At 38.6% G+C, this 144,179-nt stretch overlaps 3 protein-coding genes across 3 annotated transcripts in view; 2 read left to right on the top strand and 1 right to left on the bottom strand.

Moving 5' to 3' along the window:
- Positions 1-19,206, top strand: part of LOC136854830 (neuronal acetylcholine receptor subunit alpha-10-like) — a 20,357-nt gene extending 1,151 nt beyond the window's left edge. The window contains exons 2-11 of the mRNA XM_067131367.1: positions 1,263-1,417; positions 4,762-4,945; positions 6,571-6,694; positions 7,739-7,825; positions 8,249-8,383; positions 8,506-8,620; positions 14,784-14,859; positions 15,017-15,266; positions 17,310-17,453; positions 18,349-19,206. Coding sequence (XP_066987468.1) covers positions 1,263-1,417; positions 4,762-4,945; positions 6,571-6,694; positions 7,739-7,825; positions 8,249-8,383; positions 8,506-8,620; positions 14,784-14,859; positions 15,017-15,266; positions 17,310-17,453; positions 18,349-18,719 — 1,641 coding nt within the window. The 3' untranslated portion in view covers positions 18,720-19,206. The remainder of the gene's footprint in view (positions 1-1,262; positions 1,418-4,761; positions 4,946-6,570; positions 6,695-7,738; positions 7,826-8,248; positions 8,384-8,505; positions 8,621-14,783; positions 14,860-15,016; positions 15,267-17,309; positions 17,454-18,348) is intronic.
- A 5,395-nt stretch (positions 19,207-24,601) lies between these two features.
- On the bottom strand, positions 24,602-39,579 carry LOC136855122 (cytochrome P450 2L1-like). Its single transcript, XM_067131970.1, has 11 exons — positions 39,436-39,579; positions 37,512-37,627; positions 35,471-35,570; positions 33,984-34,120; positions 32,927-33,145; positions 31,553-31,755; positions 30,890-31,010; positions 29,663-29,843; positions 28,607-28,724; positions 26,163-26,307; positions 24,602-25,158 (listed from the first exon to the last, which is right to left on the bottom strand). The coding sequence occupies exons 2-11, from the start codon at positions 37,588-37,590 to the stop codon at positions 24,974-24,976; spliced, it is 1,488 nt and encodes a 495-aa protein (XP_066988071.1). The 5' UTR covers positions 37,591-37,627; positions 39,436-39,579; the 3' UTR covers positions 24,602-24,973.
- A 5,149-nt stretch (positions 39,580-44,728) lies between these two features.
- Positions 44,729-141,313, top strand: Nup214 (nuclear pore complex protein Nup214). Its single transcript, XM_067131969.1, has 21 exons — positions 44,729-44,884; positions 52,805-52,940; positions 54,188-54,366; positions 55,295-55,470; positions 55,682-55,887; positions 63,351-63,471; positions 74,130-74,332; positions 81,416-81,650; positions 90,449-91,031; positions 91,467-91,654; positions 101,827-101,988; positions 121,809-121,973; positions 122,781-122,927; positions 123,440-126,394; positions 129,073-129,122; positions 129,618-129,740; positions 136,554-136,742; positions 137,514-137,636; positions 139,070-139,163; positions 140,308-140,445; positions 140,821-141,313. Exons 1-21 carry the CDS (start codon positions 44,852-44,854, stop codon positions 140,846-140,848), a joined length of 6,234 nt encoding a protein of 2,077 aa, XP_066988070.1. The 5' UTR covers positions 44,729-44,851; the 3' UTR covers positions 140,849-141,313.
- Positions 141,314-144,179: the final 2,866 nt, after the last annotated feature.

Below are 144,179 nucleotides of genomic sequence, written 5' to 3'. Positions count from 1 at the left end.
CTTATAAGCTGCTTGGAGAGCTGCAGATACTTTGATCATTATTTAGTCCATAATTTCAAAAGTATTTTTAATATCGACGTGTTAAAAAAAATTCCGTCGCTTACTTTCCTAATTCTATATAACAACGTCAACTTTTCATTCCTTTCATTGTCAGTTATTGCAGTCCTTCAAAGTTTCTCCCACACAAGATATGCAAAACTGTTTGTCCTCATTTTAAGACTGCATTAATATCAGTAAAGTGTTAGTTTTGTTTTATAATCGTTACCATCGTAGTGGTGTTTTATTTCAAATCATCTGATAATCTTGAAAAAAATACTCATATTTATTCTCATCATTATTATCAATTTTTTGAGAATATTGATGTCTCGAAAAAATATTCCAGTATTTTCATCAATGCTCTGAAATAGTGTTTAAACTTTCAGAAGTGTTCATTACTTTTATTTCTGACATTTTAATGAAAACAAAAGTACTCAACAGAGGAAAAAAATCTTTACCAAGTCCACTTTAACTGTGAATAAATTAAATCGATACCATTTTTCTGCTCATGAGTTTATGTTTTGAAACTGTAGCGTCTTCTGCGGAGCTCTGACCATTGAACCTCCACTTCAAAATGCCAACGTGGTGGGCATAATTATTATGGAAGCACCGCAGTAACGTAGAAATAGGGAAAGGACACTATAGTCATGTAACCTGATGGACCATTCAAACCACCAAAAATCTGTGACCCCTGACCTTTGACCTTTAAAGTTCAACCTTCATAAAGTTGATATGGAATTGCCATGAATATTTATCTTTCATGAAAAGGATTCTACCAGTATATAGTGGTATATGTATCATTTGTATCTTTGACCTTTGAATTTTGGCCTTTGACCTATAGAAGGTCAGCTCATGAAGATGTCAGCCAAGTTTCATGAGATTCTGCGCCCAAACCCTTGAAATATTTTCCTATCAGACGCGCTCACAACCGCATGCAGACAACGCTGAAAGCATAACTGCCTCGTAACTTTGCTGGCAGACGTAATAACATTCTTTACAACAAGCTCTAGCTATCTAAAAATAAAGTCAGATTTTATTCTTAACATACCATTGAAATCGTGGAACAACTTCAATTTTCACGCTGCCCTTGTCATGATTATAACTTTCTTAACAGTAAAGTATTGAAACATTTCAATTTTCATTTTTCATATCCTGTTGAGCGCTTGGAGATTTTTCGTCTTATTTTTGTAACTAAGGGTATTCCCCCCTTTCCTCCTCCTACACAGGACACCAGGAACCAAATCCTCATCTCGAATACGGAGATGATCATGAAGTGGACGGACAATTACATGCAGTGGAACCCGGCCGAATACAACGGCACAACTGTCGTCCGAGTTCCGCACAAAGACTTATGGATTCCTGACATAATCCTCCAGAATACGTGAGTTATGTGGTCATTATGAGTTTCCAAAGTACGTGAGCTGTGGTCATTATGATCCTCCATAGTACGCGACTTATGTGGTTATCATAATCATCCAGAATACTTGAGGTATATGATCATTGTAATAGTCACTGTAGCCCTCCAGAATATGTGAGTTATATGGTCATTATAATCCTCTAGAATACTTGAGTTATGCTATTATAATTCATCCAGAATACGGGAGTTATGTTGTTATTATAATCATCCAGAATACGGGAGTTATGTTGTTATTATAATCATCCAGAATACGGGAGTTATGTTGTTATAATAATCATCCAGAATATGTGAGTTATATGGTCATTATAATCCTCTAGAATACTTGAGTTATGCTATTATAATTCATCCAGAATACGGGAGTTATGTTGTTATTATAATCATCCAGAATACGGGAGTTATGTTGTTATTATAATCATCCAGAATACGGGAGTTATGTGTGCTTTTTAGTAGTCATTATGCTCCTGAATATGCAAGTCATGTGGTCGTGGTCAGTATAATCATCCAGAATACGTGAGTTATGTTGGTCATTTCATTAGTCATTATGGTCCTCCAAAATGTGCGAGTATGTCGTCATTATAGTCCTACTGAATACTTGAATTATGTAGTCATAATCATCCATTATAAGTTAGTTGTGTGGGCATTTTAGTAGGCATTATAGTCTTCTAGAATACGTGAGTTATGTTTTTATTATAACCATCCGGGGCATTTTAGTGGTCATTATGATCCTTCAGAATACATGAGTTATGTGGTCATTACAGTTCTCCAAAATACGTGAGTTATGTGGTCATTATAATCCTCCAGAATACTTGAGTTGTCCTCCAGAGCACATGAGTTATGTGATCATTATAATCCTCGAAAATACTTAAGTAAATGGTAATAATGGTCTTCCAGAGGACGTGAGTTCTGTTCGCATTATAATCCTCGAGAATACTTGAGTTATATGGTCATTATAAACCTCCAGAATACTTGAGTTATATGGTCATTATAATCCTCCAGAGTACTTGAGTTATATGGTCATTATAATCCTCCAGAATACTTGAGTTATATGGTCATTATAATCCTCCAAAATACTTGTTACATGTTCATTATATTCCTCCAGAATACTTGGGTTATATGGCCATTATAATCCTCCAGAATACTTGAGTTATATGGTCATTATAATCCTCCAGAATACTTGTTACATGTTCATTATATTCCTCCAGAATACTTGAGTTCTATGGTCATTATAATCCTCCAGAATACTTGAGTTATATGGTCATTATAATCCTCCAGAATACTTGAGTTATATAGTCAATGTAATCCACCAGAATACAGGAATCATACACAAATTACAATTTCTGAGAGTATGTTAGCCAGAGTAAATGTAATTTATACATTTAATCCTCTAGAATACATGAACCACGTGAGGAGCACCGTAGTACTCCAAAATGCAGGAATCAAACATAATTCATAAGGGAGTCATACTTATTAAATACTCCATCATGTATGAATCATGCAGGTATATGATTCCTGTAAGCCTTCTGATTATAACAGTTTCCTAAAATGTATGAATCATGCAAGTATTATATGTCAGAACACAAGAGCCACGCAGGCGATATCATATACCAGATTAAGTGAGTCATTCTGTATCTGCTGAATAATCCACTGGAGCATATGAGTCGTACGGGTGTTATAATCTTCCACTATACTTGAGTCATACAATCATAAAATCCTTCTTGGTGCAAAGGTTCACGCATGTTATAATCCTCCTAAGTAGTTCAAGCATGTGAGTCACGTGGGTGCTAAAAACTTCGGAACACTTTTTTTTTTGTCCTGTGGATGTCATCATCAGCAAGATAATACGAGTCGTGGAGATCTTATAATCGTCCAGAATGTGTGAGTTTTATGGGTGTTAGAATCCTCATAAATATCTGAGTCCTTTGGGTGTTATATCCCTAAAAATATATGTATGGATCATATCGGTGTATACTGATCCAAAGTACGTGAATCATGCAGGTGTGTTAAATGATTCATGAGACGCGAGTTACACCTGGTATAATCCTGCAGAAGACATGAATTATACAGGCGTTAATTCCTTTCGTATGTGATTCGTACGTGTTGCAATACTTTAGCATCCTTGAATTACAAATGTGCTAGAGGCCTCCAAAATTTGTGAATCGGATGACTGTTGTAATCTTCAAAAATATGTGTCCTACAAGTGGTATAATTAACCAGAATACATACGTCATACCGATTTTGTACTGCTCCAAATTACGTGAATCATACAAGCATTGTACTTCGCCAGAAGTACAATGGGTGTTATAATCCACAAGAATATGTTAGCCACTATAAGTCTATCAAAAATATCTGGGTGATTGAGCTGCTATAATCCAACAAAATGAGTCACACCAGTGTTATAATCAGCTATAATAGGTGAAATACACTGATTGCATAATGCTATGAATTATGATGGTGTTGTTTGTGTCCTGAAGGTAAGTACACAGATACTGTGTGGAAGTTGCAAAATCAGTAATCAGACGGTTTGGTCGATCCTTCGTACCGTTCACTTCCCGAATGTGGAATGCACCCTGTATAACTTAACCAGAAAATAAAATCTAGATTTCGTCTCATTTGGGATATTGACTTTTTTTTATTGTTGTTGTTTATGAACTGAGTGTAAGTGTTCGGCAATTTCCTTTCCTTGTGGGCGTTACACCGAATTTTGTCTTCTATATCCCTAGATTATTAGTTTCCTTATTGAATGTGGCTCGAGAATATTCAATCATGGTGTTTTAACTTATTTTTTCTTTATTGTCACACTGTTTTTACTACTGTGGAGGTAAGAGGGGCCCGAGGAATTTACAGAGCTCATTGGTTTCTTATCGTTCAAGATAGCCGTCCGGGAGATACTTAGTGCATTAGGCAACAACACTGCTAAAAAAAACTATGATATGTCCCTTCAGTGCCTTCACAAACAGCATTCACTATTACTGTTGTAGTAACACTGAAACAAGTACCCCCAATACAAAATTCATCTCTAGGAAGGTCATATATTTTACCATCAACTAAAGTGAGAGTAATTGTTGTCTTATACCACCACATACTTATTTCCTCAAGCATGCCTGGACATTTAGTTATTTCTTTCAACATCTTTTTCCACTAGCTACTATTTTGTCTTCCCACCCGAAAAACTGGGAGCTCCTTCGAACACCATTGTATCTTCCCATCAATCAGCAGGCAAACGTAGTCTCCATGCCTGTTCTCCACTTAGCAATCAACTTGAAAAGCTCACCGTTGCGTCTAATAACAATCCTCTCTTATCTTTCCAGTGCCCAAGCTGATTATTACAGCACCATCCTGAGCACAAATGCGATTGTGTTCTCCTCAGGCGAGGTGGAGCTCGTGTCTCATGGGATCTTTCAGTCCATCTGCTCCGTGGACACCCAGTACTATCCATTCGATCAACAAGTTTGTAAGCTAGACTTCTCCTCTTGGACCTACGACATGAAACAGGTGCATTGATTGGTTGTCGTTTGTTACCCATATTTTTATTCCTGTAGGTTGTAATTATGATCTATTAGTAGGTTACCTTCACGACCCTTGAAAGCACTACCAAAAGATATCTAAGAAGAGTCTGGAGAAATGCTTCTTCCAACTCTGTTTCTGGTACTTATAAAAAATTTCCTGGACATACAGAGAATTTCTTTTACCTACATTCTCTGCTATGTTATTTTTTCCCAATCTTAATATTTTAACTAAACCTTTCCTTTGATTTTCTGGGAAACTTTTCTTGGTAATAAATCATGGACCTAGGAAATTCATATATGGCCCTCGGTCCGTGATGTAGCAAAGTGCAAAAAATTGCTGGGTTTAATATTAAGTGCCTCTGCTGATCCAGTAGTCTTGGTACCACATGTGAAATATCATCTGATGATTGACTTAGGTCGCTCACTTGGTGTTATATGTTGTAGGAAACAGTAACAACCAAAGACTATAGGTTCAGTATGTGAGACGGTCCAGATGGAAGTGGATGCATGATGTTTCTAGGAGAGAAAGAAAATTGGTACAGGAAGTACCATCTTGGAATGGGTTTTGCACACACACACACCTCTATATACATACATACATATATATATATATATATATATATATATATATATATATATATATATATATATATATATATATATATATATATATATATATATACAGTATATATATAATTTTTTTTTCTCAGCTTAATCCCTAGTCAAGGTCTCTGTGTTTCATGAGCCTGGAACGGATCATCTTATGATTAGTTTTGGCAGATTTTTACAGACGGATGGCCTTCCTGATTCTAACCCTCCCTGTTTATCTGAGCTTGTCAATGCACACCGACACACACACACACACACACACACACACACACACACACACACGCAGATTGAGTGGAGATAGAGAAGAGAGAGAAAAACAACAGACATGAGTGTTATTACACCGTCAAAATATATATACACATATATATATCATTATATATCTGAAAACGACTTTCTCGACGAGGTAATCTTCACCCCACTGAGGAGAAACCATTCTCTCTCTCTCTCTCTCTCTCTCTCTCTCTCTCTCTCTCTCTCTCTCTCTCTCTCTCTCTCTCATATGTCATTGCTATAGAGCCTGTCACTGCAAGAGGCTTCCTTTATAATGCTAGAACTGTGATCACCGTTTTGTTAGTAAGTAGACAAAAAAAAGAAAAAGCCTTGATTCACAAACTTTTTCATAGAGTAGTAAAGTCAATCATGGCGGTTGTCTCTAAATAACTCTAGTTGAACAATAAATCGTAATTCGACAGTTTTTTTTTTTTTTTTTTTTTCTTTTTTTTGCAGAATATGTGATGAAGCTAATCATTATTTTTTGCTCTATAAGATCGTTTGAGCAATATAAGTAATAGTAATGATGATGAAGAATAAGTCAACAGTTACTTTGTATTGGAATATATATCATAATCACTAAAATAATAATAATAATAATATTTGTAGGAAAATGAACTTCTATGAGACTCATGAAAGCTCGCAGAGTAAGAACTTTGTGACATGCACTGAATATTTCCCGTTTGAAAGAGAATCATTTAATTACAAATATGATGGTTTCCTTTTTTCCAGATCCAGTTAGTCCCAGGTCCAGCCGATTTGTCAAAGTACAATTCTAACCCAGCGTTTTTCCTTGAAAATTTTTTTGTGACGTCACATGATGTTCACAACCCCTGCTGCGAGCATTTGATTTCAAGTAGGTAACGTCGTTCATTTCGGACCTGTCTGTCTACGATGAACTCACTACCTGGGGCACAAATAGTGGGTGGCCTAGTGTGGTCCCCTCTCTAGTATAGCTAAGTTGGGCAAGTTAAGTTCGTCAAGTTAGGTTAGGTTGAGTCATTGAAATCTAGGTTAGATTAGGTTAAGTTATGTAGTTTAGGGCAAGGTAAGGTTATGTTTGGTTGGGTCTGCTAAAGCTACATAAGGTTCTCTAAGGTTGTATAAGTAATATTAAGGTAGGTATGGTGGGGTTAGTTAGGCAGTGTTAGATTAGGCGATATCTGGTGAGATGGGGTTAGTTTTTAGGCCAGGATGTGTTGGTCACAATTTTAGGTTAGGCAAGAGTGAGGTTAGTTTTATGCAAACCTTCAGGAATTTCCTAAGCAAGCCGAAAATGTGAATGATTTCACCGTTCTTACCAGCCATCTGTCTACAGCCAATTCCAGCTAATCGTTATTCAAAAATTAATAGTTTGTTTCTACATTTCGTAGTTTAATAGGCTGTTTCCATATCTCATAGTTTACTTGTTTGTTTTCACATTTCATAGATTAGGAGGTTATTTCCACATTTCATAGTTTAATAGGTTGTTTCCATATTTCACAGTTTACTAGGTTTCTTCCACATTTCATAGTTTGGTATGTTTTCCAATTTCATAGTTGTTTCCACCTCTCAGTTTACTGGGTTGTCACTACCTCTCACAGCAACTAGGTTGTTTCCACATTTCATAATTCAACATTGTTTTCGCTTTCCGTAGTTTACTGTTACCCCTGTTACCTTTCATTCCTTTTTCATCACACAAAATAATGACCTCCTCTTTACGTCAAAAACTCTGTAACAAGTCACATGCTGCAGTAATTATATTTAATTGCTATTGTGTAATGTAATGTTGGTGTCGAATGACAATATCTGTTCAGGGCAGCATTTTTTTTTTTTTCATTTTTACCGTAAAAGACGTATTCGCGCAGATACAAAAACGTATACAATTACAACATTAATTTACAACTTTCCTGTATTTCAGCTTTAACCTTCACGATTCAGTTACAGAGGCGCACGGTCTTCTCCCTCTTCTTCTTCATCATGCCAGGAATTCTGATCAATGTGTGCGGTGAGTTTTCTGGGTGCTTTGAACCTTTGGCAAGAAATGCATCTGATATCGCAACATGTCCTAAAATTGTATGCTTTTTATTAGTGCGTATTGACAGAAGTGTTCGTTGGTGCTTTATAGCCCTATGTGAAATAAGAGAATTAAGTGAAATGATAAATATGTCAAGCTTAATTTTAATTGTATTATGAAAATGGAAGATCCCACCTTGATGGAACAGCGCGAGAAATACGTTAGGTACCTCAATAACAATAATGGGTCACCAGTGGCGATCTTTGTTCGGGGCGGTGGACGTAGGACAAGACTTGGTTTTTTTTATTTTCTGCTTCCAGAAGTGAGAAACCTCTCGTTTTGTTTTCATCTGCCGTCCGTCTTTTCTGCACTCGACGTACGAGATCTGTTAACCATTCTCATTTTCATCCTCAGCCTTGATGGTGTTCTGGCTTCCTGCTGATTGCGGAGAGAAGGTCGGCCTTGGCATCAACGCCCTTTTGGCCATGATTGTGTTCTTGATGGCTATGACAGAGAATCTCCCGCCAACAGAAAAACTCCCCCTGGCAGGTAATGGCTTCTGAATGTTATTTTCCTCTTTTTCGTGACTCTTTTAACTCTGACAAGAATTAAAGAACTTGAGAGAATGTGTGATGTGTAGATCCCTAAGTGCCATTGTCTCATTTCGACAGGTGTTTATTACGGGAGTTGTATTTCCATGATTGCCGCCAACATCACTGCCACTGTGTTCGTCCTCAGTGTGGACGGGATGGGCTTGAAAGGATACCACGTTCCAGAATGGCTCCAGTATGTAACAGAAACATTCTCTCTCTCTCTCTCTCTCTCTCTCTCTCTCTCTCTCTCTCTCTCTCTCTCTCTCTCTCTCTCTGTACACTTGAATAAGTTTTACTTAGTGGCCATCTGTTCAAGTTCGTCAAATTTCACGAAAGGATAAGAAAACGCATATATCTGTATATTATATATATATAAAAATATATGTATAAAATATATATATAACATACGCTACCGGGGTCTAAGCGATGTCAGGCAGGGCAGCCGATCGAGACTACAGGTCTACCCCAAAGCCAAATCAAAAGTCCTTCAAAAAGAAGGCATCGTGCTTACCCCATACAAAAATGGGAAAAAAGCACGTTAAAAGAAGAAGAAGAAGATATATATATATATATATATATATATATATATATATATATATATATATATATATATATATATATATATATATATATATATATATATATATATAATTGCACAATTGCCCACACTCATAGTAGGTTCATCCACATTTCCACGTTTCAACAGTTAAAATAAAATTTGGGCAGTTAGACCACCTTGATGTTATTTGTTTTGAAGTAATGCACTGTTAAGGGAAACAGCTTAACATTGTGATACACACACACACATATATATATTGTTACGAAGTGATCAAGCACCTGGTTATTACACAAATAATAATACCAAAATGTTACCTCACATTGACCAGATACTTGAAACCTCATAACAAAGATGTTTGACTGAATCTCTAAAGGTACAGTGATCCAATAAACTTACTTATCACTTGAGAAAATCAATGTAACTTTATCAAGTTATGGGTGAGGCAACAATTCATGTTATATCCAGACTAGTGTAAAATGGGTATCACTTCAACAAACACTGTAGCTGTCTCTCTGGTTCTATTTTACCTAGATAAGTCTCAGGTGAACAAACAGATACATCACTTACCTTGTACACATTCATTAATGTCTGTAATTACTGGTGGTCAAAATGAAACGCTGTGTTTTTAAAAAAAATTTAAACAAACAGGTTTATTTCTAAGTTCAAAAGTCATATGCCGAGTTCACAGTCTTAAAAGGTTTACTATTAATTAACATCAGTGTAAGATTTAAGTATTTCTTAATCAAGTTTAATTCACAAAACTTTAATTTATTAAGAAAGCAATTTGGTTAGGTAAGATTCAAACCATTAACTATCACTCAAGTTTTTTAAACATATACATGATTAATTAACACAAACATTCACCAAAATATTACTGACTGGAGTCCACATAAACATTCTCTAAAATCTCAATAACAAGTAGGCACTAACAAAATGTTAAGAAATTACCAGCACAAAACTTTGAAACACAGTAATTATAAAATTACAGTAATATGATAACATAGACACATAGGAATGAAATATGTAAAAATGGAAATATACCAACCACCAAAAAATATGCTTAAAGATTATATCAATCTTTCAAAAGATTACTTCACTTTAAAAAAAAGAAAAAGTTAAACTCACGTCCTTCTAAGACTTTCTCATAGACAACGCTGCCAAGTCACAAAGACCTATACAAATATATATAATTAGCAGCAAGACACATTAGAACTCACAATAAGAGATATGTTCATCTTTTATCAAAATAGTAATTCTCTTTCACCTAGAACATCACTTTAACTCTTAACATAACAAAACCCAGTAATCACCACATTACCTTTTGTAAAAATGTACCATCACAAGCTTTACACAACACTTGTACAGCACAAATACCTTGGATCACCTCTTATAAGACGAATACACTCCTTGGGTGAATTTAACAAAATTTTTACCAATATTATAGTAACCAGCAATCAGTAACTGAGAGAGAGAGAGTGAGACAGGACCTGTTGCCAGGAGCCCCTGATCCTAACTGCCTGACTCTGGATCAGCACTGCACTTTTAACTCCAACAAGCCCTCTCAGAATGCATGATACATAAAGTATATATACATTCATACAAGTATACATGTATGTATGGAATACATACATGGCTGGAGCTTCGAGCGCCTTATCTCTTATCTGTGATAGACATTTGCTGGGACACTTACACACTTGAACAAACAAAAGGAAGTGCTTTTAGACCCAAAACTGGCTGGCTGTCAACATGTCATCTCCAACTCTCTTACTGTTCCTCATTCCATTACTCAGTTTACAAAAAGAATAAGCACAGACACAGCTAATAAACATGGGTTAGACACACATGATAAAGGCATAATAGGTAACTCGCCGATTGGCTGACAGCTCATCACGATAGGATAAGAGGGCTTAGCTTCCTGGACCCCAAACAACTGAGTAAATACAGGATGTACCTAAGTGATCTGATAAGAATCTTAAAATATCTCTCCCTCTCCACAACTTGCTAAGAATTCGTCGTTCATAACACTTTGTATACAATCCCATATGTTAAACAAATGGAAAAAACATATCAAGACATTGTAAGATTACATGATACACAATTTATATGTACGAAAAAGACATTTTAAAATTACATCTTCACAACAAATGACGAATCTGCAAGCAAATCATCAAAATTTTTGCAGAGACATATAAACACTTGTAAAATGGTTATATATATTGTAACACCTTATAATAATATATATACATATATATATGTGTGTGTGTGTGTAATATATATATAATATATTCATATGTGAAATTTTGTCTCTTAATATTCACAAATATTAAGCTACAAACATCGTTCTATGCCAAATTACACCTTGGGAATAGCTAGCACCCAAGGGGGATTATAATTGATAAGTGTTAAGATACTTATCAGTTAGAATAGTGAATTTGGTATTAAACACTACATATATATATATATATATATATATATATATATATATATATATATATATATATATATATATATATATATATATATATGTATATTATATGAGTATGTATGTATATCTATGTCTTTTATATATATATATATATATATATATATATATATATATATATATAAAACATAATATATATATACACATATGTGTATGTGTGTGTGCGAGTATTATATAATATATACATATATTCATAAAGCTACAAATGTCGCTTAATATCCAATTCACGCTACTTTGGGAATATCGCCGATGGGGAATTATCACCGAAGGGGAATTTTTAAAGTGATAAATGGTTCCTTTTATCACTTTAAAAATTCCCCTTCGGTGATAATTCCCCATTGGGGATATTCCCGAAGTAGCGTGAATTGGATATTAAGTGACATTTGTAGCTTCGTGAATGTATATAAATTACGGTGTGATAAAATATATATATATATATATATATATATATATATATATATATATATATATATATATATATATATATATATATATATATATAAAATACCAGGTGTTTTGAAATTAGAGCCCCCCCTCCACAGAACAAATGGAAAGTTATGAAGTTTTTTGCTATAGCCTATCTCCAAGTACATTATTTTAAGTTTCTATTAAGCTATTTTTCATTTTACATTTCTTGTATTTTCAGACTGAGTGAATCAGAGAGGCCAGGGATGCTGGCGCATCCTTCATTTCACGTTCTTGGATAGCTAAATACATAAAAGAGATGAATCCTTTGTTAAAAGACACTGGAACAAAAATCCATATGACTGTCATCGTGAAAAGAGTGAGAATCTTGGAAGGCCTGAAGTCCTTTCTCAGGAGTCAAAAGACATCATAGCTGAGGCAGTAGATAGACCAAGAAAGTCTTTACGTAAATTGGCGCTTGAACTAGAAACAAAAAGGGGAAAGAAGAGAAGTTATAGCGCTGTATATCGTGAGTTGAAAAAATCTGATATCAAGCCATTTCATGTTATCAGCAAGCCCAACATCACTCAGCAACAGAGAGAAGACCATGCATGGTTTTGTGGTTCATTTCTTAAAAACTTGGATGAAGCTGACTTTCTCCATGTTGCCGCATCGGATGAATTCTTCATTTACACAGTCAGGAAGCCAAATCATAAAATTGACATCATTTGGGCTGCAAAGTTGAATGATATCAGCGATGACGTGCGCTATCGCCAAGTTGTGAAATTTCCTGAATGTTTGGGAATTTTTCTGTTTCACAGCCAAACGGTTAATGTGGATCATCAAAGAAAAAGGACAGTCATGGAATGGCGAATACTTCAGAGAAACTGTGCTTACTGGTGGAGCATTTCCTTTCCTCAAAGATCCTGAAAATGTGTTATCTGTTGAAGAAGTCACATTTTTGCATGATAAGGCACCATGTTTCAAGGCTCTTCAGACACAGGAGCTGCTTTGAAACAGTGGTATCTATTTCTTCTAGTCAAGTGAATTTCCAGGTAGCTCCCCTGACCTGAATGTGTGTGAAAACATTGGTAGTATCTTAAAGGATCATGTTGAAGCACGCACAGTGAACTATGATGGTTTACCAAGCCTCGACGACCTGCGAAGAGAAGTGACTGAAGTGCTCATCCACATGTGACCCACCACAGTCGACTAGCTACCATGTACATAATTCTGCTTAGGTCTGCAAAAACACAATGGCTTCGAACAGAACGTGCCTAAATCGCTCTCCCTTGCTCGGGAATTCTGTTTAGACCCTGTCCGTTGTAGTAAGTCAGATGTCTAAACTTGTGTGTGTGTGTGTATATATATATATATATATATATATATATATATATATATATATATATATATATATATATATATATATATATATATATATATATATATATATATACACACACATTGTTACTTGGGTCATTTGGGTGATGAGTTTGATTATTAATTACTGTGATTGATGCAACCTTGCCATACCAAAGACCCACTTAATCCTATCAATTAAGGCTGGAAATTACCCCAAAAGACTGACAGTTAACTGAATTAGATTAGGTTGCCAGTTGGAACTGGGTTACTGAATATTTTGATTTACTATTGACTAATAAATTAAGTATTCCCAGTGACCACCCAGCCAGTCCAACACAATGGATTTTACCAAGGGAATTTACATGTGCCAATAACAGCTCTCCAATTCAACCCCTTTCGGATACGGTAGAATCTCCCTTACGTTAACTTCTGTGACACAACAGCTGATAGCTCTAGTACTGCTCTCGTAAGTATTTTTTCTAGATTATTAAAGGGTATTCCTCTTCCAAACAATGGTATGATCAGGTCTCAAGGCTTGCCTGAGGACTACTTATAATTGACCTCTCCCTAATTCTTAATTACTGCAAGTGGAATATCTTATACAATCTCACTAGGCAACACTAATTATACTTCGTATACTCAACTTCATATTACAGGAAATATGGTTCCACCAGGGTCTTTAGTCAATGACTAAGAAGGGGGAAATTAAAAGGAAAGAAATACAGTGGGAGAAATAGCAAAGGAGCGGCGAGTAAAGGTCATTCTCAGGCTTACCTTCACGTAGGCTGCTTGTGCACACTTGTAACGGACGCCCGGGGTCTGTGAAAAACACGTAACGTCGGTTCCACTAAGAAAAAAAAAAGGACAAAGGACAGAGTTAGCAGGAGCACTAACAATGGTGCACCCTGTAGGACTGCTTGTTTCTCTCTGACCTGGGACGACCTGTGTTCTTTGAGGGCTTGCGTGTTATTTTCCATCCACCCCTCCATAGCCTCCGGCAGTCTGAAAATGACAATAACATCGCTGATACACAGTACAGAGAAAAGTAATGCTTAAGGACACCCTCAATAAAGGTGGCCTGGTGAAAACCTCCCTGTTGGGTAGGTCTCTAATACTAACATATAAGCTGTTAGGAACAGTTGAATTTTGAAAACAACAACCAGCCCACTTCCCTCTCTACTTTCTGCAGAGAAAGCTTTTTCCTGGCTTTGTCTTTCTTTTGCTTTTGATTATATTTCTACTAAAATACTTCAGAGAGGTCGAACAGCAGAAAATTTATAAATTATATATATATATATATATATATATATATATATATATATATATATATATATATATATATATACACATATATATATATATACATACATATATATATATATGTGTGTGTGTGTGTGTGGGTGTGCGTGCATGCCCACGCTTGTTTACTTGTATATGATTATGTGAATAAATATGTTTTAGCAAAGTGTTGGTTACATGTGTATAATCACAAATGTCTTCCTCCAGTTCATAAGCCACTGAATTTAACCTTTGTTTTTATCCATGCAGGGTTGTTACTCTCTTTGTGGCGAAGATCACTTTTATCCAAATCCCTTTCATGATTCGAGAAAGTTGGGAATTAGACGTGAGTTACATATTTCCTTCCTGTAAGTTCGAAAAACTGATAACTACAGTGAAATCGTTAAATGAATAAATAAAGAACTAAAAGGTTAGTAAAGAAAGAAAATTCGTGCTTACTCGCACCTTCAGAATAAATACTTGTCAAGTGATTTTCTTTTCAGGACGACGACCCCATACCTGCTGACACTGACGCCACTCAGCAATCCCCTGTGGAGGTGTTCACTATAGAACAAGATGGCTTGAGCCCACCAGGTTTCAACCCTCCTCCTCCTCCTCCGACCAATTACGGCCCTCCTCCTATTAAAGAGAAGAAGAATTCGAAAAAGGGAGTCAAAGGATCTAAGATAAAGGTGCTGCCTTTTCAGAGACATGAGGAGGAAGAAGAAGAATTCGACTACAGTACCCTCAAAGGTAATGTGGATTTTATGTTGATGACATATACTTACACCAACACCTTTCCTCTGTGTTTATTCACACTATCAAACCAGGTTTTACAGTGAGAAACCTAGCCCAACCCCTTTTTGTTAGTCAAATTCTATGCCTTGCCAGACAATGATGAGAAGTCGGGTATCAGATTCTTGGTACACTTGGTAGCACTGAAGTGGAATGAAGCAAAAAGATCCTTACATTTAAGGAACATATCCTCCTCCTATGTGCCTGCCACCTTTCACAGTTTTAAGAAAGCATGCCTATCCTTTAGGGGGGGTCCTCAACCTTTCACCAACATTTAAGGAGAGTATCCTACTCCTTCCCCCTCAAAATAAAGAAAAGTCAGATTTGGCAGCTTTATGCAGGCAGAAGAGGATTCAGTCTTGCTCATGGTAACTACCAGTCTCCATTGATCTTGCCTAGGTATGCATGCCAAAGATCTCATTGTACTAGCCAATGGGTTGGTCCTGCTGATGTACCCAGCCGCCCTCTTCCGGATAGCCTGCTTGCCACACAAGTAGAGGGCATTTTAAAAGGTGGTGTAAAAGTCGTGCTACACTCAAAGTTATCCCTAATATTATTAGAACTGCATGCTTGAATTAATAGGCCTTGGCTTCCCAACTCAAGGAAAACAGCTCAATTTGATAATGAATTTTGCTCTCTGAGATCTGCTAAGATGAAGGTAGACTATACAGAGAGAAGGGATTGTCTTTGTAGTCAAGAATCCCCACATTTCCATCTGTGCCTGGGCAGTCAGGTACTCACTAAGGATTCTCTCATTAATAATCATAACTTGCACCAGCTTTTGATTACAACAGGTGAATTCGCTGCCCTTGTTTATTAATAAACTTAAGCTTGCCAGGAGCGAAAATCCAGTAAGTTATGTTCATCATAAATGTGATGGCTCCACTTTGCGACTTTACTGGTGTCTTGAATCCTAAAGTAAATAATAGAAGAAGAACCAGCTTGATTACGAACTTCTTTTTAAAAAGATGATGATTTCCGGTCTTCTCACTGCCCTGTTTATTGTTGAACTTAAAGCTCACCTGGAGTAAAAAATCTTGCGAATTGATTCTACATTGTATAAGCAGATGGCAAATCAAGAGACTGAATGCTCTGTGTTTCCCATAATAATTTTCTGAAGGCTGTCAGAGACTGTGCAAATCAGTAAAGGAGAATATCTCCACATAAATTCAAATCGATGTTCACAATGGTAACAGAGTGAGTGCACAATGGGACAAAAAAAAATGCTACAGGTCCTGTGATGCAAGACTTACCTTTCATCCAAGTGATCTTAGAATGGAAAACAAAGAAATGCCAGATAATAAATTCCATGGAATTTCTGCTAAAATATTAAGGTTTTAGATTCTAGTACTCACTCTTCAAGTGTTATGAGGTGATTAAGCTTTGCTGGTCAAAGGAAGCTGTCTCAAGATTTTAAAGATTCTAAATTTGTGCAACTCTACCAGAGTAGGGAATTCAGAAATGCATAGCATTGCAGGTCGTATCTAGACTACAGTGACTTTGAGAACACATAATCTCCTGAGCCAGTGTGGCTTTTGACCTTCCCATTCTACTGTAGACATATAAATGTAAATTAAAGGCGAATACAAGAAAAATATTGTGACGTGTGTATGCATATCTCACAATATTTATAGGCCTTGTGAAGCTTTTATACAACGATAAGTATAAGAGAAATCTTTCTAATATTTGACAATGCAGATTGTCCACCTAAACTTTTAAACATTTACAAAATCATTCCAGAGGGATATGAAAGCCAAGGCATCATATGATGAAAAAAAAGTCAGATCAGTATGATGTAATCTGGTGTGAAGCAAGGATGTGTGCTAGCACCAGGCCTCTTTGCCATATATGTTTTTCATATTTGTTACATTATGAATTTGAGGATAATGAGGAGAGAGCATTTTTTATATTTTTAGAATGGATAACGGAGTGTTAAATATTAGAATGATGTAGTCCAAGACAAAAATCATTGATTTAAGGTGACAGATTTCGTCTTTCCAGATGCCACTGCAGCATGCAATGCTTTATCCTTGGAAAACCTACTTAACTGTAATTTATCAGAGGCATGCAGGATCTTTGATATGAACATTATTTTTTTAAAAATTGCAACAAGATTAGATCAGAAGAAAGATTTCTATGTGGATGGTGAGTTGACTGAAAATGCTGATAATGTATGCTACCTTGGCTAGTATGTCTTCATCAAACATAACATAGTACTAATAATTTAGCACAAGGCCCCCTATTAAGCATTACTATTCATGGTGTGTAAACAATTTTCACTAAATGGAGTCTTCTCACACCTCTGTCTCTCTTTAGCAAACAGCCCCCTTTGACTCTGTCTGTATAAACTTTGGCTCCTTGTTAGAGAGTCTAGATCAGCAAGATTACTCGCAAAGGTAAGTGTTTAAAATGTTGGGGTGTTATCCTATTTGTTGTACAGTTCAGAGGGATGGCCACCTGTACACATCAGCGCAAGAGATTTAATATCTTTCATCATCACTGCTTGGCAAAGATGCTTGGGATAAACTGGCATCACATAGTGAAAAATTTGGAGGGTCTGAATAGGTCCAATTCTAATTCTCTTTATAACCATATAAGTCAGAAAAGATTCCACTGAATAGGCCATCTTAAAAGGATGGATGACGGTTAAAGTCCAAATGTAAATCTGTACATAGAGATTCAGAGAGATACAGAAAAGTTAGGAGACCTCTTTTGCGGTACTCCAACTCTGTAAAGCACATGTGATCCACTGTATATAAAATTGTGAATGTTGGAAGAAAGTGCCTAGGACCAAAAAGCTCTGGAGAGAGAGTTAGAGAGCGTTGTGTTGTCTTAAGGAGATTTATTAGACAGTATAAGGTGGTATGCAACCTTTCATCAGTATTTAGGGTGCCTTATGCTAAATGTTTAGTATTTCGATCTATTTTGTTTTACTGTTATCAATTCACAAATTAATCAAACCATATTGCAGGAATCCATAGTTTTAAAGAGTTTCAATCTCCTAAAGAGCGATCAGAAATTTACCAATTTTTCGTTCCAGATCCATTTGAAAAACGAGCACTTAAAGCCTTGGAGTCTCTATGTAAGATGATGAAGAACGAGGACAGGGCAGAAGCAAAGAAAGAATTAAGATCCAGGTTGGTTGATGAGTGGCAGTTTGTCGCTCGCGTCCTGGACAAGACATTCTTCATCTTATTCACCACTGTTTGCTTCCTCTTCAACGTCTTCATTCTGACCTCCTCTCCCTTCAGGGAAAGGTTCGATTACTGCCCTCTCGAAACAGAAGGTGCCTGTGATGGCATGACGTTCGATCAGATCAAGAGGATGACTATTGACATGGCCTCCAGTTTCCATATTACAGGAAGTGGTGGCATTAGTGGAGGAGGAGTTGGAGTTGGTGGCGGGCACTAGCAAGTCAAATCGTCTTTGGGAAGTCGTCCCTGGGATGTTCTCTGTAGCAGGAAACTGCAGTAATGAAAAATATGAGACTATGATTGGAGGTCACACGCTAACGGTTTTTCTCTTACTTCTTTTACGTGAGGTATACTTCCTATTGTTTGCCTTACACAGTACACTTTGGGGCATAGTTGCTCAACATTTGCTCTGTAATTGCCCCCCAAGTGCTCAGATAATTGATTTGACACTGAGGATATAAGTTGTACAAATGGAAACTCATCCCCTTTAATATGGTACTGTAATCGGTATAGTAAGTTAGCTAATAGTGATAGATTTATAATGCATATGATGATTAACTTCATAAACACTGTGCAGCACAGTGCCACACAAGTGTTTGCAATTCCCAGTTTGTAAATCACTGCCTCATAGAGCAATGAAGGTTCTCTGCAGTGCTTCTACAATTTTTTTCCCTGCATGAATTTCTCAAACCAGACCCATTAGCTTAGGAAATTAAGTGGTCTGGTTAAATTTAGCAACTTGAGAAATGTAATTAGGGTTAAAGTCACCGTTTAGGTCTTTAATTAACCAGTTCACTTTCCTCCATCTTTCAAGGCAGTGACTTGTCCATGCTTTAGTGTTTAGTTCCGTGATGTACTCTTCATCCTGTGATACTGACTCAGTTTCGATAGCTTTTTACTTTATTGCCTTTTTCTGAACGTCCTGAAACTGTCTCATAGTTTTCACATGGGGAGACACCTCTCTGTCCATCTCCTTGGTAAGTAAGTCATCTTCAACTCATGTTTTGAAGATTGGTTCGGTGTTCAGGTTTTTTGTCAGTGTGAATTTTTTGGCTTTGAGGGTATCTGTTGCTTGAATGATTTTGCCTTGTTTGCCTTATTATCAACCCTGAGGTTCAGTCCCTCCTCTCTAATCCCATGTTTAATTTTGTATTGACAGACTCTACCACAGTATAGCTTTTTAGACACACGCCTTACGTTATGAATCCCCATGCTGGCCAAAATTCACTTAACTCGTATAGTACTTTGCTATCTTTCAAAGTCTTATCATCTACTAGACACTTCGCGTCTTTTTCATGTTTTTTCCAACTTTATCTTTGTGTGTTGCCGGTTTGTTGTGATGGGTTTTCTATAACATCATTGATAAGCAAAGTAATTACATGGTACACTTTCCACAAATGCCTTTAAAGCTGTAATCTCTCTTCACTTGTGATGTAGGCAAATACTCGTATATGTAAAAGTGTAGACATACTTAAAAGTTACTCAAATAGCAAACGTTATTGTAATATCATTATCTCTGGACCACATACGGTACTTTGTTGTCCAGTTATTAGATCTGCACTTCAGCTGAAAGGCTCAGCGTCACGATCTTAGAAGTTGGCTCTCGTGTTCATGAAGCTAGTCAAATACAGGCACCGAACGTGTACTATATTTTCATGCCTTACTCTCAGAGACTGATGTTTTAGCCCTTTTGATGCAACTGGAAATGGAACACAGAACTTGAAGCTGTGACTTCAACGATTTGTTGCATATTTTCTTGTTTTTGTTAATTCCTGAACAGACTTTGGTCGAATTAATTCCTCAGACTGGCTTCGATTTAGTATTGTCTAAAACTGTATGGTGTAAGTTCTATTTACCGTTTTTTGGTGTTTGCCATCAAGGAATGACATACTTCACCTAAAGACACTGAAATATCATTTGTTCTGTAGTCTTGAAGCCGTATGGGGCAGTTTATGAAGGAATTAGACAAAATTTTGTGTATTCTAAAGTTTTTCAGATTACCTCGTTACTCAAAAGTGGCGCATTAAGACATAATCATCCAACCTTCATGTTAATACAATAATATGTAGACGTCCTACAAAAACTTTTAATGAAATCTCGCAGACTTTTCTTAGAATATTATCCACGGTGGATGTTCAGCTGCTGTAATTTAAGTTAGATGCTTAATTTGATTAATTACGGATCTCCAGGTTATTGATTTTTACTTATAGAACTCAACGTTTTCTTTTCTAGTGTTACTTTTTTCGCTTTTAGTGATCCGTCTTTTCTTTATTTATTCATTTTTTGGTGCTCCAGCTTTGGGTTTTGGTTACATTTTAGTGTTCACTATCTTTAGTTAGCTTTTAACACGCATTTTTTTTTTTTTTGGTTAGGTTATAACGCTTCATATATTTTTGTTGGTTTTTGGGGCTCCACCTTTCTTGGGTACCCTCTAGTGTCCAACGTTTTTGGTTATCTCCCAGTGTTCCACAATTTTGGGTAGCTTTCGGTGCTCAACCCTTTTTGGGTACCTTCAAGTGTCCCAATTTTTTTTTTTTTTTTATCTTCCAGTGCTCCACAACTTTAGGTCGTTTTTGGTGGTCCACCTTTTTTTGGGTACCTTCTAGTGTCCCAACTTTTTTGGTTATCTTCCAATGCTCCACAATGTAAGGTTGCTTTTGGTACTCCACCATTTTTTGGGTACCTTTTAGTGTCCCAGTTTTTTTTTTCTTTTTATCTTCCAATGCTCCACAATTTAAGGTAGCTTTTGGTGCTCCACCTTTTTTGGGTACCTTCTAGTGTCCCAGCTTCTTTGGTTATCTTCCAATGCTCCACAATGTAAGGTTGCTTTTGTTGGAGCTCCACCTTTTTTGGGTACCTTTCAGTGTCCCGTTTTTTTTTATCTTCCAATGCTCCACAATTTAAGGTAGCTTTTGGTGCTCCACCTTTTTTGGGTACCTTCTAGTGTCCCAACTTTTTTTGGTTATCTTCCAATGCTCCACAATGTAAGGTTGCTTTTGTTGGAGCTCCACCTTTTTTGGGTACCTTTCAGTGTCCCGTTTTTTTTTTTTTTTTTTTATCTTCCAATGCTCCACAATTTAAGGTAGCTTTTGGTGCTCCACCTTTTTTGGGTACCTTCTAGTGTCCCAACTTTTCTGGTTATCTTCCAGTGCTCCACAGTGTAAGTTTGCTTTTGGTGCTCCACCTTTTTTGGGTACATTTTAGTGTTCCAGTTTTTTTTTTTTTTAATGCTTCACAATTTAAGGTAGCTTTTGGTTCTCCACCTTTTTTGGGTACCTTCTAGTGTCCCAGCTTTTTTGGTTATCTTCCAGTGCTCCACAATGTAAGGTTGCTTTCGTTGGAGCTCCACCTGCTTTGGGTACCTTTTAGTGGCCCAATTTTTTTTTATCTTCCAATGCTCCACAATTTAAGGTAGCTTTTGGTGCTCCACCTTTTTTGGGTACCTTCTAGTGTCCCAAACTTTTTTGGTTATCTTCCAATGGTCCACAATGTAAGGTTGCTTTTGTTGGAGCTCCACTTTTTTGGGGTACCTTTTAGTGTACTAGTTTTTTTTTTCTTTTGTCTTCCAATGTTCCACAATTTAAGGTAGCTTTTGGTGCTCCACCTTTTTTTGGGTACCTTTTAGTGTCCCAACAGTTTTGGTTATCTTCCAGTACTCCACAATTTTAGGTCGCTTTTTCTTCTACACGTCTTTTGGATACCTTCTATGGTCCCAATTTTTTTATTATCTGCCAGTGCTTCACAATTTTAGCTAGTTTCTGGTGCTCCACCATTTTTTGGGTACCTTCTAGTGCCCCAAATTTTTTTTGGTTATCTTCCAATGCTCCGCAGTTTTAGGTAGATGTTCGTGCTCCACCTTTTTTGTGTAACATCTAGTGTCCCAACATTTTTTATTATCTTCCAATGCTCCACAATTTTAGATAAGTGTTGGTGCTCTACCTTCTTTGAGTACCGTTTAGTGTTCTGTATTCTTTTGTTAGCTTCTAGTGCGCCACCTTTTCTGAGTAGCTCCTATTGTTTCCAGCTTTTTTGTTTAGTTTCTTGGGTATCTTCTCTCGTCCTACCTGCATTGTTTTGTTTTTGAGTTCCACCTTTTATTTGGTTAGCTTCTAGTGTTCTACCCATTTTTTTATGTGTTCCACCCTCTTTATCTTTCCTTATGTTCCACCTTTGTCTGTACTTTTAATTCTCTTGATTTTTCAAAACATTCCATCCAACTGCAAAAAAGTTCTTAAGTGTCAATCTTGAGTGAGTTTAGTTATCTCCTGATTCTTTGTTGCATGTAGAATCTGATTATGCCTTTGTCACTGGAAAGTCTTCTCGCAAAATTTACAATCCCAGAACTAGACAGTGGTCCTAAACTTTAGTACACTCACTCATTCAGGTGTGTCCAAGGCCTCGTTGTGACCCAACACGCCTAATAAACCTTCTCTTGGGACTGACTTGAATGTATGGATCCCTTGCCACACTTGTCCCACGTGTGGGTAACGTTATTACTACATATATTTTAAGAGGATTTCTAGTAGGTGTCAGCACCGTCAGCTGTCAAGAAAACCAAATGGTATCCAGAAAAGAAAGCAAAAAGAAAAAAAATCATAACGCGGTCGTATCACTTCAGAGAATTCGGATTGTTCGATCATTGAGGTTAAAAAAACAAAAGATAGGTTTTCTTTTACTTCGTCCTTTTCTATACGTTTGATTTTTTTTTTTTTGGGGGGCGGCTTTTCATGGTTGGAAATGTCATCTTTCAGAAAATATTTTTTTCAAGTGCAGGGTGGGACGGGCAGCCTAAAACAAAAATACTAGATGTATTTGGTGATTAGGAGAGTGGCTCTTCTTTAAACTGGGAAAAAGATAAGGAAAACGAATATTGTTCTTCGGTTATATGTGTAGCACGGCACAAACAGAGCAACCGCACCGCAAGATGTCTTTGTAATGATTATTCTTGTTGTGGACAGCCAGTCACAATAAATTATAATTCTGTGGTTTTTCTTCAATATCCTTCAAATGGAATTTAACCTTTCTCATTACTGTGGAAAAATGTGGCCTTCATTTTCTTGAACAAGAGGACTGAATCTATGACGCTTTGTTTACAAGGTTTTTAAGATGAGATTTAGACCGATGGGACTTCAAACGGCCTCATGAGACCCATCAACCAGTCACATGCGAAACTTGGCTACTGCTATGTGACCGGGACCGTAAGACGCCTTAAGGCTGTTTCACACCGGATGCGATGCTCAGCTCCAAGCTATGGTATCCATGCTGCGGCACGTGGCTTTCAATTGCTGGCACTGTTTTATGCGAGGCCGTTCACACCGGGTGCGAAGCTATGCTACCGATGTCTGCGACATGGCGTTCATAGCTTCCAAGATTGCCGGGCGCGCCGTTTTTGTGGACGTAGCTCGCCTCGCACATGCGCAGTTGGGTCTCACAGCATATGTTCCCGCCTCATGGCTTAAATTTAAATATACTGTAAGTGTTATATTAACGTGTAGGTATGAAGTATACCTAAGCAAACTTACTCCAAGTAAAATTTTATTTCCAGTAGCGCGTGGTCACTTATTATTATTATTATTATTATATTATTATTATTAGGCTATTATTAATTTTTTTTTAAACAGGAGCACTTTCAAATGGGAGAAGCAAATGTCCAAAGAATATACATGATTTCATAGGTTAATACATAAATTAACTGTAAATATTCCAGTAAAGATGAACAGATTAACAATAGGTACTTACATACTTGCTTGAATTGTTCGCAGATATTCATATCTTTCGGTGTGAACACACGCATAGCGAATATAGTTAGCATGGCTCCTTAGCATAGCGTAGCGCGCTGAGCATCGCAGCCGGTGTGAAACGGCGTTTATGGCGGGGCTTTTAAGTGAGCGCTTCTGTAATTACAGCTTTTTGTAGAAGTTTCTGTAGTAGTTTTTAATCATCCATTTACCCATGTTGCGTTCATTTTATCAGACCTTCGTGTTTATGCTTCAAGTTTTACGTGAGTCAAGGGGACTTCGAGATGTTTTCGCTTGTGTTAATGTTTTACCTAATTCGTCTTTTATTGCGGTGTTCTAGGGTTAGAAATACACTCTGAAATCGTATCAAGATATTATGGTAAACTTCCTCTTTTATTTCGTTCTCGGTATTTGCTTTTCTTATTGGTGCCTAATCAGTTCATCTGTTAATTTTTTCAACCGTTTCTTTGCATTTCATTTGTTGTTCCTGTTAAGCTTCAAATGTCTTTTATTTTACAAGTGATTGTGTCTTCCTTTCAAGTTATAAAGGTTCCGTATTTTTAAACATGTAAGTCGAAAAGGACATTAAAGACACGCTCACTGAGCTTTGGAGAGAGAGAGAGAGAGAGAGAGAGAGAGAGAGAGAGAGAGAGATGTGTCTTCGGAAAACAGAGGATATCACAAAGTTCCATTTCTTTCCCTCCTCGTGCCTTTCTCTTGTCATCGGCCCCTGTCACTCCCTCCTCTCCATGACGACCTTGTAAGGCCTGATGAACCTGAGTATCGGCTTCGTGGGGTCGGACTCCGTCAGGATGGGCGAGCCCTCGGGGGCCGAAAAGAAAAATCTCTTGAAGAGACAGGTGGCGAACAGGAAGAGTTCCATCTTGGCCAGGCTCTCGCCGAGGCACTGGCGCCGGCCTGTTGGGAAAAACCGGTTCAGACTGTTGTAAAAGGAATAAACATTAGACAGTTCTACTACTGTACTACTGATACTATTTTGGCTCCTTCGAGTGTTATTACCCATGGTCTGTGGGCAAGTTGTGCCATCTACGTGTTTTCTAATCCTTGCGCCATCTAGGCTGTTAATCAGCTCAGTGGTGTTTTAACTCTTTCTTTTTGCAGCTCCTCCACCTCTGATCACCCTCACTGCTATATTTAAACAAGAGTTGAAAATAAAGAATTTTTTGTAGTTGCCTAACACTTGCTTATGGCCAGTGATAGTAATAAATGTAATGATAAAATCTTGTAGGCATTTAAAGAGACTGAAATCGCAGCGACTCAAAATTAGCGGTGACATTGAAACCGAAAGCATCCAAGGAAAATATAGACTCTAAATACAAGCATAAAATGGCCCGTATCCAGTACTGAAAGCTGGAGATAGATAATTAGAATTTGAGAGAACGTTTTATCCTTAACGGCGTGGTCAAAGAACCTAAGATTAATAATTTTAAAATTGTACGTAATTGATTAGCATTTTGAAAGTTGACCCTTTGAAATAAAGTTTTGCCTCTTGGGCAGTTTATTGTTGTGTCGCCAAGTGATAGAATAACTAAAGACATAAGAAAAATTACATTTTTTGGAGATGTTGTTTGAGTTTGCTCCGTGATTTTAAGTGTGAGAAAATTAGGTGCAATACCATGTGCTTCTTGATCGTAATGGGAAGTAACTATTGCTTAGAGTAAAGCCCAAGAATGGATAGCACTGTATTTTGGCCAGAACTTACAAAAAAAATATTAATTATCCCAAAAACATTTGTCTTGATTAAACATCCAGACCTCATCCAAGAGAATTCCTGGTGCAAAAACAGCCACCTCTTTTAGTGTTAAATACACATGGAACTACAGTTGAAAACGAAATGTATTAGTTATATTTTTATCTGGTTTCCAAAGTAAGTGTTCTAATTGCTAGGCAGCCGAACTTACCCAGCGAGAAGGGCAAAAATCCTTCCCTTATCGTCAGCAGTTTGCCGTCCTCGTCGAGGAAGTGCTCTGGGAAAAAGTCGTTGGGTTTCTTCCAGTACTTGGGGTCTCGGTGACAGCTCTCGGAGTGGGCAAACATCACGGTGTTCTGGAGAGGAGGAAGAAATTGAACTAACCTCTCTCTCTCTCTCTCTCTCTCTCTCTCTCTCTCTCTCTCTCTCTCTCTCTCTCTCTCTCTCTCTCTCTGTGAACAGTGAAACTTTTTCTGTTAGGTTCTGTTTATCGTTAAATACTGTATCTCCTTTTTATATCTGTCTTAGTATATATTTTTTACGTATTTCTATTTCAATATACTCCTTAGCCTTATTCTCTCTTATTATACCCTTTTTTAATTCTCTTGTATTATGTCTTTCCTTTAGCATCAGGTCATATTTATGTTTTCTTTTCTCTCATGTTTTCCCTTTACTCTTCCTATGTTTCATGTGGCTGTCTTTGCCTTTATTTGATGTTTTCCTTCTCTATTTTCCTTCTGTACCTTTAAGGATATATCCTTGACCTGCTTCTCTCTCTCTCTCTCTCTCTCTCTCTCTCTCTCTCTCTCTCTCTCTCTCTCTCTCTCTCTCGCTTTTCATGTCAGTCCTTCCCACTTTTCCTTTTTTCCCTTGTTATATCTCCCTCCACTTTTCCTCATTTTGCTCTCTTGTATTTCCTCCCTCACTGTATCCTCCTTCCCACCCCCTCATATTATATCCTCCATCTCACGTTCTCTTTTATCGTCCTTACGTTATATCTTCCTTTCCCTCTTTCATGCCTTTGTTCTTTTATAACCTTCATTATATTCACCCCTTTGCCAGCATTTTAAATCCTCCCTTTTCTTTCCTTTCCACTTGTTGTACTAATTTCCTCCCCGTTCCTTTTTCTGTTACTTCGTCGTCTTTATATTATATCCTCCATTTCCTTCTTTTTCTCATTACCCTTTCCATTTATATCACCCCTTTCTTTGTATCCTTTATCCATCCTTTGTTTTAGACCCTATATCCTCCTTGCCTCTACCTCCCCCCTTTTATTTTGCGTAGTGTCAGCCTTTCATTTTTTTCTCTTTACTATAAAAGTCTGTCTCTCATTTGTTTCACCCCTTGAATTGTTCTTCTTATGCTAATACTTATCTCTTCTTCTTCATTAAGTCATCCTTCAGAAGTTAATCATCCCACTCTCTCTGTCGGCTCTGGCCTACTAATCCTTAGCCCTTCATCTCTCAGTTAACCTAGTAGTCCTTCTTTCTTCTTTCAGTTATCCTTCTAAAGTTAATCATCCTACTTCCTCTGTGTCCCCTTTCACCGTTAATCCTTCTCTCTTCTTCTCTCAGTTATTTTTTTAAAGTTAATCATCCCACTTCCTTTGAGTTTTTAATTCTTCTCTCTTCTTTCAATTATCCTTCAAAAATTATTCATCCCATTCCCTCTGTGTTGCCTTTGGCCTGTTAATCCTTCTCTCTTCTTCTTCATTCAGTTACCCTTCTGAAGTTAATCATCCCACTCCCTATGTGCCCCTTTTAGCCTGTTATTCCTTCTCTCATCTTCTTTCAGTTATCCTTCAAATGTCAATCATCCCACTACCTCTATGTCCCTTTTTCCCTGTAAATGTCTCTTCTTTGTCAATCATCCCTGAAGTTAATCAACTCCCTCTGTTTCCCCTTTGGCTTTTCAACCATTCTCTCTTCTTTCAGTTATCCTTCAAATGTCAATCATCCCACTACCTCTATGTCCCTTTTCCCCTGTAAACCCTTCTCTCTTCTTCTGTCAATCATCCTTCTGAAGTTAATCATCCCACTCCCTCTGTTTCCCCTTTGGCTTTTCAACCATTCTCTCTTCTTTCAGTTATCCTTCTGAAGCTAATCATCCCACTCCTTCCGTGTCCCCTTTGCGCTGTTAATCCTTCTCTCTTCTTTCAAAATCCATTACCCAGTTATCCTGAAGTTAATCACCTGTTAATCCTTCTCTCTTCTTCTTTCAGTTATACTTCTAAAGTTAATTATTCCACTCCCTCTGTGTCCCCTTTGCGCTGTTAATCCTTCTCTCTTCTTTCAATTCTTTCAAAATCTGTTAATCCTTCTCTCTTCTTCTTTCAAAATCATTCTCTCTTCTGCTTTTAGTTATCCTTCAGAAGTTAATCATTCTACTCCGTCTGTGTCCCCTTTGTCCTGTTAATCCTTCTCTTTTCCTCTTCTTTCTTAATCCTCCTCTCTTCTCCTTTCAATTGTCCTTCTGAAGTTAATCATCCTACTCCCTCTGTGCCCTCTTTGGCCTGTTAATATTTCGCTCTTCTTCTTTCAAAATCCTTCTCCTCTCTTCTTTCAATTATCCCTCTGAAGTTAATTATCCCACTCCCTCTGTGTCCATTGGCCTGACGTTATATGCCCACCTTTTCTAAGGAAAGTACACACTAACCTTGGGAATGCGATAGCCAGCAACTGTGATGTCCTCTGTAGCTGTATGTAACAGACCTATGGGCAAGAGCGTTACGAATCTGTGCACCTCCAGCAGTACCGCTTCCGTGTAGGGCATTCTGAAATTTGGGAGTAGGCTTATGGTGAGGGGTGCATGAAAGGTGGTCTGTTTTCGCTATAAGATTTGGCGTCAAGAATCATGTTAGAATACTGATTCAATAAGAAAGCTAAAGTGATCATGTGATTGCGTTCGTTAATTTTTCAATACGGCTCAGATTTTATTAGAATTAAGTATATATATATATATATATATATATATATATATATATATATATATATATATATATATATATATATATATATGTATGTATATATATATATATATTTATTTATTTATTTATATTTATATTGTCTTGTACATTTTGTACATGTGCAAATATACAGCTAGCCTTATGTTGCATATTTGATAATGATTCCCAGTGAAGTTAAACCTAATATCGTTTTAAAAAATAAGTGTCTTTCAACAAAGTGAAGCTGATATAGTTATTAAAAATATTAAAGAATAATACAAATGTCAAGTGTTGGCACGTTTAATAGTGTTTGGGTCAGTGTATGGAACACTGGTTAAAATGTTATTTTCAAAGGTATTTTAGTTGCGTTAAAGATGCGTTGGCAAATAGTTTTTTGAGTAGTAGTACCTATTAAATAATTCTACTGCTGGTATTTAATAAGGAAAACTACTCTAAGATTAGCATTCTTATAAATAATTGTTCCATTTTTTTTACAAGCTTATTCATTACCAGAAAACTGAGCTAGCATGAATGCTCTCTCTCTCTCTCTCTCTCTCTCTCTCTCTCTCTCTCTCTCTCTCTCTCTCTCTCTCTCTCTCTCTCTATCCATCTATAAACCACATTTTTATATATGCGTATATAGGAATATATATATATATATATATCTCTCTCTCTCTCATGTTTTTCGTTCGTTCTCTCTCCATTTTCCTATAGTCTTCGTTTTGTTAGCCCCTCCCTACTTTTCTGTTAACCCCATGCACACTTACTTGTCCCTGCGTTCAAGAGAAGGCACTTCGTCCCCAGGGAACACTTCATCTATTTCCTTCTGCATCTTTCTCTGGATCTCCGGATTGACAGCCATCAGGGCCACCATCCACCTCATAGTGGAGGAGGTGGTCTCGCTCCCAGCTCTGAACAGGCTGGTCACGGACGATATGAGGTTCATACCTGTGGAAAAATGCCTGTGTAAGTGATGCGACTTTGCACCAGATGGTACAAGGTTGATACCTGTGAAGGAACGTGGTGCCTGACGGTGCAAGACTGGGACCCATGAGAGTTGAGCATGACCCCAGATGACAGAAGATTTCTCCTGTGAAAGAAGGAGTTACCAGATAAGCAAGACTGAGGCCCATGAGATGATGATGAAGATTTATCTGAGGTCAATGAGAGTTGAACATGACGCAAGAAAGAAAAGGGCATGATACCATATACCACAAGACTGAAACCCATTAGAGGTGAGCATGACGCCAGATGATAGATTTCCCCGCTGAAAGAAGAAGTGTGGTACCAGATGCCACAAGACTGAGACCCATGAGAGTTGATCATGACACCAGATGAAAGGATATTTCTCCCTGTGGAAAGAAGGAGCGTAGTACCAGATGCCACGAGACTGAGACCTGTGAGATCTGAGCATGACGCCAGATGATAGAAGATTTTTCCCTGTGAAAGAAGGAGCATAATACCAGATACCACAAGATTGAGACCCATAAGAGTTGATCATGATGCCAGATGACAGAAGATTTCTCTCTGTGAAAGAAGGAGCGTGATACCAGATGCCACAAGACTGAGACCCTGGAAGGAAAGTCCCTGTTGACACCCTAACATAAACCATAGCTCAAAGTATCTGCCATATATACCAAGAAATATATAGATCATAGAGCCCATTTTCATTGTTGTCATGTACAAGGTTAATCTAGAAGGCACTGGAATATCTACCATCCTTTTCAGTCAAAATATCCTAAAATAAAGTTGCTGACCATGTTCGTATTCCCTTTCCCCGATGCAAGGGTCGTCATATGTGTCTCAGGCCTCATGAAACACCCTCTCCCAATCCTGCATAGTACGTTATTTATGGCGAATTTATTCCCAGTCCTACAAAGTACCTCACCATTTCTGTTATTGACCTCCCAGGCTAAACTCATTCTCAAGTCATGAGATGAAGTTTGCCCAGTCACACTACAGCCATCAAACTGGCAAATTTTATTTTTACTTACGATTTTCTTGAAAAATTGTACTTTTGTTCCCTGTCTCCATCTGCATCTCTTTGAGGTATGCATCTATGTAATCCCTTGGATTATCTGGGTCAAAGGTCTTCTCGTGCTCATGAATAGTATCCTGGAAAAAATCAAGGTGATAATATCCTGTTGGCTGTGTATTATTGTCACCCTATTACAGATTGATTTGGTGTGGAAATTTGGCTTAAGAAAAATGGAAGCTAGTACAAATATTTAATGCCATTTTCTGGATCACTGTTTATTCAGGTGAATGTTCTTATGATTTATTCTTGTTCAGGCAGAGTTTGCTGACATTCACATAGAAAAGGCCATTAACTAGCAGACACTTACCACTAAGTACCATTATTACCTTAAGAGAACTGAAGGAATCGTTTCCTAGTTTTTTTTTCATTTTTAAAGAGACAAGTCGAGTTGCGAAATGGCCAAGCCAGAAATGACTTATGAAGAAGAAGCAGAAAGATATGGAACTCACGGAAACGAGGGCTAAGGAGCTGTTACAAAGGACACTTGTTTGCGCCTGACGGTATCAACAAATCTCCGTATTTTTTGGATAATAATACGCCTGCTTCTCGTAGTTTGCTAAGAGTAAAAATAACCAAAATTCAGTAGTCTCCTTTGTGAACTGAAATTATTGATATTTACCTCAAAGAAAGACTTAAACTCAGCCACGTGCTCGCGTATCTGACTCAGCTTCATCCATTTATTTAGTAAAGACTCTGGCAGGATATGCAACAATGCTGGAAACATGTCGAGGATGAGGATGGGACCTTGTATTGCATCTAAGTCTGCTGATAACATCTCGCTGAACTTCATGATTTTCTCGTCTTTTGGATCGTATCTCTTATCTGCCAAATTAATTAACTTTTACTACCCTGTGGACTATGAACTGTTTATGATGGCTTTTTATTGCCATTTCCTTCTAATGCCTACGTTTTGTTTATGGAAAATTAACATTTTTCAAGGTAATGCTAAATTGGCATAGAAAACACTCCCCTTCCATAGTTACGTTCGTGTCGCTATCCATTTGTTTGCATTATGTTCATAGTATGTAATCAGACCTTTTCTTCTGTGTATAGTGTAAAAAAACTGATAGTGGAAATTTAAATAATTTAAAGACTAGCACTTTAGAGGGGGTGTTGAAATTGTTAAAATTGTCATAAATTGTCGAAGCCTTAAAATCATTCAAATTTTTGTTCCCAGCTTTAGCATTATACAGAACAAGTCAGATTAAAACTCTGAACACACTTCTTGTGAGTAAATGAAGAGTGACACGAACATTATACATGAACCAATCAGCTACCATAGCTGTGGAAGCGGGGTGTGGCTTCTTGGTAAGGCACAAAAACTAGTGGATATTGAAAATATCGTGAGAGTCCATACGTTTGATGGTAACTGTCTATTTCTCTGAACAGTACACCTAAGTACAATTATCTTTTCCCAAGACCTAAGCTAGGAAATGTAGTCATCTGATTCATGCCACTAGTACTTAAAGTTTCCTGTCTGTACCCTGCTACATGCCCGTGAAGGTAACTTGTTTCACTGACCCACCATCAGAATTATCACCCGGATTGCGCATGTGAAGGAAGTTATTTATACACTATTCTGTGAGTTACACACGTGAAGGAAACTATTTTTCCACTAACTCCACACAACCAAAGGCAGCTGTATGTTCCTTCGGCCATATACTTAAAAACAACTGACTATTTTCTGACTACTTTGCAAAAGACAGTTATCTGTTCTCCAGACAGTTGCTACTTACTTTGCTGCCCAAATTCTTTAAAAGGGTTACTGCCTACAGTGTACGTTGTATGAGCACTGTAACAATGCTAAAGGTCTTTGAATTGATCATTCAGTCTTAGCTGCGCGACTGTCTGTCTTGTAGTTGCCGTCTGTTCCCTTTCACTGCTTCCCACGTTATTGTCCAGCTTCTCTTACTTTGTCTTGCTGCAATTTTTATTCATTTGTAAACAAATCTTTTCGCCATAAAGCTACTCTATACTGATGATAATAACGCACCTGCCACCAGCTTCCAGATGACGTTCAGCACAGCAACATTGAGGTTCCAGGAGAACTCCACGGGTTTCCCAACGGTGTCATCGTAGCTCTTGGCTAATGACATCGCCTCGTGTAGTATTATTCCTTCCATTGATGATTTCCCCATTCCAAAGTCCCTCAGGTGACGAAGGGCAAACCTTCTGCCATCCTTCCACACATCACCGACTGACATGATGAGACCTTCAGGAAAGAGAATGTTCAGTGTAGACAGCATAAACTGCAAAAACTTCCAATGCTTCTACTACTGGAAGTATTGTTATCAATAAGAACGAGAAAATCAAATTTACTTTTAACATATATTTCTTGTCGTGGATTCACAATTATTTCTTTCTCTTTGGGAGTTCTGGGGTGAAGCTTATGCTTTAGAATGTTTACCTCTTTTAAGAAGATTCCCATTAGGGAAGGAGGAAGACACATCACCAGAAATAAAAGAAAAATCTCCTTTTAGAAAGAGGAATTAGCTATACCAGCCTGTACTTTACTGATGGAAACTAACTGTATTTCATGTAAAGGGCAATTGCTTTTGTTACCGACACCGCCCCTTCCTCTTCTCTCAACATTCTTTTTTAACCAAAAGTAGCTTCTTCGTCACTTTCCTGTAAATTTTATTTCGGCCACTGCTTAGATTGAATGTAAGGAGAGATTCTTTCCACCCCCACCCCCCACCCTCTCAGTTGGCCTCGTTACACCTGTCAAGCTAATTCTTCCCACATTTACTCCTGTGACATCAGTAATGCTGTCAGTTCTTTAACTATTTCTTTTCCTCCATTGCCAAACTTTGAGACTCCGTCAAAAGTTATTAGGCCAATTGCATGGTTGAAACCTTATGCTCAACTGTATTCCAACACCTCACACCGACGCCAGATGAAGCATCGGATGCAACCACACACTCTCCTCTCCTCTTCAATAAAAGAATAAAGCAGGAAGAGGAAGGCGCCGCAGAAAGAAACACAAACACTGCTCAGAGAGTGAACACAGCAGAAGGGAGGTTGGGAGGAGGAATCACCCACTCAGGTACCTGTATTTTTCTCCTGGAAATTGTGCTCGTATACACTGATGAAATCTGGTCTGCCCTGACACTCTGGTCTGGAGAAAGTGGCCTTGATCAGGTGGTAGTCACACAGACCAACAGTGATGCGGCTGCCAAGTTTCCATCTGTAAGAAAAAATAAGTAATATATATATATATATATATATATATATATATATATATATATATATATATATATATATATATATACACATAAATATAATGTGTATGTATGTGTGTATATAGCGCCTATACCCTGTTTCAGGAATATAAGACATGCCCGTTAACCAAAATACTGCTGCATTATTTTAACAGTCACAATGAATATAATAAACTTGCCTAAATATGAAATTAGTATTTTTATTTTCCTCAAGACAAGAACGAACACGCGATAAACACGAAAACAAAATGATGTATTGCTGCGAACACAATTCACTTGTTAGTCAACAACTGATAAAAAGCTCTCCTCCTGCGACAAAATTTAATTTATCTCTCTTATGATGTTCTTCCTTTCGTTTTATATTATCTTTGGAATAGGGAACAGAATGTTTCAAGTTTTCTATTAAGATACTTTGTTACATGGTTCTTGCATCCGCGGTCTTGATATAGTGCATGATGGACCACTAGACTGTGTTTACATTTGAGGGTGGGAATTGTTATTTATGAATATGAAAGCTCAGCGAGCAAATAAACCATAGAATAAAGGATTCAAATGAAAATACACTTGCTTGAGGTGAATGCTGTCTTTTTGTAATGGGTGATTCAAGATTTGGCAATTTTTAGAAATCCGAGAGCGGTTTTGGGAAAGACGCTAAAAGATATAAGAAAAACTTGAAAAATTGGAAACAGAAAGCACCGGATGTTGCTGGGAATTCCTGTGAAATTTTCTTGTATATTATCAGTTAGGATATTCAGGGTATGTTTTGAAGAGGAAATGTTGCTGAAAAAGAGATATAAGGATTGCTTATTCTTTAGGACAGACGAGTGTTTACGATTTTAGGTTTTATTGGGTAACATACCTATAGAAATAAATATGAAGGTTTTGAAAGAGCTAGTGATAAAAGGCAGAAGCTTTGAAGAAGGAAGTGGAAGAAGAAGTTCTAGAAACGGCTGAATTGGTGGGTGAGAAAAGCATTAGATAAAAGGGGCCTAATATCCAAGAAGCCAAAGAATGTATTCAAGGTGGAGGTGATTGGTGTTGCTTATCAGGATATGAGACATGAACGAGAGTTCATGAATGATTCAACAGTACATAGGGTATCTTGGTCCCCTAAAGCTGCTTCTCATTGCAAGACATGACTAAGGGGAAGATTAACATTAAACATGGTCATACATCATGAAGTAACCTTGAGGGGATATCCACCAGCCTTCCCAGATTGTAAGACATTGAAGAATTTATGTTGAATATTTATAATGAGAGAGAAAAGAAGCGCCATGATTATTCTATACTTCTCAATACCGTATTTAGTTACTTACAAAAATATATTGCCGAACTGATTTCTGAAATCTCTGATCATTTTAGATTTATCACTGGTATACAGAGGTATGTATCCAATCACTGGCAAGCCCCATCGTCCTGAAATAATAATAATAATAATAATAATAATAATAATAACATTAGATTTTGGAAAAATCACTTATGATAATTAGTGTGGCCATGGAGGTTTACCGTCCATTATCCTGTGAGATCAGTCTCCCTGAGGATGTTGTGCAGTTCGAACTTCAAAAGTTCAAGCGAAGATGCAATGCATTTCTTTTCTACTTTGAAACAATGCTCCTTGTATTTTAATGATTTACTTACATTTTTATCTATGCATTGATTAATTTGTTAATTTATTCTTTCTTTTTTAATTACTGACCTCTTCTTTTTGTAATTCCTATTACCTTTTGTTACTTCTTTCAAATGAACATCATATTCGTTGGAAGCTTGAATTTCAAATCAGTGGCCCCTGTGGGTTTATTCCATATGAATTGGTTTTGTTCTAAATAATAATAATAATAATGAAATATAATAATAATAATGTGTTTAATAAAAATCCACAGTTATATAGTAAATATATTGCTATGTAAAATAAACCAAGACTTTCGAACACTTGAAAGGTGTTCCTCATCAGTGCTAAGTTAATATATTTACCAGACCACTGAGCTGATTGCTCTAAATGATTAGACTTTTTTATTAAGAAATTGGTTACCTTACAGCTTTTGTGGAATCCGAACCACATTATAGCGAGAAATGAATTTCTTTGAATTCCTCTAATTCTTCATTAGCCGGCCGGAGAATAGCCGACAACTCTACCGACTCGTCCAACGAGGAGCACTGATGAGGAACACCGTTCAAGTGTTCGAAACTCTTTGTTTATTTTACATAGTAATATATTCACTATATAAATATTTTTAGTAACGAAATTGTGAATCTCTTAGCAATAATAATAATAATAATAATAATAATAATAATAATAATAATAATAATAATAATGTTTCAAAGAATGGAAGAAACAATGATGTTTGTTGGGTTTTCAATCTGTGTGGACATGGTACAGATAGAAAATGCATAACGTTAGATGTCTTTTAAAAGAAGAAGCTTAATGTTATAAAACTTGCTGAAACTAAAGTGAAGCGAGGATTTCTGGACTGAAAATAGCAAGAATGATCGCGTCTGTGGCTGCTAGACTTTTCATTTTCATAGTAGATATATGTTTACAAATTGCGTGTCGATTAGAATCAGACAAATGTATTCAAGATAATGTACGCTGGTTGTTGTTGCTAATGTTTATATGTAATTCCTAGATTAGAAAACGGAAGTAGAAAATGTATTGCCATTTGTAAGTACCAAATTTAAAATTTAGCCTTTATGGTTAGGTAGCTTTGATTTAGGATGAAGGAGCGGGTATATCTTGTAGTGTCAAGAAGACTGATGAGTGAAAATATCCTAGTCCTAGGATTATTTTGCTGAAACTGGTGGTAGGAGGAGAGATTGTATTTTAAGTGTCAGTTCCAAGTATAGAAAAGAGAAAATTAAAATGAATGTTTTTATGAGTTTGAATCCTTGCCAAGCTAGTTTCGGTGTAGATTGAAAAGTTTGATATTGGGGCAAAAGTTGGGACGTATGAAGGGACTTTCTAGTCTATTCTTCCGCGTGGAAGTGAAGTACAGTGTTGTAAACAAATGAGTTGAACTATCTGCACACGGTACTATATGTACATTCTGAAAACAGGTGAGCTGAAATGGTGAGACATAAAAATTTGATAGAGATGTGGTAAAACAGTTATCACAGGAGAAAAGATGGATCATGTTTTGTCGATGAACTTTGGTTTTGATGAAAGACTCAGAGAATTTGGAGATCTTGGATGGGATGAGAAGATGAAAACCTAGATAGCATTTTGTTTGGTTCTTGTTGTGGCAGAGATGCCAGGATGAAAAGACCTTAAAATCCAGGTTATGTGAGAAGTGATCAGTGTAGGTTGATAGTTTACGGGGATAAAACCTATGACTCTGAGCTACTGCCCACAAAACTCACCTGGCGGGAGATTTCGTGGTTTCCTAAAGGCCAAGTAGGATATCACCAGGACCAGTGCCGTCAGTACCCAGACGATCATGATTCGTATGTCACAATCCTCTCACGTTCTTTGTGGTCTGCAAAGATGAAAGGAGGATATAGAAATTTATATATTGGTAGATAGCGTTTTTCAGCACAGGTCTAATCCTGGAGTCAAGTCCGTTATAATCATTAGTAAATATATGAAGGGACGGAGTCTGGGAGAAGTTCCTGTTTCTGTTATCAGACGAAGTTGATTATCAAGTAAATTATCTTTTTTATCGTATCAGAATCCACGAAAACGCTGTTTTTCAGATTAAGAGTGCCTCTCTCTCTCTCTCTCTCTCTCTCTCTCTCTCTCTCTCTCTCTCTCTCTCTCTCTCTCTCTCTCTCTCTCTCTCTCTCTGCGATCCACTATAAATAGGTCGAATAAATACCATGCGTGACATTACCCAGGCTGAGAAGTAACTATAAATGAATTAGAATTGGTCTTAAGCAGCGTTCGACTCAATGATTATTTACAAGATAAATAAAGTTCGTTGAGAAAAGTTATCTTCCATGTCGTAATGTGAATGTGTATGACTATGACATATGAGTAACTCGCGAATAATTGATAACAACAAACAAATAAGTGAGTGAAAACAGCTTTAATTCTTTAGATTTCATTTTAAAACATTATTTTTCAATTTTTTTATTTTTACATTTTGATATCACACTTCTTTCAAGTCCTCTAACATATCATATATTTGGCCCACTACTCTCTCTCTCTCTCTCTCTCTCTCTCTCTCTCTCTCTCTCTCTCTCTCTTCCTACATCGTAATACGAAAATCATCCCTTCCAGATATTTACTGGATGCATCGCTATCCATATAAAATGTTTTATAACATAGGATGGTGTTTTTCCTCTATGAATAGATATCCCTTTACAGTGTGTTTGTTATTATTATTATTTTTTTTTCAGGGGATATTTGTACCCGAAAACGGTTTTACAAAAGAAGGGGCCGATTTTTTATTGGTCCGTCATATTCCGGGAGCTCTCCTACTGGCTTTAAGTCTGGTTGACTGACTCGGGCGCTGATTAGTTGGCGCCGGGGAACTCTGCCAAGACCATCTCGGTGGTCTCTTGACTCAGCTCGCGGCCCGAGGAGGAGGGCGGGTGTATCCTTATAGCGGAGGCGGCGGTGGTCCATGTCGCCGTCGAGGATTCTGGTATTCCTTACGATATGCTGGCGTTGCCGTGTTCCCTCACGCGGTGTTGGTACACCGCCCCTTCATGCAGATGGACGGCGGTCCTCTTAAAAAGGCGAGTCGTTGTCATACCAAAATAAGAATGGCGGCATCCATTCTCAGGGCATGGGATCGCTGCTGACGGAGGGGATGTTCATAAGGTACTGGGCAATCCTCCGATCCTTATAGCAGATTGTAAGGTCGACCGTCATGAACTTCGGCGAATGATGTTCTTCAGGGCTGCCTCGTCCTTCTTGTATTCCGTATTCATGCATGTATCCCATGTAGAATAATTCTATGGTCCTTATACTCTCCCGAGGGGCAAGGCTCTCCTGCTGATACCACCTGTCGACGCCGTTTATCGATACCCTACAACTTGACATGTTAACAACGAGAGGGCACAAGGAATGTGACGGACCAATAAAAAATCGCCCCTTCTATTGTTATTACAAATTTCGTCCAGTAGAAAGAGCACGTGACGTTTTTCCGTAAAGATTTTACTAAGCTATAAGCGGATGACGTGTAGCGTGGGCCTACGAAGCTCACAAAGTCTTTTTTTTAACTAGGCTCGGACTTAAAATTTTGTTAGGCTTGTGAGCATAAACCCAGGAAGTTTTCTTAATGTAGTTTACAATAGCTACGAAATCTATATCCCTCCTACGAAGCTAATCTTCACCCACCTCAATCCAGTCCGCTTGGAGGACGTTCCGTCGTGCTGATAGGTAATACGAAACGACTAAAGGGTAGAAAAATGGCACCAACTTCCTTCCAAGCGACGGACGATCAGCCAAGTGACAGAACGTGTGTCTGTCAGCCAAATGGGGAGCTACTGGAGCGGGCGCACCGTTTTATTTCATGAGAACTTTTTCTTGCTTAGGGAGGTGTGATAAGGGTTGCCATGTTGTGAACAATCTTTCGGTTTTATCAATGAATCTCTCTCTCTCTCTCTCTCTCTCTCTCTCTCTCTCTCTCTCTCTCTCTCTCTCTCTCTCTCTCTCTCTCCTTTCCACTCTAGCTGCAAGCCACAGCAGTTGACTAACAGCTGAGTACTAATTTATTGCGTAAGTTAACAAAGACATATTGGATTTAAGAGAATACACCCATTCATTCTCCCTTGACTAATTTGAAGTTCAAACGCGGGTCCCTCAGAGCACTCTTACCACTTTATAGATCTTGACTAGACTTGCATACGAAAGGTCTCTGTGCAATATTTTGGTTAATAACAGTCATTCGACACTATTAAGGTTAACGAGTTGTGTGCACTCCACGAGCTGTAGCATTCGAACCCTTTAGCATGCATGCATATATGGAAGAAATAGGCCCAAACTAAAATATGAAATATTACAAAGGAATTGCACAGACTTTATAAGCATTGACGTGGACCCATGGTTAGTAATTATTCATCTACAGCAGTTTGGTAATCTCATGGTAATCTCTACTCTTTCGATCCTAATCGCGAGAAACCTCTCGACCTCAAGTGTTCTCCAGAGTGGTTGTGTGATACCGGTTACGTCGAATCTTTCTTTTTCCTCTATGCCAAGGCCGGAGGAAGGGCAGTTTCATGCCCTTATCTAGCCCAAGTAAACAGGTAAACGCGTGTCAAAATAATAAATCATCTGAGCGAAATCAGTAACCATTAAAGAGAACAACTGATGTTCGTCTTCCTGACGTGTTAGTTCTTATTTTAGAGTACAATAACGCATCTATTTGAGTGCGTTCTATTCGCTGCGCAGTGTTGCATTTTTGGATTGCCTTGATGTCCCTCTTACTTTATTGCCTTACTTTCTTCATTGTAACAATGTGAAACACTTTATTAACTAAAAAGGTTATTTTTTTCTTATTGTGTTTCAGTTTATCAGCCTTTTTTATTATTCCATAGCTTCTCTTTATATACTTATATTTTTGTGATTGCCGTCTTGGTTTATGGAATTTTTGTATTACCTCTCTTTTTTTTCTTTATCATCTTTGTTTTCATAATTCATTTCGTAAGAAAGTATGAATAATAATAATACATTCTTCCTTAATTGCAGTGGTCTGACATATGAAAAACATTGTACAGATAAGAAAAATAAAAGGTGTTTTGAAGTTAATGGGAAGATAATTACTCGCTGGAGGGGGGATTGTCTCATCAGCGCTTAGAAGTTGATATTATGGCGCATGATAAATGATCTTCGTTGGCTGTTAAGAGTCCGGGAGTCCACATCAGATCTTCTACCCCCATTCTTTTCTTCTGAATCGCTTATTTATTTATCCTTCTACTCTTGTTAAACATCAGCCAGACATCTCTGAAATTTTTTTTTAGCTTGTGATCCACTTCGTCCTTTCTGTTCATGATAACAGTTGGAGCACAGTTAGTTTTCAGCTTTCTGTTCCTGCTCTCCAACTTTGTCGTATCATCAGCTTTTTATTTACCTCTCTGTTTTACATCGTTCGCATCGCTTTCTTCCTTTCACCTCCGTCTGTTACTGGGTATGAACTGGGAAAGAAAAGAGAGAGACGGGTACAGTCTTGCAGTCCGGGAATATAGGCAAACAGAAGGAGCTGAATAATTGAGAAAGCGAGGAAGGCCTGAGGAATGAAGAGGGAGACAGAGAGAGAGACATTTATGCATTATTATTATTATTATTATTATTATTATTATTATTATTATTATTATTATTATACATAAGTGTATCTGACGGAAAATCATTGAACTCTCTGAGGGAACCCAACGGAGCGGGCAGACAGAACATTAATTAGACTTTCTGAAAGTATCAAACATTGTGAACAGTCGCCTCAAGACGTTCAGCTTATAATGACAGTTCGTCCAAAGTCATTTCAGCTATATAAACACAAAGTGTGTTTGCCAGCTTCTTTGGCCATGAAAACCCAAACGACTCTCTCACAAGATTCGTGTCCAAGAAGGTCTGTGTCAGTACATAGCACTAAATAGCATCTTCGTAGTTAGATTTCAAAGATTTAAGAGTTCATAGATTTTTTTTATAGACTCTAGTGACCCCTGTCGGGGCATAAGGTTACATTCGAGAAATAATAAATAACAAAGTATATATAAATACAACATGATGACAAACAAAGACAACATACAAAGATTCAAATGTCTTACAAATTAAAAAAAAAAAAAGTCAGGGACTAATATTGCATTTGTGCCTACATGAAATTTTACAAATTAGTTAACAGAAGATTATAATTCTTATTTAATGGACCAAATGGGCTAGATATATCACCAACACAGGGATTTCAAAATTGATCCAATTTGATTTTTACAAATTTGATAAGAATGCATATTTCTTTCGGCTCTTGACATTAAACAGCTGGTTAAAATTCATACTATTTGGCCTTGTAAAATAATATCTTTATGAATAGAATTTACGTAATAGCAAGTACCATGGTATGTGAAACCTACTAAACCCCTAACCAAAAATTAATCATTCTCTTTTCAAACCTGCTGGCGGAGCTAAACCGGCCCAGTTCACCATGAGCCAGTTTTTCCTTATTTGAAGGTCTTTCAGAAATTTCCGGTGGAAAACTTCAACATGACCTAACTTTTGAAAGCCCAAAATTTCACTTCCATACAGAAGAATTGGCACAACCAGCTGGTCAAAAAATTCACATTGGATATCAACTGGCACTGACAACTTCCTTACTATAGCCAGTAGACCGCACACGGCTCTATATGGGCCTGTGACACTTTTTTCTGATGGCCTTGTTAAAAGAACCATTAAAGTGGAAGGTAGTACCTAAGTATACATAATCATCAGCCAGTTTTAGCTCAGCATTGCCGAACATTGAAATGGGGATGAGATCTGACTTACATCGAGAATATATCCCATTTTTGTCTTAGAAGTATTAACTGTAAGATGCCATAGTTCACAGCATTTAAAGCAACCTGTAAGTCCTCGACAGATTCAGTCATTACAATAGTATCATCAGAACGTAACAAAGTAAACATTCTTTAAAAATCTTCGACATCATCATCATCATCATCACTGAGGTTATCACGTCATTCAGAAGCAGGCAAGTCAAAGCCTTTTGGATTTCCAGAGGACCAAATGCACAAAATCATTTCAATATACTGCGGTAAAGAGAGGTGACAAATTTTCACCTTGTCTGCACCAGTGTTACATGAGAAATAATCAGAAATGGAATTACCTACCTTAACACAGGACTTTGCATTTTCAAACGTGTTGTATATGGCAGTGATGACTTTTCCGTTAGTACCATGACAGGGTAAGATTAATTTACACCAAAGGGAGGACCTATCCACAAAGTCAAGTACTTTTTTTTATAGTCTACCTTTATGTTTAAAAAGGTGTAAGTCAGTGAGTGTAACGCAAAGTCAAGATACAGTGTACTGTAACCCTCTCTGAAACCAAGCTGTTCCCCTCCTAAGATGCCAGCACTTTCTAAATAGCTCGTAAGCCGATCATTTAAACATGCAGTAAACAGTACACCAACACAGCTCAATAGGGCGATACCTCTGTAATTGTCTGGGTCAACAATGAAACCCCTCTTATTTGTATATTGGCAAAATCACTCCTATGCACCAATCAGAAGGCACAATTCGTGTTTGCAAAGCAATATTGAACATTTTAACTATAATAGCTATGACATTGTCAGGACAGTTTTAAGATATTTAAACTGTTGTCAGTACCACGAGCATTGTTATTTTTAAGTTTACGGGCAATATTTTGGGCTTCCACAACAGTAAACAGCTTGTTAATATATTCATTGATAAAGTGATTGATAGCTTTAGGAACAAAAGTGTCATTTTCTAATAAGCCTTCGTTTGGTTTTTGACTAAGCTTCTTAAAATGCTGCATAAATGTATGAATTGCCATTTTACCTATTTTCTCTTGCTGCTTACTAGCTTTAGATAAGATATCCCAATAAACTTTTAGCTTAGTGTATTTTAGGTTCTGCAGGTTCTTATGGAATTTCTTATGTACCTTTTAAGGGTCTTTATAATGGACTTTCTCTGTTCCCTTGCTTTGTTTCTTAGTTCCATTTTGGCGTCAGTAGTTTTCACCTTTTTTTTAGCTTATTTTCAGCTCACAGATATTCTCTTTTCTTGGATTTGCAGCCATAGTTAACCCATGGTTTATGTGTTGCTGGGGTTAACATCAGAATTGCCTTTTGGACATAATGTTAAGAAACACACTCTTGCTTAACCAACACAATGTTTCGTTAAAACCGTAGAGCATGTAAGGGCGTTGGTAACTTGGTAGTGGCTCGGCAGAGCAGTTAGGAAGGTACATTACCCTGTGGTAGACAGAAATTTATTTTTTACTTCAATGTACCATGAGCACCTGATTCAGAATGCCAATATCTGGTCACGATTAGTGTCAGATATTATATACTGATAGCATTGTGGTCAGTTATGGCGATAACCCCGATAGATTATCGAGATAAAGTTAGGTGGCTGGGAACTGTGGACATTTATATAGACCATGTCCATAATGAGGACACTGTCTATTCTGAAACAATGGACAGGATCATCTGAATAGCTACAGCTTGTTAGATTAATAAAAAAAACGATTAACACAAACTGTAATCCTCTAGCATTCAAGAAATTGCTGCACCCCAATTTAATTTAGCTTGATTTGGTGTCGTTCGAGAACAACAAAACAAGGCAAATTTCTTTAAATTTACTGAAATGAAATCCTATTTTCTTTAAGTTTCCTGAAATGAAAGTAAATTTTCTTTAAATTTACTGAAATGAAAGCCACTTTTCTTTAAATTTACTGAAATGAAAGCCACGTTTCTTTAATTTTACAAAAATGAAAGCCAATTGTCTGTAAATTTACTTAATGAAAGCCACGCTCCTTTAAATTCACTGAATGAAAGCCAATTTTCTTTAAATCTGCGGAAATGTGAGCCGATTCTCTTTAAATTTACTGACCCAATTTTCTTTAAATTTACTGAAACGAAAAAATTAAAACAAGGGTCTGTTCACTGTTGTTATTAGGATCTCCTCAGTTACAATAACATTTTCGTGACAGCCTCAACGTCGCGAACCCTGAATGTTGCCAGACATTCTACTTTGTGTGATCCTAAGACGCTCGTCTTTGAAATTTCGTGAAAACAACAAACGTCACCATGGAGTACGCACCTGATGGGATAAGTTATAATGTAAGTAACTTTCTCATGAGAGAAATGTAGGTCGAATTGATGTGTTTATATGGAATTGCCAGTTTTTATGGCTTAATAATAATGTGTAAGGGGAGTGCCAATCTTCCCATCCACAGTTGTCGAAGAGAGACCGATGAGATTTCTGTTGACAATAACATTAGAGATTTGTAGCTTTCATTTTCAGGAAGTATTTTTTTTTTTTTCCAAAATGGGTTAGATTTAGTGTGGCCTAGTTACTTAGCCCTCTGCTAGGCTTGGGGCCTAATGTAGTCAGAATTCTCCTTGCCAGAGTAAGCAGCAGGTGATCCTATGAATGGAAGGACCGCTTTAGGAACTGATTAGCCTACTTAGGCTACATCCTACCTAACCTCACTCCCGTAGGGGCGCGGTGTTATGCCATCAGTGCACCTCACGTGGTGCACTGTAGGCCTTCCGTTCATATGATCACCTGCTGTTTACTCTGGCAAGGAGAAATCTGACTAGCTTCACTAAATCTAACCTATTTTGGGAAAATAACAGACGTCCTGAAAATGAAGGCTATAAATCTATGCTTGCTAATGTAAACAGAAATCTCACTCTGTCTCTCTATGACAACTGTGGACGGGGAGATGTTAAAACTCTACGACAGTTGCGCAGCTCATAGCCTGTCTTGCCAGGAAATACGAGAAAAATGCGTATTTTCACGTAATTTTCGTAAACATGCAGTAAATGAGGTAAAAATTTACTCTAGGCTAGTTGCGCGACCTGATCCCTGCCAGTCGTCAACCAGGACAGTTCCTGATAATTCTAAGCCGGCTGTCCGCGGTGAGCTAGACTATGGCAATTGACGTTTTTCTATGTTATTTTACATGCTTTACAAGAATTTAAAGTAATATTTGTGCCGGTTGTAACTAAAATGTGATTGATCTTTGAAGTTATTTTAGGTCTAAGCCGGCATTCGTAGCTCGCCCCACCTCCATGCTAAGCAAAATTGTAACCAGTAAACACCTCTAGGGTAGTTATGTTGGTATTTTTAGGTGTTTACTGGTTACAATTTTGCCGTATTAGCTATGGAGGGGTGGGGGTTTAGGCTAGTTGTTGCGACCTGATCCCTGCCAGGTCAATGAACCAGGTTACACGACCCGACAAAATATTACTTTAAATTCCTGGTGATTCATGGCTGTGGACAGCCGGCTTAGAATTACCCAGTTCCTGATAATTCTAAGCATTGTCCACGGTGAGCTAGACTATGGCAATTGACGTTTTCCTATGTTATTTTACTTGCTTTACAAGAATTTAAAGTAATATTTTGTTGGCCAGCTGTAACTAAACTGTAATTTACCTTTGAAGAGTACACTACCGACAGGGTAGATCTAAGCCGTCATTCCGTGGCGAGCCCCCCACCCCACTCCATAGCTAATACGGCAAAATTGTAACCAGTAAACACGTTTAAAAATACCAACCTAACGTACCACAGGGGTGTTTACTGGTTACAATTTTGCCGTATTAGTCATGGAGGGGGATGGTGGGCTCGCCACGGAATGCCGGCTTAGACCTACCCCGCGTTACGTAATTCAAGTCGTGTAGTCATCAAAGGTTAATTACAGTTTAGTTACAGCCTGCCGACGAAATATTACTTTCAATTCTTGTAAAGCAAGTAAAATAACATAGGAAAACATCAAATGCCATTGTCTAGCTCACCACGCACAGCCAGCTTAGAATTACCCAGTTCCTCATACATAAATAGACATAACCTTTCCTATAACGCCAGGTCCTGACCTAACCAGATCTTACCCACCTAACCTAACTTGGGATGACGTGCCCTGACCTGGGCCAGGCGGGCTTGGCCCACCTGGACCTCCCCCAAAAAGGCTGTAACCAGTCCCGGTGGGTGACTGGTAGGAATTAGGCAGCGCAACTAAAGTAAAGTTTTACTGTAAATGAATATGCAAAAGGCTACATCAAGTTGTAAGGAATTAGACCACTTAGTGAAACACCTATTCAAGGTTCTCAAGGTGTTCAGTTTTCTGGACTGGACGATAGGAGCGCTAGGTAGGAAGATTGAAGAACATGATGGGCTAGCGACAGACTTGTCTTCTGACTGGCTAGGTGTCATATCCTGCACGGATAAGGCAGTAAGGGATGGCTCCTCTGAACTGGCAGCTCTTTTTGCTATTGGAGTCCTCAAAAAGAGGGAGCTGTGGTGCTCCTTCACCACAAAAGGAGTTACAACTGTATAGAAGTCTGCTCTTATGTACTCCCCTTTGGACAGACATTTCTTGTTCCCGCAGTTGGCGGTTAAGGGGATTGTCACCAACTTACAGAAGAAATCCACGAAAGACCTTCTAGCCCAGTCAGCAAAGTAACCCAAGGATCCTTTTGCTTTGGTTCCATCCAAGTTGGTATCTTCTCTACAGCAGCAGCCCTTTCGAGGAGGCAGACAGGGCTTCTCTAGACCCAGTTCCAGGGTGCGATTTCCAGAAAGTGACTTCCCCATCCTTTGTGCACCTGTAGGGGTTAGACTCACTCTTTTGGAAGAGGTGGAGTGCCAAAGGCACGGAACCTTGGACGATCAAGGTTTTAAAAGAGGGTTAGGCTACTCGATTCACTTCAAAGAGTACCCTCCTCTCATAACTTCGTCAATCACATTGACAGCATACTCCGAGGGCTCCGAGAGGTTTGTAGCTCTCGGGGAAGAAGTGTCAGCTCTTCTAAGGAAGAAAGCCGTTGAAGTAGGGGAGGATCGTTCTTCAAGAGGTTTTTACAACTGACTGCCTGTTGTCCCCAAGTCATGGGGTTGATGGAGACTTGTCCTCGACGTCAGCACATGTAACTTCTACATTCAAAAAACAAAGTTCAAGGTGGAGACAGATCAGTCAGTGTTATCCTCCATTCAGTAGGGGGACTGGATGATAACACTGGATGTGCAAGACGCATACAGTATTTCCATGTTCTAGTCCATCCACAGTCCAGGAAATACCAGAGACTTGTCTCTGGGGGCAGAGTCTTCCAGTTTCGAGCACTTTGCTTCGGTCTTTCCACTGCACCTCAGGTATTCATGCGAGTCCTATCCCCTCTGGTGAAATGGCTTCACCTGATAGGCATAAACATTTGTCTATACAGTAAATCCCTTGCATTTTTTTTTGGGGTTTTTACCACACAACCCCGCAAATAGCTAAATTCCATGAATACTTAAAACCCCTCTAAAACACTTAGAGCTGACTATTTTGATGGTTTAAACACAAAAAAAAACTCTACAAATGCTTATACCTGAGTATTTAATAGTTTTATCACAAAAAGTGCATTTAGTCATGAAAATTATATGAAAATTGAGTAATTAGTGAACATTCTGAGTGAAAAATACCGCAAATGGCCAAATTTTCTGCGATAATGTGTATATACATTCCACAGAGAAATCCACGAATAGGTTAGTCTGCTAATAGTGGGACCGCGAATACGGGGGGTTTACTGTACCTGAATGACTGGCTCCTCCGCTCCGTCACAAGAACAATGGATGAAGGATCTACAAGTGACTCTTCTTTTTGCCAAAGAACTTGGACTTTTGATAAATCAGGAGAAATCTCAGTTAGCCCCTATTCGGGAGATTCTCTATTTATGGATGAAGATCAACTCTTTGAGTTTTCGGGTTTTTCCCTCCCCCAAGAGGAGAGAGTTCTGCCTGAGATCTGTTCAAGATCTCCTTTCTCTTCCAGTTTGCTCTGTGAATTGCTGGATGAGTCTGCTGGGAACCCTCTCATCCATTGAACAGTTGTGACTAGGGAGATTTCACTTGAGGCCCCTCCAGTTTTTCCTAAGGGCAATCTGGAACAGAAGGGAGCAACCAGACACAGTGATATTTCCGATTACGGAGGACTTCCGGTGGGGGACGTCCAGAGACAGACTGTTAGAGGGGAAAGTTTCTTCATTATCTGAGCCCCGACCTATCCTTTTATGCAGAAGCCTCGGACCTAGGTTAGGAGCACTGTTGGGCACCCTAGAAGCTTGCGGCACATGGTCCCCGAAGCAAAGGAAGTTGCATATCAACGTCAAGGATTGTCGGCCATCCATTTAGGCTTGAAGCACTTTTGGAAGTAGTCACAGACAGAACCGTGGTGATTCATTCGGATAGCACCACGGCTCTCTCATACATCAAGAAGCAGCTGGAACTCACTCGTTCTCCCTTTGCGAGGCTGCAAGAGAACTGCTCATTTGGGCAGACCAGAAACAGGCCAGGATTATCACGAGATTCATCCAAGGGGGGATGAATGTTCAGGCAGATAAACTAAGTTGACAAGGACAAGTCCTGTCAACAGAGTGGACTCTGAATTCAACAGTCTGAGACATTTTCTAGAAGTTGTGGGGCAGACCGACAGTGGACATGTTCGCCACTTCGAGGAATTACCGCCTTCCTCTGTTTTGCTTGCCAGTTCTAGACCCAAAGGCGTAGGTGACAGATGCCATACTAGTGAACTGGTTGAATCTGGACCTTTACGCTTTTCCCCCTTTCAACAATGGTGAGAGCAGTGATCAACAAGTTCCAGTCTCACAAGAACGTTTCAGTGACACTGTTAGCTCCCTTCTGGCCACTCAAGGAATGGTTCCCAGACCTTCTAAAACTTCTTATGGACTTTCCGAGTTTACTACCGTACCTCAATGTCCACAGCTTCTCAAACAGCCCTACCTCTGGAAATTTCATCAAGGCCTATCCACTCTAGCTCTGACAGGATTCAGGCTATCTAGAGACTTGTCAGGTGAAGGGGTTTTCAAAACAAGCTGCAGAAGCTATTACCAGATGTAGATGGCAGTCTACCAGGCCAAGTGGTCCATCTTCCGCAAGTGGTACAGTGACAATAATGTCTCATCTGCTAAGACCACTATAGCTCAAATAGCAGATTTCCTTCTTTTCTTAAGGAATAATAAGAAGCTCTCCTTATCAACTATTATAGGCTGCATATCGATGTTGGGGTCAGTTTTTATGCATAGGGGAGTAGACTTGGGTTCTAATCAAGACCTTAGTGATTTGATCAAGTTTTTCGAGACTACTAAGCAGCCGCAAGATGTCTCTTTCATGGAACTTAGATATGGTCCTGAAATGGTTAACAGGCCCTGCTTATGAACCTCTCTGTTCCATTTCTCTTAAGAATTTACCAAAGAAAAGCTTTCCTAGAAGCGTTAGCCACGGCTAAACGAGTGAGCAAGCTGCAGTCAATTGACAAACGTATTGGTTTTTCGCAAGGGGATGCTGTCTGCTCCTTTTTGCTTGGCTTTCTAGCTAAGAACAAGTTTCCATCTAATCCCTGGCCATGCTTGTTCTCCATTAAGAATCATATGGACATTCTAGGACCAGAAGAGGAGGAGAGAGTTCTGTGTCCAGTAAGAGCTTTGAGGTATTATTTGGACAGGACAAAGATCAGAGGACCTGCCAGTAACCTCTGGTGTTCCATGAGAAACCCAGCTAAACCCAGGTCAAAGAATGCATTGTCATTTTTACTTAAAAACCTTATTTTTAAGGCACACTCTCAAATACAGGAAGATGATCTGCCTTCTGTTAAGGTGAGGGCACACGAGATTAGGGCAGTGGCCAAGTCCTACGCATTTAGACATATGTCACTCTCACCTATCCTCCATTTGACATATTGGAAATGCAACTCCATTTTTGCTTGGCACTATTTGAAAGAAATAGAGATGACGTTTGAGAATTGTAGTACCTTAGGTTCATTATCGGTGGCTGTAACTTCTTTGCCTTGAATTTTGGGTGTTGAGTTTTTTCGGGAAGCCTGGGGGTACATGTACCAGGAGTGCCCACCAGTCTAGGGAAGTGGTATGGTGGTTTTAATTTTTATGGTTGTCGGTGTAGGTAATGATTTTATTTGGTCTTTTCTGATTTGGTACTGCGCCCAGGGCAAGGGTAAATTTTTTCTTTGTCGCTTCTGAGTATTCGGGAAACTCCTTTACTCAAAAGCTCCCTCTTTAAAGTAGGGACTTAACTCGGCTATTCCGCTAAGTCACTACAGGTCAAGATGAGCACCAACCAAAAGGCAATAATCTCCTGCTATAGCTCTCTTACCAGGTAAGGACACAACAAGCATTTTTACTTATGTTAACAGATTTCATTTTTCAGACTCATCTTCATATATGAATTTTTTTCGAAACAGGATATGTCCATTTATCCCACTACCTATCAATATGGGATTCAGCTGTGTAATTACTTGGTAAGTTACATATATGAAAATGGTATTTTCATGATGAAATTAAATTTCATATATACTTAGCAAGTAATTACAGTTCAGAACCCTCCCTCCTCCTCTCTGATGGACATTAAGCACAGAAGAAGTGATTTTCTGTGTTTTGTTGCACCTATTCCCTGACAGAGGGCGGGGTCATTACCTACACTCATAATACCTGAATCGCTACTGTGAACTTCAAATTTTAAACTGCTGATCCCATAGAAAGTATAGCTATGTAATTACTTGGTAAGTATATGTGAAACTTAATTTTATCATGAAAATACCATATTTTTCATAGGTATGCCAACCAGGGCCTTGTATCATAATCCTACTTGAACAACCCCACGTAGTCCTTGATAATTGAGAAATGCTGGCTTATGGCAAGTTAGTGGGAGAGTCCCACCCCCCCCTTATCCACTTACATCGAATTGACCACATTTTTTCTGGTTTCAATGACCATTTCCAGCTCTGAATGATGAATACTCTTACAGACATGGCTGTTGTTTGTACGGTATGCGTAGGAAAAATACAGATTACTTAAATAATTCAATATATCAGTGGCAGCCTGTTAAATCATGTGAGTCTGTTTATGATTCTTGGTATGTGTACTATACTCATGATTCTTTACTCATACAGCTATTGTCAGCATACACTGACACATTTGACAACAAACATTGCCCTTACTTCAGCTACCCTGAATTTTAGATTTTCTGTTTATTCTATTTCTAATATCCCTGTGGGGGGTGGTTTTGCCATTGGTGCACCTCACATGGTGCACACTGCTGGCATTACTAAAGGTTCTTTGCGGCATCTCTTCGGCCCGTAGTTGCAACTCCTTTCATTCCTTTTTACTGCACCTCCATTCATATTCTCTTTCTCCCATCTTGCTATTCACCCTTTCCTAACACTTGTTTCATAATGCAACTGCAAGGTTTTTCTCCTGTTACACCTTTAAGATTTTCCTAGTCTCAATTTCCCTTTCAGCACTGAATGACCTCATAGGTCCCAGCTTTTGGACTTTGGCCTAAATTCTTTATCCTATTCTACAGTATTTATAATGCATTTGAGTAGCTATATTATTTGTTGTAGAGCATTTAATTTTTTTTCTCTATTAAATTTATGTATCTTTTATCAGTACTGTTTTTTAAACCTGATGTAAAATACAGTACCTTTCTCATTTGCACTTTGATATTAATTTATAGAGCATTCAATATTGGCACTTCATCAGATATCAGGCCTTAGTTGCAAACTTTAAAGGTTGGACAGTGTTTTTCATTTCATATCTCAGTTTAGATTACATTTTTATTTATTTATTAATGTATTAATTTGTTTCTTTTTAATAAGTGAGGTCCCTTTCTATAATTCCCCTTGCCGTCTCTTCTTCCTAATGAACACCATATTCTTTGGAAGCTTGAATTTCAGATCAGTGGCCCCTGTGGACTTGTTCCATATGAATAGGGTTCATCTTCTGAATAATAACAATAATAATACTTTACTATACTTACTATTGTAATTGTAGTTATGTGGATTCTCTTATCATCTGACTAAGTAATTTTTCCTAAGTAGTGACTTTAGGGAAAAAGAAGGCCCCACTAAATTAACTATAAGGTGTCAGGTCCACTTCATAAAACTAATTAGCAGTTGCTTGTCATAAATTATGCTGTTAGTGTACCATAGCTACTTAAATAAGCCTTGATTTTTCTTTCCTTTTCAGGAATTAGGATTTATTTCACAGCACAAGAAAATATTCTCCCCAGAGGAAGTAGTATTTCCAGACGATAGGTGCAACACAGTGACAGTAGCCACCCGATATGGTTTGGTATTTTGCAGTAATGACAATATTATTAAAGGTAAGTTAAATCCTTAAAATTCTTGGTTCTGCTGAGAAATGAGAGCAGTCTACCTACATTTGTCTGTTGTAACATTGAATACCCTGTGTCAAGTGGGTTAAAGATTAAGGTTAATTTTCTGAATTTTTGGAACTTTATCATGCTGTACATGCAGTCCCTAGTTTACGACGTTCCGAGGTTACGACGCTTTTCAATTGTATTCATCAGAAATTATTTTACGGTTGACGACGCATGTTCCGGGGTTACGGCGTGTCGTACACCGATCCAACGGAAGAAATATGGCTCCAAAACGGCAGAATAATCAAAATTTGGAGGTTTTTTTTTTTATGAAAAATTCAATAAAAATGTAGTTTACATCGTTTTCAATACACCCAAAGCATTAAAAGTAAGATTTTCTTAGGGTTTTTGACAATTTTCGATGATTTTTCGGTTTACGACACGGCGTAAAAATGGAACCCCCATCGTAAACTGGGGACTGCCTGTACTTATATATCATTTAAAGTGTCAGTAAACTTATTTCATGGTATTGTTATCAACTGAAATACTTTGTGCTGTTCATATTTACATGGATATATGATAATTATATATCCATGCTTCCTTGCAAATGTTAATTTTGATTTAGCATTTAGTCAGTACAGGCAGTCCCCAGTTATCAGCAGGAGTTCTGTTCTGATGGGGTGACAATAAGCGAAAATTGCCAATAATCGAAAATTGGCGATTTTCGGCGCTTGTTGGCGCCGATAACCGGAGATCGGTGCCTCTGTTAGGTATGTATCAGTGCCAATACCTGATTATCAGGGCCAATAAGTGGAAATCGGCATGTGCGCCGAAAATTGCTAGACAAGCCCCGAAAAATTGGATCGCTGATAACTGGGGCTGCCTGTACTGGTAAGTAATGCCAAAACATATATCACTACAGTTAAGTAGCATAACTGTTTTCTAAGTCACGCACTCCGTTATTAAACTTTTGTGTTGAATGTAAAATCAGATAGATGTTTTGCCCTCCATGTAGTTTGCACCTTGAAGATTTTGTAGTTTTGTTGATTCAAGAACTTGCTCTGACTTCAGTCCTGACTAGTATTGTATGTAAAGCATTGAAGTTATTTATTCACTACTTTATATAATGTTGTCATGCATCTTTGTATTCCTAAGGAAACCATCATACTTATGACTTAACATAAATTATCCTATGTAATTGTGATCTGATTCCAGTGCAGTATTAATTTACTTGAATATTTCTTCCACAGTTTTTGAGAGCCAGTCATTATTCAGTGATGGTGAACCACCTCCGATAGTTACAATTGACACAGGCAATCCAGTAACTTACGTATCAACAAGTTGTGATGGTTTGACACTCCTAGTTGTCGTTCTTGAAGATGACAAGCCTAAAGTACTTTTCTATGAGATTAGGTTCATGGTCCCTGGAGTAAGTTTTGTCAGCAAGGAAAATGGAGAAATTGTTAACCTCTTAACAGATTAGTTTGTTGAAAAGTTTTCCAAATTTAGATTAATTTATTCTGTTTGCAATAGTCTCAAGCATAAAGTATTTTTTTTATTTGAAAATATGCCAAAAATATGTATGAGATATGTGCCAAGCTAGCTCTTCAAATATATTTTTTATAGCTTATTCTGTTATATAATGAGAAAGGCTAGACAAATGAAAAGACCAGGCTGGCTTTATTAACTTGATGCTGAGAAAAGAAACTTATTTAAAAAAAAATTTGGGCCTGATTTATTTTGTTGGAAACTTTTTTGAATTTTCACAGAGACCCTGCATCTTCATTGTAAATTAGGCAGAATTCACTAACAAGAACATTGAGTTTAAATGAAAAATAATTTGCCCCTTGACCTTCCATGCATATAGGGTGCTGAAATGCAAAGTGTATTATGTGAACAAATGCAAGCATCTTTAAGTTTTAAATGCCTAGTACAGAAGAAAGAAACTGTACAGTGTTGAGGATCCACTTTTAAGCATTTATTCATTGCTGAGTTTATTTAAGTTTTATCCAAAAAATTAAAAATGAAATCACGAAAACCTCAGATAACCTGTTAAGTGGTTCAAGATCTTGTAATTTCACTGTATTTGTAATTCACCTTTTGATAGTAGTTAGTTGCTTTTGCCTGACATTTAAGGGAGATAGATTAACATGGAAAGTTTTGTTGTTTGTGCTCCCATGTGAATGGATGGGATTTTTTAGCATCATGAAGTTTGCCTTTCTTATGAATTTTTATATTTTCTTGTTATAATAGAGCAATATAGTATTGTCATTCAACTCTTCAGAGTACTATATAGTATTATGTTCTTATGATTGCATGAATATTGTTGTGGTAGCTAACTTGTGGTTTGTTTTCAGTGTCAGGGCCTATCACCATTTGTAGCCACAGCACTAAATGGTGGGTGGGTGCAAACCGTGGCTTGGAATCCCATGGATCCAAGTAGTGTGGCTATTGCTACATCACCAGAAGATCTCTCCATTCTTACCTTGAATGAAGACAAAATTGAAACCAAATCCAGAAGTATCAAAGCAAGGTATGTAATCTTCAATTTTGTGTGATTTTTATGCTGAAGTATTAGGAAATTCCAGTCTATGTCCTTGATTTTTTCAGATCAAATTTTGTACATTTCTCTCACTGTGATTCTAGTTAGAGTACTGTATTTTTTGTATAATATTCTCTTAGTTACCATCCCAGCAAGTATACTGTAACATTTTTCAAGCAAGATTATTATTTTGAACCTGCAGGGCTCTTAGTTGGTCTCCAAAAGGAAAACAGTTAACTGTTGGGCTGGCTGATGGAACTCTAGCTCTATTCAAGCCAGATTTGACGCTTGTTCGTACCGTGAAGAAACCTCCTATGGATGAGTTAGGCTCTGTGCAGAGCATAACTTGGTTCTCTAATACAGAATTTTTCATTGGGTACAGATTAGAGACTGAAGAAGGAGAACAAGGTTAGTATTTCATTTTTCTCGGTTCATGTAGAAGCAAATTGTGGTATGTTTATGAATGCTTCACCGAATTTCCAAAGATAAGGTTAACTGAAGATTGTCATTCAAAATAGTTGATTGTTGTTTGCAAACAAGTCTAACATCTACAGATGACACTTTGGTTTCCATATATCATACCATTTTAGATTCAAAGTGTAAGGCACAGGTTAGTCTAGGTTAGGAACTATGTGTTGGCTGTAAGATATCTAAAATAAATATTTAGTGCAGGCTAAAAAAATGGGTCCTTGTTACTTACCAGAAAGCCAGCCCTCAGAGTGTCTGAAGAGGTGCTGCTGTATTAAAAAATCAGGATGAGACGTGATTCTTGTTCATACACAGTATGTAACTTACCAAGTAATTACATAGCTGTACTTTCTGCTCGCGCGGCAGTTAAAAATTTTAAGTTCGTGGTAGTGATTCGTTTGTTTATAGTGTAGTAACTGCCCTGCCCTCTATCAGGGAACAATAGGTACAACATAACAGTGATAGTCAGTTCTTTTCTGCTAGCCTCGATGTCAGACATCGAATTCTCTGGTGGTTGAATTTGAGGTTTTTTCTTTGCTTCTCCCAAGGATTTGGTGAAGTACTGATTGTTTTGGTAGCTTTTCAGCTTAGACTAGTGATTTTTCTGCAATTTCTTTTTCGTGATGTACAATTCCAGTTCATCAAGTATTAAATTTAGATACTGTAGGGAGGGTTGCAAGACCTGAATGACCAAAGTAATCTACGATAGTCATATGATCTGTGCAAAATGTAGAGGACAAGAATGTTCAATAGATCTCACTTGTGCTGAATGTGTTGGAGGGGATGAGAAGAAATGGAAGGTTCTTAGATCTCATTTGGATAAATTAGACAGAGATAGGAAGAGGAAGGCGGCTGTTAGAGCCAAAAGTAGAACTCAGATTGTAGAACCTGTCATTAACATTCATCTCACTGACCGTAACATTCCTTCTTCTCCTGCTCTTGTTTTATCCCCCATCCTTAGTCCTCCTAATAATTCTCCATCAGCTCCTATTCCTGGCTCCCATGCTTTCGAACCCGATGCCGTAGATAGCCTCCAGAGTAAGTTTGATCGTAAGTTCGATCTTGTAGTTAATACTGTGTCGAAGTTGGGTGAATTGCTTAAGGTCCTTATGGACAAAGTGCAAAGTATTAAACAAGTGCCAATGCAAATGCCAGTGGAGGATGTGTCTGTCCGTCCCGCTAACTCTCCCAGATGAAGGTCACTTTCACACTCCCCTGGTCCTGGGAGTAGACATACTGGAGGTCCAAAGGAGGTTAGCGGGATTTGCCTGCAGACAGCCGCCCCCTCATCCGATTCAGTGCTTTGTGGTTCTGACAGCCGTTGAAAAGGCGTCGCAGTGAGCGCCCACCAGTTATCGTCAGACTCCAATAGTGAGGCGATTTTGGCGCTTCCCGGGAGAATCTCGCCCCTTGAAAAGACGTCATGATAGAGACTGTGCTGCTAGCCTACAACCAGGTTGCAGTACGTGGCGCAGCCCTGTTCGCCATTCGCCCGAGCTTCTCATGCAGAACTAAATTACTCAGCTCCTAAGCTCCCTTCTAAGAAATGGTGTTCTTCTTCTGGGCGACCACATGAGCAGCCAGATTGTTCGCCAGAGTGCCTCCTGGTCTTCGAGCGCCCATCTCGTACTCCTAAGCACCCGTCTTGGACTCGAGCGCCCGCCTCAAGCCAGCTCGGTGCCAACTGACCGCTTGACATCTATGGAACGCCAGCCTACATCTTCATCTGCTCTCGTGCCTGAAGATCCTGCTTTCGCTCGTGTTAAGAAACAGTTAGAGGATGTACTGGGCCTACTTCATAAGGCTCTCCCCTTTGCATAAGCCTTCTCAAGACCTTACGTTCTCTCCTGTTTCTCTAGCAGAAATATTAGTTCAAGACCCTCCTCCTACAGTGTATGCTTCCCTGATGAGGTATGTTTTAGCAATCTTCCCCTCTCACTTCCAACCAGCTGCTCCAGTGTCGCCTGCTTCCATGTTTCGGATGAGAAACCAAGGGAATTCTAGTTCGTGCCTACCTCAGATGGCTCTCTCTTTGTCTGCAAGAAAAGTGCTCTAGAAGATAGAGGATTGGTTGTCCGTTAAGAGGGAGCAAGGGAAGGCCGCTTTTGCCTTTCCTCCTGCCAGACTGAAGGCTAGGAGATATCTATCCTACTCAACTGGAGAAGGTCCATCCTTGGGAGGTGCTGCCTCTTCCCAAGGTGACCTCTCAAGTTTGATACTCGGCTCGACGTTCAGTATTCTCTTCAGCTAAGGTTTCCTTCGCTTCATTGGAGTTCAGCCACCTTTTGAAGCACTTGTTTAAAGTACTGGAAGTGTTTAGCTTTCTGGACTGGTCGATAGGAGTGCTCACTAGGAAAATAGAGGGGTCACAACGTTTTAGCAAACAACTTATCAGCGGAGCGGATTGGTTGGGCGTGTTATCCGGTGTGGATAAGGCAGTGAGGGGATGGCTCCTCTGAAGTAGCAGGTCTTTTTGCCACCAGAGTTTTGAAGAAAGGGAGTTGTGGTGCTTCTTCACCACAAAAGGAGTGACGTCTGTCCAGGAGTCTGCGCTTTTGCACTCTCCCTTGGACAAACAGTATTTGTTCCCTCAATTGGCACTTAAGGAGATTGCCATCATTTACAGAAAAAATCAACACAAGACCTGCTTACACAATCATCAAAGTGCCCCAAGGATCCTTCTGCCTTTTTTGTCAAATCTGTCTCTCTGCAACAGCATCCCTTTCGGGGAGGAAGACAGAGTTTCTCGAGACTCTGCTCCAAGGTGCGTTTCCCCGCTAAGTCCATCAGGAGGACTTCAGCCAAGACCTCTTCCAAAAGGTGATTCTTCTATCCTTTGTGCGCCCGTGGGAGCAAGGCTCTCCCTCTTCTGGAAGAGGTGGAGTGCCAGAGGCTTGAAGCCTTGAACAGTCAAGGTTCTCAAAGAGGGCTACTCGATCCCATTCTCAGAGTACCCTCTTCTTGTGCATTTGCCGATGGCACGGACAGCTTACTCTTAGGGCTCCGAGAAGCTTGTAGCTCTCATGGAGGAAGTGTCATCCCTCCTAAGGAAAAGGGCCATAGAGGTAGCAGAGGACCAGACTTCAAGAGGATTCTACAACAGCTTGTTCTTGGTCCTCAAGTCATCGAGGGGATGGAGATCTGTCCTCGATGTAAGCGCTTTGAACTTCTGCATAGAGAAGATGAAGTTCAAAATGGAGAAAAATTAGTCAATGTTATCCTCCATCCAGCAGGGAGACTGGATAATAATGCTCGACATGCAGGACGCGTATTTCCACACTCCAGTACATCTGGAGTCCAGGAAATACCTGAGATTTGTCTTCGGGAGCAGAGTCATCCAGTTTCGGTCTCTCCACTGCCCCACAGGTATTCACATGAGTCCTATCTCCCCTTACAAGATGGCTTCATCTCCTAGGCATCAACATAAGCCTGTACCTAGACGACTGGCTCCTCCACCCCCAGTAGCAGGAGCAGTGCATGAAGGATCTGTAGACTACCCTTCTTCTTGCCGAGTAACTCTGGCTTTTAACAAATCAAGAGAAGTCTCAACTAGCCCCAACTCAGATTCTCTATTTAGGGATGAGGATCAACTTTCTGAAGTTTTGGGCTTTTCCCTCCCCAAAGAGGATAGTCCTGCCTTCAGTAGGTACAGGACCTTCTTTCACTTCCAGTTTGCTCAGCGAATTGATGGATGAGTCTGCTGGGAACCCTCTCATCCATAGAACAGTTTGTGAAGCTAGGAAGACTTCATATGAGGCCCCTTCAATTCTTTCTTTGAGAAAACTGGAACAGAAGAAAGCAGCCATACACAGTGACGTTCCCAATTATGAACGAGATAAAGGACATCCAAGGGAAGACTTTTAGAGGGAAAGTCTCCGCAACTGCTGAACCCCGACCTCTCCTTTTATGCACACGCCTCAAACCAGGGTTTGAGAGTTCTACTGGACTCTCCGGAAGCTTCCGGCGCTTGGTCTCCAGTGCAAAGGAAGCTGCATAGCAACACCAAGGGGTTGTCTGCCATTCATCTCGGCCTGAAGCATTTTGTGACAGCAGTAACGAACAGAAGTGTGGTGGTACATTCCGACAACACCACAGCTCTCTTCTGTATTAGGAATCAGGGCGAAACCCACTCATTCACTCTTTGTCAGGCAGCAAAGGAGCTGCTCATTTGGGCAGACCAGAATCACGTCAGACTTACCACCAGATTCATCCAGGGGAAGGTTAAGTCGACGAGGTCAGGTCCTCCCGACAGAGTGGACCCTGAACTCGAGTGTCTGCGACAGCCTCTGGAAGTTATGGAGCAGGCCAACAGTGGACCTGTTCACCACATCGAAGAATTATCATCTTCCTCTGTTTTGTTCGCCAGTCACAGACCCTCAGGCCTCTACGCCTTTCCCCCATTCGGCATGGTGAGGGGGTTTCTTAACAAGTTCAAGAATCACAGCAATGTATCGATGACCCTGATGGCGCCCTTTTGGCCTCTCAAAGAATGGTTCCCGGACCTTCTAAAGCTTCTTGTGGACTTTCCAAGGTTACTGCCTCAAAGTCCATGTCATCTCATATAGCTTCATCTTTGGAACTTCTGTCAAGGACTATCCGCTCTAGCTCTGACAGGCTTCAGACTATCTGGAGACTCATCAGAGCGAAGGGTTTTTCAAAGCAAGCTGCGGAAGTTATTTCTAGATATAGACATAGGTCTACCAGCTGAGTCTACCAGGCCAAGTGGTCTATCTTCCGCAGGTGGTGCAGCAGCAGTAAATCTCTGCTAAAACCACTGTAGCCCAAATAACAGACTTTCTTCTCTTTCTCCAGACCTCCAAGGGACTCTCCATCGACTATTAGGAGCTACAGGTGTATGCTGGGATGAGTCTTCATGTATAGAGGAATGGACTTGGCCTCTAATAAAGAACTAACAGATCTGATTAAGTCTTACTAAACAGGTGAAGGACGACTCCATGTCATGGAACCTGGATGTAGTGCTTAAATGGTTAACGGGTCCTGCTTTGAGCCTCTCCATACCATTTCACTCAAGAATTTGACAGAGGAAAGACTTTTTCTAGTAGCCTTGGCCACCGCTAAGAGAGTAAGTGAATTGCAGGCTATAAACAAGCACATCGGTTTCTCTAAGGGAGATGCTGTCTGCACCTTTGTGCTCGGCTTCCTAGCTAAGAAAGAATCCCCGTCTAATCCCTGGCCACACTCATTCTCTATTAAAAACGTTATGGACATTCTAGGACCAGAGGAGGAGGAAAGGGTCCTTTGTCCAGTGAGGGCGCTGAGGTATTACTTAGACAGACGCTGAGGTATTACTTAGACAGGACGAAGAAAATCGGTAACCTCTGGTGTTCTGTCAAGAACCCATCGAAACCCATGTCTAAGAATGCTCTGTCATTTTTTTTAGAAGTCTTGTCATTGAAGTGCACTCTCAAATAGAAGATGATTTCCTGCCTTCCTTTAAGGTGAGAACACCGATATTAGGGCTGTCGCCACTTCATGTGCCTTTGGCCAAAGTATGTCGTTCTTGGCAATCCTCCAGTCGGCATACTGGAAGTGCAATTCCGTTTTTGCCTCACGCTATCTTAAAGAAATTGAAGCAACATACAAAAATTGCAGTACCTTAGGTCCATTGTCAGTGGCTGGCTCGGTGTTGGGAGAGGAAACATAGGAAGCAACCCTTCCTATCCATAACTTCTTCACCTTGAATTTTTTGGATGTCGAGTTCTTTTGGGGAGCCTGGGGGTACTTGTACCTGGAATGCCCAACAGTCTGTGGTAGTGTTATGATGGCTTTTAATTTTTATTGTTGTAGGTGTGGGTAACTATTTTACTTGGTCTAATTGCATTTTGGTACTGTGCCCAGGGCAAGGGCAGTTTTTTCTCTGTTGCTTTATGGGTGTTCAGAAGGCTCTTCATTCTAAAGCCCCCCTCAAAAGTAGGGACTTATCACGGTTATTCTAGTAAGTCGCTACAGGTCAAGATAAGCACAGACCAAGGCAGTAATCATCTACTTACCAGGTAAGGTTACAACAAGCATTTTATCAATGTTAACAGATTTTTATGTTGCAAATTCATCCTCATATCTGATTGTTTTTGGAACAGAATATGTCTATTCATACCCACCACCTATCAATGTGGGATTCAGCTATGTAAGTACTTGTAAGTTAATAAATGAAAATGGTATTTTTATAATAAAATCAAGTTTCATATATACTTAACAAGTAATTACAAGATCAGAGCCCTCCCTCCCCTCTGATAGACATTTAGCACTAAAGAAGTGACTATCAGTATTACGTTGTACCTATTGTTCCTTGATAGAGGGCAGGTAGTTACCTACAATATAAACAAACTAATTGCTACTACGAACTTCAAATTTTTAACTGCCGTGCGAGTAGAAAGTATAGCTATGTAATTACTTGGTAAGTATATATGAAACTTAATTTTATTATGAAAATACTATTTTAATGGTGGAATAAAGTAAAAAAAGAAAAGCATGTGATGGTGGAAGTGTTTTAGAAGATTAAATTGAAAGCAAATGTAAGTAGAGAAGAAATTGTGAGGTTTTAGGGAAGTCATGAGGATACAGATATCGGTGTTACTACAATGTTCTTTTATTTACTGTAATGTTCTGTTATTTACTAAGTAAAACTTGAAATACAGTAGCTTCATGATCTCAGAACTCTGTTGCAAAAAGATTTTGGTCCCAGACAGTCTGTGATATACTTAGGTATTTACCAAATTAGCTTAGTTAACAGAGCTCGGAGTAGGTGCTATTTAGGACATCATGCTGGAGGCAAGCAGGTGTGGATGCTACTTAGTGTTATGCTTGAGTGATGAACAGTGAGTGTCTGCTTAGCACAGCGTGATATTCGTGTGTTATTCTTGTGTTTCCTTCAGTCTGTTATTTGTAAACATCCTCTTTAATTCCTGTTCATTTTGTACATCCATTGTGGTTTAGCTCTTGTGATAGATCAGTATTAATTGTAAACTTGTATACAGTTAGTTAATAACTTTTGCTTGTACATTCATTGTACACTTCCAACATCATGATACACTTCCAACATCATGATTACACTGTATTCAATTGTTACCCTGTATTGTATTTACATTTCCCTCATTATAAGGACTTCAGCTTATCAAGTTTGTGGATAGTTCTTTGTATAGCATTACACCATAGCATCAAAGCTTCCTTCACTTTGAACATGAAATTAACCACACATCTTCCATTGAGTTATGGAGTTTGGCTTTATATCTAATTAATAACTTATACAGCAGGCAGTTAGAGTTTGGCTTTTTTACCTAATCAAAACTTGTACAGTTGGCAGTAAGTCTGGATTTTTTTTTAATTTGTAACATCTTAGTCATTAAGAGGAATTTGCAGTTAAAATTTTTTTTCTCCATTTTCAGTATTGATGTATGTGAATGCTCCCAAAACACAAGAACCTAAATTTATTGTGTATGAATACATTTGCAACCAAAATGAGGGGCTAAGACCATCTACATTCTACCAGATTCTTTTGCAGGAGTGGTATGTGTTTTGTTCATGAAAGTTGTCCGTAACAAACCTCATTTTATGTCAAATGCAAATTGTAAGTAAAAGGTTGTTCTAGGATTCTCTCAGTATCTTCTGTTTTTTGTTAATGTATATTTTTTCTATTCCCATTTCACAGTCCCTTCAGTCTGTTCCCACATGGTGATTGAGCGTATATATTTTTATTAAATCCTTTCTTGTGGCCCAATTTGAGGTAAATCTTTCATATTATGCCCATGAGAGTTTAGAAATTTACCTTAGTGGTTTGGTTAAGCTTTATAACCAGATCCTCTCCAAAAGAGATGGATATTGTTGAAGTTTGGCAGTAGTTATATGAGCCATCTGGATTGTGTGGTGTTCAGTGAGAAAAAATTGTATATAATTTTGTTACTGTATTCTTCTTTTCATATAAGTAGCTTACCAAGTAATTAAATAGTTACAGGTTTTCAACCACGGCAGCCTAAAAATTCAAAATTTGCAGCAGTGCTTCAATTGTTTTGTGTAGGTGATGAGACCCCACCCACTTTCGGGGAAGAGGAGAAACAACGTGGCAGAGAGCTCAATTTGTTTTCTGCCAGTTCTCGATGTACATCGGGTGTTCTCTGCAGCCTTTCTTCATCATTTTTTGGAAGTATTTTCAAGGAATTGGTGAAGTATTCAAAATTTGTTGAGGCCTTCAATGATCAGTTGCTTCGTAAGCTATTTAGTTAACAATATTCTAATTTCATTATAATGACTTGCCAAAACACTGTAAAAGCTTTTATCTCTTAAAATTCGACACGTCCGAGATATAAATTTTCAAACTTTGTTTGGAACGCTGATATAATTGGCGGGATACCCAACCCCACCGGATGCCGATGGGGGTGGCGTGGAAGGCGACATACCCAGTAACCCATGTCAGTTTTCAATCTCGGGCGTATTGTGAATGCATCTCGCGCGTCCGTCCGTCTCAAACTGTTTGGTTTCCTTCATCTCGTTGCGCTTCTTTCTGGCGTCTCTCCTTGGTGAAGTACTCAATATCCTGTTTATTAATCTAGCTAGCGTAGCTCTGTGAATTTGGTAGCTATGTCGGATTCCAATTTCTCTGGATCCAGAGTTTGCGCAGGGAATTTGTGCTCTTCCAAACTGGTCAAACTTAAATACGATCGCCATTCTTTGTGTACGGCATGTAGGGGTCAGGAGTGTTCCCAGGAGAACACATGCAGTGAGTGTATGGAATGGAGTCAGGAGTTTTGGCAAACGTACAGTTCCCATCAGGTAAAGCTGGTTAAGGATAGGGATAGGAAAGCTTTTAAGCGTAAGGAAGCTAGGCTATCTTCTTCGCTGGTGGCATTGGCGTCATCTACTTTACCGGCTGTTCCTTCCTCCTCTCCTACCCCCTCCTCTACCGCTGCTCTTTCCCCTCCTCATATTCCCCCCTCTTCTTCACCAGCTTCCCAGTATGTTTTCCCTAAAGCCAAGCCAAGCCCAGCCTCGAGGCTGATAAATCAGAATTCGTTCTTTTTAGAAATCAAATGGAAGCGCAAATGAACGGTTTCATGGAGTCGGTCTTAAGTTTAGTGCGCTCGCGCCATAGTCCGGGCGTTAGCGTTGGTGATGACGTCAGTGTTAGTGATAACAATGTGGTTGTTCGTGATCGTGTTTCAGGCGAGTCTGCTCGTTTTTCTGACTCTTTTGAGCAAAGGCAGCTGTCCCGCTTGCCTTCTGAGGCTAGAAGGTCAGAAATTCTTGCCCACGAGCAGGCTCGTCCTCTAAGGCACAGGAAAGCCTTAGCCCTGGTAGTGAAAGTGGTAAGCTTGACTAGTCGTCGAATCGTCGAAAAGCTTCGGGGAGCCGCAAAAGTGAATCTTGCAAGGCCCCGGAGGGTCTTGGGCGCGCAAGTTCGCGTAGTGTTTCTCCATCGAGGGGTCGATCTTCTCGCCATCGCCGACATCACAGGATCGTGTCCCCAGAATCTTCGTCAAGACGGTCGTCGTTGAAGCAGCACTACCTAAGGTTAAGTTCTTCAGGTGAGAGTAGCAGCAGTTCATCTTCAGTCTCTTCATCTTCCAGCTCCTCAGATCCCCCCCTCCTCGTCATCGCAAGTGGGATCATGCCTCTCGACCCTTAAAGAGGCAATCTTTCTGATAATTTCTGCCCTAGGGTTACTAAACTCTTTAAGAAAAGGACAGCTAGCCCTATACCTGGTTACTCAGTGTGGGGTTCCGATCAAGAAGATACATTTCAGACGCTCCCTCCCAGGTCACCTAGGGCAGTCAAGATGCCTAGCCCTCTCCAGAAACGTCGGCCTCAAGTGCAGACGTTATCTCAGGCTTTCACTAATTGTGTATGCCGAGATTGAAACTGACCTGGGTTACTGGGTATGTCACCTTCCACGCCACCCCCACCGGCATCCGGTGGGGTTGGGTCTCCTGCCAATTATATCAGTGTTCCAAACAAAGTTTGAAAATTTATATCTCGGACGTGTCGAATTTTAAGAGATAAAAGCTTTTACAGTGGTTTGGTAAGTATAATGAAACATCATTTTATCATAAAAATGTCATATTTTTCTCATAGCGTCTGACTAGCACTTCTAGCATTCGCTTTTGCAGTGAGGGGTGCAAGACTAGAGTAACGAAATTGTCATGCGACTCTCATTCCAAATGTGTTAAATGTAGATGGCAAGACTGTAGTAGGGAGAATACTTGCAGTGAATGTCAGGACTGGGATGATAAGAAATGGAAAGCGTTAGAATCTCATTTAGTCAAGCTTGAGAGGGAGAAGAAGAGAAAGGGAGCCTCTAGAGCCGAAAATAGGGCTAATCTAGAATCTGCTCCTTTGACCAGGCCAGTAGAGGATGATTACTGTCCCTTCATCACCAGTTCTTGCTATTTCTCGTATCCCTAGCCCTCTTACTACTTTACCACATACAGGCAATCCCCAGTTATCAGTGATCCAGTTTTACATCGCTTGTCTAGCGACAATGATAACTGGATTTTCAGCGCTGATATGTGCCGATCTCCGTTTATCGACGCCGATCCTCACTTAACAGTAGCGCTGATCCCCAGTTATTGGCACCAATAAGCGGGGTTTGATGCTATTATCACTGATTTTCAGTTATTGGCAGTTTTCTGTTATGGTCACGCCATCGGGAACTGAACCTCCTCTGATAACCAGGAACTGCCTGTACTTCTGTGCCTGGTTCTGATGCTTCCAATCACAATCCCATTGCCAACCTCACGTCAAGGTTTAATGTGAAAATGAATTTAGTAGTCATTGCAGTGGCTGAATTAGTGATGACCTTAACCCTTTAACGCCGAAGCCCTATTTACAAAAACGTCTCCCGTATGCCGGCGGCATTCGCTGAGTTAGCGCCGAAGCGGAAAAAAAGTTTTTTTCAAAAAATCACAGCACGCTTAGTTTTTAAGATTAATAGTTCATTTTTGGCTCATTTTTTTTTTGTCATTGCCTGAAGTTTAGTATGCAACCATCAGAAATGAAAAAATATCATTATCATATATAAATATTGGAATATATGACAGCGAAAAAAAACTCGTATATAATTGTATACAAATCACGCTGTAAGCAAAACGGTTAAAGCTAATGACTTAATTTTTTTTGTTGTTGTATTGAACACTAAATTGCGATGATTTTTGTATATAACAAATTTTAAAATGATCAAAGCAACACAGAGAAAATATTATCACAAAATGATGCATGAATTTGTAACGCATGGACGTAAAAAAATTTTTTTTTTTTTTTTTTTTTTTTTTCCAAAAATTCACCATAAATGGAAATATTGTGCTAGAGACTTTCTGTTTGTTGAAAAATGAAGCTAATTGATTGAATATTACTAGACTGTAAGTGTTTTAGCTTATTAATTGTAGTTTTTAAACCATTTCGGTCGAGTTAAAGTTGACCGAAAGTCGAATTTTTTCTATTTATCATGATTTATATGAAAATATTTCAAAACTGATAAAAGCTACAACCATGAGTTATTTTTTGTTGTATTGTAAATGAAATTGCACACATTTTCATATATAAAACTTTATGTAACGACTAATATAAAGCGTGTAAATATTACGACAACGAGATTTAAAGAATTTCTGAGACGTTCGCCGAGTTACCAGCAAGCAGACGAAGGAAAATGTTTTTCAAAAATTCACCATAAATCGAAATATTGTGCTAGAGACTTCCAATTTATTGCCAAATGAAGGTAAACGATTGAATATTACTAGAATGTGAGAGTTTTAGCTTACAATTGCGTTTTTTTACCATTTTGGTCGAGTTAAAGTTGACTGAAGGTTGAAATTTTGGCAGTTATCGTGATTTATGTGAAAATATTTCAAAACTGATAAAAGCTACAACCATGAGCTAATTTCTGTTGTATTCTACATGAAATTGCACACATTTTCATATATAAAAGTTTATGAAACGACTAATGTAAAACAATGCAAACATTACGACAACATGACGAAAGAATTTCTGAGATGTTCGGCCGAGTTACCGCGCGCAGACGTAAGGAAAAAGTTTTTTTTTTTTTTAGAAATTCACCATAAATTGAAATATTGTGCTAGAGACTTCCAGTTTATTGCAAAATGAAGGTACATGATTGAATATTACTAGAATGTAAGAGTTTTAGCTTATAATTGCGTTTTTTTACCATTTCGGTCGAGTTAAAGTTGACCGAAGCTTGAAATTTTGGCAGTTATCGTGATTTATATGAAAATATTTCAAAACTGATAAAAGCTACAACCATGAGTTATTTTCTGTTGTATTCTACATGAAATTGCGCACATTTCCATATATAAAACTTTATGTAACAACTAATATAAAACAGTGCAAACATTACAACAATGTGACGAAAGAATTTCTGGCGCTGACATAAAGAAAAAGTTTTTTTCAAAAATTCACCATAAATCGAAATATTGTGCTAGAGACTTCCAATTGGTTGCAAAATGAAGGTAAATGATTGAATATTACTAGAATGTAAGAGTTTTAGCTTACAATTACGTTTTTCGACCATTTCGGTCGAGTCAAAGTTGACTGAAGGTTGAAATTTTGGCAGTTATCGTGATTTATATGGAAATATTTCAAAACTGATAAAAGCTACAACCATGAGTTATTTTCTGTTGTATTGTACATGAAATTGCGCACATTTTCATATATAAAACTTTATGTAACGGCTAATATAGAACAGTGCAAAAATTACGACAAAATGACGAAAGAATTTTTGAAATTTTTGGCCGAGTTACCGTGCAGGCGTAAGAAAACAGTTTTTTTCAAAAATTCACCATAAATCGAAATATTGTGCTAGAGACTTCCAATTTGTTGCAAAATGAAGGTACATGATTGAATATTACTAGAATGTAAGAGTTTTTAGCTTACAATTGCGTTTTTCTACCATTTCGGTCGAGTCAAAGTTGACCGAAGGTTGAAATTTTTTGTAGTCGACGTTTGCTACGTCCACTCAGCATTCAACAGACAATTTTAGTCGACGTTTGCTACGTCCAACAGGCGTTTAAGGGTTAAAACTGCTTTCAGAAAAAGTGTCTTCTAATGTGTGTAGTGAGTGTTGGTGGCTACTCGTCCTGCTGTTGCCCGGAGATGAAGGTCCCTGTGCTGCTCCCCTGAACTTGGGAGAAGACATACTGGAGGTCCAAGGAAGGCCAGTGGGGTTTGCCCACAGGTAGTTGCCCCCTCAGTCGAGCCTGTCGTCCATTCCCAGGTGTCAGAGTGAGTGCGCATCACCTTGTTGGATTCAGAAGGTTCCAACTCCGACAAGAGGCGCCGGTGGCGCTTCTCTGCTTTGTCCTATCCTCTCAAGAGGTGCTCTGATGGCACAGATCGCTCCTGTCTTCCAGTCAAGAGGTATAGAGAGGCCAGTCATAGCCCTCAACCCTCCTGCAGCTTCGCTGAGCCTCCTCCTGCCTTTACTTCAGCTGATCCCCTGTGTCGGGTTGGGGCAGCCCTGAGCCGTTTCCACCATATGTGGAGCACCCATTGGATTATTGGCCCCCAACCGTCTAAAAGGCCTGCTCAGACAGCAGTCGTCTTCATATAAGCACCTCCCAGCCTTTGAGCACCCGTCACCACCAGAGCACTCAGTGCCCACCTCCAAGCACCAGTCCCCAGCTCCCAAGCTTATGGCGCCAGTTCCTGCTCACCTGGCACCAGCTCTCATGCACTCAGCTCCACCTTTGCCCCCTCAAGCTCTTGCTTCAGTTCAGGAGGACTCTTTGATGGAGTTGATTAAGTGTCAGATGTTGACCATTACTGGTTTTTTACAGAAACCCCCACTGCTCCCAAAGCCTCCCAGGATATGTCTCTGTCACCAGTTTCTTCAGATGAAGAGGTTCTTGGTCAAGGACCCTCTCCTCCTTCGGCTTATGCTTCCCTGCTTAGATTTCTTATGGCCAGCTTTCCTGACTCCCTTGCACCTGCTGCCCCTGTTTCTCCAGCCTTGACCTTCCTTATGAGGAACCAGTCAGATGACAGCGCTCGTCTTCCCAAGTTGGTGCTTTCCTCCTTGAGGAAAGCTTTCAAGGAGGTGGATGATTGGCTCTCTTCAAAGAGGGAACAGGGCAAAGCCACCTTTGCCTGGCACCCCTTTAGACTGATACATAAGAGATGCCTCTCTTACTCTACTGGAGAAGCTCCCTCTTTGGGAGTTGCTGCCTCCTCCCAAGGGGACTTCTCTTGACTTGTTGATTTGTCGTGCCTCTCAGCCTTTGCTTTGGCATAGATCATGTTTTCATCTCCCAAACTAGACCACCTCATTAAGAACATATTCAAGGTCTTTGAGGTATTTATTTTCCTTGACTGGACCACTGGGGCCCTCGCTAAGAAAACTGAGGACTGCTCTGACATAGCGGAGGACCTAGCTTCAGACTGGCTAGCTGTTATGTCGTGTGCCGACAAGGCCACAGGGATGTTCTTCCACCACAACAGGAGTCACCCAGACCCAGAAGTCTGCTCTCCTTTTCTCTCCCTTAGACCAGCTGTATCTCTTCCCTCAAGCCACCATTCAAGAGATTTCCTCAGAACCTCCAAAAGAAGTTAACACAGGATCTGCTAGCGTAGTCCACCAAGCAACCGAAGTAACCCTCCTCCCTCGACGGTAAGTCTGTTTCGCCCTTCCAGCTTCAGGGCCAGACTTCTCCACTTTTGGGAGAAGTGGAGTCGCAGAGGTGCAGAGCAATGATTGTTCAAGTCCTGAAGGAGGGCTACTCCATTCCTTTCAGGGAGAGACCTCTGTTAGTCAAGCCCCCCATCGCCTTGACTGCTTACTCGGAAGGCTCCAAGAAATTTTCAGCCCTCTCACAGGAATTTGACTCCATCCTTCTCAAAAGGGCTGTAGAAGAAGTCGAGGATCACAGTTTAGAGGGGTTCTACAACCACCTCTTTGTCATCCCCAAGTCACTGGGAGGCTGGAGGCCCATTCTCAATGTCAGTGCTCTGAATGACGTTGCTCAGAAGACGAACTTCAATATGGAGATGAACCAGTCTGCCATGTCTTCCATTTGCCAGGGCGATTGGACCGTCACCCTAGACATGAAGGATGCTTACTTCGACGTCCCCATCCATCCGGACTCCAGGAAGTACCTTCGGTTTGTTTTTCAGAAGAGAGTTCTTCAGTTTTGGGCCTTGTGCTTCGGCCTCTCTACAGCCCCTCAAGTATTTACACAAGTTCTCTCGCCCCTTGGCAAATAGCTCCATCTTCTGGGGATCAGCATCTCCCTATTTTTGTACAACTGGCTTCTCCACTCTCCATCAAAGGAGAAGTGCACAGAGGACTTAAGGAAAACTCTTCTCCTGACTCAAGAGTTGGACATCCTGATCAACAGGCAAAAGTCTTGACTAATTCCGACACAGAAGATTTTTTATTTGAGAATGATCTTGAACTCTCAGACTTCTCAGGTTTTCCATCTCCCAAAAGAGCAGACTCCTGCCTTCGCACGGTCTGTAGGTTTCTCTCTCTCCCAGACTGTTCCACCAATCAGTGGAAGAATCTCTTAGGGACTCTGGCCTCCATCGAGATGTCTGTGAAGTTGGGCAGGCTGCACATGAGAGTGCTATAATTCTTTCTCAAGGCCAGTTGGTGGCTGTGCGAAGGAAGACTTCTTCAAGGAAAATCTCTTCATCCTTTTAACAAGACCTAGACTTTTATTCCAACACATCGGACCTAGTCTGGTGAGCCTTTCTAGGGGATCAAGAAGTTTCCAGGACGTGGTCCACGGAACAAAGAAACCTTCATATAAACACCAAGGAACTGAGGGTTATTTACCTGGGTCTCCAGTCCTTCACGACCGTGATCTTTGGCAAAACAGTGATTATTCACGCAGATGACACTGCTGCCCTGTCTTTTATCTCCAGCCCGGGATCCTCTGGCATGGGCGACGGATGCCATGCTTCTGGACTGGTCTGGCCTGGACATCTAAGCCTTTCCTCCATTTGGCATGATCAGAGAAGTGATCAACAAGTTCTCTTCCCATCACAATGTCTCAATGACCCTAGTTGCTCCTTTCTGGCCAACGAAGGAATGGCTCCCAGGCCTGCATCGACCTTCAGGTTCCACCAAAGGTTGTCTGCTTTGGCTCTGACAGGATTCAGACTGTCTGGAATCTCGTCAGAGTGAAAGGATTTTCAAAAGCAGCTGTGGAGGCTGTTGCTAGATGTAGACGTCAGTCTTCCAGGAACTTCTATCGATACAAGTGGACAGTCTTCTGGAGGTGGTGCAGTCGACATAACATCTCGTGTTTGGAAACATCTGTTAATCAAAGCGCTGATTTCCTGTTCTGCCTGACGTCCTCCAAGAAGTTATCGTCCTCTACCATTAAGGGGTATAGAGCAATGTTGAGTTCGGTCTTCAAACACTTGGGGCTAGACCGAGTTCGGTCTTCAAACACTTGGGGTTAGACCTTTCCTCTAACCAGGACCTCAACGACCTCATCAAATCCTTTGAAACGACTAAGCAAAGGAAGTCAGAAGACGTCTCTTGGAATCTCAAAGTAGTTTTAAAGTGGCTTGCAGGTCCCACTTTTGAACTTCTCTGTTCTGTCTCTCTAAGGAATCTTACTAGGAAGACTCTTCCTCGTTGCTATGGCCATGGCCAAACGTATCAGTGAGCTTCAGGCTATTGACAAGAGAGTTGGTTTTGCACAAGGAGATGCAGTCTGATCGTTCTCTCTCAGGTTCCTTGCCAAGAACAAGGACCCTTCCAAGCCCTGGACCCATTCCTTCACCATTAAAAACTTGATGGACATCCTTGGTTCGGAGGAAGAAGAGAAGCGTCTTTATCCAGTAAGAGTCCTTAGGTACTGTATTACTTACAAAGGACCAAGAAGATTAGAGGGCCTTCTAGTCATCTCTGGTACACAGGAACCCTTCTCGTCCAATGTCAAAGAATGCTCTGTCATATTTTTTGGGAGACTTGATTTCTGAGGCACACTCTCAAGTCCAAGATGGTATCCTGCCTTCTTTTAAGGTGAAAGCTCATGAGGTCCGAGCTGTCGCTACCTCTCTTGCTCTTAGACATATTGTATCCCTCTATCGATCTTACAATCTACCTATTGGAAGTGCAAGTCGGTCTTCGCAACTCATTACCTTAGGAGGTGGAAACTGTTTGAAAATTGTAGTACCTTAGGACCTTTATCCATGGCTGGCATATTGTTGGGAGAGGAAGCATAGGGAGCTCTCTTTCTCTCCTCTTAACGCCTCACCTTGATTCAGGGTGTCAAGTCCAGGGCGAGCCTGGTGGTACACTGTACCTGGAGTACCCACCAGTTTTTTAGTGGTTTGGGTGTGGTTTTTATTGCAGTGTAGGTGACAGCGTTGTCTGGTTTTTATTCTTGTTCTATCCCCAGGGCATGGGCACCTTTTTAAGCTTTGCTAGCCATCGGAAACCTTCCTTCGCTGCAAAGTTTCCACTAAAGTAGGGGTGACCCATGGCTGCACTGTACCACCACACCACTACAGGTTAAGATTAGCACCAGCCAGAGGTAGTATCCACTTGCAGTAGCTCTCTTACCTGGTAAGGAAACAACAAGCATTGTATCAGTGCTAGCAACTTTTTTATTTCAAAGTCTTTACTTTTCTTAATGTTTTGGAGTAGAATATGTCCATGTATCCCACCTCTTGTCAATGTGGATTCAGCTATATAATTACTTGGTAAGTTACTTATATGAAAATGTTATTTATATAATAAAATTAAATTTCATATATACTTAACAAGTAATCATAGAATCGGAGCCCTCCCTCCTCTCCTTGCATGGACATCAGGGCATAAACGAATTGAGCTTTGTGCTATGTTTTTCCTCTTCTTCCCCGAAAGTGGGAGGGGTCTTGTCACTTACACAAAACAATCGAAGTGCTACCGGGAATTTTGAATTTTTAGGTTGCCTTGGTTGAAAATCTATAGCTATATAATTACTTGGTAAGTATATATGAAACTTAATTTTATTATGAAAACAACATTTATAGTGCTAAACTGGAATTTTTTAATATATGCAGAAAACTACCAAAATATACTATATACAGTATGCTTTCCCTTGAAATTCAAGTTAATTGGTGCATGATTGGTTGTAATTTGCTATATGCACAAGTGTACTTATCTGCATATATCAATGATATTCTTGTATTTGATGGTTTTGTGAGAAATGATATTGTATTTCCAGGAGTATTTTGTGTTTAGCATCCTCAAGAGCTCCTCAGTTGGGTGTTTTAGGCTGCATACAAGACGTGACAGAAGGAGTATGGTGTGAGCTAGAACTAGAGGAAGATAGGAAAGCTGACATGCATTGCATTAACATAACAGAAACAACCTACCCTATGGGTATGGCCATAGACTTCACTTCACAGAAGATCTTCACGCATAAAGGTGAATTTAACTTCGGTGTATTGTTTCTTAGATAGTTAAGTGATGGGCCAGTTCTCAGAGAAATTCATGGTTTGACTTTAGCACCTAGCTGTGTTTTAGATTAAGCAGGCATAGTCCTGAACACCTGCTGAGCATCTGTTGTCACATTATTATATGAATATTGATAGTGGCTGTAGCCATCCAGTAGACTAAAATTGCAATATAGGGTCACAAAACCAGAAACTTCATTTATAAGGTGCACTGTAGGCATTACTTAAGGTTCTTTGCATCATCCCTTTAGCCCCTAGCTGCAACCTTTTGCATTCCTTTTCTTCTTGTTGCACTTAAAACCTTTTTACTCTAAATTTCCCTCTTATTGCCAAATGACCTCATAGGTCCCAGTACTTGGCCTTTGGCCTAAATTTCAGGTTCCAATTCTAGTGTCTCAACATCTTTCACTTTACTGTGTATGGGTGATTAATATGAACTTAATGACCACATTGATGAGAATTGTATTATAGGGTCCCAAAACCAAGCACTTCGTTTCTGATCCTCCAATGTGTCCACATACAACCATAAACTTTCATGTAGGACAAGCACAGTAGTGCTTCTCAGTGTGAAAACTGACTTTTCTCTTCTTTCTATTGATGGTTTTATGTCAGACTTTTATTTAATGGGGTTTTATGTGAGATTAGTCTTTCCACTCACCCCTATCTTGTGCACCTTCTCCCAGAATTTCCAGCTGGTGTAGGCTTCCATCCATGCCCTGTTTCCAGAATATCCTAGGCCTTCTTACTGGTTTTTGTCCAGCTATGCTCCCTTATGTATTTTATTGATGAACAGATCTTCCTTCTATCTCACTTCATGTCAAATCATCTCATTCTTTGGGATCTACAGAGCCAAGAAATGCAGTAGGAAATGTTAAAAGCACTTTCAGTATAATTGTGTACTGTAGTTACCAATTTAGAGAAGACATGAAGAGTGGATCACATGTGCTGGAGTTTATTTCAGATTTTTGTTTAATATTTTGACAAGGTTGATTTTTGAGAATATCCATTTAGCCTTTTACGATTTTGCATTTTGTGAGTTATTTTATATCCACCGACAGAGATTGATTTGTGAGGCATGAGAAATTGCTTTGATTGGTCTTCAAAAATGTTTTCTTATTATCGTTAAAGTTGAGATTGGTGTTTTATTTATACATCCAACAAAAAAAGTTTATCTTTAAGTAATTTGTGGAACCAGACCTTTATTATCCATATTGAAGAGAAGATTCTTCCATATCTACTTTTCTGATGAACTATTACTCATCCCGTATCTCATTTCCAAATCATCTCAATCTTTGTGACTGCAATCTGTTTTCCAGCTTAATGATACCATATCTCTCCACCAGTTCCTCATTTGTAAGAGGATCTTCCCACCATACTTGACAAATGAATTTTAACATTATATGGGTGTATGTTTTCAAATTCTCCTTCATCTTCCTTTTAAACATTTTCACCACCACTTCCTCAGATTCTGCTGTAACACTCGGTCATCTGCATATACCAGCTCCTAGGGGCTCCTTCCTCCGTGCACTTCTTTGTAGCTTCTTTCATCTGTGATAAATACCAAAAGGCTCAGTGCTGATCCATGGTGGATACCAGCATTTATGTCAAATTTCTTGTGATTCACTTGCTTCTGTCTTCACTAAATCTGGTGTTTTATACTAGAGTAGAATCACTAGCTTAACAAATCTTTGAAGTGCCTTGTGCCTTTGTAATACCTATTTAGTTATTTGATATAATCTCTTCCCTTTGCATGGTACTTTTCCTATAGCTGCACATCAGTTGTTGCTCTCTCTTATAATGAAACCAAATTACTGTACCAGTTACAGTGATACCTCGGTACTCGTCGTTAACTGGTTCCAGAAGGCACGATGAGTGCCGCAAAGGACAAGTAGTAAACAGATTTTTCCCATAAAGAATAATGTAAAGTGAGTTACTTCGTACTAGACCACCCCAGAGAATGCCATTTTAAAAGGCACATGTGCAACGATGGACTTGTATTTTACTTTTACAGTATACAACATAATCATAAATAAAGAAAACAATAATTAGAATTAACACGAATACTATATAAAGTAACTTTCACAAATCATGGCCCCGGTAACACCACCACCCACTATTTTGCATTCATCCAGATCAACAACACTTTCCCCTACTTCCTCAAGTGTTTTAAGACCTGTTTCATCACTGCTTTGATTCCTTTAACAGCATTCACAGCTTTAATTGGTTCTTGATTTTTCATAATTGTGATCTCATTCTTGGCTCATAGTCGCTCTCGTATTTAGCTATTTGTGCGTGTGTGTGTGTGTGTGTGTGCCCTATTGTGCTTCTAGCTAAATTCCTTTTCTGCTTACTATTATCACTACAGATTTACAATCCCTTAAGCTGTTTCTGGTCCCACTTAATGTGAAAATTCATGTTTACTGCACATAGTTTTCTCGTACAGGCAGTCCCCGGTTATCAGCAGGGGTTCCGTTCTGAGGGTGTGATGATAACCGAAAATCACCAGTAAGTGAAAATCATTAATTTTCGGGGCTTATGGCCTCCAAAAAGTGCCGAGTTTCGGTTATCGGTGACTGTTAGGTATATATGTATCGGTGCCGATAAGTGGAAATCGGCGATTTTCCGCGCTAGAAATTGTTGATTTTCATCGCTAAACAAGCACCGTTAACTGAGCCCGCCGTTAACTGGGGACTGCCTATATCATGTAACTTTCTGAGACAGTTTGTAATAAAGTTTTAGGAGAACGCTTCATACCCAAGGTGACCGGAGTTACATATGTAATGTGTGTGAACATTTGGCCCTGGTTGGGCTGTTAACTGTTACACTGATAGTAACCATTTGCAAAAGTTAGTGCACATGTCTTGAAAATATTGTTTATTTTAATAAAACTGGTATTTTACTTAATGTATTCAGATACAGTATATTATATTATTGTATTTATTGTCTTGTCATATATTGTAAAACATGAACAGGGCAATCATGCGCCATTTGTATTCTGATGATGTTCACATTTTCAAAAACATCAGCTGATTGCATATTACCGACATCATAATTGCCATATGTGCTGATTAAAACTTTGTAGCAAAGGCTTGAGTAAGAGTCAGTATCTGCAAACTTACTAATTTATTGAAACAACAAACAGACAGGTCAATAACTCTTGCGAGTGGAAATGTAGCCTCCCACACTAGGCGAACAAAAACAGGTCACCACACAATCATTTGTGTTTGTTGATTGATGAGTATATACATATGAATTGTTATACAAGGCATGACTGAAGCTATGGTACATAGGCTGAAGTACTGACATTGTAATGCATATGATAATAAAGATACATTTAACATGACAGTAATATGGATGGAGATATATGTACAAAACATGCTAGACGTATGCTGTGTTTCTTGTGTCCGCGTGTTTTGCAGAGATGTTGTGAGGAGATTAGCAAGCATGTGAGATGATGGTGTATGGGGTTCACATGGGACCCTACGACCTAATTTAGGGGTACATGTTTTTGTAAATTATCAAAGCTGGGTTAAAAATGCAGCTTACTTTATGTATAATTACAGTAAATTTTAAAATCAAGTAAAGTTGTGATTTTGTCAGTTCCGGACATTAGTTTCGCCTACTCCAAAATGTTTTGCATGTCATTCATTTTTTTTTTTAGCTGGCACTTGAATTTAGTGCCATACTATCCTAGACCTTCCCCATTGCATGAAAGAATGATAAAAATCACTTTATTTTTAGTAATAGAAGTCACCACTGACAGTCAGCAAGTTTTTGATGAGTCAGTGTGACGCAGCTTAATAAACATATAATAGTTACGGTAACTGACGGAAAATGTGACAGGCATAGTAAACCTAGCCTAGTGTATTATATAAAAAATGGAGCTCACCCTGGAGCCATGATGCACTGTATGCACGTAATTTCAAAAACCCAACAAAAAAAGTTAGAATGGACTAAGATGGATTCTGCACTGATTGAGAGCTATTCTGTGATTAACGCTTAACTCTTTGTCCAGTGTGAAAGAGGTAATGCATCACAACATCTCAAGATAAATATGCATAAAGTTGTATGTCAAGTGCCAAGCAAACAACGAGTACCAAAACAGTTTTTCTTGTCAAAATGTGTCAAGTACTGAACTCGATGAGTTCTGAAGCCAACGAGTACCGAAGTATCACCGTATATGTTTTAGCAGTTGATCTTAGCCTTTCCTGTAGCTATTTTCAGTAATTTAAGACATACTCAAGTAGCCTTATCCCTCTAATTTCTACAGTGCATACCCTTTTCCCTCTCTGCTCCTATCTATTAACTTTTTCAGTGTTTCATATATTTGAGTAAGTCCATGGATGACGGCTGTCATGCGTGATGGCCCTTTTAACCCTTAAACGCCGAGCCTCTATTTACAAAAACGTCTCCCGTATGCCGGCGGCGTTTGGGAGTTAGCACCGAAGCGGAAAAAAAGTTTTTTTCAAAAAATCACAGCACGCTTAGTTTTTAAGATTAAGAGTTCATTATTTGGCTCCTTTTTTTGTCATTGACTGAAGTTTATTATGCAACCATCAGAAATGAAAAAAAATTTCATTATCATATATAAATATTGAAATATATGACAGCGCAAAAAAAAATTTTCATATATAATTTTATACAAATCGCGCTGTGAGCAAAACGGTTAAAGCTAATGGATTTTTTTCTTTCTTTGTATTGTACACAAAATTGGGATGATTTTGGTATATAACAAATTGTAAAACGATCAAAGCAACACAGAGAAAATATTATCATAGTATGATGCATGAATCTGTAACGCGCGGACATAAATGTTTTTTTTTTAAATTCACCATAAATCGAAATATTGTGCTAGAGACTTCCCGTTTGTTGAAAAATGAAGCTAATTGATTGAATATTACTAGACTGTAAGTGTTTTAGCTTACAATTGCAGCAGTTTTCGACCATTTCGGTCGAGTTGAAAATGACCGAAGGTCGAATTTTTTCTATTTATCGTAATTTATATGAAAATATTTCAAAACTGATAAAAGCTACAACCATGAGTTATTTTCTGTTGTATTCTACATGAAATTGCACACATTTTCATATATAAAAGTTTATATAACGACTAATATAAAACGGTGCAAACATTACGACAACATGACGAAAGAATTTCTGAGATGTTCGGCCGATTTACCGCGCGGACGTAAGGAAAATGTTTTTTTCAAAAATTCACCATAAATCGAAATATTGTGCTAGAGACTTCCAATTTATTGCAAAATAAAGGTAAATGATTGAATATTACTCGAATGTAAGAGATTTAGCTTACAATTGCATTTTTCGACCATTTCGGTCGAGTTAAAGTTGACCGAAGGTTGAAATTTTGGCAGTTATCATGATTTATGTGAAAATATTTCAAAAGTGATAAAAGCTACAACCATGAATTATTTTCTGTTGTATTCTACATGAAATTGCACACATTTTCATATATAAAAGTTTATGTAACGACTAATGTAAAACGATGTAAACAGTACGACAATGTGACGAAAGAATTTCTGAGATGTTCGGCCGAGTTACCGCGGGCAGACTTAAGGAAAAAGTTTTTTTTTTTTTTTTTTTTTTTTTTTTTTTTTTTTTTCAGCACCATAAATCGAAATATTGTGCTAGAGACTTCCAGTTTGTTGCAAAATGAAGGTACATGATTGAATATTACTAGAATGTAAGAGTTTTAGCTTATAATTGTGTTTTTTTTACCATTTTGGTAGAGTTAAAGTTGACCGAAGGTTGAAATTTTGGCAGTTATCGTGATTTATATGAAAATATTTCAAAACTGATAAAAGCTACAACCATGAGTTATTTTCTGTTGTATTCTACATGAAATTGCGCACATTTCCATATATAAAACTTTATGTAACGACTAATATAAAACAGTGCAAACATTACGACAACGTGACGAAAGAATTTCTGGCGCGGACGTAAGGAGAAAGTTTTTTCAAAAATTCATCATAAATCGTAATATTGTGCTAGAGACTTCCAATTTGTTGCAAAATCAAGGTAAATGATTGAATATTACTAGAATGTAAGAGTTTTAGCTTACAATTGCGTTTTTTTTTACCATTTCGGTCGAGTGAAAGTTGACCAAAGGTTGAAATTTTGGCAGTTATCGAAATTTATATGAAAATATTTCCAAACTGATAAAAGCTACAACCATGGGTTGTATTTTGTTGTATTTTACATGAAATTACACACATTTTCATATATAAAACTACATAATGGCTAATATAAAACAGTGCAAAAATTACGACAAAATGATGAAAGAATTTCTGAAATTTTTGGCCAAGTTACTGCGCGGACATAAGGAAAAAGGTTTTTTCAAAAATTCACCATAAATCGAAATATTGTGCTAGAGACTTCCAATTTGTTGCAAAATCAAGGTATATGATTGAATATTACTAGAATGTAAGAATTTTAGCTTACAATTGCGTTTTTCGACCATTTCGGTCGAGTCAAAGTTGACCGAAGGTTGAAATTTTTTGTAGTCGACGTACAGTACGTCCACTTGGCACCCAACAGACAATTTTAGTCGACGTATGATATGTCCAGTAGGCGTTTAAGGGTTAACTGCATCTGTTTAATGTTCGTTACGGATTCCTCGATTTTGCCACATCCTCTAGGCCATTTTCATGTATCTTTATTTCCATATTTAATTTTCCATTTTCATCTTTGGATATTTTTGTGCTTTCGCATCTTTGCCATTAACTATACTATCTTGAATGATTACTATTTGTCTGTTGTGTTTAGATTGATTCCATTCCTCCCAACTACACTTTTTTGCCTCTGCCACCTGCCTTTTTGCCTCCCAAAGCTTTTCCTTGTTTATTCTCTTCCTTGCCTGTCCTCTGCCAGAATTTGAAGGCTCTTCTCTCTTCAGTTGCTCTTTGCATGTCTGTTCCACCACACCTATATTTATACCCCTTCCCAATGTTACCCTGCATACTTCTCTGTGAATATGTACTCAAATTTCATACTTTAGTTAAGTTTGTTTTTCCATAAAGCTATTCCTCTCTTTTTGTAGATGACAAGACCTCTGGCCCTGGTCCCGTGATTTACTGCATGTCTACAGGTGGAGAACTCAACATTTTTCATATAATAAATAATCGCTCAGGAGCTGAAGCCTTAGTTGTACCAGCAGAAACTTTACCTAAGATGGGACATCGTACAGCTGAACAATATAAGGGTTCAGGGACACCCTTTTCATTTGCGAAGCCGACTGTAACTATACCATCTACAACAAAAAGTGCATTTTCAAGGTATGTATTCACTGTTAGAAATAGGGCTCAATTTCGACATGCAAGTTGTATTACTTTTTCACCATTCGGTGTTATTGGCATTCAAAATAAACAAAAGAATAATGCTTTGCCGACCCACAAGGACTGTCTCTATAATTACTTGTTTCCCACCAGGTGGCATTGGAATGTTTATGTTCATGTCAGAATTCTTCTTGCTGTCTCCTTGTGCATATGGTGTAAATTGTTGGTAATAATTTTTACTATTTCAGGCTGATTTCCTCCTGTATGGTATTGTGCTTGTTTTCTAGTTTTGCAGTAGGCTTTATAGGAATGAGTTTTGTGTAAATGTTTAGGTTGTGCTTGATGGTCACATTGTGTTTGTTAGCTTACCTGTAGGGATATGAGTGTGCTTTTTCTTCTTGCGAAGAAAGTAAGGAGTGGTCTGATGAGAGAATGAATAATTTTGTGAAGTATTGGGAGATGTGAGAGGCTGATAGATTATGGAGACAATTTGTTAGGGCCAGCCATAAGCCTACTCAGGCTTCCTTTTTCTTCCAGTGTTGCTTCTTCTCCTCCTCCATTGCCTGAAAAGTTGATTCCTCTCTCACTCCCTCTGCTCTCACTTAATGCTCCTTATGTGGTTCGAGAGAAAACTGGTAGGTAAATCTCTCTCTCTCTCCTGTAGACTGCCCTCTGTTGGTCTTCTCTGCTGTCAGGGAGCAAAGGCTTATCTTGGGGTTAAGGTCTGTGCCCTTTGCCACCTCTCTCTCAGCTGTCTTCTGGATCAATTTCAACCATTCTCCAAAGGATTTGTTAGGTAGCATTTAGGGTTCACATTTACCGGCTCACTTATCCTTTTTTGGAGAGTGATAGTGTTGGGTGTGAACTGGTGAAGTTATCTAGGGATTATAGACATAATATTACAATTACTTCGTTAGTACTTTTGTTGTTAATCATGTACATGCCCTGTATTGTCATTATACTTCGTTTTTGACATTGACCCCTCCCCCCCTTACTCAGTTTCCTTCTCTGTCATCTTGTAATTGTCACCTTTTGACAACTGTTCTTATTTGTACTAGTGGTTTTTCCTCTTCCACCCCTTATTTATATAGATGAAGCCATCCTTGTGCTGGCACAGGCTCCTGCTCCTCAGCAATTGCCACCTATAGTTTGGTGCAGCCAGCTTTGTCTGTCATCCTTGTTCTGTGGTGAAGTCATGCGAGAACCCTGTACCTTCTCCCATCCAGCTGTCTGGTACTTACCACTGGCATCCTGTGATGTCATTGTTGACATTCCCGGGTATGTCTCCTCTGGCATTTATCGCACCATCTTTGCTCGTGGACTTAGCATTTTCTACCATCTTGGGTTTTACTTTAGACTTGATGGTTTTCAACCTTGATTTGGTTGACCCTGTAGGGGATAGTGCTGTCATTGCACCTCATGGTTGTGCACTGTAGGCACTACTTAAGATTCTTAGCAATGGCCCTTCGGCCCTTAGCTGCAACCCTTTCATTCCTTTTACTGTATACTTTTGTTCATATTCTCTTTCTTCCATCTAACTTTCCACCCTCTCATAACAGTTGATTCATAGTGTAACTGCAAGGTTTTCCTCCTGTTACACCTTGCAAACTGTTTACTGTAAGTATCCATTTCAGTGCTGAATGACCTCATAGGTCCCACCACTTGGCCTTTGGCTTAAATTCGATATGTATTCTATATTCTCTTGATTTGGTTGATTCTCCTTCAGTGTTAAAGCAATTCATAGTTCATGTTGTTCTGGCTTCACTTCCTTCTGCCAAAGATGAATTCATTGACCAGTACTCTTTTATATGCTTCTACTTTGGCTCCTGTTAAAACAAGCATGAAGTTAAAACTGATTCTGATAAGACACATTTTGAGGCGATCTCGTAAGCTGGTTCTTTGAATGTCAGTGCATCGATTTCCAGTTTTATGAACTTACTTAAGAGGCGTGTGTTAGGACATCGGTACAATCTCAGTTTTTCACCATTCTGTGTTCAACATGCAAGTTTTTATTATTATTATTATTATTATTATTATTATTATTATTATTATTATTATTATTATTATTATTATTATTATTATTGCACCATGGAAGCAAAGACTTCTCTAATCGGTGAGGCACCGTGAGCCTGATTGTGAGGTGGAATTACTTTTGAAGTCGTTATTTCGTTCTTAGCACAGCAGCTTCATCACTGTGAGAAAAAATATCAGCTTCACTACTGTGAGAAAAAATATATGTAAATATGTGTATATATGTATGTATATGTATACTGTATATGCAGATACATAAGTAATAATGATAAAAATAATAATAGTTATATAAGTGTTAGTCCTGAAGGGGCAGGATTTCTTGTTGAGGCATCGGAGTTTTACCCTCACCTTGATAGACCTATTTCCGAAGCTTAGAGAGGAATGCCTTATTCTTTTTAGCAACTCTGTTGTAAAGTAACAGGAACAGGTGTTCATATTTATTTTACGAAGTAGTCCAGCTCAACCGTAAGTACTGTAGCTGTTTGTGACGCGTCTCATTATTTTCACTTTTAACCCGAAGTGTTTAAGGCCATCGTCTAAGATGTCTTGAATCAGGAGAGTAGAGAATTCTTAGCACAATCTTTGAATTCTTCAATCTAGGGTCTTGCCAGTATTGGACATTTCAAGCCTCAACAAGTTTGTCTCTTTTACTCCCTTTTTGATGGCAGCCATTCGGAAGGGTGAAGGTGGTTTCCATCAGTATGTAGGATGTGTACTTTCACATCTCGATCCATCCTCATTTGAGGAAGTATCTACACTTTGCCTTCAGAGAGGAGATCTACTAATTCTCAGCCATGCTTTGATCTGAGCATGGCACCACAAGTATTCGCCCATGTGTTGGGCGCCTTTAGAGTGATGGAGTCATCCTATATTTGGACTACTGGTTCTGGCTAACTTGCTTCAGGCGATCTTGAGGGTGGAGGATTTTCTTCTGTCTGGCCTTGGGGCTGGGCATTTTGATCAGTGTCGACAAATTATGCATTTTCTGATCGAGCCAGTTGTTTGAATGGGGATAAAGATCGACTCTCTCTCTCTCTCTCTCTCTCTCTTTTAGGTTTTTTTGCAATAGAGAGATGTGTAAACAATTTTTTACTACTGTTGAGAGGATTTTGTCTTTAGAAAATCTTCCAGCCTAGAAATGGCTGTCTCTATTGGTATGCATGGCCTCTTTAGAGAAGTTATCAGCTTCATTTCATGTCATCTTGGAACAGGTCATGTTTTCAAGATTCCACTTTAGTAGTAGCTACTTCAGATCTTTTGGGTTCTCGTCATTGGTGGGGAGATAGGTCAAAATTGCTGATGGGTCTGCTTCTTTACCTCAAGAACCCAGACTTTACATTGTCCGTAGATGTCTTGGAACCAGGTTGGGGAGCCATTCTGAGAAATATTTAATGTCAGGGAGTTGGACTGTAGATATGAGCCAGCAGCTTATCAACAACCTAGAGCTTTTACTGGTAAGTTTATAGATCTTGGTGCTTGTCCAAAGGGATATCTAGCATCCGCACCACTAGATATTTCTTCCAGCATCTTGGGTACACAAAGTAGTTGTCTGTCTCAGCAATCAAAGGAAGTTACTTTATATTGTCTTTATGTTAGCTTTGAAGGAGATTTTCTGATGTTTTGAGCTGGAAATTTCAAATCTTCCTATTATGGTTTAGGATGGGATTTGGACATAGTACTTAAGGTTTTAAACTTACCTCAGGATAAGACATCTTTTGAGACTTGAGTTCCGGAATGTTGGTTGTGGGCTTTCGACCCACATGCACAGGAGTAATTAGTACTCTATGAGATAGACAGTACTTACTAGGAAGGATCACACAACAGACAGGAATGTTTAGAAGCTTTAACCCCTCATTAAAAAGCTTTTAGTTCGCTTGGCTGAACAGTTGTATCTTTTATTTATTTTGAATGTTGATCGCACCCAATGGCGCAAAGATGTAAGCTAACTTCAACAGTAGGTAAGTATCCAAATAAGTAATTTTGTCATAGAAATTTTCACATTTTAGCTGATTTATGGATTGCATGTACAGTATTGCCTTTGTAAAGTTGAAATTTTACATATTTGTCATTGTAGTGTAATTTATTTTGTTTTATTCTATCCATTATCTTTTTATAGTACTTTATGAGTTTTGGTATTGTGCAGATTTTCATTAACTAGAAATTTTGATCATAAATAGGGAGGGGTTCAAATCAAATAGGTAGTAAGTTTTGGATTGGCATACAGTAACTAAGAATTTGGGCCAGTTAGAAAATATTAAGTAACTTTCTCCTCATGCACAGTAATGGTAAGTCAGTTTGATAACATACTTCCATTTAGCCATCCACCCACTCTGAAATAGTCTTATTGGTACTGCTTATGCGTATTTATACTGTTTTATGCCTGCTGCTCCTCCTCCTTTCACCAGCTATAGCACAGCGAAGACATTGATTCTACTAAAAATTGTGACCGTAAAAGAAATGTCTAGGTATTTTTTATCTTGATATCCTAAAAATAATTTAAAGTGCAATATAAATGATAAATGGCAAGTGGAAGGAGTCTAGGTACCATTGGTGAAAATAGACATCCTGTTGTAGGCAGTATGTCACAGTCGAATTGACTCAGGGTTTAGTGCTTGTTCCTTTTTTCTATATTAGCTATGTAAATAACTTGGACTTGGGCTGATAAACAAAATGAACAAGTTTGCTGATGGGTATCGGTGCTGCTAAAGATACAGTAATTAAAATAGCTGCAAGAAAACCAGGAAAACAAGATAAATGGCTGGTAAAATAGCAGTTGCCATTCAGTTGAGATAATGGTAAAGTCAGCCACATTGCTTATAAAAAGATGATTATCATGTATGACCTACTAAGAGTTATCAACAAGAGAAAGATCAATCAATAATTGTCGATTGTCTCTGACAACTTTCTAAGCAATTTGTTTAAAAGAAATATGAGAAAATACTATGATGCATTATATGTCATTTACTAATGGGAATAAAAAGAAGACAATACTAACCTTATGTAATGCACTAGTTAGACCTCACTTAAGAGTAACACTTCAGATTTCATAGAAGGCTATATTGCCTCAGTTTGTATCTGGACAGCATTATGAGGTCAGTTAAAAGAAATGTTCAGGTTATTCAAAGGTTGAAATAATGTAGAGATGAATCTGTTTACCTTAGGTGGTAACCAAACTAGATTCAGATGATGAATACTTGAGCTATAAAGGTTAAACACCAGCCACTCGGGAAACTTGTTCAAATAGGTTATATGGTAGGCTATCGGCTAAAGTTGTAAGTAGCACCAACACCAGCTAATTCAAGAACAGAAATGATTGATATGTGATGTATGTATTTTGTTTTTAATTTGTCTGCTCGGATGGATTAGTAAATCTTTGAGGTGCATATGTCTGTGTAACTTCATGCAAGTTCTCATTTAATTTTTCAAAATGAGCTCTGGAAGTTCAGCTACAATCCACATACAGCATTTGCTTATTATTTATGCAAGTAACCCAGAGCTGGATGTATCTTAAGATTACAGGGAGTCACCATGTTAATGCTGTCTCGCTTTTTGGCGTTTTGACTTTATGGTGCTTGGCTCATGGCGCTGTTAACCTGATTTTTCAGTGCCATTACCCAGTTTACGGCACTTATGGCGCCGTGACGGCACTGTAAGTGCTATTTGTTCCTATTATAATTATGACGTTCCTATTTTCGGCTCATGGCGTGCCGCCAGAAACAGAATCCCTGCCATGAAACGTGGGCTGCCAGTATATAGTTCTTTCAGTGTAATGGCACTTTAAGCGCCATTTATTCCCATTATTATTATGATGTTCCAGTTTACAGTGATTTTTGGCTTATGGCGTGCCGCTGGAAACGGAACTGATACCGTAAACCGGGGACTACCTGTACAGCAGTCCCCGCTTACCAGGGTCACTGGTTAACGGCATTTCAGTATTATGGCACTTGACAGGCAATGTCGTTAACAAGATTTTCAGCGCCGGTAAGCGGTTTATTGGCACAAATAACTGGTTAATGGCGCCGTTAAGCTGTTTATCAGCGCTGTTTTCGGCGACTTTCAGTTATCAGTGATTTTTGGTTAGAGCGCTTGACTGGGAACCATACCCCACCATTAACTAGGGACTGCCTGTGTAGTTCTTTCAGTGTATCGTTATCTCTGTTGGCCAACAACAACAGAGTCTGTCATGAACATAGTTTAATTGACATATTCAGTGTATACATTCTTTTATTGATAATAGTTAAAGAAATTATTAAAAGACTTTTTACATGATGCTCCATTATAGTAAACCCCCCATATTTGGGGGGGATGTGTACTATAACCCCCCCCCCCCGCAAATATCTAAAATCCGTGAATACTTTAAACACTTCTAAAAACACTTTGAACTGCCTATTTTGATAGTTCAAACACAACAAAAACCCTCAAAAAATGCTTATACTTGAGTATTATAATAGTTTTATCACAAAAAGTGTGTTTAGTCAAGAAAATGATACGAAAATACAGTAATTAGTGAACATTTCTCTGAAAAATACCACGAATGGGTGAATTTTCCGCACATAGTGCTCGTGTATGTTCCAAAGAGAAATCTGCGAATCATGAGAACGCGAATACAGGGGGTTTACAGTATATGCATTGATCCCATCTGATTGTAGATGAGGTTACAGATTCTTTGAACAATGGTTTAGCTCAAATTATTACATGGTGCACATGTGGAATAAAATTGAAACTAAGTGAAACTCAAAACTATGACTGTTTCTAGATCTAGGGTATTGGATCCCTCCCAGATTTTTTGTGACAGTGTTTCTTTAACTATAAACTATATGCCACACATTCAGAATTATAATTGTCACTTTTGTCTGCAAATTGAGTATGAAAAACATATCCTGTCCATCTCATCTTCATTTGCAAAAAAAATGGGGTTAGCAATTATTACCGATACGAAAATATTTAGGAAATATTTTTAGATTTCGCGCAGTCGCAGGCAGCGAGAGAGACCAACTTACAATAGACCAACTTCTTTTCCTCCATCTCTTTATTCCATCTGCTAGTTAAAAAAGGAAAAGAGAATGATAAAAGTATTGTTAGTAACGTTATACTCTTGCGTAACTGTGTACAGCCATAAACAACCGAACGGGAAACTGTTGTTTTGCTAATAATCGTATCGGATAACAACTGTTGTGCTTGTATTTCAACCATCATACGGTAATACACAGTTACAGTAGTTATGTTACAAATGACGTTAATGACTTAAATATTTTTTACACTATACCCTTGTTTGCTTTGGAGAAAAGATCGGCAGGGAAATATACTGCTACAGTAACTTTAAGCTGCAAGTTGTAGCTGAAGCTGAGAAAGCAATATTCAAGCTGCTAATGACTATAAATTATCGTGCATTGGCAACATGGATGAAATCGACTGTAAATAAAACTGGAGAGAATGTATTTTAATCAAAACTACTGGGCATGAAAGAATACAAATTACTACTGTTTTCACGCCGATAAAAGATAAATACGTAAAGCTCGTATTATGATGAAATCAAGAGAAAATAGCGAACGGAATCTTGATTTTTTTAAAAAAAAAAAAAAAAAAAAACATGCCCCCAAAGCGGCCAGCCGCGATTCCCGCAAACGTCATATATTAACGAAAAAATAGCTAAATTAATTTCACAACGAGACCTATTTAAGTTATATTTCGACTTAAAAACACTTCGTATAACGAAAAATATCCTTGTCCCAAATAAATAAACTATCCATATTCATTTACGCTAACTAGAAGCAAGAAAAGTGCTTTGAACTTGGTTAAATGCGTTGATATCGATTCCCAAAACAAAACATTGATTGCAATTTATAATACAAAAGCAATATGAGAATATACGCAATTGGAAACAATGTAGTAAAGCATAACTTTTTAAAAGATCCATGAAAAAGATGCACATTCATTATGTTGACGTTTGTATAATACTGTTAATATGTGAATAGAGTTCAGTATAATGTAGGCTAGGCTACCAGTTTGTTGATGCAGCACACTACGCCACCAAATTGAAGCGGCCGGCGAGCGAGTTAGCGCAGCGACCTGGGAAATTTGAAAATTAGTGCGGAAACATTAGAAATTACTCTAGCTGAAATTTGTGCTGGATTACTGATTGTTCTGGACTACTGATTGCCGGATTAGTGATGGTCAACCTGTACAAGAAATACAGTTAATTATGACAGTCTCATAATTTTTTTTTTTTTGTGAGGTATGGTAATGACACTCGCTTTTTTTTTTTTTTTTTTTTTTTTTTTTTTTTTTTTTTTTTTTTTGAGGCTCAGTATTACCTAGTTTTCTAGAAGATTCTCCAACTATGTCCAAATTATGGAACAATCTGCATAGTCATGTAGAAAAATCAGGGATTGTCAGAAGTTCAAATTAGGTACAAATGCATTTTTATTGAACAGGCGCATGTGAATCTCAATTAGTGTTTTAATCTTTTTTAATATTTTCATTTTTTTTTGTATAGTGTATTTCTGTACTTTGCCAGTTTTTTTTTCAATGTAGTAACCCAAAACATTCATGAATTATGGGAAATGTGCATATTATTGTGCTTAGATATTTTAAAAATGATAGATCATATAAAATGTCACATCTTATTAGTGTGCTATAGAAAATGTTTTGGGTTTTCAATTGCCTTGATAAACACACTTTCAACTGAATTATATTTATGCAATGCTTGCTTGTTTTCTTAATAAAACACAGAACATTCTGAGATTACAAGAAACATTTATTTCCAGCACGGTGCCTTCCATGCCTCTTGGTGGAAACAAAGTTGAATCCCCCAAGCCATTACCTTCAAATGATGGAACTGCCTCTGCTCCGTCCATGTTTGGAGGTTCCCTGTTTGGAATGCCAGCTCAGAACAAAACCCCTCTTTTGTCAAAGTTCACCACACAGGCCCCAGTTACTGCGGGGCTTGGAGGAGGAATGACGCTAGGAAAATCTTCTCCAGTGCAATTCAGTAGCGCAACCAGTACTCAGGCAGGTCTGTTAGCTCCCAAGACATGTGATAACAAAGATGCACTGAAGGTTAACATGGCAACAGGATCAAATGGGGAGGGGAAGCCAAGTGGGATGGTCCCCATTGTTACAACACCCTTAAAATCGCAGACTCCATCTCCTATTCCTTCCAGTCCATTGCCTAAGGTGGCTGAAAGTCACCCAAGCAGTAAATCGGCTAGTCCACTGACAACTGTGACACCTGCTCCTAGTAAAGAGAAGGAAACTGGTGATAGAATACTGATTAACGTGATATCGTCGATCTTGTCACAGTTTGAGGAAGAGATTGAAAATCACAGTAATATAGAAAGCAACTGTGAGGTAAGTTTTTCAGATTCAGTCATTTAAATAATGTACTTTGAGCCATTAGTAGAATGAATCAGTTTTGCAGTATTATCCCTGAGGGGAACCTTTGTGTGTGCCTTGCATAGCATAATTTAGATTGTACTAAAGATTCTTTGCATTTTCCTATCGGAGGCTCCAGTTACATGGTTTCCTGCCTTTTAATTTTCACATGTTCCCAAACTGTCCTTTTTTAACTTTACCTTGCTTCAATTTTCACCTCTCATTTAAGAACAGATCATATGATTAAGCCCTTTGGGAGTTCAGAAATGTTACCCATTGCTCAGTTAGTGTTTATGAAGAATTAAGATTGAGACTGTCACTTTGTAATGCAAATTTAAGCATTTTTTCAATGGATTCCTTTGATTAACTTGTATTTTGTGAGTGAAACAATATCCATTTTTATTATTCCAGATTGGATCGAAAGATGAAATGGGTGATATTAGAAGCTCACTTGTGGAAGAAAGTTCTTGGATTAAACAGATGGCTTCAACGACCTCAGAGTTGTCCAATGAGATTACCCAGCTTCATTACGAAGTTCTCCAAGGCTTCAAGCTCAGAGAGGAGGCTGAGGCTCAACTCACTAAAAGTAAAAATCCTAGGTAAAATTATTTGATACTTTTACATTTTCTGAGACGTTTCAAGGGTCTGGGTACATATTTTGCTGTTGTTAAAAGACAGTTAATGTAGGTTTGGTATACTTCATGTGAGGCAATAGTCTTCCTATGGATAATGATAATGTTAAATTATTTCATTGATCCAAGTTAGATTGGATTTTTTTGCTCTGAAGTAAGAGACTAAATTTAAACTGGATTTTTCCTTATGTTTATAATTGGGTGGTTAAACATTCTGCTCTTTCTTAATTGCACCCTAATGTAGATGAATGTGTAAGAACAGCACATATCATCTTACACTATAAGCATAAACAGACATGATGGATGCCATCAGGGTCTTGAAAGACCTGTGAATAATACAGAAGCAATATTTGTTCTTACAAGAATACAAACCCTTGTTTTTTAGATAAGAATATTCCCAGTGCAAGCTGGAAATGGTTGATGATGCTTAGGAAACAAGGTCATCAATTGGTGGCAAGCAGATGAAGGACAAGGTACTTCCCGCTCGCCTGTAAGTAACCTGCCACTTTTCCCATATATCATTGAGTTGAAGCTTCTGTGTTCTTGTGCATTCATGGTTCTTGACTGGGCTGTGAAGTATGACACAATCTCTGTTGTTTTTCAGGGGATGAATGGGAGAATTTCGATCCTCAGATGCGGAATTTTGATTTGCTCGTTCGCTATGGGGGTTGCTCGGCGCCACCTGCGCCTCTTGGAAGCATTGCACATTGGGAAGGAGAAACCAACCCTCAACATTACGCAGGAAACCTTTCTCTTCCCCATGGCCGCCAGGAGACCTGCACCGAGTGACCCCCACAGCAAACGAGCGAATCAAAATTCCGCATCTGAGAATCAAAATTCTCCCATTCATTCCCAGCAGTACGATGCTGCTTGCATGCAAAACGACCCCCCAACATCAGCATGGGAGAGAAGGCTCCCCCCGAGATGACCTGCCCTGGGCAGCCAATCATAATACAGCACAGATCAGGACCCCCCTATAAATACCGACCCAAGTGCCTTGTTTTTCCAGATCTTTCTCAACCACATCTAGAGGATGACCAACAAGATGGTTGAAACATGTCAATGGTACCACAACCTGTAGTAGAATCTGAATCCAGACAACGAAGGATTCTGCGGATTTCTGATTGAATATTTCAATAAAAGACTTCCTGCATTCCACACACTGTCCTTTTTCCAATATGAATATTGACCAGTTGCTGACCGATATCGCTAAGCCTGAAAAGCAGATTATAAGGAAAATAGAAAAGATACTGTATAAGATAAATTTGCATAATACAGCCATCTTTTTTAATAAGACCTGCTTAAGAGAGGGTCTATTTCCTTCGAATGATAATAATAAAACTGTAATTGCAACACAAAATTTATACATTTCTATAGTAAATTATGTGATATTTTAAACAAACAAATATCATTTCCCGATCTTTTGAGAAACCTTCTCTCTCTTTCTTCTTTCTTTTTCCTTCATAAATCATGAATTTCCATCTTTTGAAATCCAACGTAAAAGTAACTTCTCTCTCTCACTCTCTCTCTCTCATGTTATTCTCTCTGTCTGTGTAATAATTCATAGATAATTTAACTTGATATTTCAAGTAAGGACAATCTCTCTCTCTCTCTCTCTCTCTCTCTCTCTCTCTCTCTCTCTCTCTCTCTCTCTCTCTCTCTCTCTCTCTCTCTCTCTCTCTCTCCTTAATAATTGATAAATAAATTCACTCTCGTAAGTAAGGACAACCCTTATCTCTCTCTCTCTCCTCTCTCAAGGATTCGCAAATGTCGCTTGCCTGCGAAAAAATCATGTATGACAACTAGTTATGTTCCAATGAAAAGTTTGCTTTTCTGTGAATTCATGCAGCTCAAATCGTGTAAGATCAAGGTATTACTATGTAGGAAAATTTTTAAGCCACTATATAAGCGTGTGGAATCCTAAGGATTGTTAGCTGATAGTATGCAGATAGGAAGTAATTATGTATACCTGCTATGCTCTTTTAGTTTTGACATGCCATTTACCAGAGAACCGTGATAACAGTTTTGAGTGTAGAGTAATTCAAAAGATTTTAGTAATGCTTTTGATTTAGTAAATGACAAGGTACGTATTTATAAGCTTCAGAATCTTGGAGTGGGTGGATATGTTTTAGGTTTACTTCAAGATTTCCTTATAGGTAGGCAGCAGCAAATTGATAGGATCTTCAGCAAACCAAGACCTATTGTGTTTGGAGTTCCACAGGATAGTGTTCTTGGTCTGCTGTTATTTTTAATGTTGGCCTGGAAAACAAGATTGTTCAGTATGCCCATGATGCAGCACATGTGGGTTTAGTAAAGTGAGAAATAAAACTTCCCTTAATGTCAGTTGTGACATAGAGTGGATTAGTAAATGGTGTAGTCAGTGGGGTATGGGGCTTAACTCCAGTAAAATGAAAACACTGTTGATTAGCAGATCTTGTACAGATTTTCCACCCATTCTCCCCTTCAAGTGGCTGGGACTCTGCTAAATGGGTCTGAAGCTTTAACTATTCTAGGTTTAACTTTTGACTCACACCTTACTTACAAGACACAACTAATGGAAGTGTCAGCAAATGCCGCACAAAAGTTAGGCATTGCATACTTAAGGCCTCATATATTTATAACAGTGATAAAATCAATACAACTTGTTTTTGGTCATTTGCCCTTCCTTTACTAGAATACTGTTCTCCAGTATGGATGTCTGCTTCTGCCAGAGATTCCTGTCCTTTTAGATAGAGTGGTTTGTGGTGGTAGGTTTATGTTTCCTAACATTAGCAGCTATGACTTGGACCAATGCGGATGGTCTCTTGTTTGTCAATTTTTCGTAAGATGTATTTTAACAGATCTTTCACATTCACAATTGATCCCTGATTCTCCTTTCCTGCTGAGAGCAACCGGATTTGTGAACAGCAGCACCAGTGCGCAGTAAATGTGCCTCAGTTCCAGAGGTCCTTTGTTCCTCACACTGCTGGACAAAGAAACATCTCCCTGAGGATGTTGTGCATTTGGAACTTCAAAAGTTTAAGCAAAGATGCAATGCAATTCTTTATGTATTTTAATAATTTACTTACAGTTTTGTCTATTTGTTTATTAATTTCTTAATTTATTTTTTCTTTTATAATTACTGATCTTTTTTTATGTATTTCATATTACCTTCTGTTACTTCTTTCATATGAACGCCACATTCATTGGAAGCTTGAATTTCAAGTCAATGGCCCCTGTGAGCTTGATCCATATGAATAGGGGTTCAGCCTCATAATAATAATAATAATAATACTGTAATAATAATTATACCCTGGTCTCCTCTGGAATATCCTCTGTGATGCTCTTGAGTGCTGAGTGGCCCAGTAAGAGGAACACTGATCTTGCTCCATTTTGGGACTGAGTTCCTGGAGTAGTCAGTCTAGTCACAACTCTTCTTACATGTCCACCTACAAGACCCCCAGGTATCATGGGAAAGAAGTGGTCCACCTTCATGACTGGCCCTTTGGATTCTTTGGATCTCTAGTTACAATCCAGGGTCTCTTTAGGATGGTTAATTTTCATACAATAACCTCAGCTGCCTGCTTGTGTTCATGCATTATCTGTACTTACTTATCGAGTGCCTGTGCATGTGCCCTGGGCAACACACCTTTGGGCACTGTGCTTGCCTAAGTGCATGCACTTCCTATGCCTGTATGTTGCAAGTACTTATGCAGTCTCCATGCACATGGCCTGCACTTGAGCATGCATTACTTGGGCTTGTATGCATCATGGGATCTGATACAGTGTATGTTCATGCTGGCTAGGTTGATCTCTGTATGTGTATACAGTCAACCCCCGGTATTTGTGGGGGATAGGGACCACAACTACCCTCGAATAGTTAAAATCTGTGAATACTTGACACCCCTCAAAAAACTCTTATAACTGTCTATTTTAATAGTTCCAACCCCAAAGACCCCGTCAAAAAATGGTTATAATTGCCTATTGCCTATTTTGATAGTTTAAACACCAAATGTACGTTAAACTATCACCTAGAACACTTAAATATCATTTCAATATCACTTTAATATCATTGCAGTGTCATTTCTGAGCGGCATAGCTGTAAGCGCTATAACTAGATGTACTATTAGGAGGGAGAAAACTGTTTCTTTTCCAAGGCTTACATAAGTCTCTCTCTCTCTCTTTCTTTTCCAAGGCTTACATAAGTGTCTCTCTCTCTCTCTCTCTCTCTCTCTCTCTCTCTCTCTCTCTCTCTCTCTCTCTCTCTCTGTCTCTCTGAGTTAAGAAATATTTAAATATGCATTGAAAAAAATACATTTTATTGATATTTTGCATAGTTGACATTAATATTAATATTTGATAATTGGTAAATAATTTTTTTTTTATGAAAAATGTATTTAGTCACGAAAATACAGTCGATCCCTGCCTATTCGCAGTTCAGGATTCACGGCTTCACCTATTCGTGTACTTTTCTATGGAACTTATCTCCAAATTATTCACAGAAAATTCAGTAATTCATGGATTTTTTGTCGAGCAGTATTCACTAATTACTGTATTTTCATGTTATTAACCCTTAAACGCATACTGGACGTATCATACGTCGACTAAAATTGTCTTTTGGGTGCCAAGTGGACGTACTGTACGTCGACTACAAAAAATTTCAACCTTCGGTCAACTTTGACTCGACCGAAATGGTCGAAAAACGCAATTGTAAGCTAAAACTCTTACATTCTAGTAATATTCAATCATGTACCTTCATTCCTTCATTTTGCAACAAATTGGAAGTTTCTAGCACAATATTTCGATTTATGGTGAATTTTTAAAAAAACTTTTTCTTACGCCCGCTGTAACTCAGCCGAAAAATTTCAGAAATTCTTTTCGTCATTTTGTCGTAATTTTTGCACTGTTCTATATTAGCCGTTACATAAAGTTTTATATATGAAAATGTGTGCAATTTCATGTACAATACAACAGAAAATAACTCATGGTTGTAGCTTTTATCAGTTTTGAAATATTTTCATATAAATCACGATAACTGCCAAAATTTCAACCTTCGGTCAACTTTGAGTCGACCGAAATGGTAAAAAAAATGCAATTGTAAGCTAAAACTCTTACATTCTAGTAATATTCAATCATTTACCTTCATTTTGCAACCAATTGGAAGTCTCTAGCACAATATTTTGATTTATGGTGAATTTTTGAAAAACTTTTTCTTACGTCCGCCAGAAATTCTTTCATCACGTTGTCGTAATGTTTGCACTGTTTTATATTAGTCGTTACATAAAGTTTTATATATGGAAATGTGCGCAATTTCATGTAGAATACAACAGAAAATAACTCATGGTTGTAGCTTTTATCAGTTTTGAAATATTTTCATATAAATCATGATAACTGCCAAAATTTCTAGCTTTGGTCAACTTTAACTCTACCAAAATGGTAAAAAAACGCAATTATAAGCTAAAACTCTTACATTCTAGTAATATTCAATCATGTTCCTTCATTTTGCAACAAACTGGAAGTCTCTAGCACAATATTTCGATTTATGGTGAATTTCTGAAAAAAAAAACTTTTTCCTTACGTCTGCGTGCGGTAACTCGGCCGAACATCTCGGAAATTCTTTAAGTCATGTCGTAATGTTTGCATCGTTTTACATTAGTCGTTACATAAACTTTTATATATGGAAATGTGTGCAATTTCATGTAGAATACAACAGAAGATAGCTCATGGTTGTTGCTTTTATCAGTTTTGAAATATTTTCACATAAATCACAATAACTGCCAAAATTTCAACCTTCGGTCAACTTTAACTCGACCGAAATGGTAAAAAAACGTAATTGTAAGCTAAAAACTCTCACATTCTAGTAATATTCAATCGTTTACCTTCATTTTGCAATAAATTGGAAGTCTCTAGCACAATATTTCGATTTATGGTGAATTTTTTTAAAAACATTTTCCTTACGCTGCGCTGGTAACTCGGCCGAACATCTTAGAAATTCTTTCGTCTCGTTGTCGTAATATTTGCACCGTTTTATATTAGTCATTACATAAAGTTTTATATATGAAAATGTGTGCAATTTCATGTACAATACAACAGAAAATAACTCATGGTTGTAGCTTTTATGTTTTGAAATATTTTCATATAAATCATGATAAATAGAAAAAATTCGACTTTCGGTCAACTTTAACTCGACCGAAATGGTCGAAAACTACAATTGTAAGCAAAAACACTTACAGTCTTGTAATATTCAATCAATTAGCTTCATTTTTCAACAAACGGGAAGTCTCTAGCACAATATTTCGATTTATGGTGAATTTTTGAAAAAAACATTTATTTACGTCCGCAGGTTACGAATTCATTCATCATTTTGTGATAATATTTTCTCTGTGTTGCTTTGATCGTTTTACAATTTGTTATATACCAAAACCATTGCAATTTAGTGTACAATACAACTAAAAAAAATTAACTCATTTGCTTTAACCGTTGTGCTTACAGCGCGATTTGTATACAATTATATGAGTTTTTTTTTTTCGCTGTCATATATTCCAATATTTATATATGATATTTTTTTTTCATTTCTGATGGTTGCATACTAAACTTCAGGCAGTGACAATGTGCTGTGATTTTTTTTAAAAAACTTTTTTTCCGCTTCGGCGCTAATTCACCGAACCCCGCCGGCATACGGGAGACGTTTTTGTAAATAGAGGCTCAGCGTTTAAGGGTTAATGTTATGCAAACAGCAAAATATAATTTTTTTTTTTAATGCATACTTAAATACAGGCAGTCCCCGGTTATTGGCGGGGGTTCCATTCCAATGGCGTGACAATAAGCGAAAATCGCCAATTTTCGGTTATCAGCAACTTTGTTAGGTACATGTATTTCTCAATTGAGAGAGAGAGAGAATTATGAAAGCCTTTGGAAAGAAACAGGTTTTTAAGCTTTGCACTGGTAACAAACTGGCTTTTTCTCCCCTCTCTACAAGAGAGCCCTCCTTACTGAAATGATATTAAAGTGATATTGAAATATTAAAATATTAAAGTGATATTGAAATAATAAAATATTACTGTAACGTATTTTAGGATGATAGTTTAAGGTATACATGTAAACTCTTGATATTTAACTAAGGCAACACCTACCTCTCTCTCTCTCTCTCTCTCTCTCTCTCTCTCTCTCTCTCTCTCTCTCTCTCTCTCTCTCTCTCTCTCATGGGAGTGTGTCTCTCTCTCTCTCTCTCTCTCTCTCTCTCTCTCTCTCTCTCTCTCTCTCTCTCTCTCTCTCTCTCTCTCTCTCTCTCTCTCCTTCAATGAAATATGAATTACTGTATCATTAAAAATATGAAACAACTCCAGGAAGTTCACAAAGCCATCACCGAATGAGTGAATGCATGCATATGTATGTGTTACAATTTTTTTATTGCCTTGATGTAGGCTCCATGACAATACACTATTGGCTGGAGGAGTTGGAAGTAGCCAATCACAGAGGTTGTGGCAAACCAGCCCTCCCTCTCCATGACTACATGCTATTGGCTGGGAGGATGGGAAATAGCCAATCACAAAGCTTGTAGTTCAGGTGCTTTGTGTATAGGATTCAGATGGGTGAGTTGTATTCTCTCTCTTCTCTCTCTCTCTCTCTCTCTCTCTCTCTCTCTCTCTCTCTCTCTCTCTGAGAGAGGGAGATTTTTTATGCGTATGTAACATGTATGTTTATTTGTTTTGTATAGTTTTATATGTAAATGTGACATTACTGTGTCATTCATTTTTCATATTTTCCTTTCTATGACTACAACTTTTTGCATTTCAATAACTAGGAAAATATGGTAAAATATAGTAAATTTGGTAAGATTTTAGCATAATTCTGTGGAAATCCCAGTCTTATTCTGGTAGATAAACAAGAGGGGACTGTAGATTATTTTGACATTGACATGAAGGGTATCTCTCTCTCTCTCTCTCTCTCTCTCTCTCTCTCTCTCTCTCTCTCTCTCTGTAGCTGTAAGTCATATATTTTCATCGGGTAATGTAAGATGACTTTGAAATATTAAAGTGTTTAAGGATGTTATTTAGGTATATTTGGTATTTAAAATAGGCAGTTACAAGCATTTTTAGAGGGGGTCTCTGGTGTTTGAGCTATTAAAATAAGCAGTTATCAGCTTTTTTTAGATGAGGATGTCAAGCATTCATGGATTTTTAGCTATTCGCCGTTGGTTGTGGTCCCTTTCCCCCTTTAATACCAGGGGTTGACTGTAACATGAAAATACAGGAATTAGTTAATATTGCTCTACGATAAAATCTGCGAACAGGCGAATTTTCCGCAAATAATTTGGAGATATGTTCCACAGAAAAATCTGCAAATCGGTGAAGCTGCGAATCCTGAACCAAGAATACTTGAGGTCAACTGTATGCGCTACCTGTGCTTTCATAAGATGTGTTTTTGCTACTGGGTACTGCACCATTGCGGAGTACTGGGTACTGCACCATTGCAGAGTACTGCGACTGGTTTTCCAGTTTAGCTACTGCTGTGTGAATTTAGGACTGCTTCTGGATAATGAGACTAATCCAGGGTGAGCTGGTGTGTCAGCTTCCTCTCTTCAGGATATGGTCTTTCTCAATATGCAGAGATCGTTTGGGATATACAGATATACCAAAGAATTACCATAATGGCTGTGCACTGGTCAGTTCTGATCAGCAGCCAGCAGTTAAGGTGGTAAGACATGATCATATGTAAGCTGCTGTATGTTCTTGTCTGTGGTTCCCACCAGCTTTGTTTTTTCTGCAGCGGTAGGACATGCAGACCTGTCTCTCCATGTGAGTGTGCTGGCTTGTCTCCTTCACAGTGGTGGTAGTAAAGAGGGCTACTGCCTATATACTCTTTGGTAACCTGTCTTAGGGATCATGTGGGGTTGTTGAGGTACAAATTTGGTAAAATGCTTTGGTGTGTAATGGGTAGTGGCACACAAAACACCTATGAAATACCCAGAAAGAATTGTTGTCATGCAAGGTCCCTACTGAGTGTGAGTGGAAGGGAGATATTGTGAGAGAATTATCCAATGGAAAATACCACTCATAAACTCTCAACCACAGTGGAAGTTCTTCACTGGCCAGAGAACAGGGCAGGAAAATGATCATTCCTTATACCAGCAGTTCTTTGTGGGGAATGGTAGTGGATGGGCAGTGATGGACATGATTGTTGGGCATTGCACATAGTTCCAAGATCGACGCGAGCAGCACCAGACACAAAGATATGCAGATATTAAAGTTACTTGTCTGTAGACAGTGCATCTATGAAAGTTCTAGACTACAATTCCCATGGTCTGAATATTTTTTTGAATGGATTTCTGTAAACACAAACACTCAGCAGAGAAGGCCTCCCTCTGGAATGAGATTGTTCATGCAAGTATGTCTGAAGATAAACATATCTGCTACCCATATGTTGGCAGCTGATCAGAAACTGATCAGTGCTCAGCAAGTAGGACGTTCTGTGATGGAACATCACAAGAATGCAATCTGTCACGAGAGCCGATGGTAAGTCATCAACTGTTTTCCATGGATTAAAAGGTAAGGGATCCCCATATCCCAACTGATCCATGCATATCCCTTTGCTAAGAAAAGATAAAAGTGTGTTTATTTTCCTAGCCCAGCAGAAACTGCAAAACTGAAAGAATTGAGAACAAAATATGGAAAGAAAAGAAAAGGAAAACAAAATGAAATTGAATAATTTCCATAGTAACCACCAATGGATGGCATTGTACCTTGTGTCTTGCTATGTAAAAAGAGAAAATTTATTGGGATGAAAAAGCAAAAACAAAGTCACCAAAACAGAAGAAATGAGTAAATGAATCAGAAAGAAAAAGGTACATCAAAAAATCAGTAAAAATGGTTATCCTGGGTAACCTTCAGCACAATGCAGTACAGTACTATTATCATTATGGAGGCACACACATAAGGAAGGTGAAGTCAGAACTTGTTGGATGTAGCATGTGTTGTGGACCTTTTAGTTTGGAAGTACAGTATACAGTTGGTGGGAAAGTTTGTTAAAGATTATAGTTCATTGAGTATGATGTAGATAATTTTTTAAGAAAAAAAACTTTGGGTCAGCTGTATTTGATGTAGGTTTGTTGACTCAGTGATGTAACTAAATTATTTAACACTAAAATTTGCTTTTTTCAGGCTTTTATCATCCCTGCAGGCAAGGCAGTTGGATCCACACAGCCAAAAAACTCTGGAAGCTATTCGATCTAAGTACCAGTACCTCCAGAGTCAATTAGAAGAGGTAAATACAAGGTTACATTTGGATTGGATTACTTACACCAATGCTATGAAGAATAAGAAGTGAGTATTGTATTGTATTTTGTTGAAATTATCCTACTTTCCATATCTATAAAGTAGATTTTGTTAAGAATGGAGACCTCCTGCATCCTGAAATGTTGAAAATTTTTATTACTTTTTCAACATAATAGGTACACGGTGCACTTGATGGTAGCAAAGCGTAATGTAAAATTAAATCTGGTAATTTTTCCCCATCTTCATGAGGAGAAGTTTATTATCTGTCCTAGTATTTATGGGTGATTGTCTAATGATGAAGTAAAATCTTGAATGGTAAGCACTTCACTTTTGTATTTTACATGAGATTGACATCTGACATGCAAAATTCCAGTGTTAAAAGTACTTTTCACAATTTGGGTACTCAACATGTACATCTCAGCTTAGGTCCCAGCCATATACACAACCAAAAAAAGTACTGTATCATTTAAATAACAAAAAGAGGATATATATTAGTTAGGGCTATTGTTGATATTTCATGTAGCTCTAGGCCATAATTATAGCCTAGCACAGTAGAGAGATAGAACCCTAAAAGGTTCCATCTAGCCAGAATTATTTTTGTAAAAAGAAATAAACAAACCTCTTTATAGAAATACAACAAACATCTCATTGGAGTACTGTACAATTTATTTCTATGTACATGTGTGTTGTGTTAAGCACATACAGCATCAGTCAATGCATTCTGTGGTTTCAAGTAAAATTGAGTACTGTAATAAGATAACAAGAAATGCTCTTTACGTAGGCTTACAGTAGAATGTCTGTAATCATAAATAAGGTTTGTAGTACAGTATACAGCTTGTAAATACAAAAAAGTAATTTTTTAGTTGAAACTTACCCTCTATCATTAGCTTTATCTGCAGCTACTTGGCGCAGGTTCAGCAAGTGTTAAAACTGAAAGAATTATTAACAAACACTCCCAATAGTTACCCCCAACCCTTTGGAGGATGGGGGTAAGACGGCGAACGTTTCGGTTGTCATTCTCCTCTAGTCGGCGAATGCGGCCAGCTGTTTAGACAAGTGCTCTAAAATTTGGGTTTGTTTTCTTGGTTAACAAATGGTTTGTCTGGTTTTGGTCTGTATTTGGCAACATGGATTCTTCTTTTCAATCTTCCTTATCGAAATCTGTTAGATTTTGTAAAGTAAGTGTTGCTAAACCAGATTGGGTTAATTGACATACGTATGCACGAACTATGCATGGATCATTGAGAGGTGAATAGCGATTCAGAGAACCTCTGTGATCACTGCAAGGGTTGGTCTATGGTAGAGATAGAGATGATGATTAATTGCCGAATTAGAAGGGAAGGCTAGACTTAGGAGAGAGTAAACAGAACAGTCTTGAATCTAGGCTTTCTTTAGAATTAACACCTAGTCAAGAAGACAGAGATAAGTTTATAGATTCTTCTCTATTGAATATAGATCCCTCTACACCCAAATGTCAGCTCAGGGTAGTAGGCTAGATTTAATGCAATTAGATATTTACCCAGTAAAATGTAGAATTGAATTTTGTGTAACAGTGTGAGTCATTTGCATCAAATGTATCCAGTGCATTGGCAGGGACAGTGTCCCCTCATTCCTTTGGCCACTCCACGGATGCAGCCTTGCTTGTCACCTCAGCACCCCTGCCAATAGGCCTGGTAGTCCCGGCGACTGTTCAAGGATTGTGCCCTCTGTCTCCTGCCTTTGCATTCAGTCCTCCGTGGACTGAGTTAGATCGCAGTCACATTAGGATAGTTATGGTAAGTCTGTATCTTCTTGTCCCATGGTTATTGTAGCGATTCATCCAAGCCAGATAACTGATTGCAATTGGTAGTGAGTGTGCTGTTGCTAGCAGCCCTGAGTCTTTAGTTAGGCTATCAGGAGGTGTAACTCTGTGTTCACTCCTAACTACATGAGGGCCGTCTATATCCAGTAGGAATACTGCTGTGCATTAGCACCTATAGTTGTGGCAGGGGAGATTTCTCCTAGTCTTCCCCTTATGTGTTATGAACAGGTATAGGTTTTCACCATCAACCCCATCCTGGGTAAGTGAGGAACCTTATGTATTAGAGTTCATACATGATAATATCATGCTCTACTTTTGTTTTGATTGTGGTATTATGCTTAGTTTTATTTGCTTTGTTTCTCTTAGGTAGGTACAAACAAAGTTCATTAGAGTAAATAATGTTGGACTTGAGTTGCAGAGCCATTGCTCCTTCTTGGAGAAAGCTACCCTGAGCTGACCAAGAGCCACCTTTTTTCAAGCAAAATGGTTGTGTTCTTTTGGGTAGGAATCATGTTTAGTTGTAGTTTTAGCTCCCATCAGCTCTGCAGGCTTGAGGCACAGAGGCCAAACTTGCCATTCTGTGTTGCCGAGGCTAAGTACAATTTCCCCTCTCGCGACGGGTAAAATAAGTACAGAAAACCCGGGATTAACTTATACCTCTCTTGATAGTTCAGTGGTAACGTTGACTGGGGTTGCTGGGTCTGTGCTGTGTCGTGGGTTCGCGACCCGACAGTACAATCCATTTATCACTTATAAATTCCCCTTCGGTGATAATTCTCCATCGGAGATATTCCCGAGGTAGCGTGAATTTGATACTAAGCGACATTTGTAGCTTCATGATTGTATATAAATCACGGTGTGATAAAAAAATTTATAATAAGAGCTGCGTGTCCCAAACGTACCAATGAACTACCATGGCGGAGGTGGGTTAATGCCGAGGCTAAGTACAATTTCCCCTCTCGCGACGGGTAAAATAAGTACAGAAAACCCGGGATTAACCTATACCTCTCTTGATAGCTCAGTGGTAACGTCGACTGGGGTTGCTGGGTCTGTGCTGTGTCGTGGGTTCGCGACCCGACAGTACCAATCCATTTATCACTTATAAATTCCCCTTCGGTGATAATTCTCCATCGGAGATATTCCCGAGGTAGCGTGAATTTGATATTGAGCGACATTTATAGCTTCATGATTGTATATAAATCACGGTGTGATAAAAAAATTCATATATATATATATATATATAATATATATATGTGTGTGTGTGTGTATGTACAGTAATACCCCGAACTTGCGCGATTCAAGTTGCGTGAATTCATAGATGCAAACTTTTCATTGGAACCTGTACATGCAACTTACCCGTCAGATATATACTTAGCTATAGTCTCCGACGTTCCCGACAGAAATTCAAATCTCGCGGCACACGCGCAGGTAGGTCAGGTGATCTACCATACCCGCTGCTGGGTGGCGGAATAGGAACCATTCCCGTTTTCTAATCAGATTTTCTCTGTCGCTGGTTCCGCAACATCTGTTGTTGGTTCCTCCTGCTTTGATTTTTTTTTCTCGCTTGCTGAGGATCTTTTGGACGGATTTTGGTGACGTATTGGATCTTTGGCTTGGCATACGCTTATTGTGGACTGGTTTTTGATTTGCTTTTGGATTTTTCTATCAAGATGTCTGATATTAATGTTGCACCTGTGTTTCGTGTGTGTGTTAGGCAAGAGTGTAAGGTGAGGTTGCCGAAAGCTTGGCAGACCCTCACACTGTTTGCATGAGGTGTAGGGGAATGATTGCTCTTTTGACAATAGGTGTAAGGAATGAGAAATCTGTCTGAGAAGGAATGGAAGGTTTTGACTTCCTATGTAAAGAAACTGAGAAGGATAGAGTTAGGAAGGCTTCCTCTAGAAGCTCTAGTAGGTCTCTTTCTAATGAGCTTGAAGTAGTAAACCTAACACTGTAGACTCTCCTAATACTCCTGGTTTCAGCCCCTTCTCCCTTCATCGAACCTGTGGATTCGTCTTCTGAAATGGCTGCTATGAAGGCGGAGATCCTTAGGATGAAATCGCAGACTGCGCTATGGATGAAAGAAGGTAAGAGTGACAGTGATGTGTGCAGTGTCCCCAGTGCAGTGGAGGGGGCGTCTGATCGGCTCCGCATTGCTCCTAGGCCTAGACCTCTTCCAAACTCCCAGGACCAGTGGAGGAGGAATGTCGAAAGCCGCAAGGAGGATGTAGAGCATCCCCAACGGTCAGGCGTCCCTTCGGCAGACCCTGTTGTTGCGTCCCAGGCTGCCTTGGATCGCCATAGGAAAGGCATCCTGAGGAAGTGTTTTTCGCCGCCTGACTTCTTCTTCTCCAAGGCGTGGTTGGAGTTCAGCTGAGGAGTCGCGCCCTCTGAAGAGGTCCTGGAAGGCTCCCAGAGGGGAGCTTGGACTCGAGCCCTGAGCGCTTCCCAGAGGATTCTCCTATTGTCAAGAAGAGAGCCCAAGATCCCCTCCTCTTCTCCAGTAGGAGTTCAAGGAGTCGACCAAGCAGATTTTGGTCGGCCTCCAGGCTCAAGCTCGCAGCATCTTGCTGGCTCTGTTGGGTTCTCTTGCCAAGGATTCTCTCTCGTAAGGAAGGATGATTTTCTTCCTATCAAGAGTTCCAGTAAGCGCCCCTTCTTCAAGCCGACGCTTTTCTCCCCAAGCGCTCCTTCCAGCAGCAAACTTTTTCTTCAAGGAGGCGCTCTTCTCCAAGCAGGCGCTCTCCTTCTCCCAGCAGGCGCTTCTCTTCCAGGCGCGTCATCGGAGAGGGGAAGCGCGCTCCTTCCAGGCGCTCTCTCGGCGCTCTTCTTCTCGAATAGCGCCTCACAGACTTCTCCTTTTGACAGGCGCTCTTCTCTGCCAAGCCTCTCCGTGATAAGCTCCCCCTTCCAGCAAGCACCATTCTCCTGCCAGGCGTTATTCTGCTTTAGGCGCCTCTCCCTGGAAGGGCTCTTCAGTGGACAAGAGCCCTCTCCTGTCAGGCGCCAGTCTGGCAGCAGGCGCATTCTCCTGGGCAGTTCTCCAGTGGACAGGAGTGCTTCTCCATCCAGGCTTCTTCTCCTGATAGGCGCCCTCTTCCTTCAAGCCTTCCTTCTCCGGCTGGCCTTTGGAGGAAGTTTCAGAGGATGATTCTCCTAAAGACGCTGGATATCAGATTACAAAGGTTGGCTGCTTTACTGGTTCAGGAGTTTGGAGATTCTCTTTGTCATGCTGCCCTCCTTCTCCGGGATCTTTATGGGACAGCACCAAGTCATCAAACCCTCCTCTTTGTCAAGATGCGCCCTACGATTTCCATGAAGAAGGCTTTTAAAGGGCTTTGGGGAGTGGATGCAGTCTAAGAAGGATGCAGGCAAGACTGTTTTCTTTTCCTCCTTCTTGAAACTTTTGGGAAAGTCAGGAATGTGGTATGAGACCAAGGAACTGATGGGGTTGGGTCTCCCCTCATCTGCTGGATCAGATTTTTCTAATCTGGTGGACTCCTCCAGAAGACTCTCTCCTTCTTCAGCGAAGGCAACTTGGGGAATGTGTGAGCTGGACCATCTCCTCAAGGGCCTTTTTAGAGTTGTGGAGGTTTTCAACTTTATGGATTGGTCTCTTGGGGCTTTGGCCAGGAGGACTCGGGACCCCGAATTCCTCAGCATGGATGACTTTGCAGTGTTTTGTCTTGTTTGGACAAAGCAGTGAGGGACGGATCTTCTGAAGTCGCTGCCTTTGTTTGGAGCTGGAATTCTCAAGAAAAGATCAGTATTCAGCTCTTTCCTCACTAAATCTGTCTCTCCTCTCCAGAGATCCTCTTCTGTTTTTGCTCCTCTTCTCCCATCTTTTCCTCAAGAAACTGTGAAGGAGATTTCTCGTTCCTTATCGGAGAAGGCGACACAGGATCTTCTGGGCTCAGTCTTCCAAGAGGATGAGACCTGCTGTTCCTTTCGCCAAGAAGGAGAAGGCCCCTTTCAGGAGCCCTTTCGAGGTGGTCCTTCGTCAAGAGCCTCCTTCAGGAGCAAAAGACCAGAGAGAAGAGGAAGGTCTTCCTCACGTCCTATCAAAAAGACCAAATGAGATCAAGTACTCCAGACAACAGTGGGTGCCAGACTGCTGAGATTTGCCGAGGTCTGGGCACAGAGAGGGGCGGACGACTGGTCCCTCTCCATTCTAAGAAGAGGTTACCTCATCCCCTTCAGGAAAGTCCTCCTTAACAATCAACTCCCAGGAGTTATCAGCCAGATACAAGGATCCCATCAAGAACCAGGCTCTTCTTCTAGCAGTGGAACAAATGCTAGAAAAGGAAGCAATAGAACCAGTTCAAGACCTCCATTCCCCGGGTTTTACAACGTCTTTTTCTGGTTCCGAAATCCTCGGGGGGGTTGGAGACCGGTTCTGGATGTAAGCGCCCTGAATTTCTTTCGTTATCAAGACGAAGTTCAAAATGGAGACTACCTCTTCGGTTCTTTCAGCTCTTCGTCCAGGGGATTGGATGGTCTCCCTGGACCTTCAGGACGCTTATTTCCACATACCCATTCATCCCTCTTCAAGAAAAGTTCCTGAGGTTCGTGATTCAGGAAAAGTTTTTCAGTTCAGGTCCCTGTGCTTTGGACTTTCGACGGCCCCCAAGTGTTCACGGGCATTTTAAGGAATGTGGCACGCTGGCTTCATCTAGAGGGAGTGAGGATATCAATGTATCTCGACGATTGGCTGATTCGAGCTCAATCAAAGGACAGTTGTCTGGAGTACTTGTCGATCACCCTAAACCTGACCCAGTCCTAGGACTATTAGTAAACCTACAGAAGTCCCAGGTTGTTCCTCAGCAGAGCATTGTTTACCTGGGGATTCTGATGGATTCTCGGGATTTTCTAGCCTTTCCATCCCGGGAAAGAATAGATCGCTGCATAGAAAAGGTGACAGTCTTTCTAGAGAAAGAACATTGTTCGGCGAGGGAATGGATGAGTCTGCTGGGGACCATTTCCTCGCTGGAACAGTTCGTTTCTTTGGGAAAACTTCATCTGAGACCCCTTCAGTTCTACCTAAAGGAGAGATGGACCAGAAGTCTCAGGACTTAGCAACTTTGTTCCAAATATCGGACAAGATAAAAGAGGATCTCAACTGGTGGTTAGACCCCTCAGAAAATTAAACAAAGGATTGTCTCTTCAACCGAGCCCTACACCTAGTGTTGTTCTCAGACGCCTCAGAGTCGGGATGGGGGCAACACTAGGGTCGAGAGAAGTGTCAGGCACCTGGGAAGGGGGACCAGGTGAACTGGCACATCAACAAGAAAGAGCTGTCAGCAGTTCATTTGGCTCTCATCCAGTTCGAGTTCCTAGTCTCAGGACAAGTAGTCCAAGTGAACTCAGACAACACTACAGCCCTGGCTTATATCAGGAAACAGGGAGGAACACATTCCTTCTCCCTTTACGAAACAGCAAAAACGTTGCTGTTGTGGGCTCAGGAGAGAAAGATCAGACTCCTCACCAGATTTGTACAGGGGGAAAGGAATGTGAGGGCCGACCTTCTCAGCAGGAAGGATCAAGGTCCTTCCCACAGAGTGGACTCTCCATTCAGAAGTTTGCAAAAGCTGTGGAACCTGTGGGGAAGGCCGAATATCGACCTCTTTGCAACCCACTGGAATGCAAGATTGAAACTACTGCTCTCCGATCTCGGACCCGAGAGCAGTTGCAATAGACAGTCTTCTCCTAGATTGGACAGGATTAGACGGATATGCTTTTCCCCATTCAAGATCCTGGGAGAAGTGAAGAAAGTTTGCATCATCGGAAGGCACGAGACTGACCCTGGTAGCTCCGTTTTGGCCAGCTCAAGATTGGTTCACAGAGGTACTGGAATGGATGTAGATTTTCCCAGATCGCTTCCACACAGGAACGATCTTCTCAAACAGCCCCACTTCAACAGATTCCACAAGAATCTCCCCGCTCTCAGTCTAACTGCCTTCAGACTATCGAAGGTCTGGTCAGAGCGAAGGGTTTTTCGCACAAAGCTGCAAAGGCTATTGCAAGAGCCAGGAGATCCTCAACCCTTCGCGCTCTACCAGTCGAAGTGGGAGGTCTTTAGAAGATGGTGCAGGACCAAGAAGATATCCTCTTCCAGTACCTCTGTGACAAACATTGCTGATTTCCTTATCTTTTGAGGGAACATTGCAACCTCGCTGTATCCACAACCAAAGGATACAGGAGTATGTTATCTTCAGTTTTCAGACACAGAGATCTGAATATCTCTGAAAACAAAGACCTTCATGACCTTATAAGGTCTTTTGAAACGTCAAAATTCAAGACCTCGAAACCTCCCAGTTGGAATTTAGACATGGTTTTAAAATTTTAATGTCTAAAAATTTGAACCTCCTCAAAAGCTTCCTTCAGGGATCTCACCAGGAAGTCACTTTTCTCTTTGCTCTTGCTTCAGCTAAGAGAATAAGTGAAATACAAGCTTTAGAAGGTAGGGTTGGTTTTAAGAAAGACTCAGCTATTTGCTCCTTTAAACCATTCTTCTTAGCGAAGAATGAAAACCCTTCTAAACCATGGCCAAGAACTTTTGAATGACAGGGCAAGAAAGGTCTGTGTCCGGTTTCAAATTCTACCTTGATAAGAAGACATGAGTCTCTGGTGAGAGGACTCTATGCCCTGTCAGAAGCCTTAAATTTTTCATTAGAAAAGAAGAAATCTGTCTGGGAGGATGAGCACCAAGTCTTTGGTGCTCTGTCAGGAATCCTTCACAAGACGATCTCAAAGAATGCGCTTTTGCATCTCATTTTTTATTAAGGATACGTGCTTCATCTAGGAGCGCATATCTCGGATTCGGTGTGAGGATGAGCATTTTTAAGCTTATTAGAGTTAAAGCACACTCAGTGAGAGAGCCATTGCTACATCCTTGGCTTTTCACAAGACGTTGTCTCTCCAGTCTATTATAGAGGCAACCTATTGGAGGTGTGTAATTCAACGTTCGCATCTCATTACATTACGAGATATTAGAGCTTCTATATTCTCGCTGCTGGGAAGATAAGTGCTTCTCTCTAGGAGCATAATACACGTACAGGATTCGGTGCTGGGACAGGAAGGAGCTGAAGCTCCAATCCTATTTAGTTTAGTTAATTTAGTTGTTTTTAAGGCTTGGTTATTGTGTGTTTTTATGGTTGGTTGAAGAGGGTGATGGAATTATGCTTCTATATTTTTCAATTCTTATCACTAACAAGGTTAGGATTGGTCAGGTGGTCGGGATTGGTTGTCATGTTCCTTGTATTTTTGTATGGACACCTAGCTCTGTCATGTAAGAGGGATAGCCCCCATTGATATGATTCAGGTGTAGGCTCGGTCATGTAAGTGATTGGGTGGGTCAGCCCCCTTTGACACGATCCATAATATAGGCTCTGCCATGTTAGTGGGTCATCCCCATTGGCACGATCCAGAAGGGCTGTCAGTCACAGGTCACATCCTCGCTGAAGCTCTTGAGGCAAGCAGACTCATAGACAGTATCCATGAAGTCTTCTGCCCAATCAGGTAAGAACCATGGTTTTTTGTTTATCCTACAACATATGTTGTTTCCTGTTTTTAGTTATTAGCTGTCTCTTGCCCTCCTCCAAGGGTGCCATTCAGCTAAGTATATATCTGACGGGTAAGTTGCATGTACAAAAATGATTTTTATGATAAAATAAAGTTTTGTACATACTTTACCGGCAGATATATACGATTAATGGCCCGCCCAGCCTCCCCTCAGGAGACAGGTGGAAGAGAAAATCTGATTAGAAAACAGGGAATGGTTCCTATTCCCGCCACCCAGCGGCGGGTAAGGTAGATCACCTGACCTACCTGGCAGAGTGTCCCGCGAGATTTGAAATTCTGTCGGGAACGCCGGAGACTATAGCTAAGTATATATCTGCCGGGTAAGTATGTACACATTCACAAGCTCTTGATAGCAGATTAAATAATAATAATCTGCCCAATCAGGTAAGAATAATGGTTTTTATATCCTACAACATATACAAAATTTAGATATTATGTGACCCTCCTGGTGCCAATCATATTTTAAATATGTATTCCAAAAATTTTTTATGATAAAACATCTTTTGTACATAAGCAGAAGTCATGAATGGTCGATTTAGCCTCCCCTCAAGACAGGTGGAAGAGAAAATCTGATTAGAAAACGGAATGGTTTCCTATTCCCGCCAGTCAAAGAAGGGGGAGGTTGATCACCTGAGTTGGTCAAAGATTTTCCACATAATTTTTTCTGTCGGGAACGCCGGAGACTATAGCTAATAAAAATTTCTGCCGGGTAAGTATGTACAAGAATTTTATCATAAAAATATCATTTTTCAAGCTGTAAGGTAAATAATAAAAGTAATAATTTCTCTCTCTCTCTCTCTCTCTCTCTCTCTCTCTCTACTGAGATGAGAGAATCTCTATCTACATGTACATGTTTATTTGTTTCATTGATAGTTTTTTACCTAATAATGTATTACTGTTTCAAACATTAATAAATTAAATAATAATAATAATTTTAAATTAATACAAAATTTTATGTGATACTGTCTACAAATTTTAAAAAACAAATTTCTTTTCTAAAACTTTTGTAAGACTTAATGCATTTAACATAACAACAAAGAGTTGAGATAGAATTAGTTGGTCAAAGATTTTTTAAAAACAAAGTTGAAAAAATTTCAAAATAGAACACCAGTGGAATTAAGTAAGAACAACTGTTATATAGATATCTCACACTCTCTCTCTCTCTATTCTACATCAACCATTTTATTAGCAACCTATGTATTACTGTTTCTCTGTAAATGTGCAGTAGATAATTTTAAATTGATCTAATTTAAAAGTTACTACAAACAGTAAATGCACTGTTCTAAAACATAGAGACTTAAAGCATTTCAGAACAAAGAGAGAGATAGAATAAAAAAGTTTTTAAAAACAAAGTTGAGAAGACTTCTAAAAATAGACCAGTGGAATTGGGGGGCCAGAAATAGTATACTACACACACTCCTATATTCTTACATCAACCATTTATTTCTTTTTTTAAGCTAACTTTTAAATGAAATTACAGTAACTTTCATTTTCATTTAAAAGTTACTTTAATACTGAATTTCCATCTTTCGATATCTGTAAGAATAACTCTCTCTCTCTCTCTCTCTCTCTCTTTCTCTCTCTCTTCTCTCTCTCTTCTGCTAATAATTTAAATAATTTAAATGATATTTCAAGTAAGATCTCTAAATAATTTAACATGATATCTCTGTAAGAATCTCTCTCTCTCATCTCTCTCTCTCTCTCTCTCTCTCTCTCTCTGTAATAATTGATAAATAATTTCACTCTCTTAAGTAAGGATAACCCTAATCTCTCTCTCTCTCTAGTTCATAGTTAGCGCTTACACATTTTTAAAACTTATTATTTCTCTGTACGTCTTTACTTGTACAGTAGATAGTTTAAATTGATCTAATTTTACCTGTACCGTCTACGAAGTGTAAATGCGCTAGTGTGGCAAATATTTTCTAAAACATAGACATAATAACTAAGATTTGTATTGGTCCAAATACAAAACACTGTTTGTTCATGAAAAAACATTTCAAAACAAAGGGAAAGAGACGTAGAATAAAGAAGTTATTAAAAAGAGGTTGAGAAGACTTCTAAAAATAGATTAGTCGGAAGGGGAGAGAGACAGAAGTTCTCCTCCAACTCTATTTTTATATCAATCATTTATTTGTTTTTTGTAAGGGTAATGTATTAAGCTAATTTTTACATGAAATTACAGTAACTTTAATTTCATTTAAAAGTCAGTTTGATAATTTGGGAGCATGATTAGGGTCATATTTAGTGTTTAAGCTTTAGAAATAAGCATTTATTAGCATTTTTAGAGACTGTGCCAAACTCCCGCAAAAAAATTTGCCTTGCGCGAAGGGTTCTGGAACCTAAACTCGTGTAATTTCAGGGTATGACTATATATATACAGGCAGTCCTTGTTTATCGGCAATCCGGTTTTTCGGCGCTTGTCTAGCAACGAAAATCAGCGATTGTCAGCACCAATATGCACTGATTTCCGCTTGTCAGCAAGTATTGGCGCTGATAGCAAAAAATCGGCGGTTTTCATTTATTGTCACGCCGTTGGAACAGAACCCCCACCAGTAAGTAACCAGGGACTGCCTGTGTATATGCACATACAGTCGACTCTCGTTAAGCCAGACCTCATTAATCTGGATATCGGATAAGACGGACACCGAAGAGGGTTAGTCGATTTAAAATACATAACGTTCGACCACAATATAAGATAGTCACTGTTCTTCCACTCGTCACGTACCATTTTCCTTTTTATTTACCAAAGGTAAATAAAAAACTTGTCATTTATATTTTCATTTTATATAATGTTCTGTATTTATACTATACTGAACTGAAATGCTTTTAACTTGCGCACAGTACATACTGTCATTAAGAAACGCTATTGTCTGGAACAGTAGGAAGTATCGTAGCCAATCATTGATCATTAACAGTTTTACTTATCTGCTGCCTGACTGGTAGCTACAGTACGATGCTTTGTATGTTTTTTTAGTGAAGAAAAGACATGACAAAGGTAAACTTTATGAAGACAAAAGCTGAGTTACTGAGCAATTCTTGTGTTTACGTGGCAAATGACATGAGAGAGAGAGAGAGAGAATTACCAGTTCCCTCTATGCAGCATAATTCTATCTGTGTTTACGTAGCAAATGACACAGAGAGAGAAAATTGCCAGTTTCCTCTATGCAGCGTAATTCTATCCCCGAGAGATTAAAGAGAGAGTAATTTTGTTTTAAAGGTATTTCAAACGTAGCCTTAGTAAATATCTTCTGAAGCAAAAAAAATATATGCATTTTGTTGCTGAAGAATCTCTGAAACAAAAATTTTGCAAACAACAATTTTGCACTCAAAGTAATAAGAAGGAATTCATTCTATTCTTCGTGCAACCAGTAAAATACATACACTATTAAAAACTATGTTTTGTATTCAAAACACATGCACCTATGTCATCGTCAGCTTCTCTGAGCAAAAGTTCTTTCTCAGACAGAACACAGCTAAAAGCTGATTGGCTGGCTGGTTACCATGGAGATTTGCTAGCCAATGACAGCCCACAACAGTCTGTTGTGGTGGTATGTCATCACTTGCAAATCATATTCCCAAACCGTCCTCAGATTTACGACTGCAAACTGATGATGATGTTAATAACAATAAAGGACAGCCCTCTCCAAGATCGATATGATGAATTTATTTTATAGTTTTTCTTATCGTTAAAATTCACAAGTTGAATTACAATAATTTTGATCATGTATATTGTTGTGTTTTACGGAACATTTTTGTTGAAAACAAAATGTGTTAGTGAACTTATGGTCTTAATTGTCCCACTATTTTATTACTAATGATCTTAATCATCTCACATTTATTTAAAAGTATATTAATATAGATATAATAAACTATAATGAATAAATAACTAAAATGAAAAAAACATGAAAAAGAAAAAAAATCTTACTCTTCATTTTGAAGACTCCACTTCATTTTACTTAACAATTGTGCGTTTATGTCTTGGCCTAGGCATCTATAAATGCTGCTGAATTCTATCATTTTTATCATGTTTTATTCTTCATTTTTCATCTTTTACCATGAGCTTGTAATTCAAACATTTCTGCATTGGTTTATTATCCATACTCTTTATGAAAATAATGAAATAAAGTATATTTATAGGTATATATAGATATCGCTGGTTAAACCGGGCTGTCAGCTAAGACAGACACCCTGGCCCCCCTATTAGTCTGTCTTAATGAGGGTCGACTGTACAGTATATATACATATATATGTATATATACACAGCCAGTCCCCGGTTAACATATATATATGCATTTTCGGTTATCAGTGCCTCTGTTAGGTATTTATCGGTGCCGATAAGCGGAAATCGGGCACATATATCTCTATGGAACATATATATACACATTATTCGCTGAAAATTCACCCACTCACGGTGTTTTTCACTGAGAAATATCCACTGATTACTGTATTTTCATCTCATTTACATGATTAAATGCACTTTTTGTTATAAAATTACTAAAATACTCGGGTAGTGCTCGAGTTACGATAATTCGCCTTACAATAATTCGATTTTGCAACAGGGTAAGTAGTTAACACCGATACGACAATATTTATAAAATATTTTTAAATTTTGCCCAGGCGCAGGCGGCAGCATACAATCAGGCAGCGAGAGAGACCAAATTACAATAGACCAACTTCTTTTCTCCGTCTCTTTATCCCATCTCCTAGTTAAAAAAAGTAAAAGAGAATGATAAAAATATTGTTAGTAACATTATACTCTTGTGTAAATGCATACAGCTATGAACAACCGACTGAGAAACTGTTGTTTTGCTTATCACCGAATTGGATAACAACAGCCGTTTTGCTTGTATTTCAACCATCGTAGGGTAACACAATTACTGTAGTTATAGTACAAATGAAGTTAAGTAGAATAGGACTGATATATTTTTACATTATACCCTTATTCGGTATGGATAAAAGATTGGCAAGGAAATACACTGCTAGATTTAAGCTGCAAGTTGTAGCTGAAGCTGAGAAAACAATGTTCAAGCCGCTAAAGACTATAAATTATCATGCACTGGCAACATGGATAAAACTCACTCATAATTAGAAATGGAGAGAAAGTATTTTAATGAAAACTGCTGGGCATGAAAGGACACATTACTGCTAAACGATAAATATGTAAAGCTCATATTATGATGAAATCAAGTGAAAATAGCGAACAGAATATTGATTTTTTTATGCAGAACAAATGCCCCCAAACAGCCAACGTCATCTGTTAACGAAAAAAATAGCTAAGTTAATTTCACTATGAGACGTACTTAAGTTATATTTCAACTTAAAAACACTTCGTATAACGAAAAATAACCTTGCCCCATATAAATAAAGGATCTAGAGATTCATTTATGCTAACTAGAAGCAAGAAAAGTGCTCTGAACTGAGTTAAATAAAGCGAAATAAACTTACCACATAATCGATTTCCAAACCAAAACATAGATTGCTGTGATCACGATTTATAATACAAAAACAATATAAGAATATATACAATATTATTGGGTACAGTGAATTAAGGCATAACATTCTAAAAGATCCATGGAAAAGATATATATTTATGTTGTTTGTATAATACGATATGTGAATACAGAGTACAGTATAATGTAGGCTAGTCTACCGTATATGTATACGATATACCATAGTGTAGACTAAGCTAATTCTTATTTGTTATTCAATTTTTCTTTGTATTGAATTATCATAAGTCACTCTGCATGAGCCTCCAGAATTAGCTGATATTAACCTTCTCGCACTTACAGGGGTTCCTATAGCGCTATTTGGTACGCGACTTATGCCGTGGAGGGAAAAGTGGGTCTCGCGCAGAATAGTTTCTTTGGAAAAATCGATACGTCCAAACTATAACTGATATATGCATCTGGTGTGTTTTATGATGTCGGCAAATGATTCAATTTTTTCCCAAAGCAATAAAAAATCTTTGCTAGGCTTAGAAATAATTAAAAAGACGTGATGAATGTGAAATTTTTAACCCTTAAACGCTGAGCCTCTTATTTACAAAAGTGTCTGCCGTATGCCGGCGGGGTTTGGGAGTTAGCGCCGAAGCGGAAAGTAAGTTTTTTTCAAAAAATCACAGCACGCTTAGTTTTTAAGATTAAGAGTTCATTTTTGGCTCCTTTTTTTCTCATTGCCTGAAGTTTAGTATGCAACCATCAGAAATGAAAAAAATATCATTATCATATATAAATATTGGAATATATGACCACAAAAAAAAAATTTCGTCTATAATTGTATACAAATCGCACTGTGAGCAAAACTGTTAAAGCTAATGAGCTATTTTTTTTTTTGTTGTATTGTACACTAAATGGCAATGATTTTGGTATATAACAAATTGTAAAACGATCAAAGGAACACAGAGAAAATTTTATCACAAAATGATGCATGAATTAAACGCTCGGACACTAAAAAAGTTTTTTCAAAACTCACCATAAATCGAAATTTTTTAGAGACTTCCCGTTTTTTGTTGCAAAATGAAGGTAAATGATTGAATATTACTTGAATGTAAGAGTTTTAGCTTACAATTGCATTTTTTAAGATTTTTTCGAGTCAAATTCGTTGACCGAAGGTTGAAATTTCGGCCTTTAATGATTTATATGAAAATATTTCAAAACTGATAAAAGCTACAACCATGAGTTATTTTTTGTTGTATTCTACATGAAATTGCGCACATTTTAATATAAAACGTTATTTGCAGAAAAGGAAAAAGTTTTTTTCAAAATTCACCATAAATCGAAATATTGTGTAGAGGCTTCTCGTTTGTTGCAAATGAAGGTAAATGATTGAATATTACTAGAATGTAAGAGGTTTAGCTTACAATTGCATTTTTCTACCATTTCGGTCGAGTGAAAGTTGACTGAAGGTTGAAATTTTGGCAGTTATCGTGATTTATATGAAAATGTCAAAATTGATAAAAGCTATAACCATGAGTTACTTTTTGTTGTATTCTACATGAAATTGTGCACATTTTCATATATAAAACTTTATGTAAAGGCTAATAGAAAACGGTGCAAAAATTACGACAAAGTGACTAAAGAATTTCTGAGATTTTCAGTAGAGTTAGCTGATGCTTTCTTTTGGGATAAGCAAGAAATTCGCGCATGCGCAGCTGGGTCACTCTTGTAAACAAAACAACAGCGTGATCCGTGAACTCCCAGCATCCCTCAAGGCGCGTGATTTAAAATTTTTCGCAAACAAGGCCTATAAGTATTTATCCGCGAATATTTAAAAAAACTTTTTGTAGTCGACGTATTTTACGTCCACTTGGCACCCGACAGACAACTTTTGTCCAAGTAAAATACGTCCAGTCGGCATTAAAGGGATAGACAAATGCTGTCTTTAGTTACATTAGTCATTCGTAATGGTTTGCTAAGGCAGTTTGGGTCCCCCAACTTGCAACATTTCCTGACATGTCCAGACCAGAAGGTGAATTTAGTAACTTGACTGTGTAAAAAATATAAAACTCTTGAAATTATTATACTCAAAAGGATATCTGTCTCATGATCCCAACACCCAGTTTGTCTTTGAGAGAGACACAGGTTCTAATGCATAAAATCAATCCAAATTGCTTTCATGCTGATGCCACAGGCCCAATTCTAATGATTTAGCAGCTCCGTCATTTCCACTTAAATTGAGATTCAGTTTTCTGATATGTAATGGGTTAATGATGAAAAATAATTTTTTTTTAATTAATGGAATTTATATAAATCTATGATTTTACGTGTGAGTTCTTGCCTTGTGGATCAGGCAATACAATTATGATTCTGTTATCCTCTTGAGACTCTGGAGTCCACCCATGCATGTGTGGTATTAATGGCTGACTGCTGTTTTGTTTCTTTTTTAAGGTGGACTGAAACTTGTGGGAAGATTTCATGGACATGAAAGTGCTGATTAAAAGTAATGGGTTTATACTATTTAAAAAAAAATTGTATGTTTTAAGACCAAAAAATCTGTAAATTGTAAAATTCAAAGCATTTACTGACATTAACCCTTAAACGCTGAGCCTCTGTTTACAAAAACGTCTCCCGTATGCCGGCGGCGTTCGGTGAGTTAGCGCCGAAGCGGAAAAAGTTTTTTTTCAAAAAATCACAGCACGCTTAGTTTTTAAGATTAAGAGTTCATTTTTTGCTCCTTTTTTGTCATTGCCGAAAGTTTAGTATGCAACCATCAGAAATTAAAAAAAATATCATTATCATATATAAATATTGGAATATATGACTGCAAAAAAAAAAACTCACATAATTGTATACAAATCGCGCAGTAAGCACAACGGTTAAAGCTAATGAGTTAATTTTTTTTAGTTGTATTGTACACTAAATTGCGATGATTTTGGTTTATAACAAATTGTAAAACGATCAAAGCAACACAGAGAAAATATTATCACAAAATTATGCATGAATTCGTAATGCATGGACATAAAAAAATGTTTTTTTTTAAAATTCACCATAAATCGAAATATTGTGCTAGAGACTTCCCGTTTGTTGAAAAAGAAGCTAATTGATTGAATATTACTAGACTGTAAGTGTTTTAGCTTACAATTGAAGTTTTCGACCATTTCGGTCGAGTTAAAGTTGACCGAAAGTCGAATTTTTTCTATTTATCGTGATTTATATGAAAATATTTCAAAACTGATAAAAGCTACAACCATGAGTTATTTTCTGTTGTATTGTACATGAAATTGCGCACATTTTCATATATAAAACTTTATGTAACGACTAATATAAAACGGTGCAAATATTACGACAATGAGACGAAAGAATTTCTGAGATGTTCGTCCGAGTTACCGCGCAGACGTAAGGAAAATGTTTTTTTCAAAAATTCACCATAAATCGAAATATTGTGCTAGAGACTTCCAATTTATTGCAAAATGAAGGTAAACGATTGAATATTACTAGAATGTAAGAGTTTTAGCTTACAATTGTGTTTTTTACCATTTCGGTCGAAGTTAAAGTTGACCGAAGGTTGAAATTTTGGCAGTTATCGTGATTTATGTGAAAATATTTCAAAACTGATAAAAGCTACAACCATGAGCTATCTTCTGTTGTATTCTACATGAAATTGCGCATATTTTCATATATAAAAGTTTATGAAACGACTAATGTAAAACGATGCAAACATTACGACAACATGACGAAAGAATTTCTGAGATGTTGGCCGAGTTACAGCGTAGGATTTATATATATATATATATGCAGGCGTTATATATATATTATATATATATATATTTTTTTTTTTTTTTTTCCAGAAATTCACCATAAATCGAAATATTGTGCTAGAGACTTCCAGTTTGTTGCAGAATGAAGGAACATGATTGAATATTACTAGAATGTAAGAGTTTTAGCTTATAATTGCGTTTTTACCATTTTGGTCGAGTTAAAGTTGACGAAGCTTGAAATTTTGGCAGTTATTGTGATTTATATGAAAATATTTCAAAAGTGATAAAAGCTACAACCATGAGTTATTTTCTGTTGTATTCTACATGAAATTGTGCACATTTCCATATATAAAACTTTATGTAATGACTAATATAAAACAGTGCAAACATTACGACGTGTGAAAAGAATTTCTGGCGCGGACGTAAGGAAAAAAGTTTTTTCAAAAATTCACCATAAATCGAAATATTGTGCTAGAGACTTCCAATTGGTTGCAAAATGAAGGTAAATGATTGAATATTACTAGAATGTAAGAGTTTTAGCTTACAATTGCGTTTTTTGACCATTTCGGTCGAGTCAAAGTTGACCGAAGGTTGAAATTTTGGCAGTTATCACGATTTATATGAAAATATTTCAAAACTGATAAAAGCTACAACCATGAGTTATTTTCTGTTGTATTGTACATGAAATTGTGCACATTTTCATATATAAAACTTTATGTAACGGCTAATATAGAACAGTGCAAAAATTACGACAAAATGACGAAAGAATTTCTGAAATTTTCGCCGAGTTTACGCGGGCATAAGAAAAAGCTTTTTTTTTTTTTTTTTTTTTTTTTTTTTTTTTTTTTTTTTTTTTTTTTTTTTTTTTTCAAAAATTCACCATAAATCGAAATATTGTGCTAGAGACTTCCAATTTGTTGCAAAGTGAAGGTACATGATTGAATATTACTAGAATGTAAGAGTTTTAGCTTACAATTGTGTTTTTTCTACCATTTCGGTCGAGTCAAAGTTGACGAAGGTTGAAATTTTTGTAGTCGACGACGGTACGTCCACTTGGCACCCAACAGACAATTTTAGTCGACGTATGATATGTCCAGTAGGCGTTTAAGGGTTAACGGCACCATTAACCGGAGATTGGCACTGAAAATCTGGTCAACGACGTCGCTAGCCAAGTACCGTGATACCGAAACGCTGTTAACCAATGCTGCCAGTGAGCATGAACTGCCTGTATGTCAGGAATTCATTAGAATAAAACTTTAATGTGTATGTATGTAATTGCTCTTTCCACAGAAAGCGGGACTTGCCCATATCAGAAACTGTTTACCATGCTTTGATGAAGTGCCACACACTAAGGACTAGGCAGGAACGGGAAGTGGACTTATTGTGTGATCGGCTAAAGACTTTAGATGTTGATAGTTTGAGCAGAAACCTACGTGTCAACCACCAGCATAATAAGTGAGTTGCTTCAGATATACATGAACTTACCTTTGTCACCTGTTTGAAAGCTGCCTCTAGAAATATCATGCAGGTTTTGAACTTAGTGAAGGGAAATTTTATTTTCCCTTGCTGCCACGCTTTTTATTAGTAAATTGGTAGAAGTAAATTTCTTTTTTTTTTTTTAGTGTGTTTTCATTAGGTGGACTGTTAGATTTTGACATGTTTTCCTCATATAGCTTCAGAAAAGTTTGTATTGAAGGTACATGATTATTTTGACAAAGATTTAACTTTTCATTAATAATTTAGCCATTGATCTCAATTCGCATAAAAAACTCTTTACCTTCTGTGATGCTAAATTCTAATATCTGTTAGTAACTTAGCCTGTGGTCATTATTCATGGAGGAAAGTCCTTTAAGAACATAAAGTTACTTTTCTTTTAATTGTTTCAAGCCCTTGTCAAATGAATTAAAAATAAGCACATAAACCCTTTGCTGTAAGCACTGTGGTGGCAATCAGAGAAGTTACTATTGGATGTATTCTCATGTTTTTGTGATGGCATTTTTCAATTTTCCCTCTTCTATAATGTACAATTTTGGCTTTTTTTTTTTTTTTTTTTAGAATAACATATCTGAATTATGCAAGTGACTCCTTGCATACATAGAGAAAACTGTTTACAAATTTTCTCTCCTCCCAGCCACCCTGCTCTCACTGTCAAAGGTTGAGATTACATGAAGAATGAACCAGATTGGTTTATACACAAGAATGGTAGGTTTGCATTGATTTGGTTTTCAAAATATACATTTCTGGGTGCCATTTCAATTTCAGTGATGATGCCCTTGCAGTCCTTGAGAAGAGCTTGAATGAAGTCAGAGTGTCCCCTTCAGCTTACATTTCTCCTATCAAAATGTTGCCACAAGGAAAGCAAGAAAAACTTAGGAAGATTTTATCTCAGAGAAATACAATTCCCGTCAGGTGAGCATGTTATGATTTTATTGGATTTACGCGTTGGTATTTTACGACTTGACGATCCTATTCTCCTTTGTTTGATCGTCAAGCATATGATAGTCTCTTCTTTTAACAATTAATTTACAACTTATATTATTACATATTTATTACAATATTGTATTAAGCTTAATGCCATAGAGTTACATTTCTATACTCGTAGGGGTTGCCTAGAACATTATTTTATAATTGAAAGTTAAAAATTAGTCAAGGTTGAATTAAAGTAGTTCAGTAGCTTAGTTGGAACAGATGAAAGGGAATGGATGAAATACTTAAGACAGAAAGCAGCACATCTGGAGCATAAAAAGGGACGTTGCAAATAACCTTCAGTACTGTCCTAATATGCCAGATGCAAGTAAACTGTAAGTGCTATCCTTCTGACTAGACTGAATCCATATTCCATTTTTCATTGTCAGATTAGTGAAGTTTTTAAATACAATTTTGAAGATAAAGAGTCTATTTTTAGTATTTTTGTTTTCCAGGAAGTGCTCTTCTGCCCCAAAGACAGATCTGACGGACTTGTCAGGGTACATCGACACATCAAGAAAGAATAGTCTTCAGGAGAATTCAACACTTCAAGGGCACACTTCATTTTCTATTCATGCTGAGACATCATTTGGTCCCCAAACATTTTCTACACCAAATCGTAATAACAAAGCTGCTGAAAATTCTTCATCAACAACACTTCCTAAACCCTCTACTGCACTTTTTAGACCAGGAGTAGGATTATTACCAAGCACTCCATCCAAATTAGAAGAGGTGCCCCAGAATGAAAACAGATTTCCCTTACTTAATTCTTTATCTAATAAAAGTTCAGCTACGAATGGGAGCAGTAAGCCAAGCAAAGACTCCCTTACAGGTTCTATTACATTGGGCATTGCCAAGCCAATATATGAGGACATTACCCCACCACAAACTCCTGACAATAAACCTGAAGTTGAAGTGAAATCTGCTAGCCCACTACTGGCACTTTCATCTCTTGTTTCCAAAGTACCTACAACCACAGTTGCTGCGACAGACATCATACCATTAACTGATGTTTCAGATACAAAATCAATCTTTACTAAAACACAACTAATGTCAACCTTCAGCAGTGTAGGAACAGCTGCAAAACCCATTACATTTCCATTTAAGCCTCCAGTATCTCAGGCTTCTGGTGAGGCCACAATGCCAATTAAAGAAGAAAGCCAGCCTCTTCCTCAGTTTACCAATTCAAATCTGTCTGTTGGCGGGTTATTGACAACTTCAACTGTAATGTCAGCTCCTTCTGCTGGTGCAGCAGGCTCCAATGTTGCTGTCACAAGTACACCTTTGCAATTTGTAAGTTTACCTAGCAATATGTTTTCCTTCAAAGGCACAGCATCTGGTGATTCTACTGGAAGTGGAATGTTTCCATTGAAGGTATCAGCATCAAACACTTTTTCAGCAGGCAGTACAAGTACTGGTAGTGATCTTACAGTTAAATCATCTTTCACTGCTGTGTCATCAACAGGAACCACTTCTTTATTTGGTGGAGCTCTGGCAAATCAGCATAATTCAAGTTCTACATCCTCCCAGTCATCTGTTCCTGCACATACATTCAATGCCCCAACTGTAAAGGCAACCACTCTTGAATCTACAGCTGCTTCTAACGGTGCTACCTCAGAGTCTTTAAAATCCTCGAAGGAAGGCAGTGAAGGAAGTTCTAATAGTGAATCTTCTTCAGACTCTAGCCCAACACCAACAACATCAGTTGAAGAAACCTTTGGGTCTGAAAGTTCTGTTATCTCCAAAACACCAATAACTCCATCAGTTTCTACATCTGCATCAGTGTTTTCATCGCTAAAACAACCAGAAGGAGGAAGCAAAACTGATATATCTGGAAGTACCTTATTAAATGTCCTCAGTACATCTGGTTCCCCCGCAACTAGCACATTATGCCAAAGCACTACGAGTAGTGGAAGTTTATTTGGAGTTGGAAGTTCCTCAGTACCATTTGGTACTACCAGTGTTGCGTCTGGTAGTGTTGCAAGCCCACAGCCTGGCAGTCTGTTTGGTGGCAACTCTGGGACATCAGCAGGTGTCTTTGGAGTGCCAAAGACAACTGAAAGTGGGAACATATTTGGAGGAGCTAAAACATCTGAAAGTTCTAGTATATTTGTAACACCAAAATCAAGTGAAAGTGGAAGTATATTTGGAGGAGTCAAAACTACAGAAGGTGGTGGTATTTTTGGGGGTAACAAAAATGAAAGTGGAAGTTTATTTGGAAATACCAAAACTCAGGAAAGTGGTACCTTGTTTGGTGGTACCAAACCAGAGAGTGGAAGTGTATTTGGAGCTACCAAAACCGACAGTGGGAGTGTATTTGGAGCTACCAAAACTGAGAGTGGAAGTGTATTTGGAGCTGCCAAAACAGAGAGTGGCAGTGTATTTGGAGCTGCCAAAACAGAGAGTGGCAGTGTATTTGGAGGTACCAAATCATCAGAAAGTGGAAGCTTTTTTGGAACTGCTAAAACTTCAGAAAGTGGAAGCTTATTTGGAGGTGCCAAACCTTCAGAAAGTGGAAGCTTATTTGGAGCTGTCAAAACATCTGAAAGTGCAAGTGTTTTTGCAGGAGCCAAAACGACCTCCAGTGGGAGTATCTTTGGAATGGCCAGTACAGCAGAAGGTGGGAGCATATTTGGAACAGCCAAGACAAATGAAAGTGGGAGTTTATTTGGTGGTTCTGCCACTTCATCTGGAAATATATTTGGAGGTACACCACTGTCTTCAGGGAGCATTCTGGGAAGCAAATTGGCAACACCAGCAACAAGCACAACAGAAATTACATCTGTTACAACAACAACAACAATAGCCAGTAGTTCAGCAGGTACAGTGACCAGCCCATCGTCCACAGGAAGTATATTTGGTGCAGTATCAACTCCAGCTACTGCACCTGGTGGAAGTGTGTTTGGAGGTGCTGCACTATCCTCTACATCAAGTGGGACATTGTTTACCCCAACTGGTACTTCAACCTCAGGTTTGACCTTTGGTGCATCTGCCACCTCTTCCTCTGGCTCAACTTTTGGCCAGCCATCTAGCTTTGGGGGTCTATCTACATCTTCAGCATTTGGAACCTTATCTACTGCCACTACAGTGTCAGGTTTTACATCTCCAGCCACAAGTGCAAGTGGCACCATTTTTGGACAGAAATCAGAGGGAGGGTTTGGACAGACCACACAAAGCTCATCTATATTTGGGGGCCAGACAGGGTCAGGTTCTATATTTGGGGGTACAACTCAAAGTCAGGGTGGTTCTGTATTTAGTTCATCAGCTCCTCAGAGTACCAGTATCTTTGGAGGGACAACTACACAAGCTTCTGGAACAAGTTTGTTTGGCCAAAGTGTGACAAGCTCTGGAGGCACATCAGGGTTTGGCCAGCCTTCTCCTGTAGTAACATCACCATTTGCATCAGGAAGGTAATTTATTTTTCTTTGTTTACCCTTATTTTTTTTATTATTATTATTTTTTTTTTTTTTGCAAGATATAAACTTGTCATTTATGTAGCCCCTGTTTGATGTCTTCACAAATCCTAGTTAATCCATTCCTTAGTCAAAAAGAAGATTGTCTGCTGGCAGCACCAAGCATGCCTTTCCATGGATCATAGTTTCTAATTTGAAGTCAGCATGCTATTTCTTAGATTTAGCTTTTTATTTTTTAATTCCTTTCCTACTAATTTGTGTAGCTGTTTCTTTTTTCCTACTAATTCATGTAGCTGTTTCTCCTCTTTATTTTTTAATTCCTTTCCTACTAATTCGTGTAGCTGTTTCTTTTTTTGTACTAATTCATGTAGCTGTTTCTCCTCTTTGATTATCCTTTATCTTGTTGTTCATTTTCATGAATAGTTGATTATTAATTAATAATTTTAAATTATCAGTTTCAGAGTTCTTTGTTAATTGTTGATTGGCCTTTCATTACCTTGCTTGGTATTTCCTGTTGAGATTTAGCTTTGAACAATATTCTACATATTCTAAATATGTAAATGCTGTTCTTGTTTAACAGCGTTTTTCTATACAGTGGTAATACCTCATGCCCCTTGGTAAGTTACCAAGTATTACCAAGTATTAACAAACAAGGTATTTAGTGCCAGGTTGGTGTTGCTCTGTTAGCTCAGTTCATTTTCTCTCTTGCTGTAGGTGGCTCATATGTGTGGTATTTAAGTTACATGATTTTCTGCATGCTATAGAATAAATTTGTTTTGCTGCCCATATTCTCTTTTTGGTACTCTTTTTGGTGGTGATCATCAAACTGAGGATTTTGCTACAACTGGGTAACCTTTGCCTTGATATTAAAAGTGTATAAATGTTATATTCTATTTATCAGTGATTTATTCCATTCTTTTTTAGTTCCTCTTTGTTCTACTTGCCGGCTTTCTCTAATGATAATGATCCATTAACACTGAGCACTTGCTAACTATCTGGAATGTATGGTATTTGTGAGTGGTATAGTGTAGCTGACAATGTGTATTTATTTGTAGTGGTCCTTCGCTTATCTATCATATAGAAGTAGGAGTAAATACCGTGCTAGTAGAAACCATTTAGGTGTGAATGTACAGTACTGTTATTTTTCAAGCTCTACACAGGTGGGCAAGTTCACTAACGACTGTGTAAGCCAATTTGTTTAATGATTTTTGGCTGGTTAGGTGAGGGAAAAAGGGTAATAGTAATGTGACTTTTATATTGCAGTTCATCCTCAGTCTCACTTCATACTGAAGTAATACCATTTTTTTTAACTCTGAAAGGTTTTACTTCATTTTTTAAAAAGAAGTGAAACCTTTATTCATTTTTGATTAAACATACATAGTCTAGTCAGAAAGGTTTTACTTCACATTTTGAAAAAGAAGTGAAATCTTTATTCATTTTTGATTAAACATACATGGTCTAGTCACAGTGATTCTTTGAAATGGGTTAAAAAAAATCTGTAAGTATGTTAAAAATTAAATCTGTTCTTAACTGGGAATATGATGAGTCATTTTTGAGATTGCATGATTTACTTTGTTAAGAGCATTTACTGTATGTTGGTACCAATAAATGACCATTTACACTGCAGAGGGTGGAGTTGGGTCATCAGTATTGTTCACAATTAAACCCTGCCCCCCCAGTAACCCTTCCTTCAGTGTCTTAAAAGGTGGTAGCTCTTAAGAGATTTAGTGGGCCATCTGAACTAAGCCTTTGCAAATTAGATTAAGTGAGCAAATTAATGACAAATATTTCTCTTAAGAGGCAGAAGATCCAGAAGTTTACCATCTTCGTGTTCTACCTTTGGTTCTTCTGTAAATTCCCTGTATCCAAACCCCTTCTCGTAGGAGATCATTCTCACAGAAGAGGTTAGATAAATTCCTCGAACATGATAATATTCATAATGAGCACATGAAATTGTTTTATATGTCAAACCATGAGCTCTCAGACAAATCCTTTGTAAACTAATTCTGGGATTTCTTCAACAGCTCAGTCCTGCCTCCTAAATTGTAATTTGGGCTATGTAAATTATGTTTCTAAATGAAACAAACAGATGTTTTTTTCAGGAGAAAATTCATTTTTTGAACACAGATGCATCGTTAACAGTTGTGGTCCTGCCTTCCAGTCGCACTGATATCTTACAGCATCAGTCTAGACTAATGAGGAATGAGGTTCTTACCCACCAGGAATGCAGGATTATGTGTTGGATGCACAGTACCAGCAAACCAGAAGATTATCTTCTTTTGACTCTGAGATGGATTGTCTAGGGTTTTTGAAGATCATGGTTGTGGGATATGTAAAATAGGACTTGTGTTGAAAAATATTTTTTATGAAAATTACATTTTTTATGTTTTCCGTCAAAATTTATTATTAAGAGTAAATTGAGTAAGTTGTTAAACCATCTACAGTTACCTAAGATTAGTACAATGATTGCGAAGTTATGAACAGAATAGAACTACAGTAACACCTAATGAAGTAGCATAGGTTACAAAATATAATGCATAAAGTTTTGTGTGTGCTCATTTTTGTTTGTCATGGTTGATTGTTGTTTTGTTGCAAAAATGAGCAGTGTTTAGTGAATGTCATGGTAATTGTTTTGAGTAGGTTTTCACTGAAGTCTTACAAATTGTGTTTTTCAGCACAACAACACAGGAACCTTCTTTGCCTTTTGGATCTGCCTTTGGAATGGGTAAGATGTTGACAATATCAGTTGAATTATTATTACAGTAAACCCCCCGTATTCGCGTTCTCATGATTCGCGGACTCACGCATTCGCAGGTTTCTCTGTGGAACATATCTAGCCATTATTCGCGGAAAATTCGCCCATTCACGATATTTTTCACTGAGAAATATTCACTAATTACTGTATTTTCATATAATTTTCATGAATAAATGCACTTTTTGTGATAAAACTATTAAAATACTCGGGTATAAGCATTTTTACAGGGTTTTCCTTGTGTTTAAACTATCAAAATGGGCAGTTCTAAGTGTTTTTAGAGGGTTTTAAGTATTTGCAGATTTTAGCTATTCACGGGTGGGTGTGGTACTCATCCCCCGCGAATACAGTGGGGTTCACTGTACTGTATTCTTATCCCTCAGTTGCAATTGAAGAATGTTATGATATCAGCTTTGTTTTAGTAACGAGATATTTTTGGTGCTTCTATCTAAAGTGTTTATTTTTCAGGCAATAACACTGCAAGCAGTGGTGGAGGGTTTTTTAGCGGACTTGGTAGCAAGCCTAGTGAAGAGAGTGCTAGCAAGAATATTTTTGGATCAACAACTTTTGCAAATGCTAAGCCACAATTGAGTGAGTTGTGCTATTTTTTCTTTCATTCACGTGCAGACCATAGTCACCAACATGAATGTTCTCTACGTTTTCTAGCTGATAAGACCTATTCCATCTTTAGAATATTTGTCCATCTAATATTACTTAATTAAATTTTATGAAAGCACTGCTGTGTACAGTTTTAAACTTTTATATGCATTGGCAGCAGGATGTTAGGTTTTTAATGAAAATTTTTGTGAATAAAAGGTTGTACAGGGTTGAAAGTAATTATGAAAAGACAAGATATATACATAATCTCTATGGTATGCAGATGACACATCATAGCACATTGTTTCCATAATACAAATATGTGGCATTGCTTATCATTTTCATATAAGTAACTTACCAAGTACAGGCAGTCCCCAGTTATTGGTGGGGGTTCTGTTCTGATGGCGTGATGATAACCGAAAATCGGCGATTATCGGTGCCGAGAAGCACCGAAAATTGCTGATTTTTGGTTATTGGCACCTCTGTTAGGTATGTGTTGGTGCAAATACCCAATTATTGGTGCTCATAACAGAAATCAGTGATTTTCGGCTCCGAGAATTGCCGATTTTCATTGCTAGACAAGCCCCGTAAAACCGGTTAGCCAATAACTGGGGACTGCCTGTAATTACATAGCTGTACTTTTACACTTGCGCAGCAGCTTAAATTTGCGGTAGCGCTTCTGTTGTTTTTGCGCAGGTGACTAGCCCGCCCACTATCAGGAAATAACAGGAACAGCAAAGCAGAGAATGTCACTTCTTTTGTGCCAGCCTTTGACGCAACATCGATTGTTTGCAGCAGCTTTGTTTTTTCTCTTATTTCATCGTTATTTTGGGCTATCCTTCCAGGATTCGATGAAGTATTCACTTTTCTTTGTAGCCTTCCAGCCTAGTTTAGATAATTTTGATACCTTTGTGACATTTCATGATGTCAGACTCAAGTTCTTCCATCATTAGGTATTGTAAGGATGGTTGTAAAACCCCTGTTAACAAAAGCAACCTATGACTCATACTATCTGCTCAGATTGTAGAGGACAGGTGTGTACAAAAGATCTTACATGTGAGGAGTGCAAAGATCGGGACGAAAGACAGTGGAAGTTATCAAAATCTCATTTAGAAAAGCTAGATAGAGATAGGAAAAGGAAGTGGCCTCTAAAGCCGAGATTAGGGCTTATAGTCTAGAACCTGCTCCTAAACTTAGTGTAGATGATTGTGCCATTCGATGATTGTGCCATTCCTTCTTCCCCTGCTCTTGCCTTGTACCCAATCCTTAGTCCTCCTAATATTGTACCATCCCCTCCTGTGCCTAGCTCCCATGCTTCCAACCCCCATCCCATTGCCATTCTCGAGTGTAAATTTGACCGTAAGCTTGACCTTGTGGTCAACACTGTGGCAGAATTAGGGGCATCCCTAAAAGATCTTATGGACAAAGTGCATAGTGCTGTGCCAGTGCCAGTGGAGGAGGTGGCTGTCTGTCCTGCCGACTCTCCCAGACGAAGGCCCCTGCCACACTCCCCTAAACCTGGGAGAAGACATACCAGAGGTCCAAAGGAGGTCAGTTGGGTTTGCCCACAGGCAGTTGCCTCCTCAGTTAAACCTGTCGCGCAGGTAGTGTCAGACAGCTGTTGGAAAGGCATCTCTGTCAGTATCCATCAGTTGCCTTCGGACTCGGAGTTGTCCAGCCCCGACTAGAGGCGTCAGTGGCGGTTTCTTGGCGAGTCCCGTCCCCTGAAGTGACGTTATGGCAATGGGAATTCACTCATTCCGTGCAAATGTGTTAGAGATCATCCTCTCAGTCCTCAACTGTCTTGCAGTACCTAGCGCAGCCCAGAATACCTTCACCCGAGCATTCTTATTCAGAGCGCTAGTATTTGCGCCCAAGCTCCCCTCAGTCAAGAAATGCTCCTCTTCTTCATCTAGGCACCCACATGAGCACCCAGTGTACTCTCCCAAGCAACAATCTCCAGTCCCAGTCTCCGAGCGCCCAGTGCCAGTTGCCGAGTGGTCAGTGCCAGCTGTCAAGTACCTGTCTTCTGCTTTACATTCTTCTAGTTCTCCCACGCCCGTAGCAGAAGATCCGTCTTTAGCGCATATCAAGCAGCAGTAAGCGGACGTTCTGGGTTTACTTCATCAGGCTCCAGCTGGGGCTAAGCTTACCAAGGATTTATCCTTGTCCCCAGTCTCTTCTGTCAAGGAGGAGTTAGGAGAAGAACCAGTTCCGTCAGCATATGCTTCTCTTTTGAGATACAAGTACCATCCTACTTACAACCGAGCTTGGATGTAAGTCGAACCTTACAAAGTGGCTGACATATTGGGTAGGGCATAATATAAAACCTTTGCTATGTAAAACACCTACAGTACATAATGCTGTAATGTAATGTACAATCATTATTTCAGTGCTGTAATGTAATGTACAATCATTATTTCAGTCTTTTTACCATAATGTATTTCCATTGATATATATTTTAATAATTTATGTAATGTATATTATGTTACAACGGGGTTAGGTTCTTGCATGCATGTCGGAAGTCGATTTTAATGCAGATTGTCTGTAATTCAGTCTTCAGTACAGTTAATACCATATGATGCTGCTGATAGGGTAGGGTAACTCAAAGTGATGCTGCCTGAGTGATGAGAGAGCATCTCTGGAGATGGCATGTTGCCAAATAACTCAGCGGTCAACTGTCACACAGCATGTACTCATGCATCAGCCCACCCAGCCCCGCTGCCAGAAGTATGGTTGTAAGTATGAATGGTTGTATGTCGAGCAGGTTGTAAGTCGGATGGTACTTGTATTTCTTAGCGACCTGTCCATCACATTTTCAGCCAGCCACTCCAGTTTTGCCTGCCTCTACTTTCCTTATGAGGAGCCATGTAGATGCCAGCATTTGCCTTCCCAAGATGGTCCTTTCTACCTCTCCAAGGAAAGCACGTAAGGAAGTGGAGGATTGACTCTCAGTAAAAAAGAGAGCAAAGTAAGGCCGCTTTTGCCTTCCCCCCTCGACATTGACAGCCAGGAGATATCTGTTCTTCAGACTCGTTCAGAATAAGTATAGCATTTCAAATCGTAAAGTGATCGTGTAGCCTAAATGGTTTGAAATGTTCTAACCTAATCGTAGCCTAAGTTTTATGCTACGACACCCAGGTTACTTCAACTATATTATTCTAACTCACAATCAAAACCATATTGTATTGTATATATTATCCAAGACATAAATGGTACAAACTTACTATTAGTTCAAATAGTGCATTTGATATTCTTAGCCTGAATTGAGATTGGGATTGGCGTGAGCACAATCTCTACTTGGTAACCCTCATCCAAAGCACACTCCAGGAAATTCTCTTTACATTTAGATATGCATATCTCCTAAAGGGAATCTTCCTAAATGAACTTTAAGATGAAAAGGAATACTTAAGTGGATTTGAAGGCACCAACAACTATGGCTGAAACCTGAGTCCTCCCTAGGTACGGCTACACAGCACGAAAGCTGTAACAAGACTGACTTCATGACCGTCGCCGACCAAAACCAAACGTCCGACTAACACCCGAACCAACAAATAGCCGATGACCGGTACTTAAACACTATTACACGTATACTTACAATTAAATACACAAACAGCCAAACACATTGCTTTTCACAACTAAATACAAACACAACAAAACATAATATCCTTCTTCTACATGATACTCATTTCTACTTTATGTAAATTTGTAAAGAATACATGAAACTATACCACAACCAGCAGAAAAGTACAATCTCTCTTGCCAAAGTTTCGACACCTGTCTTATGCGACAGGAGAAGCCCCATCCTTGGGAGGTGCTGCCTCTTCCCAGGGCGACTTCTCGGGTGTGATTGACTCAGCCTGCCGCTCTGCCTTCTCTTTGACTAAAGTAATGTTCTTTTCCTCGGAGTTAGCCCACTTGGTGAAGAGTATCTTCAAAGTATTTGAAGTCTTCAGTTTCCTCGATTGGACAGTTGGGGCCCTCGCTAGAAAAGTTAAGGACTGTAATGATTTGGCGGTGAACATTAAAGCGGACTGGTTTGGCTTACTGTCGTGTGCAGATAAAGCCATAAGAGATGGCTCCTTGGAACTTGCAGCCCTTTTCTCCCTAGGAGTGCTGAGGAAGAGGGAGTTGTGGTGCTCTTTCACCACGAAGGGAGTGACTTGTATTCAGAAGTCAGCGTTGCTGTATTCACCTTTAGACCAGCAGTATCTGTTTCCCCAGTCCACTGTGAAGGAAATAGCGACTGACTTACAAAAAAAGTCTACTCAGGACCTATTGGCTTTGTCATCGAAGCGCCTCAAAGAGCCTGCATCTTTCTCTGTTAAATCTGTCTCTCCACTGCAACAGCAGCCCTTTCCTGGGGCATACAGAGTTTTCCTCCCAAAACTTGCTCCGAGGTGTGGTTCAAAGCAAGGTCTATCTAGAGGACTTCATCCAGACCGTCTTCCAAGAAATGATCCATCAGTCCTTCATGTGCCAGTGGGAGACAGATTCCTCCTTTTCTGGGAGAGGTGAGTGTCAGAAGGGCAGAGCCTTGGACAGTTGAGATCCTGAAGGAGGGTCATTCGATACCATTCAAGGAGTACCCTCCACTAGTGACCATGCCAATGACATTGATGGCCTACTCAAAAGGCTCCGAGAGGTATGCAGCTGTTTTGGAGGAAGTGTCATCCCTCCTAAGGAAGAAAGCCATTGAGGAGGTAGAAGACTGTTCAACAAAAGGTGTTCACAACTGATTTTCGTAGTCCCCAAGTCATCGGTGGGTTGGAGACCTGTCCTTGACGTCAGCGCTCTGAACTTCATCCAGAAGATGAAGTTCTAAATGGAGAAAAGTCATTCTGCACCATCATCCATTCAACAGGGCGATTGGATGATCACCCTGGATATGCAAGACACCTATTTCCATGAGCTCCTCAAGTATTCATGCGAGTACTAGCCCCTCTAGCAAAGTGGCTGCACCTTCTGGGTATCAGTATATGCCTGTACCTGGATGATTGGCTTCTCCAGTCACCGTCACAGGAACAGTGCACATAGGACCTTCAGAGAACCTTTCTCCTTGCCCAGGAGCTAGAGATATTGATAAACTTGTAGAAGTCGCAGATGTCTCTGACTAGGGAGATTCTCTATTTAGGAATGAGGGTAAACTCTGAGTTTTCAGTCTTTTCCGTCCCTCAAGAGAAAATAGTCCTGCTTACAGACAGTACATGGTTTTCTCTCACTCCCATCTTGTTCAGCAAATTGATGGATGAATCTGTTAGGAACTCTCACCTCCATCGAGCAGTTTGTGAAACTAGGCAGACTGCATACGAGAGCCCTTCAGTTCTTCCTGAGAGCAAGTTGGGACAGGAAAACACAACCAGACTGTAATGTTCCCCATAACAACGGAAATAAATTCGGACCTGCAATGGTGGACATCCAAAGGAAGATTTCTCGGGGGGAAATTGCTACGCCCTGTGAGCCCCAAACCTAGACTTCCTTGCAGATGCCTTAGATCCAGCCTGGGGAGCCCTTCTGGGGAACTTGGAAGCTTCTGGGACATGGTCTCCGGAACAACGGAAATTGCATATCAGTGTAAAGGAACTGACACCATTCATCTAGGCCTTATGTCCTTTGTGGAAATGGTTACAGACAAAACCTCTGTGGTGCATTCAGACACCACCACGGCTCTTTCCTACATAAAGATCCAGGAGGACGTCCTGCCTACCTTTAAGGTGAGAGCACAAGAGATTAGAGCGGTCGCCACCTCATATGCTTTCGGGCATAATATGTCACTGTCAGCAATCCTTCAGTCGACTTACTGGAAGTGTAGATCCATTTTTGTGATGCACTATTTGAAAGAAATAGAGACAGTTTTTGAAAATTGCAGTAACTTGGGTCCGTTATCGGTGGCTGGCATGGTATTGGGGAAAGAAGCGAAGGAAGCATTCATTTTTATCCTTGATCTCTTTGCCTTGAAGTAGGGTGTTGAGTCCTTGGGGAGCCTAGGGGGTACTTTGTACCTGGAGTGCCCACCAGTCTTTTGTGGTTGGGTGATAGTTTTTAACTTTATTACAGTGTAGGTGACAGCATTGTCTGGTTATTATTTCTTGGTACTGCCAAGAACAACTGTTCTTATACTTTGTGAGCAATCGGAATTGTCCTTTGCTCCAAAGCCCCCACTTAAAAGTAGAGACGACTAGCGGCTATTCTGTCACATCACTACAGGTGAAGATGAGCACCAACCAGAGGCAGTAATCACCTGCAGTAGCTCTTTTACCAGGTAAGGAAACAACAAACATTGTCTCAATGCTAGCAATTGTCTATTTCAAACTCACTTCATGACTGAATGTTTTGGAGTAGAATATGTCCATGGATCCCAGTTCCCAACAATGTGGGATTCAGCTATACAATTACTTGGTAAGTTACTTATATGAAAATGTTATTTTCATAATAAAATTAAGTTTCATATATACTTAGCAAGTAATTACAGAATCGGAGCCCTCCCTCCTCCCCTCTCAAGGACACAAGGGCACAAAAGAAGTGACGTTTTCTGCTTTGTTGTTCCTGTTGTACCACGATGGTGGGCTGGGTAGTCACCTAGACAAAAACAATAGAAGTGCTACCGCGAATTTTTAAATTTAAGCTGCCATGCAAGTGGAAAAGTATAGCTACGTAATTACTTGGTAAGTACATATGAAACTTAATTTTATCATGAAAATAAAATTTTTTTAAACAGTGATGTTATTGAATTAAAGCACATTGATCTTTGCCTTTCTCATAGAACAATTTATTTGGTATTGTTTTAATGGGAATTATGAATTTTAGGTTTATTTGGTGGCCAAAGTAGCACTGGCACTTTTGGGGCGCCAACAAGTACGAGCTCTTTTGGAGCTGGGATGACGACGAGTTCAACATTTGGGAGCACAGGCTTTGGAGGGCAAGCGAACACTGGGGCCAGCGGTGGCGAGACAACCCAGAGTGCCTTTGGAATGACAACGCCACAGAAAACCTCAGGTAAATGCCTTCAGTTGGATGGTTTGAAAATAGAACAGTGAGCTGTACTGTCATACAGCGTGTTCTTTCGTATCAGAACTTTCTGTATAATTTTGTTTTACATCCTAGTTTTTGGACATGGCTGTGCTCTAAAATGTTTTAATTAATGCAAAGATTATGTGTTGTAAATGATCTAGTGGTATTTTATGTTAGCTAGTCTGTTTTCTTAAAAGTGAATGGAAAGGGTTGTTTCTTTCATGGAAGGAAAAGCCTTGTAAAATTCTATTTCCTAAGACAGTTGTAAATAGTTGCATTGTCTTTTTGCCATATCGAATATAATTATTATTATTATTATTATTATTATTATTATTATTATTATTATTATTGTTATTATCATTATTATTATTATTATTATTATTATTATTATTATTATTATTATTATTCAGAAGAAGAAGAACCCTATTCATATGGAACAAGCCAACATGGGCCATTTACTTGAAATTCATGTTTCCAAAGAATATGGTGTTCAATTGAAAGAAAAAACAGGAGTTAATAGGAAATACAAAAAGAAGAGATGAGTTATTAGAAAAGAAAAATACATTGACAAATAAATAAAAATGTGAGTAAATTATAAAATACAATATAACTGAAGAAAGACAAGAGATATTCTTGGTAGCAAAAGCTAATGTAGAATTATATCATACAAATTTCAGGGAGGTAAGTTTATGTAGTAATGTATTTTGCTGGATAAACTTAATTGCCATTAGAATATACTTAATCATTTAATTTCAGGTTTTGGAAGCAGCTCAACATTTGGAGGCTCAGCAGTATTTGGTGGTTCTCCGTCATTTGGTTCACCTCCCAAATTTGGCAGTAGTCCATCATTTGGAGGGTCTGCTACTTTTGGTTCTTTAGGTGAGATATTTTTCTTCTATGCTATGTGCTGCTTTTATTAATTTTACTTCTTATTATTATGAGATTATTTACTGCATGCCATAGATATCAAAGATATTTATTAATAGAGTATTTACTACATGCCATAGATAGATTTAAATCCTTGTTGGCTGTAATGACTGGGGTAGAATTTGGATTCCTGAGTAATGATGAAATCCCGTAGTAAGTTGTCCCACTGTCCTCATTGTGTTGAACATACATACAAAATACTAAAATCCAGGGCTGGAGTACATTGTAAATATAACTACAAATGAGGAAACTGCAGGGAGATGTGACCACTAGTGAAAAGTCCCAGAAAATCATGGGAGGAAAAGTGCAGATAAAGACTGAAGTTCAGTCAGAAAGTATTTGAGACGGAAGACAGTGGAGGGAACATCTGATGGACAATTGTTATTGATAATGATTGTGACCTATGGAATAAGCAGTGTATATTTATATGTTGCCCAAGGTCAGTGTAAGAAATGAGTAGATCTTCATCTTGAAAGAGCAGGTTATGGAAATCAAGATAATTCAAAAGTAGGAGTTCCAAAACTTGAAAAAATAAGTGCCAGAAATGTAAAGTATGCATTATTTAGGAAAGAAACCTGGTGTAGCATGTCTGGCACATCTCTTGAGTCATATATGTTTTTAAGTAAGGTTGTGTAAGTATTAAATGAAAAATAGCAGAATGAAAAAATATATGTGCTGCATGCTGTAATTATGAAAATGATTATGCAGATATGGTTATAATGTGTAGATTGGTCTCACATTCAAAGATTAGAAAGATATGGCAAAACAAATATTGTAAGACATACATTAAATTCAAAAGGAAAATTTCATTGTACTGCTTTGTTTGAAGTGGCATGTGGTCCTTTAAAGGAATCTTAAATAATCCTCTTTCATGATACAAATAAGAGCAAAATGTCTTGTGTTCCATGTCTGTGAGCACTCTTATGTGAACATCCACTCATAGCAACCTTTATTCCTTAGAACTGAAAGATCCTTCAAAAATGTAGCATGGATAGTTCAGGGCACTCACTGTCCCCTCCTTTCTATAATATGGTATATTTGACTGACTGAAAAATCCTTTACTTCAGACAGCTTTGCCCCAGAGTCCTCAAAACTATTACGTAAAGGTGCATTGAAGTACAGTATACTCAAGTGTATTTTAAAGATAAATCATTTATGAATACTGTACTCGTTATTATTTTTTATAATTTCAGGATTATTTCCATCTACAAGTATTTTGTTTAGTGGAAGCTTGCTTGAAAAGTTCATGACCTGTTGGTTTCTTTAATAAGAATAATTGCTCATTATAAAAATGATCAGATGATAATACAAAATCTACCTGAATATCATTTTGAAAGATGGAAAATTTTTACATAGATACTTAAACCAGGATCTCTTATCTGCAGCTGGTGGAGGTGGATTCAGTAATTTTGCCTCTTCAGGAGCAAGCACCTTTGGATCTGTGGCAAGTTCTACATCACCGTCAGCGGGATTTGGAGGGTAAGACTTAGATCAGGGATAAGAAGATTGGGTTTTGACAAAAATTTGGCATTGGACAATCTTGCACAAAAGTTATTACAAAATGCCATAACATACCTAATGCAACCCATTCAGCCTCTAGTAATCTTTTATTAGAGTTTTATTTATTACTTGTAAAATAACATGTTAATAAAACTTCATTTAATGATGATGATGATATCATCTAGGCAGACTTGGACATGGTCTTTATCTAGTTGACATCCTAGGGGCTAGTTAGGGAAGATGAAGTCTTGCCACATGTAGTTCCCCTGCATTATCATTCCAAACAGAATTTCAACAAATTTTTATGATACACTGATTTATAACTAAGGTAAAAGGGTGGCAGAAGCCTCACTTTAGGGTCACACATTTCTCATAATATTTACAAATTTAAGTAACAGTCTGATTGCTGAGTATAGTTTATGCATTTTAAAATTAATAAATAGATAAATTTGCATGTGCTTGGTTTTCATATATGGTGAAATAACTATATTAAAGGATTGCTGGATTTTTTTTTCAGCAAGAGCACCTTCCGCTGAGTATTAAATTTCACATATTGTGTATTTTAAGGAAAAAGTTGATATTTTTCATTTATACAGTATTTTATACTGACAGTTGATATTTTATTTTGACAGTGTAGGTCATATAAAGAGAATTTAGGATATATCATTATAGCAATGAAAGTTTATTAAAGCATTGGTACAGCTTTAGAAGGAAGTATGCAAAGATGACAAAAGTTCTATTTACTTTCATACAGATTTCCATTGTCACTTCATCCAACTTGAGAATCTGAGATTTCAAGACAACTGAATGTATTTAAAAACTTACTCCACCATATCACTAGAGTATAATTGTTGCCAAAGAAGTAGGACCATATGAAAAATTTTGAGGTTTAAAGTGCTTTGGTGGTTTTAATGTGATACTGTAGCTAGTTAATTAGTAATATCATGGATGATTTTAATCACATTCTCATTGATATAAATATTTGACCCATATGCTACACTTGTGCAATGAATGAGGACCTTTTCAAAGATTTGAAAACACAAGTCTACAGTGGCGAGCTGTCATTTAAATTGAAAGCATTTTATAGAGAATAATGGAATTTTTCCTTCTTTTGGCTTCGCAGCTTTTCTTCACAGGGCAATGCAGCTTCATTTGGAAGTCTAGCTCAACAGTCTTCTGACCAGCAGCAACAGCAACAGCAGCAGCAGCAGCAGCAGCAGCAACAGCAGTCCTTTGGAGCATCAGGAAGCATGTTTGGCGGGTATGTTTTCATTTTACTTCCTGTGTATTCTTCTTTGCTGTCGGTCTATCGTTTTTTACCGATTTGTTCTCTTGTGTGTGAATTTTTACATTTTAGACTTTCATAGCATCTTTTATAGTCATTTGCAGGAAGCGTTGAACATAATTTTGCTTTCAGAAGTAATGTTGAGGAAACCTTTTTGTCAGTTGTATAAGAGTCAATAATTTGAATTCTGTAGTCCGGTTAAAATGCTTTTTTTTTTAAATAACTCAATTTCCACATGTACTCCATGTACTCAATCTTATCATGCACATTGAAATTATTATATGGCTACAATAATTCGATTTCAGCTTTTAAACAAAAGTTATTTTGATTTGTTTTTTTCTCTCTCTCCAGAGGAAGCAGCTTTTCAACTTGGCGATGAAGTACGCTGTGACCATTTGTTTATTCTGTAGGAATTGTTATATATTTTTGCACTGAAATCTTATTTGGGAATCAGTTTCAAACAGGTATAGTAGTTTGATAAAAAAATTTCTTATGTTAAAGCATTATTTTGTATTCAAATGTACAATATCCCTGATTGGCTGGTAAGGTGTTTTATGATGTGTTTTAAAACTGGGTATTTGACGTATTAAATTTTGTTTAAGGATTAGTCTTGGTATTCATTGTTTTCTGATAATTACTTTTTTACATACAAATTGCTTACTAGAAGAAGCAAACCAAAGTGTTCCTGAAAGACATATAGGAATATTACTGCCTTTTGATGTAAACAAAATTTTCAGATATGTATTTTAGTTTATTAAGCATAATTTTATCATCCTGTTGCTGATTAACAAATAAGTAGGCCAGTGCAGTGTAAACTCTATTAAAAAATAAAGAATAAAGTTTTTGCAATTGTTTCCAACCTTTGATGGAAAGTGTATCTTGTCATAGTGAAAGGTGAAGTGTTTAGGAAAATAAACTTGTTCATACATACCTATTACTTCTAATTTAGCCCATTTTGTGGTTACAGAATCTCCCAGACACTTTTGGTCCTTTAAAAAGAAAACTTAAAATAATAAAATCATCAGGTAGTAGTGTCCATGTATGGGCACATCCCACAGTCTCAAACAGGTAATAGCATTGTGAGTGCGGTATGAGTAAGATGCGGAGGTTTACAGCTTACTAATTTATTTACAAAACTTTCACACAGGTCAATATTAGCTCATGTGAGCTGCAAAGTAGTCCCAACCTCTTGACAGATCAGGGAAGGGATTAAATTCAAGCATCTGTGTTTCTTCACAGACATAAATTTACATATGGATGGTTACAAGACATCTGATTGAAAATTATACATACATTACTGTAAAGCTGGCGTAACAGTATACAGAATGATGATAATACATGAAAGGTGATAATAACAGTGAATGATATCTGCATAAAAGACATGCAAGAGAATTTGTGTTTCTCTAGACCGCGTGGTTTTTCCTCCCGCGGTACTCATCACGGGAGAAAGCAGATTTTGATCGTAGGCCTGCCACTTGGGTGCTACAGGACTCCTGCCCCCCGAGAGGCCTACATATGTGGCCCAGTGTCTGGTACGAATGCAGGTTTCAACAGGTCGATTGAAATCCACGTTGCCCTCACGTTCTACTGTCATCTGGTGGGCCTTTGGTCGTCTCTGGAGTATGCGCTGTGGTCTGCAGATGAATGCACATTTTACGTTCTGTAAATCTCTGGGGACGTATACTTTTCTGTGCTTGGTAGGTTGTCTAGGCAGGTATTATTTTTTCTATCACTTTTCAGGTGTCAGGTGGCAATGTTTGTTTTTTTTTTTTTTTTTTTTTTTTTTTTTTTTTTTTGCTGCTGCTTGGAAGACGTCTGCTGGCAACGTCAATGCTTGACTGTACAGGACTTCTGCTGGAGATGCGTCGAACACTGCGTGTGGTGTCGTTCTCAGTCCTAGAAGAACCCATGGCAATTCTTTTCTCCAACTCCCGCCCTGGCACCTGATGGTGAGCAATGTTTTTAATGATCGGTGCATCCTCTCGATGATTCTGTTGACTTCGCGGTTCTTGGCTGTCATATGCGTTATTTTCATCCCCAGACAGTCGGTGAGGGCGTTCCACAGGGTGGATGTGAAGTTGGCGCCCCTATCGCTGGTGATGATCTAGGGGACTCCATGCCTACTGACCCAGCACATCTTCACATCTTCTCATCCCCACCAGGTGTACCGCTCTGCTATGATTCAGGCGGTTGGTTGGCCCGATGGGTGGGATAGGTTGTGGGCGAGAGCGAAGGCTCTTAGTCCCTCTTGCAAGTATGAGCGAGGGCATCCGGTACTCATCTCATGGGTGATGGTTGTCATTCTGCTGTTGATTGACAGGTCACTCCATGTGAGGGTGGAGTTGTTCCACTGCAGGCCCTCGTCATCCTTCTGCGCCTTCACTATCTTGGGATAGGCCATCCTGAGTTGGGTGGTGTTGGCACACTTTCTTGATAGGGCATCCACCACAGTGTTCGCTGAGCTTCTCAGGTACTTTATGGTGCAGGAGTGCTCGGCTATCGCTGACAAGTGCATTGTTGTCACGCTGACCATACGTCTGCTGACTTTGTGAAGGAGTGCACCAGTGGTTGATGGTTCGTCTGCACCATGAACTGTTGTCTCTCGAGCATGTGGTGGAAGTGGTTGACTCCTTTGTAGACTGCGAGGAGCTCCCTGTCCAATACATCTGCTCTGCTGCAGTTAGCTTTTTGCTGTAGAAGGCCAGCAGGTGACAACCATCATCAGTACGGCGCCCATCACCGTATTGCATGCATCGGATGTCAGAGTGAGGGACCTATGGGGTAAAGGAAATATTAGTGTGTTGCAGAGGTTATTGCTTCTTTCGTTAAAATAAATGCTTTTTCTTGACTTTCTCCCCAATTTAATTTCTGTTTATTTCCTTTAAGGCATTCATATATGGGCTCATTATTTTTGCAATGTTTGGTATGAATTGGTAGTAATGATTTATTAAACCTGAAAATTCTTGTAGTGATTTCACTTTTGTTGGCTTGGGGAAGTCTGTTATTGCTTTCTTTTTCTTCTGGCAGAGGTTTAATGCCCTCTGGACTCACTTGGTGTCCCAGAAACTCCACTGTTTTCTTTGCCCATTCACACTTGTCGTCCTGCACTTTTACTCTGTTTTCTTTCAGTCGTTGTAGCAGTATTTTCACATCTTTGAGGTGTTGTTTGAAATTTGGGCTGAAGATCAGTATGTTGTCGACAAATACCATGCAGAATGGAAGGTCCCGGAACAGCTCATCCATCAATCTTTGGAATGTTGCCCCTGAGTTATGGAGGCTGAAACAGCTGTAGTTGGATGTGTAGGTGCCGAACGGGTTGATGATTGCGGTCTTCTCGATATCTTCTTTTGCTACCGGGACTTGGAAATACCCTTTTAGCAGATCAATTTTTTTTTTAATATTCTTGCTCCATTCATTTGATTTGTTGTCTCCTATACTGTATTTGGTAGAGGGTAACTGTCCAGTTTTGTTTATACATTCAGCTGTCAGTAGTCTCTGCAGGGGCGCCATGTTCCGTCTGACTATGGTACCATATGTAGGGGTCACGCCCATGGGCTGGGGGCTTTCTCGCATATTCTTGCTTCTTTCATCTCTTTGAATAACTTCTTCACATAAGGTGAGCTTCTCTGGGGCCAGTCATCTGAATCGTGAGTGGATCGGGGGTCCTTCGGTCTCTGTGTGGTGCTGAATGGTGTGTTTTGCTGGTTTTG

This window comes from Macrobrachium rosenbergii, chromosome 30 (genome assembly GCF_040412425.1).
Source record: "Macrobrachium rosenbergii isolate ZJJX-2024 chromosome 30, ASM4041242v1, whole genome shotgun sequence".
In the NCBI taxonomy this organism is placed as follows: domain Eukaryota; kingdom Metazoa; phylum Arthropoda; class Malacostraca; order Decapoda; family Palaemonidae; genus Macrobrachium; species Macrobrachium rosenbergii.
The sequence above is the reverse complement of the archived record's forward strand: the minus strand, read 5'-3'. Positions and strand labels throughout refer to the sequence as shown.

Excerpts from the sequence above, each read along its gene's own strand:
- LOC136855122 (XM_067131970.1), bottom strand. The coding sequence starts at position 37,590 with ATGATCGTCTGGGTACTGACGGCACTGGTCCTGGTGATATCCTACTTG. Across the intron at positions 31,011-31,552 it reads AGTTTAAGTCTTTCTTTGAG|GATACTATTCATGAGCACGA; the intron begins GTAAATATCAAT and ends GATTTTTTCCAG. Across the intron at positions 26,308-28,606 it reads CTGGCTATCGCATTCCCAAG|AACACCGTGATGTTTGCCCA; the intron begins GTTAGTGTGTAC and ends CCTCCTCTCCAG.
- Nup214 (XM_067131969.1), top strand. The coding sequence starts at position 44,852 with ATGGAGTACGCACCTGATGGGATAAGTTATAAT. Across the intron at positions 121,974-122,780 it reads GTCAACCACCAGCATAATAA|TGATGATGCCCTTGCAGTCC; the intron begins GTGAGTTGCTTC and ends TTTCAATTTCAG. Across the intron at positions 140,446-140,820 it reads TCAGGAAGCATGTTTGGCGG|AGGAAGCAGCTTTTCAACTT; the intron begins GTATGTTTTCAT and ends CTCTCTCTCCAG.